This window comes from Piliocolobus tephrosceles, chromosome 1 (assembly GCF_002776525.5).
Source record: "Piliocolobus tephrosceles isolate RC106 chromosome 1, ASM277652v3, whole genome shotgun sequence".
NCBI lineage: Eukaryota > Metazoa > Chordata > Mammalia > Primates > Cercopithecidae > Piliocolobus > Piliocolobus tephrosceles.
Genome location: NC_045434.1, coordinates 104,651,424 through 104,795,150, shown reverse-complemented (window position 1 = coordinate 104,795,150; position 143,727 = coordinate 104,651,424). Strand labels below are relative to the sequence as shown.

At 44.4% G+C, this 143,727-nt stretch overlaps 2 protein-coding genes, 2 long non-coding RNA genes and 1 other non-coding gene across 6 annotated transcripts; 1 reads left to right on the top strand and 4 right to left on the bottom strand.

Moving 5' to 3' along the window:
• The first annotated feature begins 9,007 nt into the window (after positions 1–9,007).
• ATP1A1 (ATPase Na+/K+ transporting subunit alpha 1) lies at positions 9,008–40,624 on the top strand. 2 transcript variants are annotated; one of them, XM_023222764.2, is made up of 23 exons: positions 9,008–9,359; positions 19,856–19,966; positions 20,655–20,714; positions 23,143–23,346; positions 23,968–24,081; positions 24,486–24,620; positions 24,749–24,866; positions 25,279–25,547; positions 26,052–26,250; positions 26,608–26,717; positions 28,670–28,804; positions 29,369–29,561; positions 30,958–31,133; positions 32,439–32,575; positions 33,728–33,878; positions 34,461–34,629; positions 34,771–34,925; positions 35,247–35,370; positions 36,688–36,833; positions 36,957–37,087; positions 37,381–37,482; positions 39,735–39,826; positions 40,268–40,624. In XM_023222764.2, exons 1-23 carry the CDS (start codon positions 9,348–9,350, stop codon positions 40,294–40,296), a joined length of 3,072 nt encoding a protein of 1,023 aa, XP_023078532.1. In that variant the 5' UTR covers positions 9,008–9,347; the 3' UTR covers positions 40,297–40,624. The 2 variants fall into 2 exon arrangements, with proteins under 2 accessions (XP_023078532.1, XP_023078533.1); XM_023222765.2 differs by lacking the exon at positions 9,008–9,359 and adding an exon at positions 9,717–10,084.
• Positions 40,564–55,019, bottom strand: LOC111549609. Its single transcript, XR_002733779.3, has 3 exons — positions 54,914–55,019; positions 47,403–47,457; positions 40,564–42,006 (listed from the first exon to the last, which is right to left on the bottom strand). It is a non-coding gene; the product is annotated as an uncharacterized LOC111549609 (long non-coding RNA).
• Positions 49,911–50,014, bottom strand: LOC111549654. Its single transcript, XR_002733801.1, has one exon. It is a non-coding gene; the product is annotated as a U6 spliceosomal RNA (small nuclear RNA).
• Positions 55,020–59,889: 4,870 nt separating the features above from the next.
• LOC111549579 lies at positions 59,890–117,857 on the bottom strand. The gene is made up of 4 exons (XM_023222731.2): positions 117,765–117,857; positions 117,022–117,142; positions 64,533–64,645; positions 59,890–60,079 (listed from the first exon to the last, which is right to left on the bottom strand). Exons 1-4 carry the CDS (start codon positions 117,855–117,857, stop codon positions 60,056–60,058), a joined length of 351 nt encoding a protein of 116 aa, XP_023078499.2. The 3' UTR covers positions 59,890–60,055.
• A 14,219-nt stretch (positions 117,858–132,076) lies between these two features.
• LOC113225232 lies at positions 132,077–136,777 on the bottom strand. Its single transcript, XR_003309906.1, has 2 exons — positions 136,682–136,777; positions 132,077–136,364 (listed from the first exon to the last, which is right to left on the bottom strand). It is a non-coding gene; the product is annotated as an uncharacterized LOC113225232 (long non-coding RNA).
• Positions 136,778–143,727: the final 6,950 nt, after the last annotated feature.

Genomic DNA, 143,727 nt, shown 5'->3' with positions numbered 1-143,727 from the left:
TGAGCGACATCACCCAGCAGCCTGAGGAGCCCCTGTGCAGGTGTGATGCAGGGCCCAGAGGACTGTCATTGGAGGGACAAGTGGCTTCTCGGGAAAGAAGCTGAGGGAGCTAATCCTGAGCCTGGGAACCCTGTAAAAAAATTTTAATTTAACCTTACCTTGACAAGGCTGGGCTTAGTGGCTCACACCTGTAATCCTAGCACTTTGGGAAGCCGAGGCAGGCAGATCACTTGAGGCCATGAGTTTGAGACCAGCCTAGCCAACATGGCAAAACCCCATCTCTACTAAAAATACAAACATTAGCTGGGTGTGGTGGCACATGCCTGTAATCCCAGCTACTTGGGAGGCTGAGGCATGAGCCGAGATCACACCATTGCACTCCACCTGGGTGACAGGGCAAGACTCTGTCTCAAAAAAAAAAAAAATAATAATAATAATAACAACAATATTTTTACCTTGACACAATTTTGCTAAAAGGAAGATGCTTCCATGAATTCTCTCAACTTGAAAAGAGTTTGTATGTGTCTCTGTATGTGTGTGTGTGTTTGTGTGACACAGAATGGAAAATTCTGTTTTAAAGGAGCTGGCCTTTTAAATTACATGTTTTGGATAAGCCTCATTTTTTTGTTTAGAAGCAAAACATTTCTACTCTCAGAATTGATTCTTTTCTAGTGGCCCCTAACGCCAAGGAAACAGCACGGTGCAGTGGAAAGAGAAGGGGCTGGGGATCTCGCTTTGACATTAAGCAGCAGCTCTGTGACCCTGGAGAAAGCACCTGTATCCACTCAGCCTCAATCCCACCCTGTAAAAGAGGAGGGGAAATTTCTGGTGTAGAATTCTCATTCCATAAGCTCAGTGTTCTTCGTAAAACCCAACCTACTTGTGAATAAGAGTTCGATCCTATGCATAGCTATCCTCTCAATTCACGAATCCAACGTTGCCTGAGCAAAGCTCCCATTTGCACACAATTCTGTTGCAGACATTGCAGACACATGGGAAATGGACTCAAAGGACTTGCTCAAGGCCACCCAAGTTCACAGCAGTTCTGTTTTATGCTATATCTTGTCCTAGCCAACCCTTTCTCTTGGCATCAGCTCTGTGCACGTAGATGGACAGCATCGTAGGCCCAGACAGCTCCGGCTGGGGAGGTGCATATTTGTCTTAATAAGTGAGAGTCTGAGGTTGGGGAACACGATGGCAACTTCCACAAACCATTCATGCTGCATGATTGTGCTTCCCCTGAAGGAACAGGAGTAACTGGCAATGAAGAAAGCAGCAGAGAAGGGTAGGATTTGGCATCCAAACCTAAGGTAGATCCTTGACATCTCTCCCAGGCTGCCCACTCCTCTCTCCACTATTGGAGAAGCTGGAAACGCTAAGCCTCTTGAATCCTCTAGGAGAGCAAGGTGATTTAAGTCACACATATTTCTGTGACATGAATGTCCAAACAGGAAGCCAAAGGGAACTGGCTTTGCAGTTTTTGTTTTTTTAAGGCAGCATGTGACTAGGAATGGACATGACCAATCATTACTGCTATAATTTTATGTGTCTGCAGTCAAAGAAATCTACCATGCATTGAGGTAACCTGATCTAAAACCGCTTTCACTATTTTGAAATTAACGTTTTTCCACTGCTCATGGAATGTGAGCCTGTGTTTAGAAGTCAATGCAGGACCTTAGCTGACACTTCCATACCTGCCAAGAGCCACTGATGTGAACCAGGTGGCCTGCTTCAAGCAGAATTCAATTACCCAGATGGCAACTGTTTCTTAATTCAAAACTGTAACCGCATTTTTTTTCTTTCCATTATGAAAAATGAGAGGGGAAAAAGAATACATTGAGTTTGAGCACTTCTGGTTTATGAGATTAGAGGCAGGGGAGGGAACTGGGTCCCTGGCCTCTGCCAGCTCCCTGCAGCTCCAGCCTGCAGCACTGTGTCTGCCTGACTCGGCTGCATATTCCTGGAGCAGAAGCGACGGTCCTGAAACTCAGCCTCCTCTTGGGTTTGTTCTTAGGAAGCTAGAATAACTCTCCCTCACTAATTAGTAATTGCATTAGCAGATAGTATCATTTTATTTAAGTAAAAAGGAAAAAGAAGAAAAGGTTTTAAAGGTTTTAAATTGCATTTGGAGACAATGCTTTCTTTCTCCTGAGGAAGCCAGTGCAGTCTAGATCCTGGATACTCAGGCTTATTCTGAAGGTGAAAATCAATCAGCTGGGCAACGGCTCTGATATTTTAGTGTACTTATTTTCCTGGTCCTCGCCTGAAGTTTGGTAATAACCAAACCAGTTCAGACAGGTGGAGTGTTGACTGACCTCTACCTCCCAACTCGGTGCACTCAGCTGGCTGTGTTTCAGTAGACGGGTTCTTTGTTGGATAAAGGAGATTGATGTGGGAAGAGGTGAGCCAGCATAAAGTAAATTCTGTTCTCATTCTCTCCTCCTGTAGACAGATTTTTGTAACTGCCTTCATTCTTCCTTGGACTTTATATCTCCCAGACTGAGTAGGAATTTGGAATCAAGACAAGATCATTGCTTACACTCTTTGAACAGTTACTACATGGCAGGCAATGTTCTAGTGCTTTAAGTATATAGTGTCAATTGTTTCTCATAGCAGCCCACTGGTAAAGTTACTAAGTTAGTTTTTCTAGATAAAAAGCTTCATGCTTATATACATTGTTTGAAGAAGGTATGTAGTTAGAATCATGTCATGTGATCAACTATTTTGGGTCCACCACCTCCATCACCACCATCCCATTACCTCCTACCATCACCTTCATTACCACCACCACCATCTCCGTCTCCACCGCTATCTCTAACACTGTGTCCATGACCACACATCAAATGTTAAGTTGACAGGGACTTGTCAAAAAAACAAAAAGCCACACCCCTGCTTAGGCGGGGACATCTTTAACTTGAGCAATTTGAATAACTTCTTTTTTTTTTTTTTTTTTTTTTTTTTGAGGTAGGTCCCACTATATCATTCAGGCTGATCTCACATTATTGGCCTCAAGTGACCCCCTCGCCTCAGTATTTGGACAATTGAAGCTAAATTATTCATTAACTTGGCCTCTTCCTTCTTTTCTTTATCCTCTATAATTTCAGTCTTCATATGTGAGATTGCTTACCAGCTTAACATTTCTTTAGTCAGTGGAGTTGCATCAAGCACTGGACTCTGAGAGAACTGGAAACCAACAAAGTCCTTGGCCTATTTGGAATTTGGCTTAGCGAAAAACACTGAGAAATCAGATAAAATGCCTGAGCCTTCCCCGCAAATTGAACTATCTTCTGAGGGCTAGGGAGTTAGTTATATGTTGACCAACTGTTAAAATTATGTCCTAATTCCAGTTTTTCATCATATCCAGCAATTCAAAAGCTTCTGTTCAAGGGAAGTAGTAGGTAATAGGGATGGTAATGGGGGTTAAGGCATGCTACCTATGTGTGCACAAGAAAAGGAAGAAAATAAAATTAGCATACTATGACAAAAATATACAAGGAAATACAGATATCTTGAGATTCTGAATTCAATAATGTGATCAGAGAAGCTTTCATAAATGTGCTGGCTATGAAGGCATATCTACTGGAGAAATCTTTCCAAAGCACAAATCTGATCATGCCACGCCCCTGCTTAGAACCCCGCAGTGTCTCCCTATGGCCCATAGGATCAAGTCCAAGCCCTTTGATGGCATCCAAGTCCTCCACAACCTGGACTCTGCTCACCTCTCCAAGCTTACTTCCTGCTGCCATTCCTCTCACAACCTAGGCTCTAGCCATTTTAATCTACTGGCCAGTCCTCCAACACTCAGTTTGTTTCTGTCCTGAAGACCTTGCCGATGTGCTACTTTTGCCTGCATCCCCCTGGTCCTGCCTAACACACTGCCCATTCAATGAACTCGTATTCATCTTTCACAACCCTAGCCAGGGAAGCCTTTCCCACTCTGCAGGCAGAGCTGACCATTTCTTCCTTCATGCCCCCATGAAGGCCTGCATATATACAGCACCTCTCACTGTGTTACTAAAATCTTTTTGCATGTCTTTCTTTTATGCCAGATGGTGAGCTACTTGAGGGTAGAGAATGTGTCTTAGTTATCTTTATACAACAGCAACAAGCACTGTGCTAGGCTCACAGTAGATACTCAATAATGTTTATTCTGATTTTTTGCACGAACTAGTTCTTACTTCTGTTAAATACTGTACAGTAACTAGAGTTAAGGATTGGAGTATGCTCTTTATAAGAGGGGGAAAAAGGGGGGAACCCTTCTTAGGGGCTTATTTGTAAGAGTCCACATGTAGAGGTCACCATCGCCAAAATGGAAGCCTCCAGAGTAAAACATAAGCTGTTAAAAATGAATTGAGCTGGTTACTATTTTTGCATCTGACCTACTTTTTGGTTACTTCTGCTGTTGCAAAAACTTCCATTCTTATAAATGAACCAAACCACTTTTTGATGGTTTTGTATTCTCTCTCTTAAGGTAGCTCTTTACTGAAACGAAAATCTGCACAGTCTCTGAAACCCAGCTTTAATGCAAAGGCATCTATGGAAAAGTATTACTCCCAGTAGGACCAACTTCCACAGAACTCTCTCAATTGTTTTTCCATGGAAGAGTTTAAGGCCAAGAATAGCAAATCTATCCACCACGATGATGGCACTTATTTCCTTAGTGCTTTGTGGTTGTGCGCCCTGGAGAGCAGGAAGGGTTAGATGCCAGTTACCTCCTGCCACCTCTTCCCAGCTTTGGGCTTGCCCTTTCTGAGCCATAAGCCTGCCTGAAGCTGTCTCTGTTGGTTGGATGAAGATGGGACTCTGGCAGTGGAGTATTTTTCAGTCCAGATCCCTTCTTTGTTACCATTTGATTTTTTTTTTTCAATGCCTCAGTAGTTGTTGATTTGCTGAAAACAATTAGTGAGTTTTTAAATGTAGCATATCGTAACATCACATAGTGTTGTGAACTCGGGTGAGGGGAGTAGAACTGTATTGGGGGAGCGTGCTAAAGGAGAAGACAGAATCCTGGCTCAGGATCTGGTATAAAACACACAGGAAGCAACTAAATAATCCTTTATTACTGTTTCATTTACAAAGAACGCTATTAATAAAAGCAAATTATTTAAAGGACAGCTGGGTTAAAGGGATGCTGAGTAAAACACCAAGGACTTGATTCTGTTGTGGTTGGTGATAACCTATAATAGTTACCAAGTAAATGTGGACTCTTTCAAATTTCCCAATTTCCCAGAGGCACAACTTGAAGTTTTCAACCACCATTAACAGGAGAAAATATGTTTAAAAGAATACTAAGGAGCTTTCTAAAGAATTAAGAAATGGCCGGGCGTGGTGGCTCACGCCTGTAATCCCAGCACTTCAGGAGGCTGAGGCAGGCAGATCACTTGACATCAGGAGTTGAAGAACAGCCTGGCCAACATGGTGAAACCCTGCCTCTACTAAAAATACAAAAATTAGCTGGGCATGGTGGTGCGTGCCTATAATCTAAGCTACTCAGGAGGCTGAGGTACAAGAATTCCTTGAACCCAGGAGGTGGAGGTTGCAGTGAGCCAAGATTACACCACTGCACTTCATCCTGGGCAATAGAGTGAGACTCTGTCTCAAAAAAAAAAAAGTAAAAATGGAGAGTCTGGGAGGAAAAGTTACAGGAGTCAGAATTATTTAGCTGTCAGGTTTTGATAGTCAGTAATGCACGCAGAACTGTGCTTTTAAAGACAGGTGATATGTCTGCTGCTGAACAGAAGAAAAGGAAATAGATTTGCAATGGATGCAAATTTGCAATGGAGACACAGAGATTTGCAATGGAGGCACAGATAATGGCTAGGAGGAACTTTGAATGATGAAGAGAGTTGACTTTAAGGCAGCAAGAGTGGCTTTCTGAATAACATGGAAAATTCTGGATAATGTGGGAAATAGGTAAAGGATAAAGATGCATGCTTATGACTGTATCCATGCTAACCCAGGAGCACACAAAGCCAAAGAAAATTCTGTCCTTCCAGATCCCTAGCTCACAGATCCCCCAAATTTTTGTGTCCTATGGAAAATGCTAAGTTAGTGTGGACTCCAACTCATATTTTAAAGCCCTTAATTGCAATGGTGTGTTTATTCAATTCAGCAAATACTCAAAGTGCTAGCATTCTTGGCTTAAAAAACTGACTTGCATCATATTTTTCATACATCTGCTGACTCTATTCACAATGACTGGAGCAACCATCCACAGTTGTGATCAAATTCTCCTCGAAGCTATCCATACTTGGCAGCCTTAAGGTCTATAAATGCTGAGTCTCCAGGCCAATCAGTTTAACCATGCCCCAAGCTAGGAGCTTGAAAAGAGTTGATAGGATAAGAAGCAGACAGAATAGAGTCTTTGCTTTCTTCACCATCTCTTCTGGAATCCAAATTTGTCCACTGCACTGGAATTAGAAAAGCTACCTGAAAGTCTTGCCACTATTCTTGGAATATTCAATAACAATTACTCCCCGGGCCTCAGTTTCTTCATCATAAAATGAGGGAGCTTGATGTTTCATCCGTAAGCTTTCATTTCATTCAGAAGCCCCTCTTTCAAGGGAAGAAAAGAAGGCTTTTTCTATTTTTTTTTTTTAAAAAAAAGGACTTTTCCTCCTTTGGTTATCCATTTTCCAAGGTGTCTCTCTCACATCTGAGATTTCTTTCTGCACCTCAGTCTTGGTCATGCCTTACCTTTTTCTTTACCTCGAAGACTTGTGAGAATTCAAGGGCACCGTGCATCTGAAATTACTGTGTGGCATCAAAAGCAAAATACAGATTTAAGATAATGTTTCTTATAGTTTTTGCCCTTTCTTCACACCGGAACATAGATAGAACTCTGGGATCTTCCTGAAAGGACCTTCGGCAATTTTCAGTTGCCAAATAAATAGCTCTAGAGACAAAGGGAAGTGCCTTGATCTTTCAGGGTTACTTTGTTGAGTGAATTCATGAGAATTTGACTTATGAAGGGAGAAAAAGGAGACCAGCTGGCCAGAGAAATCTACATTGTTCTGACTTTTGCTTTATATATTTAGTTGTTGCCGCAGCACTTTTTCCACTCAGACCAGGGCCCAAGGAGTAATTAATCTTTTTTTTTTTTTGGATTGATTGATTGATTGATTGATTTTGAGACGGAGTCTCGCTCTGTCGCAAGGCTGGAGTGCAGTGACGCCATCTCTGCTCACTGCAACCTCCGATTCTCTGGTTCAAGCGAATCTCCCGCCTCAGCCTCCTGAGTAGCTGGGATTACAGGCATGCGCCACTATGCCCAGCTAGTTTTTTTGTACTTTTAGTGGAGATGGGGTTTCACCAGGTTGGCCAGGATGGTCTTGATCTCCTGACCTCATGATCTGCCCGCTTCAGCCTCCCAAAGTGCTAGGATTACAGGCATGAGCCACAGCGCCCAGCCCAGGAGTAATTAATCTTAAAGAAGCTATCTTTAGCAAGCAAAAGCATCTTACAAAGTAGAGTAACTGAGGCTATCAGTTAAATTTCCGAGCATGTAAAGAAAGCATTTTCTAGAAGCTTAGAGGTGGATCCCTGAACACTCTGTAACCCTCTGTTGAATTAACAGCCTAGGGAATTCTGTTCTGAATTTGGGGGCTCTTTTCTAGGCAGTCAGGGTTTTGAATTCTATTTACAATTCCTCTGCTCTCCATGGCCTGGAATGATTGAACCAAGTCTCTAGATCACTGTAGGAGACATCAACCCTTAAAAATACATTCTTGAGGAAGAACAGACTCCAGTAAGAAACTGTCTTCTAAGAAGGGATGAGAATTACCCTAATGATGTAACTGACAACACAGTTTCTAGTTTTTCCTTTCCTTCCTTCCTTCCCCATTTTTTCCAGCGTCATATCCTTGTTTGTTCATGCTCCACAAATACTTGAAGTTGATAGAGTTGGCTTTAACTTAGGAACCTTTGCTTGGAAAGTCAATATCCTGGCCTTTCTCAGAATACTTGACTTCCTGCAAATCTTGTTAATAATACTTTGTTTTTTAAAATGTTGGAGAACTTCAGCCATTGCAGCCTCTTGCTAAGAAGCAAAAGCTATAATGACAGAGAAGCCCCAAAGTGCAGTGGAACCAGGGATATCCGGGGAGAGGGGTAGTTTCCTGCCCCCCCCACCAGAGATCCCAAGGCTGTGCTGGAGATGCTGCCCTGACAGGTGGAGTCGTGGAGAGGCACCTGGCAAGTCCTCAAACGCCTCCCCCTTGATTTAGCTCCTCTAGCTAAAGATATGCATTCCTTTGGGTTTCAGGTTTTTCTTCCCTAAAAAGAGAATCCCCAAACTGGACAAGCAGGTTACATTGACACAATAGCGTGAATGAATTCGCTGGTCGCCCTTTGGATTCTCATTTTGGAATCTTGAAGAAAGAGAGGTGGTGGGAGGAGGGCGCTTGAAACTTCTGGCCATGCCAGTTCAGATCCATCCCAGCTATGACGGAGCGGGAAGTGGATAAAGAGGACCCCAAGTCAGAGGAGGCACTCTGAGAGCACCAAGCGCCTGGGGAGGCCATCCGCAGGTGGGCGCGGGGCCTGGATTCCACAGAGGGGCGGAGTCCCTCAGTCAGGCCTGGCTGCAATCACACCCGAGCGCCAGCCCCCTTCAGCATCCCTGAGTCCCAGAGGAGATCTCCGAAGCGCTGGAAAAGCCGTTCCGCTCAAGGCTTCTGGTGCCGGGTCGGCGGCGACTGGGGGAGCTCAGTTCGGAGACCGTACCGCACCCACTGCGGACCTCCTGGGCCCTACATAGCAGGCGGGTCATGCAGGGCGGCGGGAGGAGGGGCGTGGGAGGGCCAATGCCGCCGAGTCCCTGCTACTCAGCCAGCAGGAGCGCCCCACAGCCCTCCCGGGATACGGTGGACACGCTCGTCCCGGGCCCGGGCGCCTTCCTGCCGGGAGCCGGGACTGGCCGCAGCAGGCGCTGTCGGGGCCCGTGGGCGGGGTTTGGTGAGGGGCGGAGCCAGGCCCGCTGCCGGTGTCAGGTTGCTCCGGTAACGGTGACGTTTCGCGGCGTGGGCGGGGCCAGCACGCAGGTTGCATATTTTAGGAAGTGAGGAGGAGGCGCGGGCTGGAGCTGCGGCGGGGTCTGGGGCGCACAGCAGCGGCGGGAGGAGGCGGACACGTGGCAGCAGCAGCGGTAGCAGCCCCGGCGGCGGCAGCAACAGCGGCGGCGGCATCGGCCAGAGCCGCCGGCCGCCCTCCCTCTCTCCCGCCCCGCGGCAGCCTTAGCTCCCTCCACTCGGCTCCCCCGGCCCCGCTCGCTCGGCCGGGAGCTGCTCTCTGCTTTTCTCTGATCCTCCAGCGACAGGACCCGGCGCCGGGCACCGAGCACCGCCACCATGGGGAAGGGGGTGAGTGTCCGACGCGCCCGAAGAGGGGGCGCGGGGAGCCCTCGAGGGGAAGAGGAGGAAGTCGGGAGGGCGACCGCGGCCAGCGGGAGGCGGCGGAGGAGGAAGCGGCGCGGCGCGGAGCGGAGTGGGCTGGCAAAGCCGCGCGGCTTAAAAGACGACGCACTTTGGAAATGGAGGGAGCGCAGTAACGGGGGGCGGGGGAAGGGAGCGCCGAGGGGCTGGAGCGCAGCATTGCTTGGCGGCGGGTGAGCGGACCCCGGGCGGGGGCTGCGCGCCCCCGAAGCCGAGCGGGCCGGGGGCTTGGAGAGGCGGTGCTTGGGAAGCCGCGGGGCCGGGAGGAGGGGGGCGAGCTGCAGCGGGGCGGTCCCGGGACCGAGCCGGCATCCCTGAGCCCGGCTCCCCTCCCCGCGCCCGCCGTCACCTCCTCTCTCCTTCCTTTTCCCTCCGCCCTCCGTGCCCTGAGGAAAGGCGCGCTCCTCCCCTTCCCCTGGGGCGCTCCGCCGGGGCCCCTCCCGGGCCTCCGTTCCCGCCGCGGCCCCGGCGCCGGCGGGGGCAGCCTTCGGGTTCGGGGCTCCTTCTCCTGGAGGCGCTGGGGCTTAGCTGGCTCCGCGCAGAGGCGGCCGCCCTCCCCCAAGGAAAAAACTGGCTTCTCCTGAGTGCGGAGCCGGCTGAGCGGGCTGGTGCCAGAAAGGGTGTGTCTTCACTGCCCTAAGATGGCCTTTAAGGTATACTTTTGAGGGTTTTATTGGGCCACTTTCCGTAAACACAGGATGCACCGCTGGCAACTGGAGTTGTCATCCGACGGTGGGGAGAGGCGTGCAGATTTGTTTTGAAGGGACGAGCCCTGAAGGATAGGCAGACCCATCAGGGCCTCAGGGTACAATAAACGCGAAAAAGGACTGGAGGCTGCAGGCAAACGGTAGTAGGAATGCTCTGCCAGTTTCCAGCGTCGCGGAAGCACCAAAGGGCGGTTCCTGAAGCAAACGAGGGGTCTTGGGGCTGGAGAGCGGCGCGGAGCGTGGTGGGAATATCATCACAACGCCCCTTTCCTGCATTTCTGAAGCGAAGACTTGATTACCCGTAGGTACTGCAGGAGACTGGGTCCCGGACCCCAAAGGACCCAAAGTCCAGTTGAGAAAAATTTACATAAAATAACCTCGGAATTCATGGGGTGAAAGTGACCATGTCATGAGAATACAAATGGGAGAATACACTCCGTTGCCTCCAGGGTTTAGCACAGTGCAGACACTGAATAGGTCTTTGAAGGTCCTGAGGTTTCTGGGTGTAGACAGAGCGACAGGAGCAGAGGGAGGCTGCACTCCTTTGGGACTCTAAATGAGTTTTGAAGGAGATAATTGAAAGGCTTGGACCTGGTGGGGAGAACAGGCACAAGTGGAAATGCACAACTCGCCTCACTTTAAAAGCATACAGCGTGGAGGGCCGGTCCAGGTCAAGTGGCATCAGAGAGCAGAGCCGAGTGCAGGGCGTCTCCATTCCCCTGATGGAGACTGGGTTAGTGGCCTGTGCTTTTACCACACCATCAAACCCTTGGTCATTTCTGTAAACAAGCACTTTAAAGCTCATTGTTTGTCTCTCCTCCCTTAAAAAAAAGAAAAAGAAAAGAAAAAAGTTTACTTCCTGAGCTAATTTGGGGGGGGTTAGAGATCACAGATGTGTGCCCCAGGCCTAGGAAGGTGAAGTGACTTGCTCAAGGTCAAACGGTTAACTAGTGACAGACCAGGCGTCCCTGATTCTTGAACAGCCTGTGGCCTCAAGCCTGAACATACATTTACTCTTTAACATTGAGTTATTTATACAGAACTCAAAACTTATTCTTCAGATGAAACTGGGGTATTTGTAATGTTGAATTAATAGGCCATGGAGATGGTTTGGGCAACTAAGTTATGTCCATGTATCTGGATGTCTTTTTTTCTAACCACACACAAGCACACATGCACAGTAGTGATGCGGTAGTAACCCACCTGAACAGTTAGTAGAGCTTAAACTCAGATGTCTTACAACAAAATGTATAGTGGCTAGCAAACACAAGATTAAATTATAGCTGCGAACACTGGGATAATGAGCTGCTTGGCTGCTGGGTGGTAGTTAGCGTTTTGAGCATTCTGATACATTGAACATTAGTTTACTTGTGTGTTTGTCCGTGTGTTTGTCCTCAGTGACTTATTGTGATCGTCCAAATGTTCAGAAGAATATTTCATGTTGGGATTTTTCCACATGGGGATTAAAATGTGGGTGGAGTGGTGACTAAAGCCCTGCTGATAATTGGTTAACCAGGAAGCCTGTGCCGGCAGCTAATTTTTAAGGTCATTGTAAATTTCTTCCCCTCCTCTCCTCAGTACCCTTTGTGGCCTAGCTTTTGATGATATTTCAGGTGGTTTTATATATCCTTAAAAGTCTAGTTCCTAAGCATTTGGTAAGAAAATGAAAGAACAGCTCTTGCTGAATCATTCCTGGATGAAATAGGATTTTGTCCCTTTTTTTCTTACTGGGTTTTATTGCCAATGACTCGGCTTAAACCTTTAGCTAGGCCTACCACCCGCAACTGTTTCACTCACCAAAGGTACACACCATAACTGCTGAGAAATGTGGGAAAGTTTATTTTCTCAAGTGTGTAAAAGATGAGGAGAGGGGGTCTCACCAGGTCCTTCACTACATTCTGGATTTAGTTTGAATATTAGTTACCTAAAAGATAAATCATAGCTTATGAGTAGTGATTTAAGGAGGGGCAGGGAAAAAAGGTTCCAGTGAAGGTGGCAGTGGGGGATGCACATGTCAGCAGAAATCCTGGTTGTATGGTAATGTTATCAGCTGCCCTTTTGGAGCTCAGCTTGAAAGTGTGACTAAAGCTCCTCTGGCTGCTATAAAGCTAGTACTTTAGACTTAAAGCATTGTAAGGCAGAGGCCTCAGAGTGGAAAGTTGCCCGGGCCTGGCTGGGAACTAGTGGAGCAGTTACCGGAAGAACTAGTGCCTAGAGCTGGGGGGTGGAGAGAGAGCACTTGTGCCTCACCCTTTGCCTGTCAGTTGTTCAGTGTGTAACAGTTCCCTGCTTCTTGGGTTCTTTCTGTACCCTTTTATAAGGGTGTATCCCCTTTTGGTAATTTACTGTTTGTTAATTTGTAGTGTTCCCTGCCAGTAAGCTTGTAGCACTCTAGTGACTCACCTGCAGGTGGGAGGGTAGGAAAGGGGGAGGCCTGCCTCCTAAACCTGGGAAGATGGGGAGAGAGTGGTAAACCTGAGAGCCCAAAAAAAGAAACCAAAAAAAAAAAAAAAGATGCCTTTAAAAATCCAGTTAGATGTTTGTCCAGATGAGGGCTAACACTTAAAATATACAGATTTCTGGGAACGTTATTCCTAAATTGCATTTAAAAATAAAAGTGAATTCAACATTTTATAGCACAATAGACTTGGCACTCATCCATGCTCCATTCCAGTACCCTCAGTCATTGTTTTCTGATTATTTTAGCAACATACGAACAGATAAGTGACTTTCTATTCAAATCAGGCTATGTTCTTTTAAATATATCTAAACTTAAGAACAAGAAAGGCTTTAACTGAAATAGCTTTGAAGGATTTTGTATGGTAAAGTAAAATTAGTTTCTTCACTCAAAAACAAACAGGTTTAAAAAATAAAATAAAAGCCCTGAAGCTTCGGTTTCTCATCTGGCTCTTGGATGGAATGCTCATCCTGAGGATCAAGTGAAATAATCTATGTTATGTTTATGGAAGGAGTGCCCTGCCAGCCTGAGTTGTGGCTATTGTTATTGGGCTTACATAGGTACAGTAATTAGAGCCAAGAGAAGATCAAATCTTTACAGACTGGGTTTGCTCTTCGTCAGTAAGTCATTAGCCCTTTCAAAATTAGAGAGCAGTTTTGTCCTTCACCCTGAGAACATACTAACATTTGAAAATAATGGGAAATAATGTTAATTGCCCTTCATAGGAAAGTCAAGTAGAGGTGTCAGTTGACATTACTGCAACTGTTATCTTTGCTCAACAAGCAAATCTCTTGTTTAATAGCATCTTTCTGTCTACTTTCACTTTTCAGGTGAAGGACTTTGTTTGCAGTTGATGATCATTTTTACGTTTTCCAAGTCTTGCAAAATAAAATGGGCTTTTCGGCCTTCTGTGATGAGAGGGAGCCTGAGCATTTGTGCTGTGCTGACTTCTTCTAGCTGCCCAGGGCTCTCTGCCAGCCAACAGGCTAGAAGAAGAAACCCGAGTGTCAGATCAGATGGGCTCACAGTAATCAGAGTGGCTGGGTTTGGACGACAAAACACCAGGCAAAATGTTTCCCATCCCTGCCAGAGCTGTCCAATTCTAGATTACACTGAAAGTACATGTCTAGTACATGATAATGTGCAGTAGAGAGAACTGTAAAACCTACTCACTCATTTTTAAAACTCTCCTTCATTTATATATTTTGGAGGAAGGATATGGAACCTAGTCAGGTCTGAACTTTCTCACGTTGCTATGAATTGAGTGTATGAGAGGAAGTGTGTATTCTTTGGCTGGAGTCAGAGACTGTTCTTTGCATATGACTCACCTCATTAGTTGTGCTGAAATCTGTTGTCAGGAATCCACAAGAAGTTCTTCGTATTTATTTGGTGTTTCGGATGGCAGATTGTGTTAGGAAAGAAGTACCCTTCACCCTATACTTTCTCTTTGGTTTGGTTTTTATTTGGGTCCTGAGCAAAGGGATTTTTCACCAATAGACCTCATTCCTTAGTTCCTTTGTGACTTTACAGTGAATCTCTTTATCTGGTTTTAGACCTCACTCACTAGTTCCTTTGTGACTTATGTTGAAATATATCTGCACGTGATCTCTTTCTGGTTTTATTCAAACCCTATTTAGTAATGACTATTGGCTGTCTCGGTGATTTGATAAGTTGATTCATGGTAGCTTGTGCTTTGTCCTTGGGACTTGTATTGTTTGGGGGCCTGATAGTCAGTGTAAGATTTTGTGACTCAGTGGGCTTTGCTGTGTGGATCAGTGAGCTGTGATTTCTCTTTCTAGTCTGTTACCAGGTAGGGGCAGGTCCCTAATGCACTTTGGGGGTTATCCTCTTGTGTGTTTCTTTTATCTTCCATGTAATGCTTCCATGGCACCACATTTGTTTTATTATTTCAATTCATGTGACATTTCTTTAGGGCCTTGGACAGCCTTTATCCTTTTCAGCCTGGCAGTCATTTTCCTTCCTAGCCTAAGCTTCAGGGTACTAATTGAGGAGTGATCAGGACTTACTGGGAATTGTTCTGGTCCTCTCATAACGCATATGCTGATTATTAATCAGTTGTCTCAAACCAGAGCACTCTGGTAAAATGAAAAAAGGAGGTAAGGTGGTCAGCAAATAGGGAGAGTTAAGGAATAAGCAGAAAGTTTTAACCTTTCATAACCCATGTGCCTAATGTAGAGGTAGAATATTCCATTGAAGAAACTGAAGTTTTTTTCTGATTCTTAATAACTGTAAAAACAAAAGTACATCTAAACTGCACTGATTCTTTACACCTTTTAGAATTTTTATTTTTTGAATGATCATGGATGTATACTACTGCAGGTAGGGTAGGCTGTCAGGCTCATTAAGAATTGACATGCAGGCAGATTGGGGAGGAAAGTCAAGTCATTTTCTTTTGGGTTGAGGGAACTTGCTGGCTAGATCTGTCGCTGTTTTTTGACCCTTGCTGGCTGATGGGCTGCCCAAGTTTGGATATACTGAACTGGTTCACAAAGGGACCTACTGCTTTGGCCTTGGTAAATTATATTCTCCAGCATGCTTATTTGGGTGGGCAAGAGAAGGAATATGAAGGCATGGTGGCCCCTCAGGCTCACCTCCTCTTCCTCTGCAGAGAACTGCTGCTCCTGCAGTGATGTGCTGCTGCTGGGACTGGATAGCAGCCATGGTACTATGACAGTGTCCTCCCTCAACCCCGGCCATCCCTTAGCCCTCCACTCCCTGGCTACACAATTCCTTGCACATAAACTAAACTACTTAGTCATTTAGGAGCAAATGGAGATACAATAAACTGGGCCAGATCATTTTTTTGACTGTTATTTTCTTTAAGTTTTCACTGATAAGACCAAATGAAAAATAATGCCAAAGGAGTTTTTTCTTCAATGGTTTGAAAAGAATTTTTGTAGAAAGTGAAAAATGGCAGTAATGTATATGTTAATTAAGACCAAGTTATAATAATAGCTTTTGTGTAGTGCTTTGAGAATACTTTTACATACACAATGGTGTTGGATGATTTAAAAATGTATCTGTCCAGGAAAAGAAAGCACCCCTCCCCCATACCTTTTATATTAAGGGTAGCCCAGACTTGGCAGCCTCTAGGGAACCAGCAGGGTCAGAGTCCATCACACAACTTCCCTGCTAAAGTGGTATTTGCCACATCGTGTCCAGAGGTGCCGTTTCTACAGTCTTCTTGGCAACTCTGAAATGGGCTGCATTTGGGGCACTTCCTTTTGCTGTCCTGGCCCTTCTTGCCAGTCAAAAGCTTTTGTTTGTGAGCTTTGGAAATAGTCCAGTTTTTAGGTGTTTTATTTTTCAGAGTTGATGGTTTCTTGACTAATCAGACTATGAAAATGCCTTCTTTAGGTTCTTTAATAGTTATACCAAGTATTACTCCAATTTTAGGGATGAGGAAACTGAGTCCGACAGGCAAAGGTCATGTAGCAAGCATGTGGCAACACTAGAATAAATTGGCAGACTCAACACCATTAGCAGACTTGTCTGAAGGGATTGGGGGGGGTCTTGAACTTTCAAGTACCCTCTAGACTTTTTCAGCAGGAATTTCAGAAGTCTGAAGAATTCTGAGCTCCCTGCTGGCCACGGGACATTGTGCTGATATGGTGGGGAAAATGCAGGTTGAGAAAGCCTTCACATCCTGCCCTGTTGGAGGCTGGTGTTTGGGATGGGTATGAAGGCCTTTGGTGGTGGCTGTAGCTTATACAGACCTCAAGCGATACACCTCTGGGATGGAAGCTCCTGCTTATTTTGGGATAATTTCTACATCTGTCATATCTATCCCCAACCCTGTCCCTATTAAATGGCTAACTGCCAAAAAAGAGGAAGCAACATCTTTAGCTCTAGCAGGTCTTGGGGATGTCTCACTCATTGTGAGGACTGTGAGGATTCGGTATATGTTTTTAAGTGAGTGAACCTTGTTACATGTTTTAACCTTGGTTCCTCCTGTCAAGAATTTTATCTTCTTATCTCTTGGGCACCTTTTCCCTCTACCCAGATGAAATAGCAAAATGCTTAGTTAATCTTTGAGAGGATAGAATCCATGGGAAGCACAGGATGAAATGATGACGCTGTGCTAAGCTGTGTCACCGTGGGTAAACCCCTGCCCTTGCTGTGACTTTCCACTTCCTAAATTAGAATGGAAGGGGGGGGAAAAAACCATAACCCAACTTCATTTTTATGAGTGGCCCTTTAGAGAATGGTGTAATCCATTGAGTTTCCATTGTACCTTTCCTCAGAGATGCTCAAAGCGGTGGGGGTGCCCTTACATGGAACATGGTGAGAGTGAGGGTTAATCACTCCCAGTCCTCTGGGAGGGTGGAAGTGACCTGAACTTTCTAACTGAAAAAGTAGAAGTGTGTGCCCAATGCCCAGATGAGCAGGAAGGTCACTGTAGTTGATCGAGGAAACGCCGTATTTATCATTCACCCTTCCCATGACCTTTGTTTTTCCCAGATGCCTTAAAAAATAATAAGGAAACATTGCCCTGATTCTACCACTGTTCATCTCACTCAGTGTGTACTCCCTGACTCTGAATTTTTGCAGCTTTGAGACTGTGGTAATTGAGACTGATAGGGACTTAAGTAATATTTGGTTCCCACCAGGGTAAGCTAATATTAAGTTATTATTTTACTTGTGGAGAAGAACTAAATTGTATAAGCTGCCTGGTTCTTCTAGACACATATTGCCTAGTGAAAAAACTAAAATTTTGAAGAAAAAGCGGTTTCACTTGTTAATACTTACCATGTCTCACCCACAAATGGCCTCATTTAAAACTTTGCCCTACCTAGCATGAATGGATAAAGAAAAGGGAGAGTTATCAGGGAATCTAGATTCCCAACTAACTTTAGCATTGATAGTGGTGAAGCTATGGGCAAGACATTTATTTTGCAAGTGGGGGTAAAACCTTGGAACGTGTTCAAAGCCTAGCTGCTCTAGTAATCCTTTCTCTTCTGGAGTGGAAGATATTGGAAGTCTGAGAATAAGCAAAGCATCCAGATGATGAAGCTGAGGGGTTATAACTATTTGATTTATTGAAATATATTTCAATGATATTCAACTTGCTCAGAGAGAATCTGTGAGCTGTATTTTAAAAATCAATACAGGCTGGGCGCGGTGGATCACGCCTGTAATCCCAGCACTTTGGGAGACCAAGGCGGGTGGATCACGAGGTCAGGAGTTCAAGACCAGCCTGGCCAAGATGGTGAAAACCCGCCTCTACTAAAAATACAAAACTTACCCAGGCATGGTGGTGACAGCCTGTAATCCCAGCTACTCAGCAGGCTGAGGCAGGGAATTGCTTGAACCCATGGGCGGAGGTTGCAGTGAGCTAAGATCATGCCACTGCACTCTAGCCTGGGCGACAGAGTGAGACTCCATCCCAAAAAAAAAAAAAAAAAAAAAGGAAATCAATACAGAGTGGTCACATAAATCTTTCAGAGATCCTTAGTCAATGTCTTTAAAATGGTTTTTAAGTGTTGTGCTTTCTCATTAAAGGTATGAAGGAAATAGTACTTTAGCTGTGGTTCCTTTCTGGTAGATGACTTGCCTTTTCCTTTTTGTTTTATTTGTCCATTTGTATGTGTTACTATTTTGCATTTAAACTCTGGCACCAAGAGCTGTACTGAAAGAGGCACCAACAAATGTGGTTGCTCCATAGTGGAGAGAATGTCAAGAATGTTGACTATCTTTAGACCTGCTTCATTAATAGATAAGATAGAAACTAAAGAACCCACCCAGTTGGAAGAAGTTATTAGTCAAGTAGTGCTGCACACGTGACCACAGAAGTTAAAAAGGTAAATAATATGTCTCTACATGGGGGCCACACCAGTGAATTTGGAGAAGGATTTCTCCTTGGAGTCTTAAGAGCCTATTTTTAAATTTAAGTGAACACTGTCTTTTATTTGCAACTGTATTAGTTATGACTGAAACACACATATACTTTTTGATTTTCTTTTTTCATTTCAGCACAATAAAATTACAGTCTGGACACGAGTTACTAATTATTGCTTTAGTAGCTGGTAATGCACTTAGGAAAGTTAGAAATGAGTAAGGAAGAACCACAAAATAATAGTAATAGCACCATATGTCATGCATTTTAAGAAAACTGCTAATGTCTACTTTTTGGCCTTAAGTTGTAGTTGTGGGAGGCTGCTTCAGGGGGAGGTGTCTGGAACAAGGGGCTCTTCTGCTCCTCTGAGCTTTGGAGCACCAAGTTCAGGCTTTGTGTAGATAAGCTCAAGGATTTTCAACAGGGGTGGGGGAGTGGAACAATCTAAATTTAAACTATAGAATCAACATTTTCTTTAAAAATTGTTCCAGTTTTCGAGAGGCGTAGGTGGATCCTGTGAATTATGTGATAATGCACACACTTTTCCTACATCCTGCTTATGTCAAAACATTTCCAGAGACTTTCATTTGGAGGTTTTATTTTCAGGCTACAGAATGGGGTGGGGGCTCCCTTTTTTTTTAAATCTCTTATGCAAAGAATTTTAAGGAGTCTTAGGCTGACTTTTTAATAGGAGAAGCTGGTAAAGGTGAGTGTTCTTATGTGAGCACTAAAGATACTTAAATTTGATATGTAATAATGTATTTGCAAGGCAAAGATTATAAATAATATAAAAGTACTAGCATTTAGGTGTATTGTATCATTTAATCCTTAAAAACACAAAGTGAAGTTGGCAGTATTCTTTATCTCCACACTATGGAAGAGGAAATTGAAATGTAGGAGTTAGTAACTTGACTAAGGATACATTGCTGGTAAGTGATAAAGCCCAGGATTTTAACTCAAGCCTGTCTGATTGAGAATGTGGACTCATAAGCACAATATTGCACTCTAAATTAATAATGTAAAGTTAGTTTCATTCTTTCAGTAGGGAAGATGGAAGGCTGCAGAATAGGGATTTTGATAGCAAAAATCTCATTAACCCCAAATGGAAGTGGTGCTGGCAGGGCCATTCTGAAGCCTACCGGTGGCTTCAGAGGTGTTAAGAGTTTCCCACTGGTCTTAATGCTCTTGGATGGAGAGACTGTATCTTGAGCCAATGTATTAATAGTAGATTGCTTTGCTTATGTAGTATGCAATATACGGGCATACATTTTCTTGACTATTATCTTAATGACTATTCCAAATTATGACTACCTTAAAAACTACCAAAATCCCCTGCTCCAGAATTTTCAGTTTCAGATGAGGTCATAATTCATAGCCTTACTTTTCCCATATTCTCCTACAGGTTGGACGTGATAAGTATGAGCCTGCAGCTGTTTCAGAACAAGGTGATAAAAAGGGCAAAAAGGGCAAAAAAGACAGGGACATGGATGAACTGAAGAAAGAAGTTTCTATGGTAAGTACTAGGAGGAATATTGTATTCCATCCTTATTAAAAATCCATGATTTTTAATCCCCCAGACCTCACTGTATTCTTCAGTCAAAGAACTGCTTCATATTAAAAGAGATCATAGCAGCTGTACAGATCCTATCTTGTCGTAGAGGTTAATATTGAACATTTTCTTTTTAAAAGCTGTTAGAGGGTAGGAAAAGTTAATGCAGTCACTCTGGCATAACCACAGATTAACAGAAGGAACTTAGGTTGATATCATGAGTCTTTGCTTTTCTCTGTATTATATCAAACATTGGGAAATTCAGCCTCTCCAGGCTATGGAAGCTTCCATCTACTTAACCTGTCTAGAATTGACCTGGTCATCAGAGAAGGCAGATAAGGTTTTACTAGAATCCTGAGAGCTGCTGGGTTTCTCTGAAGTGTTGCGGCAAGTAGTAATGGGCCACCGTCACTCAGCTTCAGCCATTCTCCAGTGAAGAGCTGTCAATGATAGCTGTGTGGTTGTGAAGCCACGAAGCGATGGTGAAAGCGTACCAACTTCTGCACTGAAGAAAACATCTGCACTTCGTTTAATAAGCTTAATGATAAGACTTAATTGAAGTCTTAATGAATAGTAATGAGTAATGCTATTTTTTTGTCATTTTTTTATACTACACTGTTTATTTTCTTTGTTTCTGTTTTTTTTCCCTTAGGATGATCATAAACTTAGCCTTGATGAACTTCATCGTAAATATGGAACAGACTTGAGCCGGGTATGTTCTCGTTTGAAGGCTGTTGTACAAAATCCTAGTTTTCCGTATTGTACTTTCCCCTGTATTACATACAGGTCTAACCTCAGGGGCTCTAGTAAGAAAACGACAGACACCATCTGCGTATCTACCATGTGACATGCACAGAGCTTGGGCTTTTGTATGCTACTGTTTCTTTTCCCTGAAACTTTTTGAAAGTGGATGTTATTTTCTTCTCCCTATTTTATAGTAGTTGAGAGCCAGTAATGGGGAACACCAGGACTTGCAGTTGGCTTCAAAGCCATGCTTATGCCTTGACCTTTTGATGATAAATTTTCCCTTTATTTTTCTACATTTGTTGAATTCAGTTGAATATTTCACCTAGTTGAATCTTCAACAGTTCACATTTTTGTACTTTTCCCAGCTAGTCCATTGCAGTGTGTTACGGTTATACTATCATTTGTTTAGTTATTCCATCATTTATTTGTAAATTGTTTTGTACAAAATTTAAAGAAACCTTTTCATAAAATACGTGTTATGTATCCTTGTTATTTAGAGGTTTTTGACATTAAATGTGTAACAAATGTTATAAAAGTAAATAGTCTAGGCGTGTCTTATTTCCAGATAATCACTGAAAAGTCTGGGAATAACTTGAATAGCAAGCCAATATGTAGTATTTTTTCAGTAAGGCATCAAGAGCCATGGGTACTGTGGTGTTCTGATATATATTGTTTTTTGTCCACAGTTCCTGGTTCATAACTCCCTTAGCCCTTATTATAGTCTTCTGTTATAATGTTGGGTGTGTTAGACCTCAGTGTCAGGCTTCAAGAAACAGGATCTCTTTCCTGCCCTCCTTTCACCTGCCACAAGGCAGGACTCTAATCTTGTTCCACCTTTCTGATTTTCCAGGTAGATAGTGTTGGAATTTAACTGGAGGAAATCTTGGTGGTGGGGAGAAACTGCCACACCTTTGGTCACAGAAGTCATCTTCTGTGTTGATTGTTGTGGTGTAAGAGTAGAGAAGAGGCCGGGTGCGGTGGATCACCTGAGGTCAGGAGTTTGAGACCAGCCTGACCAACATAGAGAAACTCCGTCTCTACTAAAAATACAAAATTAGCCGGGTGTGGTGGTGTGTGCCTGTAATCCCAGCTACTCGGGAGGCTGAGGCAGGAGAACTGCTTACACCTGGGAGGTGGAGGTTGCAGTGAGCTGAGGTTGCGCCATTGCACTCCAGCCTGGACAACAAGAGTGGAACTCTGTCTCAAAAAAAAAAAAAAAAAAGAAAAGAAAAGAAAAGAAAAAAGAAAGAGTAGAGAAGAACGTGGTTTGAGAGCGTTTTTCTTGACACAGGCACTTTAAGCTCCCAAGAGGAGGCCTCGACTCGACTTAGAACAACATGCCAACAGTGACTCTGCTCACTGTGTGCCAGGCAGTCTCTGTAGCCACTTCACATCTCACTTAAGTTTTTATTAGAGTCTTAATGAAGTGTGCTGTCTCCGACCTATGCCCATTATTACTCAAATGCTGTGGGTCTATTTCCTTACTTGTAAAATGAGGTTAATAATGCCTTAAAAAGGATTGTCATGAGAATTAAACAAGTTAATTAAAACACTGAATTCAGTTCCTGGCATGTAGATAGCACTCAAATGTTTGGTAACATGAGCACAAAATACAGATAAATAGATTCTTTAGACAAAAATATTTTATTTTTTTTGACTTGATATTTTGAGAGTATAAAAGTGATCGTATTTTCTTTCCTCTCTTAATGAGAGCTTATATATAATTGCCTGCTGTCAGTGAATCTTGGGTTTAAGACCCATTAGAAAAATAGCAGGCTTTGGTAGAGTGGATTTTTCCAGTGAGTACTTTTCAGTCAACAGGTTTATTGGGAGTTGGCTAAAATGCACATGGAGGTGAGTCCTTGCCTGCCAGACAAGCAAAGAATCAAGCTGTATATTTAAAACTTGGCTGTTAACCCAACGGATTTCTACAGGAAGTTTTTTCTCTTTTGAAGTTTGTAGAGGGGTTTTTCCCCCTCCCCACAGAATCAATACATAGAAAACTCAAAGCTGTTAATTTGCAAAACTGAATGGATTTGTGAAAATAGATACCTTTTTGGCAGAAATGCAATTTGGCATTAATCCCTTGATCTAAAACTTAGAAGAAACCAGGCTGGATTCAAATTTATTGATGGATCAATTTAAAGAGTTTTAATCTGGGTGTTACGGGTTCCTTGGGAAACGTGGGCATATTGTTTGCCTGAACCCTTTGGAGCCTGGCTCATCAGCAGAATTATTCATGGAGGAATTTGCTAGGTTTTACCTTGGCTCTCTAGCTTGGGACATTTTGTTTCTTCCTTAAATCCTTATTGCAGCTGTCCAGCTATCAGATAGGTATGTTGGCTTGTAAGTGCTGGTACATTTTGCCTTATTTATATTCCACTGCTTCGCAGGGATTAACATCTGCTCGTGCAGCTGAGATCCTGGCGCGAGATGGTCCCAACGCCCTCACTCCCCCTCCCACTACTCCTGAATGGATCAAGTTTTGTCGGCAGCTCTTTGGGGGGTTCTCAATGTTACTGTGGATTGGAGCGATTCTTTGTTTCTTGGCTTATAGCATCCAAGCTGCTACAGAAGAGGAACCTCAAAATGATAATGTGAGTTCTGTAATTCAGCACATGGATTTGTAGTACACGTCGGATATCTTCTCCGTCTTTGTCTCCCACTTATTCTCAATTACCACTCTTTAACACTGAGGAATAGTGTCAGCAGCTGTTGCCTTCGAGGCCCATCCAGTCTTCCTTCATTTCCAGTTCCTCTCTCTACCACCCACGTTGTAGATGCTCTTACAAGTGGGATGCCCACCTGCATGTGCTGCTGTCAACAGGCAGCTCTGCTCAGGCCCGGCCGCCACCCACTGGATGGCAGAGCACAGCTTTTAATGTTGGCACATCCACCTGTCCAGAAATGCTTGGTGGCCATTTTTCAAAATCCACAAGTTGGTTGAAAAACAATCTTTGTTTTATAAAGCAGGAGAAACTGATGCATCTAGAACATTTCCAAAAGTCCAGTTAGTGGTCAAGTGTTGATGTGACTGACTCCATTTCTGACCCTTTCTATGTGGTCTTTAGAAGGATAAATAAGAAAACATGAGTTCTATATTTCCGAAATCTTGGTTTCTCTATTAAAAATCTGTTTTTTATTCAGTCAAAAAATTAATTGAATGCCCCTAATTCTTGTGTAGAGCCACGGGCCCTAACTTGTCTTTTCCCTTCCAGCTGTACCTGGGTGTGGTGCTATCAGCCGTTGTCATCATAACTGGTTGCTTCTCCTACTATCAAGAAGCTAAAAGTTCAAAGATCATGGAATCCTTCAAAAACATGGTCCCTCAGGTACCAGATGCTTTGTCCTTCCCCAGTGGATGACTTGACAGCCCCAAGCATGTCAGCCTGTGAATTAGTGTGAAGTTAAGGTCTTCCAAATATTACATGACTCCATCAGAGAGATGGATGTCTTCTACTCCGCCCCAAAACAACCTGTTTTCCTTCTACCCCAAAAAGTGGTAGCCTTTCTTTTGAATGTAAACTCTGAATACAGGCACACTGTTTGTTACAGCAGTATCTCTTAAACTGGTGAGGAAGCTTTTGTAACTTGTATAAATACAAAAGTGAATAGTATCTTTGTTATGTATTCAGGTAATTAGGATTATAGACCATTCTTAATTTTATTTTCTTGTTTTGGACACTACCTTCTCTTTGTTGGTATACTAACGGTATAAATGGTTTCCTTTCCAAAGCAAGCCCTTGTGATTCGAAATGGTGAGAAAATGAGCATAAATGCAGAGGATGTTGTGGTTGGGGATCTGGTGGAAGTAAAAGGAGGAGACCGAATTCCTGCTGACCTCAGAATCATATCTGCAAATGGCTGCAAGGTGGATCTTTTATTTTAACAAACCTCATGGCTAGCTCTGCTGTTTGGGCAGCTGGATTTGAGGGGTACAGTAGCCCATGATAAGGCGGTGTATTCACATGACATTTTTCTTCTTTTCCTCACATGCAGGTGGATAACTCCTCACTCACTGGTGAATCAGAACCCCAGACTAGGTCTCCAGATTTCACAAATGAAAACCCCCTGGAGACGAGGAACATTGCCTTCTTTTCAACCAATTGTGTTGAAGGTAGGCCGTTTTTTGGCACTTTGAGCACTGTGTGGTATTTCTCTTGGGCATTAACAAAATCAAAACCATAGGCACAATCTCTTGTTTTATTGGCTCCATTTCTGACAACTTGTGTCAAGCACAGAGCAGAGGTGTTTTCCTAGCTGGCAGGAAACCTTATGGCAGTTTCCCTTCCCTCCACCTGCCTCTTCTGTCAACAACACCAGTCTGGCCTGGGTGTTGGAGCTGCTGTCCTGCTAATGGAGAGAAGTCCCTTTGCCAAGCAGCATGTACAACCAAAAGTCTGGCCCTTAAAAGTGTGCTTTTGTCAACTCTTTTTCTTTTTTAGCCATGCTATGTAATTGTGTAAAATCTGTGGCTTCCTTCAGGTTAGATACAATTAGGTACAGTTCCTCCTCCCCTTCTTTTTAAGGCACCGCACGTGGTATTGTTGTCTACACTGGGGATCGCACTGTGATGGGAAGAATTGCCACACTTGCTTCTGGGCTCGAAGGAGGCCAGACCCCCATTGCTGCAGAAATTGAACATTTTATCCACATCATCACGGGTGTGGCTGTGTTCCTGGGTGTGTCTTTCTTCATCCTTTCTCTCATCCTTGAGTACACCTGGCTTGAGGCTGTCATCTTCCTCATCGGTATCATCGTAGCCAATGTGCCGGAAGGTTTGCTGGCCACTGTCACGGTAAGAGGCAGGTGATGGTCACCCTGACTCAGATCAGCTTGCATGAACGTTACATTCTTCTGCTATCCTACTGTAAGATATTGCCAGCTTATGTTTTATTCTGGATGTTTGATACAGTTTTTCTTGAGAGCCACATCATATGGTGAGTTTTGACGGTGAGAAAACCTCAGCATTTGTTTATACGTAAGATAACCCCAAAGCATACATTTTGCTTTTAAATTACCACGTGGTCCAGAACAGTGCATGGAGAAAGGAGAAGAACTTGGGATCAAGTAGGGGGATAGAATAGGGTAGAATCCTATTACTATTTTTCTTAATAGATTGCTTTTCTGGAAGGAAGGGGAAGCCTCATGTATGGGTTCCCCTTACTATTTCTTCAGACTTCAGAAGAAGGTTGGAGAGATTTAATTTTAGACAAATTTCTTCCACATTAGGGTATAGCAAGAATCTGTGTAGAATTCCAACCTGATTGAGTGAAGTAATAATCTTCCTTATATTTTTTAGGTCTGTCTGACACTTACCGCCAAACGCATGGCGAGGAAAAACTGCTTAGTGAAGAACTTAGAAGCTGTGGAGACCTTGGGGTCCACATCCACCATCTGCTCGGATAAAACTGGAACTCTGACTCAGAACCGGATGACAGTGGCCCACATGTGGTTTGACAATCAAATCCATGAAGCTGATACGACAGAGAATCAGAGTGGTAAGGCCAGGGCTACCACACACCTCAGCCACCTGCTCCACTTGGTTTTTTTTCTTTTAAGAAATGGCATGAAAAAAAAAAATTTTTTTTTGAATGCTCATGACAGCTTTTTCTTTCTTTCTTTTTATCATTTAGTGAAGAGTCAAGGGTATGGAATTTTGATTTTTTGCATGTTAGCAGAAACTTTAAATTGCCCTACAAATGTGATTGAAGAATGCCTAAAATGTGATTGGTTTCATTAATTAGGAAATGAGATGTATCACTGAAAATTTCTATAGGACTTTAATAGGAGAAATGAGAACATAGCCTTTGAAGTTAATGCATTGTTGTTCTGTTGTGTTTTCTTGCCTCCATCAGGTGTCTCTTTTGACAAGACTTCAGCTACCTGGCTTGCTCTGTCCAGAATTGCAGGTCTTTGTAACAGGGCAGTGTTTCAGGCTAACCAGGAAAACCTACCTATTCTTAAGGTATGCTCAAAAGTTAACTAATGGGTTGCCTTTTGGAGGGGTGTAGACAGCACATGAGAACTGCCATTTGAGTGTTAAAAGTAGCAGATTACCTTTGTGGTCTGTGTGACTGTTCATTGTAAAACACTTGGAGTGGTCTGTGCAGTACTTTGCTGTAACTTAACATTGTGTTGCCTGTAGATCCTGATGTATTATAGGACCCCCTGCTCCATATAAGTTGATTAAAAAGGGAAGCTGCAGTAAAAATCTGACCAAAGTGGGATGGGAAGAGATGGAAGACAGTCTTTATTGGTGAAAAACCTAATTCATCTGCTTTTACTACTCTGAGTTTATGTTATCACCTAACCTAGTGGACAGTGAGAGCTGAGGGCTGTAGTGACTCCATAATCGTATTTGCATATTAGGATACAGTAGATTCTAGTAAATCCTTTAAGCCATTTATTTTCCTGAAATAGCTCAGCTTATCTTATCTTACTGGTTCTTAGCTTGTTTACTAATGATGTAAAAATAAGCTCCAGGCCAAAATAAGCCCAGCCTTAGCCTGTGGAATTCTGATGCAGTTTGAAATGATTGAGATTTTACTGTGCTGCCCAAGTGAAGATGCAGTCTCAGAAGGATCGTGAATTGTACAAAGTCCTGTAGGAGAAGAAAGCTATGTGAGGCTCTCTGGGTCCCACATTCTCTGTGAAGCTGCCTGTAGTAGTTGTGGGTATAAACTAAGTTGCCAAAGGTAATATGGCTTGGATGTAACTCAGATGCCTTCTGTGGTGAGGACAGGGCTCATTTATTCTGCAAAGGAGATTTTCTTGGCATTGAATTGATGTTGATTTGAGGATAATGTTGTTTATCTTGGGGATAAAACTTGAGATAAGTGTTTCATGTTTTTCTTTACCTCAAAGTGGAAATGTTCTAGGCTTTGAGCATCAGGTCCCACAATTATCAAATCTTTCCTGATTAAAAAACCCCAGAAAGGTAGCAGAAGCTGTATTCCAAGTATTTCTGGAGTTGGGCCATCTTGATGGCATTATTACTAAAAAGTGTGGGGCGGGGGGGAAGCAGCCCTATTTTGCTTTTATTAAAATAGCTGGCTTTTATTTAAAATGTCCCCCACTTATTTTGTGTTTCTTTCCAACCCAGCCAACTTTCTTGCTCTGTGGAGCTGCTATACTTCTGAGCATTGATCTGTTCATCTGCATATGCAGCCTTACATGTTAAAGTTCTAAAAGGCTTACCTATATAAAAGTTGTTTACAACTGAAAATGCTTTCAGTATGTCAAAATATAAGTGTGTCATCATGTATCACAGATAATATGTGTCACCTGAAGCATGGGCTTTGACTAAAATGTTACATGGTTCGATTTTATTACTGTTGGAGCTGGTAATAGCTTTCAGTTCACATCCTTCAGGCCCAGTTAATTTTGCGCAATTATGATTAGAATGTAAAGTCTTCTACTTTGCCCTTGACACAGGCAGTTTGTCCCCAGTCCTGAGACCCTAAGCATTTTCTTAAGAATTCTACGGTAATGAAAGGTGCTATAAATGTTTAGTCTCTCACTTGGTATTTTCAGATAAGTAACCAGAAATAGGTAGTTGGGAATAGGATTGGCTTTGAGACTTTTCAGTAGGCCGGGGGAAGACAGAAATAGACTGCAGTAGGTTGGAAGGGTGTGTTATACCTCCTGTAGGGAGGGTGACACCTTCCCACACCCTTCTTTCACTAGAAGCTACTGTGGGCCGGGGAAGGACATTGGGTTTGAGTCTGAAGCACTGTGAACAGCAGTGGTCTGGGCTAGAGGGACTTCTGTCCCACTTAACACCGCTGCTTCCTTCTTGCCCGTGCTTTGCTACCTCTGACAAGATTGGAATGTGTCTTGAGTTATTTTTCCTGTTTTTCAGTGATGCCTCAGTGAAATTTTTTGGAGATAATTTACAGATGATGTCTCTGTTCACAGCGGGCAGTTGCAGGAGATGCCTCTGAGTCAGCACTCTTAAAGTGTATAGAGCTGTGCTGTGGTTCCGTGAAGGAGATGAGAGAAAGATACGCCAAAATCGTCGAAATACCCTTCAACTCCACCAACAAGTACCAGGTCTGAAGATCAATGGGTACACGGAGGGCGAGAGCAAGCTGGGGGACAAAGAGGGGAGGTACATGAGCAGGAAGAGGAAATATTCTCCCTTTGGAGTTTTATAAGCTTTAGCTTTAAATTTTACCCTTGATTACATATAGAATATCGTAATTTAGTTGAATATCAGCAGGATAAATGAAGCCTCTTGCAAAACACTGTTGAGCCCTTTTGAATACTTTTGGTTTGGGGTGGGTGTGGGCATGTGGGGTGGGTGTGGGCATGTGGGGAGGGTGCTGGAGGTGTGTGTGCACAAGTGTGCCCCAATCCCTGTGTTCTGAAATTCTGTATGTGTTATTTTTTAATGTGAACAAGTGTCAGGAATTTATGAATACATCATAGTGCTCTTTTTTTTTTTTTTCTGAAGCAGTCAGGGTATGTTACAGGTATAAGATACTTCAGAGTTCAGAAAGAAGGGATCTTGGGTCTTTTATAGCAAATACTAAATAGTAAATGAAGCTCCGTTTTCCACCATGGACTGCCACACATCCAACCATCCAATGTTTATATCTCAACAATCCTTCACAGTTGTCCATTCATAAGAACCCCAACACGTCAGAACCCCGACACCTGTTGGTGATGAAGGGTGCCCCAGAAAGGATCCTAGACCGTTGCAGCTCTATCCTCCTCCACGGCAAGGAGCAGCCCCTGGATGAGGAGCTGAAAGACGCCTTTCAGAATGCCTATTTGGAGCTGGGGGGCCTCGGAGAACGAGTCCTAGGTATGCAGACAACCTGGTAACAAAGTGCCTGGGCACGTTTCTATCAAGTAACCTAGTCTGGTAGACAGTTAACAAGTGATCCTATGAACCTCCATGTCTTGTTGACCTTCCTCTGTGTCTTTCAGGGGCAATCCTCCTACTTGTTTATTTGCCCCCTATCATTTTGAAAACAGTAAGTGCTAGAGAAATGTTCAGTGTATTGGGCTGTGAGAAACAACGTCCTGATGGTTTGCTTCTGACTTGTACTTAGACCTTTGGTCTCATGCTAGTCAGTTGTTTGTTTTTTTAAAAAACACAATGATAGAAGAGGATCTTTCTTATCTAACCTTTGTTGCTATGGACATGAATAATAAGCCTAATTAAATTAAAGGTAATTAATTCTTAGTGTGTCTAAGTTAGACATACTATTTCCTGACTGCCTTGGAATGGCTGTGAATTTACATGAGCACTTATATGCTCAGCTCAGAAACTAGACTAACGGTAAACTTTTAGTCTAAGATGCTATCTATTTTTTTCTACCCTGACAGCTACTGAGGCTGAGAAGTTCCCTTTACCCATTGTCTAATGTATTTGGGGAAGGGGTATTTATAATACTTTGTAGCTTGACAGATACTACATTCATTATTTATATAATGCTTCCTATTCTTCTTAACTTGGGTAAATCTAACTCATGGTATCTTTCGTATGTGTCTATCGAACCAAAGGATTGCTATCTTCTCTTAAGTATTCTTCACTTCACTACCTCCACCACCCCAAAGTGGAAGCAGTCTCTCTTCTTTGAGTCTACATGGCATGTTAAAGATCATTGTAACCTCATACAACATTAAAAGGAATGTCTTACATTATCTTGATTTTTGTATTAACTATACTAGATGATAAACCCCTTGGGCAGAATGCATCTGATCTGTACTTATCCTCAAAAGTAGCTAGTATGATGTCCCATATTGGTGCTCGGTATTATGTTTCAGTTAAATGAACAAGAGAGCAGGCCATTCAGTTAAATGGCCTTGATGTTTCCAGAGAAGGCAGCTGAGGCACTAATTCCATGATTTGCCAAATCCAAATAACTTAGTGTCATCATCAGTGGGGAAGTCTAGAACCCTAATATACTGGTGCTCAAAACTAGTGTTATCAATTCAGTCTTCTCCACATTAAAAAATTTCCAATTCCTCTGAGGCCTGGTGTGATGGATTCTCTCTTTCAAATGCTTTTTTTCTTTCAGTGACTCTGTCGTTCATAAATGTTAAACAAAACCCTCACTCTGTTATAAAAATACAGACTTTAAAAAATTTCCAAAGTAAACATTCCAGAGAAAGGTAGGCGGGCTGAATAAGCTGCTGTTGTCCTTCCTGCCTGGCGTCACTGAAGTTTTCAAAGGCTCCTGTCCTCCTCGCAGGTTTCTGCCACCTCTTTCTGCCAGATGAACAGTTTCCTGAAGGGTTCCAGTTTGATACTGACGATGTGAATTTCCCTGTCGATAATCTGTGCTTTGTTGGGCTCATCTCCATGATTGACCCTCCACGGGCAGCCGTTCCTGATGCCGTGGGCAAATGTCGAAGTGCTGGAATTAAGGTAGTGCCCAGGCGCCTCCTTGGCTTCATCTCTTAGTGCCTTGGGACACCCTACTCAGTGAATGTTGCCCTTTGAGGTCCGGGTGGCCAACTGTTTTATCTCACCTGGAGTATTAATTTCTCATCTCCAAAGCTTTACTTGCACCCAGAAAAGACCAAATAGTATTAAAATGATGATGTAAACACACGAGAAATTAAAAAGTTTTTGGAAAGCAGTTATTTAAAAAAGAAATGTAAGCAAAGTAAAAACAGCAAAAGACTTGAAGTTTTAAAACATTGCATTATTCTAAATTAATGTACCTTATGCAATGAATGGCATATCTTCTGTGTTTTCAGTTAACTGTTTGTTAATGAGTGTTTGGTGTCCTCTGTGTATCCGTCTTTTTTTAAGTAGCTGAATGTTACTCAAGTGCACTAATAATCCTGTTGCTGGGTATGTGATTTGTTTCCGTTTTTTACTCTCAGGATTTTATTTTATTTACTTTTCAAGACAGAGTCTCGCTCTGTTGCCCAGGCTGGAGTGTCATAGTGCGATCTCGGCTCACTGCGACCTCCGCCTCCCAGGTTCAAGCAATTCTCCTGCCTCAGCCTCCAAAGTAGCTGGAATTACAGGCACCCGACACCACGCCCGGCTAATTTTTGTATTTTTAAGTAAAGATATGGTTTCACCATGTTGGCCAGACTGGTCTCAAACTCCTGACCTCAGGTGACCTGCCCACCTCAGCCTCCCAAAGTGCTGGGATTACAAGCGTGAGCCACCACACCCGGCCTGCTTTCAGGATTAATACTGCCCTGAAAAGCTTTGTAGAAGATATTTCCTCACCACTCTGACTACCTCTTTTTAAAGTATATTCTAAGTACAATCACTGCATCAAAAAATAATAACAATTTTGAATTCTTGTCACATGTTGCTTTTCCTCCAAATTGTGCCAATAGCATGTAGCATGTGGTGCCTTCACAGTCCCACCAGCATCAGATTATCTTTTTTTTTTTTTTTTTTTTTTTTTGCTGGTTTAGTAATTTTCAAGTATTTTTATGTGACTGTGTAGAAGGAAAAATAGACATTGTGTATGCTAGTGATCATGTACCAAGATAAAACCTGAGTATTGTCTTTGTGTTTCCTTTCTGTGGATACATATGTTTATATTGTTGGCTGATCAATGTTTATTAGTTTTATATTTACATTCCTTTCCTTTTGATAGTCTAAGCCGAATCATCCTTAGTATTTACTCTTGCCTACTGGATATAAGACTTTAAGGTCATTTACTTGGCAGTTGCATTCAACACATTGTCTTGTTTATTACAGGTCATCATGGTCACAGGAGACCATCCAATCACAGCTAAAGCTATTGCCAAAGGTGTGGGCATCATCTCAGAAGGCAATGAGACCGTAGAAGACATTGCTGCCCGCCTCAACATCCCAGTCAGCCAGGTGAACCCCAGGTAAGGCAGGAAGCTCAAATCACAATCTGCTGAGCAAGTAGTGATGGTTTAAAATCTTCAGTGTGGTTCTATAATGGTTTGCATCCAGGCTTGCTCTGAGTAGGAAATGTACCTGCACTGCCAGAAAGCGACCTTGTCATTCCTAAGGAGGATTTTAAGTAAGAGCAAGTCATAATAATTAGCATTTGGATGGTATTTACTGTTCTGAGAGCTTGATATGGTGACCTGTTATTTGCAGAGCAGGGAAGCTAGGGATTCAAGAGGCTTTTGAAGTACCTCAGAACTGGTGACGTCATGTAGTAAATTCAGCAGTCTAGCTTCTGATTTCATGCTGTTAACCACTGAGCTCTACTGCCTAGCACCTAGCACCTTGACACTTGCCAGGTCCACACTAACAAAATAAAATAAGGAAGGGACAATTACTTAGGTCGTTCAGGCAAACACAGGAAACACTTGGCAATGAAGTAAAATATGTAATAGCAAATTGGTTTTGTTTTAAGGTTTAGGGCCCTTTCACCCTATCTTAGGGTTAGAGGAGGGTTTGGTCTTATATCAGCGCTGCCACTGTCTAAAACTTACATTTCTTTTTTTCTTTGATGGAGTCTCAGTCTGTCGCCCCAGCTGGAGTGCAGTGTCATTATCTTGGCTCACTGCAACCTCCACCTCCTGAGTTCAAGTGATTCTCCTGCCTCAGCCTCCCAAGTAGCTGGGATTACAGGCCTCCACCAACACGCCCGGCTAATTTTTAAATTTTTAGGAGAGATGGGGTTTCACCATGTTGGCCAAGCTGGTCTTGAACTACTGACCTCAAGTGATTCGCTTGCCTCAGCCTCCCAAAGTGCTGGGATTACAGGCATGAGCCACCACACCCAGCTAAAACTTGGTTATATTTCAGCGTGTCTTATAAAGGTAGGGAAAGAATACAGACAGGCCTGCCCCAAAGATTGTCATGAGCCTCAAATGAGATAAAATATATGAAAATGCTCTGTAACCTGTAAAGTACTGAACACTTAATAGCTTTTACATGCTGGGGAAAATTCCTTCTTTGTTTTGTTTACAAAGTGATTTGCATAAGAATATCCCCTCTTGAGGTGATGGACACATGCTGGTGATGTGATGAGTGACTTTTTTTTTCTTTTGTCCTAATTCTAGGGATGCCAAGGCCTGCGTAGTGCATGGCAGTGATCTAAAGGACATGACCTCCGAGCAGCTGGATGACATTTTGAAGTACCACACTGAGATAGTGTTTGCCAGGACCTCCCCTCAGCAGAAGCTCATCATTGTGGAAGGCTGCCAGAGACAGGTCAGCCAGCACAAGGATCGGGCTGCTTTGGGCACTGTTGGCTTTAGGGATTGGAGTTCCAATGGAAACACAGCAACGTTGATGGATGCAAACCTCGCTGTATTAGACTCTGTATAAAACAGGCCAGTAGGAAGCTCCCAGGCATAGAGAGGGTGACTTGTTAATGGTTTAGCAGTGACAGAAGGACTTTAAGTCCAGGTGTCCCACTGTGTCCCAGAGCTTGACCCCTCCGTGGAGTCATCTGATACGGGGTCCTAGTATTTGCAGTAGAGATGTGAGTGGTCAGGAGACTACTGGGCAGGCATACAGGAATGGGATTTTCTGGAGTGCCACCCACCAGAGTCATTACTTTGAGTAGCCCTTGTTAATGCTGGGGGCTATGTTTGTTGTCAGTTGTCAGTTCTGTTATTTGGTGTAGGGCCTGTGTGAATACTTCCCTATGACAGTTCTCAGGCTTCATAAATAGTCTCAGTAGGAAAGGAGCAGTGTATGTAATGAGTGCTCAGAGGGGGCATGCATTGCACTGTTTCTATCACTAGAAACAGTGATTGGTATTAACCCATTTTCCCTTTTCTGGGGTAGGGTGCTATCGTGGCTGTGACTGGTGATGGTGTGAATGACTCTCCAGCTTTGAAGAAAGCAGACATTGGGGTTGCTATGGGGATTGCTGGCTCAGATGTGTCCAAGCAAGCTGCTGACATGATTCTTTTGGATGACAACTTTGCCTCAATTGTGACTGGAGTAGAGGAAGGTGAGAGCTGTTTAAGGTGTACACTAAGATCTTATTCAGATACTGCCCATTAGCATCCATTTCTGTATATTTCTTGGATATGTTCAGTTTCCAATGTGCTTGTCTCATAAGCTAACAGTAAAAAATCTTGCTTCTTCATAGGTCGTCTGATCTTTGATAACCTGAAGAAATCCATTGCTTATACCTTAACCAGTAACATTCCCGAGATCACCCCCTTCCTGATATTTATTATTGCAAACATTCCACTACCACTGGGGACTGTCACCATCCTCTGCATTGACTTGGGCACTGACATGGTGAGTGTCGCAACAGCCACAGATCAATAGTAGTGAGGTGTGAACTGTGTCTTCATTCACTGGCATGGTGCTCCTGGCATCCATGAGGCTGGTATTGGGAAAAGAAATTCTCAGGACTAATATCCAGTGTGTGTCCCAATCCCAGCATCACAGAATCAGTATTACCGCTCTTCAAGGCAACAGTTAACATCAGATGGGAATCTTTGTGTACTTCACCTAAAAGATTTTTAAATGGGAGGGCAAGAATTTTATAACAAAAGGTTCACCATATTAGCTTCCTTATTTTTAGTAACTAAATTCCTTCTCCCCACCCCTTCCCAGGTTCCTGCCATCTCCCTGGCTTATGAGCAGGCTGAGAGTGACATCATGAAGAGACAGCCCAGAAATCCCAAAACAGACAAACTTGTGAATGAGAGGCTGATCAGCATGGCCTATGGGCAGATTGGTAAGCTGCAGCCTGGAGTGGGAAGCTGGCACATCTAAGGCATCTGAGGTGATGGTGTCCTCTTCAGGTTGTGATTGATTTCAGAGTCTTCAAATCCAGGGTGACTTTCAGATCTAGGATGAGCCCTAACAGGCTGAGCCTGTGGAGTTTCTGTAAACTGTCTTCCATGTGAGAATACATCTGTTGCTGTTTGCCCAGTTACCTTTTGTGGAAACTGGTTTTCTATACTGAGCACCTTGGAACTGGTCTCAACTCTGCCTGAGAAATGAGGATGTCCTCCCTCACTGAGCCTTGCGGAACATGAGGCATGGTTTTGAGGAATTGTGTATACTGACGCACAGGCTGCTTTCCCGGGAGATAACACACTTATCTGTCACTCACTTGGATGGAGAGTTAGGCATTGGAGAAAGTATGTGTTTGAGGGTTTGGCTAGTAGGTCACCACCAAAGGGTGATCCTCCATCTACCTTATGCTGGACTTCTGCCCCCGCAGTGGAGCATGACTAGCTAACAGGTTATCTAGGTGGTGGGCAATCAGCAGGCCATTTTTTTTTTAAATCCTCTGCCTAGGGTTCTTTCAAGAGAACCTGGTGAAGCCACCATGAATGTCTTATTCTCCTGGATTAATGGGTCACATAACTGTGAACACTTGGATAAAGTAGAACAGATGAGAACATTGTGGAAATTATGGCAAAGATTCATTAGACAGTTGTTGGCAACAAAGTGATTGGCTGGTGGCCCATCCTGACCTTCTCCAAGGAGACCTACTTTTGAGAGGAAGGAAGACTAGGTTTCTGGTGGTATAGGATGAAACCCTGCCCTGAGGAACTTGGAGCAGTGTGGTTAAATTGGATGCCAGGGGAGGAGGGTCCTAAAGGTGTAGAGGAGAGTCAGAAGGTGCCACAGTGGCTAGAAAAATGGCAGCATGTAGGAATTTTGAAAGATAGAAAAGAAGTTATCATTTGTCAGAGATTAAAAAGTAGGGAAGTGGATTTCCTCTAAGGGTCATGCCCTTAGAAGCAGCTGGTCAAGTAACAGAGGTGGGCATTTTGAGAGTAAGGCACATGTGTTTCTGTGTAAGCTCCAAAAAGTGACTCAAAAAGCAGAGGGCCCTGAGATTGGAGTGTACCTCTGGGGTCCTCCATCCCATCCCTTATAGCCTGTGAGTGACCAGGCAGTTCTTCCCTGTGCTTTTATAAACCAGTGGGAAACACTCCTCCATATGTGCTCTCCCAGGCCCGCTGCAGTAATCAGCTGAAGGCTATACAGGTACCCTTGCATGTGAGGTTCTAGTAATCGGGATGTTTTTCCAACTTAGGTATGATCCAGGCCCTGGGCGGCTTCTTTACTTACTTTGTGATTCTGGCTGAGAACGGCTTCCTCCCACTTCACCTGTTGGGCCTCCGAGTGGACTGGGATGACCGCTGGATCAACGATGTAGAAGACAGCTACGGGCAGCAGTGGGTGAGTGGGCGCCTCTGACCTGACCAATGTCAGAGCTCCTCAAGTCCCAAAAGACTGAGGCCACACTGCCACCGGCCATGCAGGTGAAGAGCCAGAGCTCATCTTCTGCCTTCTGCATTTCAGACCTATGAGCAGAGGAAAATCGTGGAGTTCACCTGCCACACAGCCTTCTTCGTCAGTATCGTGGTGGTGCAGTGGGCCGACTTGGTCATTTGTAAGACCAGGAGGAATTCGGTCTTCCAGCAGGGGATGAAGTGAGTAATGAAGGACATAGCAGGGCCTTGGCTTAAAGAAGGGGACTGGTGATTTGTAAACCCTTTGCCAAAAACTCAACATGTGACACATATAGCCAGGTTTCTGGAATCCCTAGTTTATAGGGCAAATTTAGGAAGCAAGAAATGTAATTTTCTAGTTTTTTCACCTGACCTCCAAGTTGTCAAGTACAACTAATACATAAAGATGTTGATCTGCCATTGTAATGCATAGCATTAAAAGATAAACCTTTATTTGCATCTTTTAAGCTTTTTCTCCCCCACTTTGATTTTAGGAACAAGATCTTGATATTTGGACTCTTTGAAGAGACAGCCCTGGCTGCTTTCCTTTCCTACTGCCCTGGAATGGGTGTTGCTCTTAGGATGTATCCCCTCAAGTAAGTTGATCCTCTTGTAGCTCCAAAAAGTATGAAATAGTATGTGTGGCTTGTCCCCCCATTATTTGTGGTAATAGCTGTTATTTTCAGAATTTTGAGTGGTATGTACAAAAATTCCCATGAATCGGAAAACTGGGAAAGCTTTACATGTCAGTAAATCAGACTAACAAATCCTGAGGCTTCCATGACAGCAGCTAGTGCTTAGGATTTGGCCCAAGGTAAGATAAAGCCACACAGGCTCTAGCTCCATGGAACAGCAAACCACATTGAGCACTCAGGTCTGCCACAGCTCTAGTCCAGTTGTCTTTAGAGGCCAACTGGGGGTACGCTGGAGCTTAGGCGCCCACGCTCAAATCTTGATTTGCTTACTTAGTCACTGTCCCATTACAAGTCCTCCACCTTTCTGGGACTCTCAATCCTCTGCTCTCAAAGAAGGTTGGAGCAGATCTAAGGTTCCTTTTACTTTATAATCAAGTCATGGGTAGAGTTGATGAATGGAAACATAATGCTAGTCTTTGGCCTTCAAACGCAGTGAATGACTCTGCATTTCAGATAAAGTTGAATTTTCAAATAGAGGGTTTATCACAAAGTCCATTAGCTTTTTGCAACATTGGTTATGTTTGGTGATACCTGGTAACTGATACCTGATTGAGGTTAAGCAGCTGCAACTTGATTAAAACATGCAAAGCCACAGATTGTGGGATCCATTTACAAGTTCCTTCGAAGCTTTTGATTTAAAGCATTAGTCTCCTTTGAATTCCCGCTGTCCCCATCCTTGCTCACACCCGTCTGGACCATCTCTCAATCCCCTGTTGCCAGCGCTTCCTTCAGCTCATCTTATCCCTAAAGTAACCAGAACTCATCAGCCTCATTCACTTTCTGTGGGGTATGTGCAGACATCGTCTGTGGTGCAAGATGAGACTGGCATCCAGAGTCAGTCTCATTGTTCCAACCTGTCTTTATAGCTTTATCTTGTACCCCTTACCCATCCAAGTTTATGTTAGGTGAATTCGACTTTCTTCCTCTTCCTTTGTATTTGGTAAGGATGCTTCCTCCCCACATCCCTCCTTCTGTTCCCTCCTACCCTGCCAATCCCGATAGTCCCTTCAGGGCCAGTTTCCTTAGAGCTTGTCCCTCCAGGGCCTGTGCACTTGCACCTCTTCTCTGGCATTACTTGTTGCTTATCATTTCACCTCCCTGCTAGGTTTTAATCTAGAAGGCATGGGCCACAGTGTTCTTCTCTGTGCATCCCCAGCTCCCTACACAAAGCTGATGTACAGCAGGGGCCAGCATCTCCAAATTCAATTCTGTCAGCTTGGGCCATTCTGTATCAAGATGGAGCTGGGAGAGGTCACAGAGCTTTCCAAAAGGGCTGATGGAAAATCACACTGTAAAGGGGGCATTTCCATCTTCTGGGTCCTTCCATGGTTTTTTTTTTTCCTTTTTTTTTTTTTTTGTCACCACCAAAGAGATTGTTCTGACAGGTTCTGCCCATTTTTGGAAGGTGGTTCAGTTATTCGGTGACTGAGTCAAATGAGGTCATCTCTCTTAGCTGCCATGTCAGACACAGGAAGAAGAGGAGACCACCAGAGTCCTGCCCAGGGACAGCCTTTCTCACGTCATAGCAGGGAGCTGGTGATCACGGAGGCTGCCTGGAGCCTGTTAGCAGGCTGGAGACTCTGTGGCTCAGCCTCTGGGCCCCTTGGAAGCCTTTGGGCTCAGCTTTTTTCAGTCCCCAGGACCAGGACTCAGAATACAGAGCTGCATATCCCAAATGCAGTTGTCAGACATCAAATTTGGGGAATAAATAAACCAGTTTTGACCCACACTGGCAGGTCTTTATCTTCAAATGCTGGGATATTAGGCAGATGGTCTTAAAAGCTTCTTAAACACTTTAGAAATGAAAGAAAGAAAAAAATGTTCAGTTGCTCTGGGATGTTTAACAGAAAATGTATTCTGCTCATCCTATAAACCAAGTCTTATGAAACCCAAACTGAAGATGAGTAGGGATTCCATTACAAAGTCTGCAGACTGATTTCCTCTGCGTCCCTAGGCCCTGGGCACATGGAGCAGCAATCTGTTTTAAGACATTTTTATTTGTTCTGTTAATGACTCAGTAGTTAACTGTGACTGTATTTGGCTTCTCCTTTCAGACTGATTATTTCATTGTCACTGTGGTGACGTGCAATTTCTCTTTCTTTATTTGAACTGTGTTCGCGTGCATATAAATTGGTACCTCATTCTATTTCCAGACCTACCTGGTGGTTCTGTGCCTTCCCCTACTCCCTTCTCATCTTCGTATATGACGAAGTCAGAAAACTCATCATCAGGCGACGCCCTGGCGGTAATTATGGGCATTCTGACTTTGGTTAGAGAAGCGGGAGGGGCTGTAGTTCTGTTGGCTTTTTGTTTCCCTTGAGGTGTCTGGGCTCCCTCAGTGGTCAGTCTGATTAGCTAAGGTGATTGGACCAGCAAACTGACCATAGTAACATCTTCAGAATGTAGATCTCAGTTACAGTTTGAGGACTCGTCATGTTTTAGACTTTAAAATACAAACCAAGTATGATTTAGTGAAAATTTGTCAGAAATCTAAACCATCTTTCCAGGTAACTTGGTATTCCTAAAAACATTTAAATAAGTACAGTTGAGGTCCCATGTTGAATTTGGATTTTAACACACCCGACCCCCATCACCCTCAGGTTGGTTTTCATCCGTTTCCCTCTGTAATGCTGGAGCGTGGAAGATTCACTGTTGTGTGTCTTATCTGTCTCTTTGCCACCCACAGGCTGGGTGGAGAAGGAAACCTACTACTAGTCCCCCATCCTGCACGCCGTGGAGCATCAGGCCACACACTCTGCATCCGTCACCCACCCCCTTTGTGTACTTCAGTCTTGGAGTTTGGAACTCTACCCTGGTAGGAAAGCACCGCAGCATGTGGGGAAGCGAGACGTCCTGGAATGAAGCATGTAGCTCTATGGGGGGAGGGGGGAGGGCTGCCTGAAAACCATCCATCTGTGGAAATGACAGCGGGGAAGGTTTTTATGTGCCTTTTTGATTTTGTAAAAAAGGAACACCCGGAAAGACTGAAAGAATACATTTTATATCTGGATTTTTACAAATAAAGATGGCTATTATAATGGAATTTGTCTGTGCCCTCGTCGCTGCTTTGGTACAGATGTCTATGTGATCTGGAGCTGTGGTTTTCAACATGTGAGTCCCTGACCAGCATTTTATCAGCATCACCTGGTTGCTTGCTAGGAAGGTGGGCCCAGACCCACTGAGTCAGAGATGCATCAGCAATGTGGCTTAATAAGCCCTCGGGTGATTCTGATTTACATTCAAGTTTGGAAACCACTGGCTAAGAGGAAGCATTCTACCCATGCTCTTTTATTTGGAGTAGGTGAGTTTACCTGACATATTTTTTCTGGCTGCTGCCTGGGGTGATAGGGCTGTAACTCCACCTGCTGTCTTAGCATCTGGCTTTTTGATGGAAAAGCACCTTGCCTAAAGGACTTCCAGAGCCTTAGCGCATAATAAACTGCAGATGAGGCCCTGCTCTTCCAGTCTGAAACAGACCTGAAGCCTTCCTGCTTTCCCTCCAGAGATCACCACCACATCTCAAGTATGTCTAGCCCAGGGCTTATCTGAGAAGCAGAAATCTATCCCACACAGTCTGCCTGGGCATGTGTGCTGAGAAGTGGTTCCCTTCCTTCCATATAATGTGTTCCTAATTTAGCATCAATGACACAATTTCAGCAAGTGGTTATGTGCCAGCAGGCACTCAAGAAAAAGGTGAAAGAGATGTGTTTACTTCAGGGTCAAGTCTGAGAACACCTCCTGCTTTCAGAGCTGCTGTAAAAGGCTCCCCTCAGTCTCAGCCATGAGTGGTGCAGAGTGCTGTTAACTGCTGGTGCTTCTCCCAGGCTGTCATTGCCAAGTGTCACCTCCAAGCAAACACAACAAGCAAACTCCTTACCTCTGGCACCAAACTGATCGTGATCTGCCAGATGATCATAGTGTCTTTTTTTCTCTGAAAAGCTTAACTCAGTCCTCATGCTTGGTTGCTGTGCATTTCCAAGCTGGGCCAATGGGGGAGAGGGCAGGAGTGACTTCTGTACACTGGGGCTGTGGTTGCTGCACCCACCCACTCCAGCCGCAGAACCCACCAGGGGGTCGTGCACTCTCCTTTCTTGGGGCACTTCCCCTGGGATGATCTCTGTTTGTCTGCAAGTCATCTTTAAAATGTGTCATTTGCTCAGACCAAGATAAGGAAACTAGGATGAAACTAACAGAACTAAAAGATTTTGGGATTAGAGGGTTGTGAGTCAGGTAGCAACTAGATCCTCCTGGAAGGCACTTTACTGGCCCAGCTGTGATGGCAGGGCCAGTCACACAAGATGTCTCTTGGGAGCTCAGGCTGGCACACTGGTGGTATCCATACCTCAACTCCTTGTATGCCTACTTTTGGCATCCCTGGAGAAGACCAGTACACTTAGCTGCTGTGATGGAGGTCATGGGCATTTCCTGATGCAAAAGATTTGAAACACTGAGACTTCAGCTTCTGATGAGGGGACCCCAGAGAAAGCTAAGCCAGTGTTTCTCTGACAGCTCTAAGAAGCCCTGGTCTTCTGGGGAAACCCTGGAGGGAGCGAGGCAAAAGGAAGGCTCTGAACTTCCCACTCGATTTTCCACCAGAACATTTCTGCCCTTTACTATGTGACAATCCTTTGAATAAAAAGTTTTACAGCCAAACATTTGATTTAGGAAGAGCAGGTAAGCGAGCTGTTCTTCAGGGGTAAAGCTGGCACCAAAGCCAGGCCCGCTGTGGGTTAGAGCTTTCCCAGCTTTCTAAAAGCAGGAATGCTTGGGCTGTCATTCCTACCTCTACGCTCAAACTCTCCTGCTGGCCCTGTCACTAGGAGCTAAAACCACTCCAGAGGATTCACAAGCAGCTTCTCACAATGGCCCTCAGCACTGTCAATTCCCTACAGATCTCTGTCTCTGACCCCCGTTTTAAATGCCTTCCTAACACTTGACCACATACCTTTTTCAATATATGGGCCCTCACTGACACATTCAAGTTCCTAAGGTCCTTCTCAGCATTTAAATTGGAGTCTTATCCCTCTCACATCCTGACCCCTACCCCTTTCTCTAGCTATCACCCTCCCTCATGGACAAACTTCTAGAAGAGTCACTGCCACTCCTAATTGTTCACCTCCCAATCATCCCTCTGCCTCTTCCAGCTCCCATGAACACCAGTTCACAGAAATTGTCTGGTTGAGGTCATTCATACTGACCTCCTGATGCGTCTTCAGTCCTTCCTTGACCTCTGCTGCATCTCTTCCGTCCATCACACACTTCCTGAAACCAGACCTCTCATCTTTCTGTCATTGTCTCTGTGCACTCCTTAGTTCTCAGCCCCATCTTCACCGGCTTGACCCCTCATTTCCTCAGGGAGGGCCTCCACACCTTCTCTCCCTGCTTCATACTCTGCCTGGCATGATCTCCAGCTCTGATCTGCTCCTCTCCTGAGCCCCGGATGTACAAATCCAGTATGTCCTGGACATCTGCATTTGTTCAGAAAGAGCACAGCATACTTGAGTCTTAGTACCAATGGCAAGCCTAAGTTTGAGGTTCCACAAATAAATATGCTTTAGGCAGTGATGACATTCAGCACCCTACTATTCAAGTCAGAAACTGGAGAGGTGAGTGAGCCCTCTCTTTTCCCGCTCTGCCCCCCACCCAATTACTGTGGATTCCAATGTTGTGGTAGAGAATGTGGACTTTGTGTCTTTTAACATAGACACAGATAGTGACCCATCACTGAATGACAAAGGACACATAATTAAGCCTCTTTGTGCTTCCTTTACTCTAGAATATTTCAGAGCTGTTAAAAGGATTAAGTGAAATTTTGCATAAAAGGGAGTCTCATAGTGGCTGCTGTTCAATAATTCATTCTCTCTACTGCTGGTGTCCTTTACATCTGGGTGCCTGAAGCAGCTTTTTGGTGGTATCCCTAATTTTTGCCTTTCTCTAATCCAGCAGTTCTCAAAGTGTTTCTGGACCAGCAACATCAGCATGTTAGAAATGCAAATTCTGATGCAGACTTACTGAATCAGAAACTGGAGGTGAAACCCAGCAATCTGTTAAAAGCAGCTTTCCAGGTGATTCTGATGCACAGCAAAATCTAAGAACTAATGCTCTAATCCACCCTCCAAGCCCACATGGCTGCCCCTCTCCACCATCCATCTTCACACTGGACCCCAACACATAAACCCATCTCTGCTCAGCCATTCAAACTCCTGTGCAGTCCCCTAATGTGCCATACACCCTTTCTTCTGCCATCCTATAAGTCCCTTTGGCATTCTCCCAACCCACCCACCTTACCCCTGACCTTCATTCACTTGGCAAATCCACTCACCCTGTGAATACCCATTAGGTCTGGATCCTCACTTTTGCACACCTTAGTGTAGCACTTCCACTTCTGTTGATTGCCTGTTCCCAGATAGACTATGAGTGGACCAGGCTATATCCTCCCCAGCATCTAATGCTATGGATGTTTACTGAATGAATGGATGCATGCATATTTTTCTGTTGCCCAAACAGCCATCATTTTAACATTTCACTATCACTTTGAGTCCGCTTCTTGGCTTAGGGCTGCCACTTTACCCAAGGGAAATCCATGCCCCGACTTGCTACCCGTCTGTGAGTTAGGGCCTCTCCTCTCTCAAGACTTTGAAGTTAGAGAGTGTAAGAATGAGTCATGCATGGAATTAGGGTGTTAGAAAGTTGAGTGGGGACCCATGGCAAGCAAAGGTACTAGGTAAAGAGATCCACAAAGACAGAGACACCAAGAGGAACATCAGCCCCGGACCTGCCTGGTTCCATAGCTTTTTAGTCTCTGTCCTGGGCCTCTAATGCTGTCACAAGAAACCCCTCCCTTCCCCCAACTAGACTGGAATCTCCCATCAGATAGTTAATAAGTACTCTATATTTCTTCAAAGAATTCACAATTCTAATTAATTATCTATATTACTCAGTTATGTAACTATTAATTTCATATCCCTTTTTTTTCCTGCTAAGCTTTATAAGGTCATAAAGCCAATCTGTTCTTTCCATGTTATCCCTGGTGCTCAGCTCAGTGCCTCACAAAGAAAACTAAGCACTTAGCACAGGGGGTCAACACTCCCTAGTGAAGGAGGAGGGCACAGAGGCAAAGGGATTTGTCCATGGTGTCCTGTGGTTAAGAAGAGGAGGCAAGGCTGGAACAAGACTGGAATGGGTGGGTCTCACATTTCCCACCAGCTATGCTGGTGCGTGCCGCCCTCCTAGATGCAAACCTGAGTGCACAGGATGTTCGGGCACGCACAGTGGGAGGCATCTCCTGGCTGGGCTCAGGCTTGCTGGTGGGGCTGCACAGGATTTGTGCCCACAGACTTTCAAGTGCTGGGCTTCCTTTTCAGCCCCACCCCCTCACCTGTGTGCCTGGAGACAGTGTAAGTCTCAGTAGTGGGTTGGGAAGCCTGGATCCTGGGCGTATTAGGTGGATAATGTGGGCAAGTCATGTGGTCTCTCCAAGCCTCTGTCTGTAAAATAGAAGTGACCCCCGTTCCTACTTCATGAGGCTACTGTGAAGACTAAGTGAAGGAAAATGTGGAAAGGGCTAAGTACAGTGACTGGCCCTTCATCATAGTTCAACAAGAGGTCCTCACCTCCTACACCCGCCCACACACACATCTCCACCCCAAACTGTGCTCCAGATGTTTCCTGAAGATAAACCCAGGGGAACGCACTGCTGTTCCCACCTAATGGAAGTAGCTACTTACTGTATAGTGGTTGTTATATGCCAGGCAATGTCCTAAACTATGACCATTTCACAACTGAAAAAACTGAGCCTCAGAGAAGTGAAGTAACTTGCCTGAAGTCACACAGCCACAAAGTGGCAGAGTTGGGCGAATCTGCCTGAACCCAGACAGGCTCAAATCCTGGGCTCCCAACATGCTAGGGCAGTGTTGGCTGTGGTGGTAGAAAGCACTAGCAGGGGCCAAGAATAGGAGAAGGGTGGCCGGGCGCGGTGGCTCAAGCCTGTAATCCCAGCACTTTGGGAGGCCGAGACGGGCGGATCACGAGGTCAGGAGATCCAGACCATCCTGGCTAACACAGTGAAACCCCGTCTCTACTAAAAAATACAAAAAACGAGCCGGGCGAGGTGGCGGGCGCCTGTAGTCCCAGCTACTCGGGAGGCTGAGGCAGGAGAATGGCGTAAACCCGGGAGGCGGGGCTTGCAGTGAGCTGAGATCTGGTCACTGCACTCCAGCCTGGGCGACAGAGCGAGACTCCGTCTCAAAAAAAAAAAGAATAGGAGAAGGGCAGTGTTTTTATGAAAAACAACAGGGAAGGTTAGAGTTGGTGTTAAAACATAAGATCATGGAAAGTTTCTTGGAAATTAAGCACACGCTGTTGAACAGTTACTCAAATGGATTTGCCCCCAGGAGCTGCCAGGTGATCAAGCTGCAACTTGTGTAACTGGGGAGCAAGAAGGTGGGAGGCTCTAATCCCAGGCAAGCTCGGCATTGCCTCTCCTGTTAGGTGAATGGGCAGATCTGCTCCCCAGGCTGCAATTGTCTGCATACAGGGATGTGTCCCTTGCCTCCTGTGGGCTATAGAGAGGCCTCTGTGTTCATGATTGTCCTTCAGCTGACAGAAGTTTTAACACTGTCCCTCCTGGCCCTGTCTTCTGTAAGAAGCAGGGATCTCATCCCTTCTCATCTCTTCCCTTCCCATTTAGGACTCTGATGCAGTACAGTTAATCTGTGCATAGGAAAGAAGAGCTGTTTAAAGAGGTTATTCGGTAAATGCAGAGAATGTCTTTGTAGTATAAATCATTGCTCTATTTAAAACTGCTTGTAGGTTTTTGTTGTTGGTGTTTTTGTTTGTTTTAGAGATGTGGTCTCACTCACTATGTTGCCAGGCTGCTCGCAAACTCCTGGGCTCAAGAGATCCTCCTAACTTGGCCTCCCGAAGTGCTGGGATTATACCTATGAGCCACAGTGCCCAGCCTGGTTATAAGTTTTTAAAGTTTTGCTAAAATGACAAGCATCTGAGGACATTATTGCCAACTATATATTGTCCCAGAAACAAACATTCATCCTTTACTATAAAAGTCTTCTGTGTATGGGTTCTCTCCCAAAGAAGAGACAGCAAAATGCTCACAGCCAGCTCTTCACCCGATGTGCATATGCCAGGAGAGAAGCCCAGAGTCCTTGCTGGTCACCCAATCCAGTTCCCTTATCTCTGGTGCCAACAAGGCAATGTTTTCTAAGGGAAGGGAAACCAACATTTATTGAACATGTACTACTGCCTACAGCACTATTTTGGGGGCTTTTTATTTCATTTCATCCTATGAAGTAGCTAGAGGTAAATACAATCCCCACTTTACAGAGAGGGAAATTGAGAGGTTAGTAGCCTGTAAGAAGTGGTTGAGAATATGTTTGAACACATATCTATAAGCCTTAATCTTTCCACTAGATCAAGCTGCTTCCCATTAGGGACATAAAAGAACCCTGTGTTGCCACTGGAGGTTTTTACCTCAACATACCCTAAAGCCAGAGACTCCCATATACTAATGTGGACTCATCAGATTCTTGTGGGTCCATACACTTGAGCAGCTAGCTAGGTATACTTATTCCAAATGAGTAGCTAATAGATAGGCATGGCAGAAACTTATTAGTTGTTCAACAAACCATACCCATTCTTCTTCCTAAGCACCCACCTTGAACACATTTCTCACCCCACCTTGTGGAGGTACAGCCATGTGAATGTTCTAGGCAACGGAATAGGAGCTCACCTGATGTACATATCACTTGCAGGCCTGGCCCATTAGCCCTTCCACAAAAAAGGCACTCTCTTTCTATACCCACCAGATGCATGGTGGAAGAAACAGGAAGGCCCTCAAGCAATGGTTCTCATCATTGGCTGTTGACTGAAATCACAGGAGAGTTTTAAATATCCCCATTGCCAGGCTGCATCCTAGACCAAATAAAACAGACACTCTGGAAGTGGAACCAGGAAATAACAAAGCTTTCCAGGTGATTCCAATGCGCTGCCAAGGTAAAAAAAAAAATCATTGCCTCAGGCCAGGCACGGTGGCTCATGCCTGTAATCCCAGCACTTTGGGAGGCCAAGGCAGGTGGACCGCCTGACATCAGGAGTTCGAGACCAGCCTGGCTAACATAGTGAAACCCCATCTCTACTAAAAATACAAAAAATTAGCTGGGTGTGGCGGTGGGCGCCTGCAATCCCAGCTACTTAGGAGGCTGAGGCAGGAGAATCACTTGAACCCGGAGGCAGAGGTTGCAGTGCAGTGAGCTGAGATCGCATCATTGCACTCCAGCCTGGGCAAAAAGAGCAAGACTCCATCTCAAAAAAAAAAAAAAAAAAAAAACAAATCACTGCCTCAGAGCAATGATTCTCAAAATGTGTCCCTCAACCAGCAAGATCAGCAAAGACTGGGAACTGTTTAGAAAATGCACATCTGCAAGTCCCATCCCAGACCTACTAAGTCAGAAACTCTGGGGAATTGCATTTTAACTTCTCCAGATGACTCTGATGCATATTGAAGTTTGAGAATCACTGCTCTAGAGGAAGTAAGTGCCAAGACAGAAGGAGCCTGGTCCTGAGTTGCTCCTTGGAGGAGGGCCATGTGGGAGAACCACTCTATCAGGAACAACATATCACACTATTGTGTGAAAAGTCCACTTTTATTGTGTTAAGCCATTGACTCAGTGGGAACGCATTTATGTGGCTTACGACAACATAGAAGATTGGAAGGTGGGCTCTAAGCAGTGGTGTGCAGGAGCTGGTTCACACCAGCTCATCTGTTAAATTTTCAGTAATTTTGCAAACAAGGTGACTTCTCATTGCTAACATTAAATTGGCCAAGGTTGGAATAGTTACACCATGGAAACTGTCAAATGCTACAAACCAGGACTTGTTTTCCCAGAGAACTGGTTGTTAAACATTAACCAACACACCCCCGGAATTAAGCATCAAACAGTAGAAAGGCAGGATGATGGTACAGTGGCCCTGGGCTGTAATGAACCATCAAAGGAAATGCCATCATGTGAGGCTCCCTAGGCCCAGCCCACACTCAGGCTTCTCTTGACAACATTGTGTCTTTGCCATGTCCTTGTATTCAGAGATTCTGGAAGTTGAGAGAGAAAGACTGTGGAACCAGAATGATGGTCAGAACTATCATTCAGGTTAAGAACTGGTGGGTTTCAAGCAGGGTTTCTCAACTGTGGCACTGTTAAGATTTTGATCAGATGAATCTGTTTGGGGGACACTATCCTGTACATTGTGCATTTTTAGCATGTTTAGCAGCCTCCCTGGGCTCTACCCACTAGATGTCATTAGCCACCCTTCTCCCTCCATTTGTGACAAGGAAAAGTGTATTCAGATACTGTCAAATGTCGGTCCCCTGGAGGGCAAAATCATCCCCAGTTGAGAACCACTAATTAAGAACTACCTAGAAAGCAGGAGACACCCCCATAAGCGTGAGCTGGGCCTCAGCCTACCCTCTCAACCCCATAACAATTTAGGGAAGGTGCCTTTGGATTCAACTATAATCACTTCCTATCACATTCTATTAATCTCTTCCAATGCTCCCTATCTCTCTGATCACTCCACTCCCTTCTCAACCACACAGCTCCTAGAGCCTGTACCACCACATTAGATCTTGGTTTGGGAGTGTCTGATGGTGACTGAAAAATATTTCAAGTGTGTTAGCTTCTCTCCTCGACACCACTGGCCTCCATCCCTCTAATGCAGAGATTGAGAACACTGGTTCTAATGGCAGCTGGTCTGCCTGGATCCTTGCTTTGCCACACTTTAGCTCTGACTTTAGGCAAGTCTCTTAACCTCTCCGAGCCTCCTCCATTTCCTTGTTAATCAAATGGGTGAAAATACTATTTCCTACTTCATAGAGTTGTAGAATAAAGTGAGATAATACTCAACAAACATTGGCTACTGTTTTTCACTAAATGGATTTTAGAGCACACCCAGAATGGTGGATCCTGTGCCACATGCTGGGGGCATGGAATTGAGCAAAACAAACACATAGGCCCACTCCCTGTTACAGTCTTGTGGGGAAGACAGTGCAATGAGCAGGTCTTAAGATGATGTGTGGTAAGTGCCAGAAGAGGAAAATCCCCTGGTACCACAGAAAAGCACAGGAGGAGCCTAACCAAGCCTCAGGGGTTGGGAGGAGGCTCCTGGGGAAAACAAAGATGGGCTCCAGGCAGGCCCTGCTGGTTGCCTGCCAAATGTACATGCCCTCCCCTTGGTCTTTATCCATCCCGTGCTCCACTTGGGTATCCCAACTTTTCTGGACCTTTTTTCTTTACACGTTTTTCCATTTATTTGCTTATAAAAATATGGAATGCTTCATGAATTTGCACGGCATCCTTGCACAGGGGTCATGGTCATCTCTGTGTGGTTCCAATTTTAGCATATGTGCTTCTTAAACCAGCACTCTTCACTTTTTTGCACCACACTCAGCTCTTCTTCCTTTCTTCTTCTAAAAGGTAACCAACCATTTTAATGTTTATCTTCTTATTTCAATGTGTTCTTGCAACATGGGTATTGTTTTGTGTGTGTGTCTATGTACTTTTAAACTTTTATCATAAAAATTTTCTAGCCGGGCGCGGTGGCTCAAGCCTGTAATCCCAGCACTTTGGGAGGCCGAGACGGGCGGATCACGAGGTCAGGAGATCGAGACCATCCTGGCTAACACGGTGAAACCCCATCTCTACTAAAAATACAAAAACTAGCTGGGCGAGGTGGCGGGCGCCTGTAGTCTCAGCTACTCGGGAGGCTGAGGCAGGAGAATGGCGTAAACCCGGGAGGTGGAGCTTGCAGTGAGCTGAGATCCGGCCACTGCACACCAGTCCAGGCGACAGAGCAAGACTCCGCCTCAAAAAAAAAAAAATTTTCTAAAGTACACAAAAGTAGAGAAGATAATAACACAAACCTCCATGTAGCCATCACCTAGTTTGAACAATTTTACCAACATTTTGCCAACTGTTTTTTATCTAGTCTCTCCACTCCATCCCTACTTCTTTCTTTCAGAAGTATTTTAAGACAATCCCAGACATCGTTTCACCCATTATACATCTCAGTATGCATGTTCAACAGAAAATGACCTTTCAAAAAACCTCATAACCACCAAGTAGATTTTTTTTTTTTTTTTTTTTTTTTGCTATGAGTACTCCTGATTCATTGCTTCTAACTGCTGCACAGTGATTTTTTGTGTACCTGCCCCGCATCTGACCTATTCTTTTCCACAATAATTGACACTCAAGTGGTGGGCAACTCCCACCACTAATAAGATTGCAGGAACATCCTCGCTTTGTGAGAATTTCCCCTGGGACAGAACTGTGGGTCACACGATATATTCATTTACATAATCTCACCAAGAAGACCAGACTGCCCTCCAGAACGGCTGCACCTATCCACAGTCTCACCAGCAGCGTGAGGTTCCCATGTCCTCACACCCTGCCAATCATTGGAATTATCCAGCTGGCCTTTTTCCCTTTTTTTTTTTTCTTTTTTTTCACTTTTCTCAGACCTCGCAGGTTTCTATTAATAATTGTTTTCAGTCTAATGTATGTAAAGTCTCATTTAAATTCATATTGTTGATGATTAACAATGATTTTGAGCATTTTATCATCTTTTGTAAGATTTTAGGGTTAATTCTTCTATAAATTGCATGTTCATATCTTTTACTCATTTACAAATCAGGTCTTTTTCCTGATTTGTAGGAATTTCTTGTGTATTCTAGATATTAGTCAGTTTTAGACATTGCAAGCATCTTCTCCCATTCTATCATCTGGTCCTACTTTTTGATCACTTTTGTATCCACTTTTCTCTCCCACCTTCAGCTCCAGGGGGATCTCCTGCTCAGTCTCATCTACTCATGAGACTCCTATACCCCCTTGCCAGTGATGGATTTAGGAATACAGTTGTGACCAATTCTCTACTGAGATAGTGAATTCAGCCAGAGGGCTTCCAAGAAAAATTTCTTCACTCCTCAGAGACATGAGAAGATCTAGTCTCTGTCTCTCCTCCCACTGAGTGTTCTCTGGATATGACATAGAGCTTCTGTAACCATCTTACTACCAGTTTGAGGATAAAACCCACTGTGAAGGCATGGTACTGTTGGTGGCAGGGTTGAGCCACTGTATTAACCACCCTGGGGCCTGCAACGCCTCTAGTCTTCCCTTCAAGTGAGATAATAAATGTCCTCCTCGTCTAAGTTAGATTGAGCCAGGGTTTCTGACACTTGCAGTGAGAAGGATATGGACAGATGCAGCCTCTAAGCCAGGAGTTTCTGAATCTTTTTTTTTTTTTTTTTTTTTTTTAATCACAATCACCAGTAAGAATTTGGCTTTTTCTATCATGATCCAGTATACACATAACTGAAACAACACCTAACTTCATGGTGTCCAGTGTGCTCAGAGAGCCTCTTTTCTATTTCCTTTGTTCTTTTTGTTTTTGTTCTTTTGGAGGGTATGGGGGACAGTAATGCTCAATGTAACCTACTAAATTAATTACACAAGCTACTAATGGGTCATGACCCACAGCTTGAAAAACATTGCTCTGGGTTTTAGGCCTCTGAACTGAGGCCTGTAAGAAGAATAATGGGCTTTACTCAAGTAAGATCTGGAGTGGGGAGCGAGGATGGTGGGGAGGATGTTTTCTAGGAAAGAATACTGTAAAGAAGCCCTCAGCAGGATGGGGCCAATCAGATACCTCCCTCCCCCAAGGGTGACCACAGGGTGAGCCCTGGATAAACCTTTGTTGATTGGTTGTATTCCCTCCCACATCTCTCCTCCCAGGGTGCCTTTCTGCAGCCTTATTCTATGAATAGATGAGAGCTTTTATCTCCCCTCTGCCTAACCCTCAGGACTCCGGAGAAGGGCGGCGGGCGGGGGGATCCCTGAAGTCGGCTAATTAGAGATGGCTGGGAGGATTACCAGGGCCTTGCTCTGGCAGCTGTGCCCACCTCTAAACTCAATATCCAGAACCTGCAGAGAAAGGGCTCACCTTGATAAGCCCTGAGACAAAGCAGGAGACAGATAGGGTTTGTTCTCAACAGAGCACTCACCCTCTGAATACAGTTTTTGTTTAAGCCCCAAGGCTTGGAACATTCCACAGCCTGGCAAACTCTCTGTCTCCTCAAGGTCAGTCCTTCCTCAGCATTCCTCTTTGGAAACGTCTCCTACGGCTGGCCCTGCTCCTGCCCCCTGGCTTTGGGGGCAGTTATATAACTCTTAGGAAGACCTAGAAATACAAGCATATGGTGTCCTCAATTCCCAGCACAGACTTGCTGCTTCACATTTTTAGCTGGTGCTGAGAGACTGGCTTTCACACACAGACACACACACGTACACATCCCTGACTCATAACTACATTTCTGCTGCAGTATTGCAGATTTTTAAAAAATTAAATCCTACATCTGGAGCCACATAAGGGTGAAAGCATAGGACATTTTGTCCCAGTAACTGTGGGGATGGAAAGGCCTCTGAGGCAGGACACAAAGGCCGTATCAGGACCACTGCAGGGTCAGGGGTCCTAGCACCCCTGGCTTTGGCTCTGAGGGTTTGGTTGCTTGTAGCTGAATTCCCTAACCAAAGCCTGTCACGTGTGGTGCCAAGCTCACAAATTCAGCATGCATCTATTACGTGTTTGCAATGACTAAAAGATTAGGGAAGGAAGCCTGGTTTGTGGGGATCAGGGATACTTAGAAAATATGTTCTGCAAAATGTTTTATTAGAGGTTCTGAAAATTAAGACACAGAAAGCATTTTACTTAATAAAGAAAATAGGGTAAATATGTTCAAAGGAGTATAGTTGTTAAAAGCAAACTGTTTAGAGTCAAGGTCAACCCAGATTCACTTTCTGGTTCTCTGCAGCTTACTAGCTGTGACCTTCAACAAGTCTCTCTTAACCTGAGTCTTAGTTTTCCAATATGTAAAATGGACAGAGCATTGTGAGGGTGGTTGTAAGGATTAAATGAGATCAGAGACTTTAGCACCATGACTGTAAAGACAAAGGGCTCTATAAATGTAGCTGGTACTACAATTCACTTTTTTTTTTTCTTTTTTTTTTAGACAGGAACTGACTCTGTCACCCAGGCTGGAGTGCACTGGCGTGATTACAGCTCATGGCAGCCTCGACCTGACAGGTTCCAGCCATCCTCCCACCTCAGCCTCCAGAGTAACTGGGACTACAGGCATGAGCTACCACATCCTGCTAATTTTTGGATTTTTTGTAGAGATGGGGTTTTTCCATGTTGCCAGGCTGGTTTCAAACTTCTGAGCTCAAGCAATCTGCCTGCCTTGGCCTCCTAAAGTGTTGGGATTACAGGCAAATGAGCCACCACGCCAGCCCACAATTCACTTTTAACACAAGTGAAACACATTTCATTAGACAATGGAATAGACTTATGCTAATTTTCTTTTCTCTCTTACTTTACACAGTCTGATTTCCTGAAGAGAGGAGGTGGGAGTAAGCTAATCAGGCCCTGAGTTAGCTGTCTCCAAGAAGCTTAGAGTGTCCCACTTACCTACGGGTTGCAGGGCCTGCACTGCCAGTAGGGCTGGCTTTTAGGGGTGCTGCTGTTGGTGTGTGCTGTACTTGTTTTCTAGGATTGGGACAAGCATCCTAGAGCTCCTGGCTTTAGAGGCCAGGTCTGGGAACTGATGGGCGCAGCAAATGCAAACAGACAGCAAACAGGCCAAAGAGGAGATTCATTCACTGACAAGGGCCCTGGTACAGTACGGTTGAGGTTTTGCTGCGGCCTGGACACGGCTGGCTCCTTCGACTTACACAATATGTCTTCTCTCTCTCTTTACCTGCACTTATAAGAATCGGTGCTAAGGATATGTGCCTACCACAGTGCAGCCTGTAGATTATCTAGTGAAGAAAGAATTGCTGCCATTTCCCAAATATTAAACGCCAGGTTCTGCCTATGCGTAATTTTCTCAATCTTCACAACACACCTGCTAACTCCAGTTTATAAATGAGGAGACGTACCGGCCGGTTGTTGCAGGCGTCTGGTTTTAAGGGCAGTGGCAGTAGAGAAAATGATTTATTTTAGCATCAGTCACTGTGCTAATCCCTTTAGATATCATCTCATTTAATCCTTTTAACAACCCTGAAGCACCATCCTTATTCTAAAGGGACTTCAGACCTCTCTGCCGTCCACACTGTCCCCTGCTCGGTGCAGGAGTGCAGACTGGGACTGTTCCGTCTGGTGGTCTCCCCGATAGGGGCTCACCTGGAAACTGGCCTTTGGGCTAGGACTGTGCCTCTGTACTTAGGCTGGCAGCCCATATTAGGACAGGACACCGTGATAAGCACTTTCTTACCGCATATGCATGATTTCACTCGGCCCTCACACAGCCCACGAGGTGGGCACTGTCACAGTACCATCTCACAGGCGAGGAGGCCAGGCCCAAGCCCTGAGGATGCGCCGCTCAGGTGGAAGCCTCCTGGTAGCTCGCGCGGCAGCCTGGGGGCGCGCGGATTCGTCTCTGCGCTACGGCGGCTGCCGAGGACCATCCCGCGGAGGCGGCGCTTGGCGGCGGGTCCTCGCCCTGAGGCTGTGTGACGCTTCCAAGCCCGGCCCGACCTACGTCTGCAAGAAGAGCAGAGGGTCCCTAGTCGGGAGCAGACCCCGCTGCGGCCCCAGCCGGCCCTGCCTGTAGCCGCCACCTGAGCGTGGGCGCGGCTGCTATCTCCCACCCGCGCGTCGGCCAGTAAAGGGCTCCGTGCTTAAACATCATTCGTTACAGAAGTATTGCAGCCATCACACGGCATTTTAAAAACACGAATGATGATAAATGATTTTAACACTGCTTCCAATTCCGCCCCAAGCACAGCATCATTACCATTTGCATGCGTTTCACTTCATTCGATTTCCATGTGTATGGATTTGTTTCTACACAGCTGTGGTAAAACGCACATAATAACCTGAATCCAGGGTTGTTTTCCACTTTGTAACATGAACATTTTCACTGTGTTATTTCAAACGCTTCCTACCTATAATTTTTAATGGCAGGACTTTTAAAAAATCGGGTTGATAACGCTGTCACTTCTCTGAGCATCTCGCAAATGTTTAACATGAAGTGGCTTCCAAAGCTTCACCATTATAAATTATTCTTTTTTTTTTTTTTTTTTTTTTTTTTTGAGATGGAGTCTCACTTTTGCCGCCCAGGCTGGAGTGCAGTGGCGCGATCTCAGCTCACTGTAAGCTCCGCCTCCCAGGTTCAAGAGATTCTCCTGCCTCAGCCTCCCGAGTAGCTGGGATTACAGGCACCTGCTACCACGCCCACCTAGTTTTTGTACTTTTAGTAGAGACGGGGTTTCACCATGTTGGCCAGGCTGGTCTCAAACTTCTGACCTCAGGTGCTTCCCCCTCAACACCGCCTCGGCCTCCCAAAGTGCTGGGATTACAGGCGTGAGCCACGGCGCCTGGCCCATTCTTGTGTATAAAGTCCTTTCAGTATTGAGATCAGTTTCCTTAGCTTACATTCACAGGAGTGAAAGTGCTAGGTCAGAGTGTGAACATTTAAAAGCTTTCGGTATTATTGCCAAATGGCTTTTCACAGGTGACTTAGGGAGGTTTTGGTACTTGGAGCATTGCTACTTATATCCCATTTTTTTCCCCCAGGAAAACATCTAAAATGTGCTTTCATTGAGAGATAGTGACCCTTTCTGAGAGTGTCTACATTTGATTGAGATCAGAGCTTGAAGTTGAAAATTTTGTGCCCTAATGGTGAGCCTTCAGACATCAGAAAACAGGGTAGGAAAGTTCTCACGGGTTAGGATTTTTCTGGTGACCCTGAGTCGGGGAGCCACTTATTCTGCTTTCACTTAAGGCTAACCTAGACTCCCAGCCCTGTGTAGAGTTCTGAGGGACGCCAGGGTCATAATGCTGGTGGTACAGAGTTCATAATGTTCATAAAGTTCATAATGCTGGTGGAAGAAGTGAAATAATTTATGAATTCACAGAATATTGATCATGATATCCTTCCTCCTCTAGATGACAAGGTAATAAAGAATAATGAGATGTGATCATGGGAAATAGCCACCATGAGCAGCAGCCACCAAGGCACATAAACACTGTGGAATTGACTCTGCTATCAGCATGTGGGTTTCTGGGGTGAGAAATTAAACCAAACTCAGTCCAGCTTCTTGTTTACTCTGTGTAAATCTACTCACTGTCAGGAATCCTCAGGCCAGTGTTGCCACCACTTGTTCTGTCTGTGACAGCAGGCAGACGGTCTCCCTATGGGTAGGGAGCCTCAGAGTTCTGCAGAGACTGGGGTATAGGTAGAAGATGAAAAAATATCCTTTCTGAATCAACTCTTTGCCTGTCTGAGAAAATCCCTACATTTCCTACCCACACTTTCTCTGCTCTAGGACCTAAGCCTTGGAGAGTTCCCCCCAATTCATTGACAAGCTCCCCTACACTAGAGTCCTTTTGTAGTGGGCATTGGGATGCACCACCCAGATTTCTCTTTAGGACTGGTGAACTTGTTCCCTCAAGCTGCTGGGGATTTGCTGGCAGACAGACTTCTCCAGGAAGTGCCTTAGCTGAAGAGAGATGCCTCACTCAAGGTCACACCCCGCTCCCCTTCCTGGAGCAGCCCACATCCAATGAGGTATACTCGTCTAGCACCCTCACCCTACTTTCAAAGTTCCCTGTGGGATCAGCAGATACCTTTGCTGAGACTGCTTTGCAGCCCAACTTCTCTGTCTGCACAAATTGTTTATCATTTTCCTTCTGTTCCAAAGGTGTTAATCCCAAGACCACTCCTAATAAATGTCCTTCATGGAAGTTTCCATCTCTGTGTTGGCTTCTGGGAAACTCAGCCTGTGACACCAATCCCACATGAAATATTTATGTGCTACTCCCTGGGTCCCTTGTTTGATAAACATTATCTAGCAATAACATGGGGATAAGGTCACAACTCAAAATAGGCTAGCTTACAGCTTTGCAGCTTGTTTTGTGTCACTTCTTTTTTTCTGATTCTCACGAGCCCTGTCACACTACAACTCCTATTTCTAGGTGTGGAAGACAGAATAATGGCCCCCAAAGAGGACTGCATCCTAATCCCCAGAACCTCTGTATATGTTAATTACATGGCATGGGGAAATTAGGATTGCAGATAGAATTAAGGTTGATAATCAAGTGATCTTAAAATAGGAAGATTATACTGAATTTAACAGGCTCAGTGTAATCACAAGGATCCTTAGACGTGGAAGAGGGAGGCAGAAGAGAATCAGAGTGAGATGTGACTATGGAAGAGAATCAGGGAGATGTGAAAAGTACTCACTCACCAGATGGAAGAAGGGGTCATAAACCAAGGAATAAATGTGGCCTCCAGAAAGTGTGAAAGGCAAGGAAATGGATTCTTCCCTAGAGCCTCCAGAAAGAAGTGCAGCCCTGCCAACACCTTTATTCTAGCCCATGTCAGAGTTCTAGCCTGAAAAACTGTAAAATAATACATTTATGTTGTTTTGAGCCATTTAATATGTAGTAACTCATTACAGCAGCAATAGGAGACTAAGACACTGGGCAAATCTACTTCCTTCCCAAAGGCTCACTTATAGGTGAGGCTGCAGCAGGAATAGTGAGGAGGAAGCAGTTGGAACAGAACAACCTCTCACATGAATAACCCTTGGCTCTCCTGTGTTGATGCTACCATGAAAGAAGAAAGCATCTAATATTTCTCTATAATCTACCTCTTTAAAGTGAAATAATAAATCTGAGAATTTTAGCAGTGGAAAAAAGGATAAAGTTCATCTTTATCAATGACTTTCAAGCTTTCATTTAGCAGAGGAACATTTTTTAAAAATAGGGAATCACAGACATACAGTATCTAAGACATAAAAGTGGAGCTATCCTGATTGAAGCCCAAGGCCCATGATCTTTCGCCTCCCCTGAGGAACTCTAACTTTCGCTTCCCATAAGCAACTGAGGATGAAGGGCAAAAACCATCCACCTAGGACACTTGGCTCCTGGGCTGGTTAACAGTAAAACAAAAATTAGAACTCAAGTCTCTACCTCAGCCCAGTGCCTAGGCAGAGATTGACTATAGACTGTTCTCAGAACACTCGTGTGACAGGCTTCTCTGGTCAATGAGATTTATGCAGCATCACAGGACATCTGTGAATTTCCTATGGACAGATCTACACCTCTTCTTACATGTTTCTTGTGGATGTTTCACTTTGTTATACACTGGATCTTCACACCTAGAGCCAGTCCCACTGGAGATGTGAAATAAGCAGCTTACTACATGATGTGACTGTGTGACAACACAGTCATCACCTGACTCCAAAGCCCTCCCCCAGCAGTCCGCCAAGATGCCTGACACTCTACCATTAGAGTCACTAAGGTATTGCCTCCAAAAGCTTCCCTTCAAAATTTAAATACATTTCATTGATTGCAAGGCTCACACTGTATCATTTCTAAATATCAGGGCCTAGCAAATCTCTGGATTCTTTTTTTTTTTTAATGGTACATAAATGAATGTAGCATCTTGCAATCAATGTCATTTTAGATTTGAAGAAATATGGTATGTGACTTGGGCGAATGATAAATAAATTAACCCATTAGCACCTTTGAAGGCTGAAGCAGATCAGAGTGCTCAAAGAATGGAGATAGGAGTGTGTGTGCATGTGTGAGTGTGTATGTGTGCAAGGTGCAGCCTCCGCACTAGGAGGGATCTGAGAAGACAAGAACAAGCACAACAGGGAAGGGAGGGAGACATGGGAAAGGTTTCTTGGGCTGTGTGGAGTTTATATTCTGACATAGAAATTGAATAAATTAAGATCCTCATTTGGAGACATGGGAAGAGGTTTTTTGGATTGTGTAAAGTTTATATTCTGACATAAGAAATTGAATAAATTAAGATCCTCATTTGTTCTTGGCAGCAAATGAGATTCCAAAATGGTTGCTAGAGTTATGTTACAATGACATTCCTTATTTCAGAGTCTATAATCAAGCAAATCAAGTTAATCAAGTAAATATAAAATATATAGTTTTAAATGTAACTCATTCATTCTACCAAATGGACATACTCATCATTTCTCTGTACTCGCTAAAAATCAGATGGTAGCTAACATGAGCCTTAAAGAGTAACAGTTGGTCAACTAGACTTTTGTTTGTCCTTCCAGTTCATTTGGCTAAATGAACTATTAATTCATTTTACCAGCATCTTCTGACTTAATCAAAGGTCAGCAGCCCAAAGGTATTTGCCAATCCTAGGATGACATTTAAGGTCTAAAAAATAAAAATATACTTTTGAAATACAGACATGCATTCATTAACTAATAATTATGATGAAGACAAGAGTTTATTATTTAAACAATTTTGTTTGAGAACAGAAGGAGAAACCAAAATTGCAATCCAGGTACTTGTTATTTCGTCTTCCCTGCTGCAAAAATTAGCTATCACTTGGTGTCCAGCCAAGGCCATGAAGTCCCACTTTGCTTGCCTTTCATTATAAATTTGGAGATGTGCTCCTCTGGAAAACAAATTGGCACTAACATATAATAAAATTCTCTGCAAAAGGACAACAGACCTTTACAAATCACACAGAGGAAAAACAACAGTTTTCTGCTAAAAAAAAAAAATTCATCATGTCACTGTCTGCAATTCACCAATATGGGTGCAAATGCTTGGAATATTTTTATGTTTGGCAGAAAAGATAAAGGTCTAAAGAAGAAATATCACTGATGGCTTAACTGAACAGAACATAATGAACTGAAAATCTCTCAATTTTAGCAGCTCCCTCTTCAGCCCTTAGAGCACTCCCAGTAGTGGTGCAAACTCTGTACTTAGGTTATCCTGCAGAAGCTACTGGCATTTAGCAAAGTGTTAGCTGATCTGAGGGAAGGCACAGGGAGATACAGAGATGCAGAAGTTGACCACTGAATGCAGCCCTAAGTGAGCAAATGGACGGAGAGAGCTCAAAATCTTGCAAACAGGTACCATTTGTGAAATCAGTTCCCCTTGTTTCAAACTCACTAATGGTGAGTTCCTGTATGCTGAGTTTCTGCAGAACATAGCCCATCTGGTTAGAAAAATGCCTACACCATAATTCAGCAGACATTTTCTGAAAACATACCATGTGCAAGGCATTGAATGGGGCACCATGGAGGATACATATTGACATTGTAGAGCATACCTGCCCCCAGGGAGCTCACCATCCATGGTAGAGACAGAAATACCACAATAGAAAGATGAGCAGGGCAACAGTGCTGTCACCCAACCACAAAGGATAATGGGTGTGATGGGAGTCACAGAAGAGGGAGAGTTGCATCCTGATGCTGGATGGTGGGAAGAATGGAGATGATGTTCAGTCCACATCTTAACAGAAGAGTAGAATTTTAACAGGGAATGATGAAGAAAGTTCATTTAGGGCAGAAGGCACAGTATGAACAAAAGAGATGATTGCAGGAAAATGCAGGGGTGTTTAGAGCAAGGGTGAGTTACTTGGGGTGATGGTGATGGAAAAAAAGAGGCTGGATTGTACTAGTTTGCCCAGATGTTGTCTGGCAGGACTGAGGAAACTGGGAGGCTGGGGGCAGGGGCATATCCTATCAGGTCACACCATGTGTCTTTGCCACCAATCCATCCTTCACAGGCTCAGAAGAGGGAGGAGTAAATGACTGTGATAACCTGATTTTCTAGCTATTACAGGAATCACTGCCCTGCACATGGTCTGACCTCATGTCTTAGCCTTCATCTACAGAAACTAAGGCTTTATTGTAGTCTAGCAGCCACCGCAACAAGCTCACTTAGAATCAAAACACCCCCTGGGATACCAGCCAAAGGGAGCAATGAGGGCAGAGCCAACTAAGTGATGCTCATCCACCCTTCAACTTGGAGTTGAATTCACAGAGGTAAGCCCCATATTACATTTAGAACATTTTCAACACCCCAAAAAGAAATTCTATGCCTCTTACCCCCTCAGTTCTATCTACCACCTCCTCAACCCTAGGAAACCACTAGATCTACTTTCTGTCTATAAAAATCTTTGGAGATTTGTCTATTCTGAGCATCCCATGTAAGTGGGATCATGCAATAACACCTTTTGCATCTGGTTTGTTTCACTTCACAGAATGCTTTCAAGGTTTATCCATGCTGCAGCATCTAGCAGTATTTTATTCCTTTTTCATGGCCAAATAATATTTCACTATGGATACATCTCATTTTATTAATCCATTCATCAGTTGATGGATATTTGGGTTGTTTTGCTTTTTGGTCATTATGAATAATTCTGCTATGAACACTTATGTACAAGTTTTGTGTGGACATATGTTTTCAATTATCTTGGGTGCATATATATGAAAGTGGAATTGCTGGGTCTTTTCTTCTCCATTCCCATTTCTTCCAGCACTTAACATGCATATCTATTAAACGAATAAATATCTGTTGAATAAATGAATAAAAGCATCTCATCTTCTTAGAAGACTTTTTGGCAGTTAACTACAAAACACACCAACATTAACAATTACAATTGGCAGTTAAGCCTTGTCACAGTTCGCTTTGTGGCTTATTTAGGTTGAGGTAAGCTGGGGACTCCTCTCACCTGCCTGATCCTTCTTTTGGAGCTGAGGAAGCTGGGGTGGGTGAGCAGAGTGAGCATCGACCTCCCCAAATCACCCAGGAAGACAGAGGCTTGTCTCAACTCTGGCAGGTTCTCAGAGCAGCAAAGGCCCCAGAATCTGGCTGACTCACTCCAGAAGACAGAGCTGCCAGGAGCCTAGTCAGCCACGATGAGGCTTCACAAGGATGGCACCTCCATGCTGGGCTGTGGGATGAGGACAAGAAGGGACAGGGGCTGCATTCCCACCTACCCACCAATCTAAAGATGCTCAGGGCCTGGTGTGTGTGTATGTGGGGAGGTAGGGGTGGTGGCCTAGGACACATGCAACTGTGTGCACTTAGTATTCCTATGAGTATGCTGCTGCCCGCAACCCAAGGGTTATTATCAGTCATAAAGGGACACATGAAGACTTGGAATTCTTATCCAGACAGCAGATGCCACAGTGAGGCCTCAGCCCATACCTCGTGCACCCACCACACTCCTGCCCAGCCAGCACCGGGCTGCTCAGCAGGACAGCACAAGCACCGGACAAACTGCTTTGGCAGCTGTAACCCAGATTTATTCAGGGCAATGGGCAGCTAGGCAGGTTCCCTCCCAGCTGGTGCTGGGTAGGGCCATGCCCTTCCATGGGCATCCCTATGGCATGCCAGGCTGGGTCAGGCTCCTCACAGATGGTCTGGCAACACATACTCTGACCCAGCACACAGCTTCTGGGGTTCATTGGTCCAAGCAGAGCTACAACAAGCGGCTTGGATTTCTAGGGAAGGAGCAGAAGGAAACTCCTCCTGCCACCCCTTGCCACCCCCTTTCCTCCTCCTATTGACTTTCCATCTGCCCTTCGAGACCCAGCTGCCCACACACAGCTCCTGCCTCCTGTCATTGTGGGGCCCACATGGACGCCCCCTCCTTCCTGTGCTCTCTCATAGTTTGATGGGCTATTTTCTCTCCAGCAAGACTAAAATCCTTAAGGCAAAGAATAGTTCTTCTTCCATAACAGCTTTTTTGAGACCTTCAGAACAGAGTCCCCAATGCAGAAATCAACAAAAACATTTTCTCAGCCTCATCAAGCCGTTTTCATGTCTGATAGCCATACCCACTGGCCTGGCTCTTACTCAACGCCTCGATGGTTCATTCAGCATGTAGCCACTATTTCATGCCTAAATAATATTTAAAAACAGTCATGTTTTTAAGATGCCAAAAGGAGCACATGTTCAAGAGAGAAAATACAAAAACATTAAAAAAAAAACTACCCGTCACCCCACATGCAGAAGTAACTCCTGTAAAATGTTGGTGTGTATGTTCCTCTTATTTTTCTACTTGTGTTTATTACTTTTTTCAAAATTGTGATTCAAATGTGCATGCTGTTTTACAACAAACATTATGAATATATCATAGTGGTATTTGATTGGATTTTTTTGCAATTTTAATGGTTATGTAATATTCTATCACATGGATGTCATGTGTTTTATTTAATCAGTGTTTAATTGTTCCTTATATTGGTAGCTTTCCATTTCAAAATTTATAAATAATGCCATGATGAATAATCTTATACAGAAATACTTTTGCACACCTCTGAGTATCCTTTTAGGGTACTATGGGATCAAAAATTATAAACTTCTTCAAATTTTTTTTAATTTCCTTTAAAATAGAGACAGGGTATCATTATGTTACCCAGGCTGGTCTCAATCTCCTGGCCTTAAGCGATCCTCCCACCTCAGACTCCCAAAGTGCTAGGACTATAGGCGTGAGCCACTATTCCTGGCCAAACATTTTTAAAGCTTCTTAAACTCATTGCCTAATTGCCCCTCAGATAAGTTATGGCAATTTACACTCCTACTGAATTTGCCTGCAACAGTTTGTAATAGGCATCTTCCGATTGGAATCCTCAAAATTAAGAGAGGACAAGGGCTGAGCAGGTCCAGTGATATCAAAAGGTGGAGTAAGAAAAAGTAATACCCAGGCACAATGCTACGCAGAATGGAGAGCTATGTGTTCACAAAAATACCTATATTCGTCAAGAAAATGTTACACCATCCCACACACTCTCTACCCCCAGTGTCCTCTGCTGTAAGGAGGCAGGCAAATATATAACACATTTTAGAAAGTATTCCTTCCAAAGCCAGCATAAAAGCAAGCGTCCTTTCAGTGGCAGAGCGAGGAGGAATCTTGGTGTCAGGAATCCTGAGTCTCAAGGCCCAACTTGTCTGCCATTCCCACAGAAACATACCCATCGGGTGCCTTCAGCCTGACCCTTGGTTTCCCCATCCAAAAGTTACAAAGATTATGAGAGCTACACAGTGGGATTATGTGAGCGTCAAACATGATCAAGTAGGCCAAAATACTTTGTAAACAGTCAAACGCTGACCTTATTGCTAAGACTGGATGCTTGAAGGTGTAAGCACTGTTCACTTGAGAGAAAGCAGTTCTTCCCTGGAGACACTGGAAGGACAGAGCACTGCTGCAGTATCCCCACAGCACCTAAGAATACAGGAGAGTCGCTATCAACGACTCTTTTCCACATTGCAGAGGCTGAATAAGAACTAGTTCCTGTAAGTCACAGGAGGAGAAAGAAAAGACCTTTGCCTATTTAAATTCCGGCCCACAAGGTTCTGCTTTAGACATGGCCAATTCAAGGCTTTTCTTGGTCCTTCATGTCATGGGGATTTAACTGCTCTACATTTGCAGGAAGCTTAATTGGCTCCGTTGCTAGAGGATCTGCTCCTACCATTTTCCTTTGCGTTCGTGGCAGGCCTCAGAGGAAAAGCTGGAAATAATAATGTTGCAAGGTGAAATGAGGTGATGTGCTGGAAATTGCTTGGAAGAGTATAAAATACTAGGCAAAGGTAAGGTCTGATTGTCACCCCTGGTGTGGAAGCACTGGCTATGCAGGAGAGTCTGGATAGCATAGTCAGGTGAATTCCAGTGCCAGATCCACGTGGTATTGAGTCCTGGCTCTGTCCCCTACAAAGTGCACGACAATGGGCACAGTATTTTACCCACAAACCCTTGTTTCCTCCTCTTTCCAGCACCTTCAGCTCCCTGAACTTGTCTTTGTTCATGTATTTGCTGACTGCCTTCTTCCACAGAAGCATGCTCCAGGAGGCAGGGAGATTTTCAGCCTTGTTGACTGGAAGATCCCAAGGCAAGGAAGAGCGCCTGCCTCCAAAATTACTTGTCAAACAAATGAGTGCCTCTGGCACTCCCTTAGGACACTGTTTCCAGGAATTCTGTTTTATCCCTCCAACCACTTCAAGGACTCAGCTTGATATCTAGAATAAGGGTGACAAGTTAGGGTTGTCGGTGAGTGATAAGAGGATGGGCAAGGAGGGGGCGCCACTGGAAAAATAATTAACCTACATGAGCTCACAGCAACTTCCTTCAGGAAACTTGACCCACTCCTTTTTTCAAAAAAAATAGCCACTAAAGGGATTGTGATTTTAGCATGGAGTCTTTGTGGGCAATAATCATTCCTAAAAGAGAGTGTTAATTTTAGATTGAAAAACACTCCTTGCTTTTGAAGAACATATACTCAATAAACATAATGTTTCCACTAAAAAAAAAAAAAGATGAAGAGACTAACTCCAAACCAGAAAAGCTTAATTCTTCAAGTGTATATGGCCCCATACAGGCCAAGGCAGTCTCTCTGCCAGGATAGCAGTTCCCACTTCATGCCTCCCTCCCTCTCTGCACCTCTGGAGAAAAGGCAGCTGGCTGTGGCCAGGCAGGGTGCAAGGAAGCCAGCCTCTCCTGGTAGAAATTTGTGGGGGCTACAAGTGCTGAGTCAGACCTGGGCTCTGCATCCAGGCCGGGACCTCACACTCACCAGCAGCTGTCAGGCATAGGGATCCGCTCGGGACCAGTTCTGCTCTGCATCTACATTCCTAGCAACATATGTTGAGTGAATGATGGAGGAGAAGCCAGCTTGAATTAATGAGTGAATGAACGAATGGATGTGTGTTGAGGATGTGTCTGATGTGCCAAGTACTGTAGCAGGCACTGTCACCTACTTCATCATCTGCACAGCAATTCTGTGAAGTGGATGATCATGCCTATTCAAGGTCAGATAACTCAGGCAGTTTGCCAAAGAACTAACCCAGGACTCAACCCATGGTTTGGACCTACCAGATAGCTGATAAAAGCTCAATTTTGGGCTTACTGCATGAGGAGTTCATAAGTACTTTAATCCTTTCTTTCTTTTCCTTCCTTCCTTCCTTTCTTCCTTCCTTCCTTTTCTTCTTTCCTTCCTTCCTTCCCTCCCTCCCTCCCTCCTTTCTTTCTTTCTTTCTTTTTCTTTCTTTCTTTCTTTCTTTTTCTTTCTTTCTTTCTTTTTCTTTCTTTCTTCCTTTCTTCCTTTCTCCTTCCTTCCTTCCTTCCTTCCTTCCTTCCTTCCTTCCTTCCTTCCTTCCTTCCCTCCTTCCTTTCTTTTGAGACAGAGTCTTGCTCTGTCACCCAGACTGGAGTGCACTAGTGTGATCATGGCTTACTGCAGCCTCGGCCTTCCAGACTCAGGCAGCCCTTCCACCTCAGCCTCCCAAGTAGCTAGAAATATAGGCAGGGCGTGCACTACCACTCCCAACTAATTTTTTTTTTTTTATAGAGATGAGGGGTCTCACCATGTTGCCCAAGCTGGTCTCAAACCCTGGGCTCAAGCAATCCTCCCATCTCAGCCTTCCAAAGTGCTGGGATTTTAGGCATGAGCCACTGCACAGAGCCTTTTTTTTTTTTTTTTTTTTCCCAAAATGGTTGTAGGAAAGGAAGAGTGTCAGCACTATTATCTGAACCTAGAGAGGGTCTCTTGGCACTGTGCATGTGCTATGGGATCTACAGTGAAAAAACGTGAGAGAGATAGTTACTGTATTAAACAAAAGAGTTGGGATCCATAAGATCTTGAAGGTTTGAAGGAGGAGCTGGAATTAAAGTAATGCCCCACCCCCAATTTTTTCAATTACAAAAATCAAACCAATTCACTTAAAGTCCTGTCAGAGTCATTAACCCAACTCTATAAGGAGGGAGGAGGAGAGCTTGCAAGAATCAGCAGTGATTCTTGTCATTAATTGGCTATGTCATAGCACTTACCCTGTGGTAGTCTAATTATCAGAGGGAGGGGCAGGGGCAGGAAAGGACTGAGTACAAGATCAAGGTTAATGTAGCTGTAGGGTAGTCCTCAAGGCCAGTAGGCCAAACTACAGCATTTGGCAGGTGCCTGAGGAAATTATAGGAGTTACATGGTCATTGCAGGTTCTATCTTGTTGTGTCATTGCAGGTTCTATCTTGTTGTTCCCATCTTATAAAGATGTAGTGAGGATTAGGTGAAATAATATATTAAGAACTTAATGATGCATGGTACATAATACTTAATAAATATTAGTCATTGCTATTTTTTCTAAGTCTTCCATGTTATAAATTTCTATGATGTGTATTTTTATTTACATGAAGTATTTTCCTCTTCAGGTTTATTTTCTTTAGCTAAATTTTCAAAAGTGAGATACCTGAATGAAAGGGTGCAGGCACCCTTAGATCTCGTGATAGTTCATACATATTACCAAATTGCTTTCCTAAATCATTAAATGATATATGCCATGACCAGCCACAAGGGAACCATCACTAGCACTGGGTTTTTTTTTTTTCTTCTTTCTTTTTTGAGATAGAGTCTTGTTCTGTCGCCCAGGCTGGAGTGCAACGAATGCAACCCTCCACCTCCCTGGTTCAAGCAATTCTCCTGCCTCAGTGCCCTGAGTAGCTGGGATTACAGGCGTATGCCACCACACCCAGCAAATTTTTATATTTTTAATAGAGACAGGGTTTCGCCATGTTAGCCAGGCTGGTCTCGAGTTCCTGACCTCAGGTCATTCACCCGACTCAGCCTCTCAAAGTGCAAGGGTTACAGGCATGAGCCACCATGCCCGGCCACACTGGGTATGAGTATTGATTTGTATTTATAATAATTGGATTGATTTTTAGGGTTGATCCTTCTACAAATACCCATCCAGAGAAACAGCGGACTGGGTTTAGCTGGATACAGGGCAGGGCCAACCAACCAACTAGAATGAAACCAAAGGCAGGAAAGGGCCTCTCAGGTCAGGGAAGACTGATAAGAAAACTAGCAAGGATATGACCATTCTCAGGCGCTCACAGCAGGAAGGAGTGGAGCCATAAAATGCACATTGACCCCCCCACCAAAAATGCTGCAGATAAACCCAGATAAGATGAGAGACCTCTGAGGCCTGAATAGCTTGTTCAAGGAAGAAAGAAAGGACCAGTGGCAGGCAAGAATAGCTCACAGAAGCCCAGCCCATGTTACCTGGCAACGTATGGAAGGAAGGGTCCCCAAATAATAACTTTCTGCAGAGAAATAAGAAGAAAAAACCTGTTGGGAAACTCAGAACACAATACCTTATAAGGACTTCTGGTCACCAGAACTTAGTACTTTTCTGTTGTTTAAGCCACTCAGTTTGTGGAACTTTGGTAGGTGGCCCCAGCAGACAATGCAAAGGTCCTCCTGGATCTAGCCTCCCTTCATTCCTCTCCTCAGCTCTCAGTATCCCCCCTCATTCACCCTCCTAGCACAGCCAACCTCCTCCTATCGCATGGAGACACTAGGCACACTTCCACTTTGGGCACTTTGCAGGGCTGTTCCCTCTGCCTTGAACTTCCTTCTCCCCAAATCTGCCTGACTCCCTCCTATGCCTCCTTCAGATCTTTACATCAATGTCACCTTCTTTTTTTTATTTTTATTTTTTTGAGAAGGAGTCTTGCTCTGTCGCCCAGGCTGGAGTGCAGTGGCCGGATCTCAGCTCACTGCAAGCTCCGCCTCCCGGGTCTACACCATTCTCCTGCCTCAGCCTCCTGAGTAGCCGGGACTACAGGCGCCCGCCACCTCGCCCGGCTAGTTTTTTTTTGTATTTTTTTAGTAGAGACGGGGTTTCACCGGGTTAGCCAGGATGGTCTCGATCTCCTGACCTCGTCATCCATCTGTCTCGGCCTCCCAAAGTGATGGGATTACAGGCTTGAGCCACCGCGCCCGGCCAATGTCACCTTCTTAATAAGGCTTTTCTTGACTACTTTGTTAAATATTGGACCTTCCCTACTACTCCCGCTTTCTGGTTCCTCTTACCCTGCTCTGTTCTTTTTCCTGATAGCCCCAGTCCCTCTGACGTACTATACTATTACACTCTCCTTGTTTATCACCTTAAATTGTTTCTTGTCTGTCTCCCTGCATTGGAAGTTGCATGCCATGATGCCAGCAATTTTGTCTGTTTTGATCACTGATTCCTCTCAAGTGTCTTGCACAGTGTTTGACACATAAAAGGCACTCAATAACTGATGAACAAATGAATGGTCTTGAGTGGCTGATGTGTCTGGTGTGTGTGTGTGTGTGATTTCAGTGCTTACTCTATGTCTACCCCACGCTAAGCACTGCTTGAATGCCTGTGGAAACCTCTTAACAACCCTATGGGGTAACAATGATTATCTTCATCTTACATAAACAAGGAAACCAAGACTTACAGAGACTAAGAACCTTGCCTATGCTTCTTCTGTAAGTCGGCACATCAGAGTCCATATTCACACTCCAGGCTTTTTGATCCCAATGCCACACTGGCTTCTTGCTGGGCATTGGCAGGGGCTCTGTTCAGGAGAATGCCCCATGTCCCGTTTCCTAGGGATCAGGGTAGTAGCCCAGGGCAGCTGCAGCCCAAGGCAAGTGTTTCTAGAGTGGCCCTGAGCCACAGCTGGCCACCACCCAGCTGGTAATGGCTCAGGCTTCCAGGCTTGGCTCACTGATGATCAGCAGGGTCCAGATCACCCTGGATCTGCCACTCACACGTGTGCCTGAGAGGGTGAGAGAAAGGGAAGATGAGAGAGGGCAGTAAATGAGGGCAGGGAGCAGCAGGCTATTGAAATTCTAGACTCACTAGGAGCCAAGTGGGCCGGGAGGCTGGTATTACTGGCTGTGCTCAGCGGGCACCCAGTGGGCAGAAATCCCATTGCCCAGTTCTCCTGGGGCGGGGGTTGAAGGGCAGACTATAACTCTGTAGTTGTATTGTGATGGCGAAGGAGGAAACAAGAGCAGCTGATCCGGCCTGGATCAGGAGTGCCCACGTGCAAACAGACAGGCCTTTGTGTCCTGGGCCCAGACAACAGGCTGCATTCTTCCCCCACCTCGGTGACGTCCTTCACGAACATGTCCTCAGAGTGCGTTTTCAAAGGATTAATCAGCTACGGATCAGATGACATGGCATTCCCTCTGTTACCCACTCTTGGCCGTAGCTGTGCCTTCACTTGTCTCTGAGCAGAGAGTTGGGGGCCAGCCCCAGCCCTGCTCTTGGGATGCTTACAGTGGTCCCCAGGTAGCTGCAGGCCTCAGAGATCTCAGCTGTCAGAATCTCAGAACACAGGGGCTGAAAGGGCCCAAGAGCAAGTCTGACCCCTGCTTTTTATTGGAGAGGTGGTGGAGTAAGCGATAGGGCCATCACTGGGACCCAGGGGTCCTGCCCCTGACAGCAGTGTCCTTTCTGGTAGGAGCGTTAAGCTGCCCCAGAGTCTGACAGTTACATCAGCCCCCACCAAAGGACCTAAATCACCTCCCGGAGAAGCCTGAGGGAGATGGCTTCTTGGTGAAGGTAGACTTAATTCTCACTAGGCTTAATTCTGGCTGGATTCCAAAGCAAATGGCTTTCCTTGCCCAAGCCAAATGCAGGAGACAGGAAGCACCCAAGGATGTTTATTGCTGTCTGGCTTAACCACACTGTGGGACCCCTGAATGATCAGTTACCTTGTGAAATGCTTCTTTCTCTAGATGGACAAAAACATCCCCTGGATACTAAAATGATCATCTTCCCTGGCTTTTGGGGATCATGCTCTCAGAAATTAGAAGACTTGGGTTCTACTTCAGGTATGGCAACTTCAGACTGCAAGATTATAGAAAAGGAGCTCTCCTAACCCCTGATAACCACTGATCTGTTCTCCATCTCCACAATTTTATTTTATTTTTTCAAGAATGTCCTACACATGGAATAATTGAGTATATAATCTTTTTTTACCTTAAACTTTTAATTTTGAGATAAATGTAGGTTATGCAGTGGTAAAGAATAATACAGAGATTCTATGTGCACTTTATCCAATTTCCCTTAATGATATTATCTTGCAAAACTATAAAGTCGAGATACAGAATATTTCCAACAGCACAAGGATTCCACATTGTCCTTTTATTCCCACACTCACTTCCTTTCCACCCCCACCGACTCCTTAATCCCTGGCAATCACTAATCTATTCTCCATTTCTAAAGTTTTGTCATTTCAAGAATGCTATATTTAAGGAATCATACTGTATGAAACCTTTTGTGATAGGATTTTTTCACTCAGCATAATTCTCTGGAAATGCATCTACATTATTGTGTGTATACCTGCTAAGTATTATTCTACAGTGTGGATGTCCCACAGTTTGTTTAACCACTCACTCACTGAAAGATATCCGGGCTGTTTTCAGGTTTTGGCTCTATGAATAAAGCTATTATAAACATCAGTCTACAGGATTTTGTGTGGGGAAAAGAAAGAGATCAGCTTGTTACCGTGTCTATATAGAAGGAAGTAGACATAAGAGACTCCATTTAGTTCTGTATTTGAGATGCTGTTAATCTGTGACCCTACCCCCAACACTTTGTCCTTGCAAGAGACATGTGCGAAGGTGATTTAAGGTTAAAAGGATATTGGGCTGTGCAGGATGTGTCTTTGTTAAACAAGTACCTGAAAGAAGCTTGATGGTTAAAAATCCTGCCCCTCCCTGGGATTGGAACATCTCCGGGTAATACCCATTGTGTGTCTTGTTTACTGAGTAAGGAGAAAACGCCTTTAGGAATAAGGTGGGACTTGCTGGAGCATTAGGAATAAGGTGGGACTTGCTGGAGCAATACTGCTAAAAGGTTTATGGAGATGTCGCATATACATCTCAAGGCACAGCATTTTCCTTTAAACTTATTCATGTTACAAGGATTTTTTCATATGTCTTACTGCCGATTTCCTCCCTACAATAATCCTATTGTCCAGCCGCTCCCTTATCCTTTTAATGATAAAGATAATTCTCAATAAATACTAAGGGAACTCAGAGGCCGGTGCCGGCGTCGGTCCTCTGGAAGCACAGCGCCGGTCCCCCTGGGTCCCGCTTTTCTTTCCCTATACTTTGTCTCTGTGTATTATTTCCTTTTCTCAAGTCTCTCGTCCCACCTAACGAGAAGCACCCACAGGTGTGGAGGGGCAGGCCACCCCTTCAATTTTGTATGAACATTTGTCTTCATTTCTCTGGGATAATTGCCCAGGAGTGTAATTGCTGGGTCATATGGTAGTTACATGTTTAATTTTTAAAGAAACTGACAAATCATTTTCAGATTGGCTGTAACAGTTTTAATTTCCTGCCAGAAATATGTGAGTAGTCCAGTTTCTCTCCATCATCATCAGCATTTAATGTTATCACGATCTGTTTTTAGCCATTCTGATAGGTGTGCGGTGATAACATTGTCATCTTAATTTTCTTTTCCCTAATGGCTGATGATGTTGAACAACTTTAGATGTGCTATTTGCCATTTGTATATCTTCTTCAGTGAAATGTCTATTTATGTCTTTTGCTCATGATCTAATTGGATTATTTGCTTTTTTACTGTTGAGTTTTTAGAGTTCTTTGTACATTCTAGATACTAGTCCTTTACTGCATATGTGATTTGCAAATATTTTCCTCCATTCTGTAGCTTATCTTTTCATCATTTTAACAGGAGTTCTTATAGAACAAAAATTTTGAATTTTCATTAAGTCCAATTTATCATGTTTTCTTTCATGATTATGTTTTTTGTATTAAGTCTGAAAACTCTTTGCCTAGCTGTAGACCTCAAAGATTTTCTCCTAGTTTTAGGGTAAAAGTTTTATATTTTTGTGTTTTACATTTAAGTCCATGATCCATTTTGAGTTAACTTTTGCTTGAGGGTGTGAGACTTAGGCCAATATTGGTTATTTAGTTGGTTGGTTGGTTGATTGATTGATTATTGCCCATAGGTGTCCATGGGTGCCAGCATCATTTGTTGAAAATGCTTTCCTTTCTCTATGCAGTTGCTCTTGACTCTTGTTAAAAGTCAGTTGGGCATAAAATGTCCAGAATAGGCACATTTATTGAGGCAGAAAATAGACGAGTGGTTGGTCTAGGGCTAGTAGGGGGAGTTGCGGAAAAGTATGGATCACTGATAAAGGGTACAAAGTTCTTTGGGGGTAATAAAAGTGGTTTAATATTGATTGTGGTGATGGTAGCACGACTCTGTGAATATATTAAAAACCATTGGGTTTTACATTTTAAGTAGATGAATTGTATGGTGTGTGAACTATATCTCAGTAAAGCTGTGACCAAAAGAAATCAGTCTGGCATATTTGAGTGGGTCTATTTCTGGGTTCTGTTTTCCATTCAGTTGGTCTGTGTGTCTATTACTTTGCCAGTACCACAAAGTCTTGATCACCGTAACCATACAGTAAGTCCTAAAATGTGACAGATGGTTTCCTTTCACTTTGTTCTTTTTTTCCAAAATATTTTAGCTAGTCTAGTTCCTTTGTCTTTTCACGTAGATCTTGGAATGATTCTATCCATATCTGCAAAAATCTTATCAGGATTTTGATAGGTACTGCCAGTCCTCTCTATCAATTGGTTTCACATCTGTAGATTCAACCAACCAAGGACCAAATATTAAAAAATAATAACAATAATAAAAATGCAACAAAAAACACAAATAAAAACCAAACAACATATCAACTATTTACATACATTTAATTGTATTAGGTATTATAAGTAATCTAAAGATGGTTTAAAGTATATGAGAGGCTGTGCTTAGGTTTTATGCAAATATCATGACTTTTTATTAAGGGACTTGAGCATCCAAGGATTTTGGTATGGAGGAGGGTGTCCTGGAGCCAATTCCCTGAAAATATCGAGAGATTACTTTTATTGCAATAAGTGTATATCAATTTGGGAGAAACTGACCTCTTTGTTAAATTTTCCAATTTATGTTTTGCAGGAGATGGGTTTTATGAACATATATATATATATACAGAAAATACATATATAAATTTTCCAATTCATGAACACGGCATGTCTCTGCATTTATTTAGATGTTGTTTGATTTCTTTCATCAATGTCATGTGATTTTCTGAATTTACGTTTTGTACGTTTTGTTAGATTTACCTAAGTATTTCTTTTTTTAAGGCTATTGTAAATGATACTGTATTTCTAGTTGTAGTGTTTAAGTCTTCACTGCTAGTATATAGATGTATGACTGATTTTTGTATGTTTGTCTCACACCTTGTTACATTGCTGAATTAACTGATTAGTTTTGGATGTTCTTTCTGTGGATGTCATGGAATTTCTACACAAATAAGCATTTCATCTTAAATAGAAACAGTTTTATTTATTCCTTTCTGATCTATATGCCTTTATTTCCTTTTCTTGCCTGATTAAACTGGCCAGAACTTCCAGCACTATGTTGAGTAAGAGTGGTGAGAGCACACATCCTTGTTTTGTTGCTGATATTAGAGACAAAGTATTCAGTCTTTACAATTAGGTATAATGATAGCTGCAAATGTTTCATAGATGCTTTTTATCAAGTTGAAGTTTCTTTCTATTATTGTTTTTCAAAAAAATTTCTTTTATCATGAATAGGCATTTAATTTTGTTGAATGCTTTTTCTTTTACATCAGTTGATATGATCATCTAATTTTTCTCCTTCTTTTTTAGTCTGTTAACATGGTGAATTACATTGATTGTGCCAGCCTTGTATCTCGGGAATAAACTCTTAATTGGTGACTTTTTGTATATTTGCTAAATTCTATTTAGCAATACAATAATTCTTTTATATATTGCTAAGTTCCATTTCCTATTTTCTTAGAAACTTTTGCATCTGTATTCATGAGAGATACTGTTCTGTAATATTCTTTTTTTGTACTGTCTTTGTCTGGTTTTGGTATGCAGGTAACACCAGCTTGATGAAATAAATTAGGACGGGTTCCTTCCTATTTTACTTTCCGGAAAAGATTTTGTAGAATTGAAGTAAATTCTGCTTTATTCTTTTTTATTCTCCAAAGACATCATTTGGGCCTGAAGATTTCTTTGTTAGGAATTTTTTCACTACCAATTAATTCAATTTATTTAGTAGCTTTGGGCTATGCAAATGATCTATTTCATATTGGGTGAGCTGTAGTAGTCTGTATTTTTTAATAGATCTGTCCATTTCATGTAACTTGTCAAATTTGTGTGTGTAGAGTTGTTCATACTTTTTTTATTAACCATCTGATGCCTCCATGGTCTGTAGTGATATGCCCTGTTTCATATCTGGTATTAATAATTTGTGTCTTCACTCCTTTTATCTTTGTCAGTCTTGCTAGAGAGGTTTGTTGATTTTATTGATCTTTCAAAGGATCAACTTTTTATTTCATTGATTTCCTCTACTGTTTTTCTGTTTTAAATTTCATTATTTCTGTGGTTAATTTTATGATTTTCTTCCTTCTGCTTGCTCTGGGCTTATTTTTTTCTTCTTCTTTATGTTCCTGAGACGGGAGCTTAGATTATTGGTTTGATACTTTCCTCCTTTTTCTAGAGTATGCTTTTAGCGCTGTAAATTTTACTCTCAGCACTGCTTTAGCTGTGTCCCACAAAAATTCTTGTTGCATTTTCATTTACACTTAGTTCAAGGTACTTTTTAATTTCCTCTGAGACTTTCTCTTTGATTTATGTATTATTTAGAAGTGTATTGTTTAGTTTCTAAGTGTTTGGTTATTTTTTCCATTTTCTTTCTGTTATTGATCACTAACTTGAGTTTATTGTAGTCAGGAGAACGCACTCTGTATGATTTCTTTTTTTTTTTTTTTTCTTTTCTTTTTTTTTTGAGACGGAGTCTCGCTCTGTCGCCCAGGCTGGAGTGCAGTGGCCGGATCTCAGCTCACTGCAAGCTCCGCCTCCCGGGTTCACGCCATTCTCCTGCCTCAGCCTCCCGAGTTGCTGGGACTACAGGCGCCGCCACGTCGCCCGGCTAGTTTTTTGTAGTTTTTAGTAGAGACGGGGTTTCACCGTGTTAGCCAGGATGGTCTCGATCTCCTGACCTCGTGATCCGCCCGTCTCGGCCTCCCAAAGTGCTGGGATTACAGGCTTGAGCCACCGCGCCCGGCCTGTATGATTTCTTTTAAATTTGTTGAAGTTTATTTTATGGCCCTGGACCTGATCTATTTTGGGATATGTTACACAGACAATTGAAAAAATTTATGTATATTCTGCTGTTGTTAGGCACAATATTCTATAAATGCTGATTAGATTTTTGTGTTTTTGTTTTGTCTGTTTGTTTTTTAGATGGAGTCTCGCTTTGTCACCCAGGCTGGTGTACAGTAGCACGATCTCGGCTCACTGCAACCTCCCCCTCTTGGGTTCAAGCGATTCTCCTGCCTTAGGCTCTTGAGTAGCTGGATTACAGGCGTCCACCACACCTGGCTATTTTTTGTATTTTTAGTAGAGGCAGAGTTTCATCATGTTGATCAGGCTGGTCTCAAACTCCTAACCTCAAGTAATCTACCCACCTCGGCCTCCCAAAGTGCTGGGATTACAGGCATGAGGCCCTGTGCCCAGCCGGTATCTCCTTATATAGCTTTTTCAATGGTTTATTTTGGTATTGTGTTATAGGTACATGTCATAGTCTACTGCTGCCATCACTTTTCTAAAAATTGTACTCTGTGACAGACCATCATTTTATCAGTACTTATGAAGTATAGAAACCTTAGCCTCTCTTTATGTCTTTTTATCCTCCCCTTATTATAATTTTCTTAAATGTTTCCTTTTCGCATTTAGAACCACCTCAGACAGTATTATAATTTTTGCTTCAATTACCAAACAAAATCTAAAATACTCAAGAGGAATCTTCACCCATATTTCTGCTTACCATTTTTTTGTTCTTCCTGCCATTCCAAGATTCCATCTTTTATCATTTCCTTTTGTTAGAAAACTTTCTCTAGCCATTCTGTTAGAGTAGGTCTGCTAGTGATAAATTTTCTTAGTTTGACTTTATGTTCACTGAGCATGTTTTCATTTCCCATTCATTTTGAGGATTTTTTCCTTGGATATAGGATTCTCAGTTAACTTCTTTCAACACTTGAAAACTGTTATGCCTCCTGTTATGCCTCAACACTTCCTTCTGCCTCCATGGTTTCTGATAAGAAATCCACTATTATTTGAATGATTTTCTCTTATGAGTAAAGTATTATTTTTCTCTTTGCTTTGAAGACTTTTTTCTTTGTTTTTAAAATTCTGAAGTTTGCTCAACATATGTCTTGACATAAGTTTCTTTGGTTTTATCCTATTTGGATAAAACTTTTAGAATCCGCTTTAAAAATCTATAGGGGTTTTGTGGTATTTTGCCAAATTTGGGAAATTTTCAACTATTGATTCTGTAAGTGCTTTTTCAGCTCTGCCCTTTATCTCCTCTTCACTTCAATGACAAAATGTTTTATTTTTTTGTTATGGTCCCACAAGTGCAGAGACTATTCATTTTTTTCTGTGTTTTTTCTCTCTGTTGTTCACATTGATGATAATTTGGGTAATTTCTCTATCTGCAGACTTGCTGATTTTTTCCTCTTTTTCCTTCATTTTCTTATTGAGCCCATTGAGCTTAATGCTTTCATTATAGTATTTTTTCATTCTAAAATTTTCATTTGGTTCTTCTTTACTACTTTCTGTTTTCATTTGTTTCTTTTTTTTTTTTTTTTTTTTGAGAGGGAGTCTCGCTCTGTCGCCTGGGCTGGAGTGCAGTGGCCGAATCTCAACTCACTGCAAGCTCCGCCTCCCAGGTTTATGCCATTCTCCTGCCTCAGCCTCCTGAGTAGCTGGGACTACAGGCGCCCGCCACCTCACCCGGCTAGTTTTTTGTATTTTTTAGTAGAGACGGGGTTTCACCGTGTTAGCTAGGATGGTCTCGATCTCCTGACCTCGTGATCCGCCCATCTCGGCCTCCCAAAGTGCTGGGATTACAGGCTTGAGCCACCGTACCCGGCCTATAATTGCTTTTTAATGATGGCTCCTTTAAAATCTTTGCTAGGTAATTCTAACATTTCTGTCATCTTGGTGTTGGCATCTGATGATCACTTTCTTTTTATTCAGTTTGAGATCTTCATGGTTCTTGGTATGATGAATAATTTTCTATTGAAACCTGGACATTTGGGGTATTAAGTTATGAGATTCAGGATCTTACTTAAGTTTTCTATTTTAGCGACTTTCTCTGACACTGCTGGGGCAGGAAAATGGGGGAGAGGCACTATTTTATTACAGCTAGGTGGAGATGGAAGACCAGGCTCTTCACCTGGCCTCCACTGACACCTGAGATTGGGGTTCTTTATCACTGCTGGGCCGGGGTGGGAGTTCTAACTCTCCACTGTGCCTCCACCGACAACCTCCTGGCTTGGTGGGGTAGGGTTGCTTCTTACTGATCTCCACATGGCCACCACAGGCACCAAGGGGGTGAATGGCCTCTTTACTCTGTAATGATGAAAAGCCCTGACTCTCTGTAAGTCCTGAGGCTACCCCAGTGGGGAGTAGGAGAGGCAACTTCTTACAGCCTGTTAAATGTTTAGGCTCCTGATTTGATCATTGCTGGTATGGAAGTTACAAGTTTTTTGTTTTTTTCACAACGGTTGTCAATAGTAAAGCAGTTAATTTCTAAAATGTTTCTGTTTGGTCAAGGTGCCCTTTCTTTGGTTGTCTGGCTAGAGAGAAAATACTTTTATTGGAGCTTTTTTAGTCTGCATTCATCAGCATTTCCAGATTGTCAGTTTCTTCAGCACCCATTTTTGGATATATAAGGCAAAAAGCAACAACACCATAAAACAAAAGAAACACCACAGGAAGTTCAACCCCTTGTTGTTCCTCAAATCCTAAGGTCACTAGCTGGTCTGCCTTCTTCTCTCAACCCTCAATTTTCCTTTTTTCCTTTTTCTTTTTTAACTTTTGTTTTAGGTTCGGGGTTGCATGTGAAGGTTTGTTACATAGGTGAACTCGTGTCACAGGGGTTTGTTGTAAAGATTACTTTTCATTGAGGTATTAAGCCCAATACCCAATAGTTACAATTTCTGCTCCTCCCACCTTCTACGCTCAAGTAGACCCCAGTGTTTGTTGCTCCCTTATTTGCATTCATAGGTTCTAATCACTTAGTTTTCACTTATAAATGAGAACATGTGACATTTGGTTTTTTGTCTTTGTGTTCCTGCATCAGTTTGCTAAGGATAATGGCCTCCAACTCATCCATGTTCCCACAAAAGAAACAATCTTGTCCTTTTTTATGGCATCATAGTATTCCATGGTGGATATGTATCACATTTTCTTTATCTAATCTGTCATTGATGGGCATTTAGGTTGATTCCATGTCTTTGCTATTGTGAATATTACTGCAATGAACATTTGCATGCATGAGTTTTTATGGTAGAATGCTTTATATTTCTCTGGGTATATACCCAGTAATGGGATTGCTGGGTTGAATGGTAGTTCTGCTTTTAGCTCTTCGAACCCCTCAGTTTTCTTATGCTTGTTTTATATATGATTTCTAGGCTACGTTTCTTGAAGAGTGGAGAAAAGCACATCTTTATCTTCCTGGAAACAGAGTCACAATGCAGCCTTTGAGACTGGCTTCTTGCACTCAGTATAATGCCTTTGAGATTCATCTATGTTGTTGCATGTATTAAGAGTTTATTCCTTTTTACTGCTGAGTAGTCCACTGTATATTCCAGTTTGTTTATGTGTGCATCTGTTGAAGGAAATTTTGATTGGTTCCAGTTTGGGAGACTATGAATAGAACTGCTATAAATATTTTTGTACAGGTTTTTTCAGGAACACAAATTTTCATTTCTCTAAAGTAAATATCCAGCAGCAGAATTACTGGGTTGTATAATAAATTTATGCTTAAACTTTATAAGAAACTGCTAAACTGTTTTCCAGAATGGCTACATCATTTTTCATTCCCACCAGCAGCATATGACATTTTCTGTTACTCCACATCCTTGCTCACATTTGGTATTTTTAGTGTTTTTATTTTATCCATATTAACAAATGCGCAATAGTATTTCATTGTGGTTTAACTTGCATTTCCCTAATAGCTAATTCTGTTTAACACTGTTTCATGTGCTTATTGCCATCTATACATCCTCTTTGGGGAAGTATCCATTTGAGTCTTTTGCCCTTTTTTTTCTTTTTTAGACAGAGTTCTCACTCTGTTGCCCAGGCTGGAGTGCAGTGGCGGGATCTCACTGTAACTTCTGCCTCTTAGCTTCAAGGGATTCTCCTGCCTCAGCCACCCCAGTAGCTGGGATTACAGGTGCGCATTACCACACCTGGTTAATTTTTGTATTTTTAGTAGAGACAGGGTTTCACCGTGTTGGCCAGGCTTGTCTCAAACTCCTGACCTCAGATGATCTGCCCACCTTGGTCTCCCGAAGTGCTGGGATTACCAGCGTGAGCTACCGCACCCAGTCAGTTTTCTGATTCTTGATCCTTTGTATGGACCTCTTTTTCTCTCCAAAAGATTATCGGTTTTGTTTTTTTTTTTCCACAGTGTTCTGAAATTCAACACAATAAAGTGTGTTGGTATGAGATTTTGTTCACTCATTGTAGGAAAGATCTATGTCTTCTTTCATTCTGAAGACATGTGCTTCAGTTTGGGGAAATATTCTTGCATTATATCTTATCATAGCCTCACCTCAGGTTTTACTCTTTTCTCTTGTAGAAACTCCGGTTAAGCTGATGTTGGTCCTCTTGAGCTGATTCTTTAAATTTCTTTTATTTCCCTCTGTTTTCATTTTCTTTGTCCTTTTGTTCACTTAAGTTCCTATGATATTTCCTTGATTTCATCCTCTAATCTTTCTAGTAAATTTTTAAAAAATTAATGTCATATTCTTAATTTGCAAGAGTTCTTCTCTCTATCCACTTGCTCTTGTTTCATGGCTGTAAAACCTCTGATTCGCCTGAAAAGCTGAATTAACTATTTCATATGTTCTATTTTGTTTTCTGTATTTTTTGTTTGTTTGTTTGTTTGTTTGTTTTTGTTTCTGTTTCTGTTTTGAGACAGGGTCTCACTCTGTCACCCAGGCTGGAGTGCAGTGGCAAGATCATGATGATGCTGGCTTACTGTACCCTCCGCTTCCTGGGCTCAAGCGATCCTCCGGCTTCAGCCTCCCTGATCCTCCAGCCTCAGCCTCAGCTGGGAATATAGGCATGTGCCACCACACCTGGCTAATTTTTGTATTTTTGGTAGAGATGGGGTTTTGCCGTATTGCTCAGGCTGGTTTTGAACTCCTGAGCTCAAGCGATCTGCCCTCCTTAGTCTCCCAAAGTCCTGGGATTATGGGCATGAGCCACCACACCTGGCCCTGTTTGCTGTATTGTATCCATTTCTTCCACTTCTCTGCACTTAGAACCAGTTCTGTCTCTCTCCCTCTACTGCAGTATGCTCAAGGACCATAGTCAGCTGACTCCTGGAGGTTTTCATTTATCAGATTGATTTACAACACTGACAGGTAACCAGGAGGAATGAAGTCCAACATGAATTTGGCCCCCATCAGATGTGTAGAGGAGCCAGGGATGAGGGTCAAGAGAGGGAACAACTGATGAATAAAAACGCACCCCAAGAAAATTCACATGCTTGGTAGTATTCACCAGCTTTTTCTGCTCCTGGCTCCTGGGGAGAAACATGTCTCCTGCTAGTTCTGAGGCAAACCCAGTGCCACTGGACTCCCAGGGACACAGGCATGTCACCCATGCTCATGGGCTTGATTGTGTTTCAATGGCATTCATATTTCCCTGTCTCCAACGGTACCTTCTGTTGTATTTGTGTTCCAGCTGGAGCTCTGCTTATGAGACTCCTGGAAGTGGATATCCTGTTGCCAGCCACATCTCAGAGGTTACTTACTACAGCAGCCACACCATTTTCTGCCCATTTTCTTCCAAGCAAAGAAGCCCTGAGACATTTAGCACTCGTAATTGTCCTTTACACCTCAATCCACCCATATTTTTATTATTATTGTTGTTGTTATTATTATTTTCTCTATTTAATTACAAGGAGAAATAGACAAAAACAAATATTCTTTTTCTCAATCACTTTACTTATTTTTGTTATCAGTACTGAACAATTCTCAGCCATTATATTGTTGATGTATCCCCTTGCCCATTCTCTTTCTTCTCTCTGAATTCTGGACAGTTTCTCGCATGCCACTAGAAGCCCACACACAAGGGCCCTCTGCTTTTCTTTGCGGAAGGCCACTCAGTGCACACAGGAGCAACCCGACAGTGCAGGTCACGTGTGTCCTCAGGGTCCTTTGCTTTTAAAAATGTGTAGAATGTCAATGAATTATTTTTATTCTTTATGAGATACATGTAGAGTTCAATGCTTATTTTGTCGTTTCTTTCTTTCTTGAGATGCACATCAGCATTGTGCATCTCAGAGTGAAACCTCCCACAAGAGCTTCATCCACTGGTCCTATTTGTCCAATAACAAGATGGATGGAGAGTATAAAAAGATGCCTTGTGCTTATAGTAACAATGTTGATGATGAACTAGGAAACACCTGAAGACCTTCCCCTGCCACTCACCTCCATGTGATGAAGTTGGGGACATAGTTTGACGTGAGTCCCCTAGAAGGACCAGGAGATGTGGAAGTCCAAGATGAGATTCAAACTGGGCTCCCCTACCACCTCCTCACACCCCAGTCCAGATAAAACAAGGGTGGCCTTGATCAGAAGAACCTAAGGCTTCTATCAGAAAGTGCTAGGAGGGAAGTGATGGAGCCAGAGGATGCAATTCACGTGGATGAGACCCATTTGGCCAACGAACAGCCTGAGAATGTGAGTGGAAGCTCATCCCTAGTGTGTAGGGGTGTGCAGTCAGCCAGTCTTAGGCCCGGCCCAGCCTCAGCCCCACTGATGTCACTTTGGTGCTGGATTTGTGAGGGCAAGGGGGACCAGATCCTGGCTGCCTTGCCTCTTTCTCCCTCCACTCTGCATTGCCTCCCTGAGTCATTGCTCAACAATAACCACTTCAAAGTGGAAGCTACAGCAGCCCCAACTCTGGGCTTGATGTCAGACTTGTCCAGTTCAGATGATGTAGACATTTGAACTGCCATCCTTTTGGCTTCAAGTCATTTGATTGGGCTTTTCTTCAGGAATTACACTCCCTTTACGCATCCTAACTGCTCAGAGTGTGCTGAGAGAAATCATTTTTTCAGGAGTCAGTTGAGATGAGGGTCGGAGAGCAAGAGGGGTCAGTGTGTCCTCTGTGGACCTGCTGTGATGTGACCAGGAGGAGGCCTCACCCAGAAGCAGGCAGAGGCAAGAAAGGGCACCCTGGGAAGGGGCATATGGGGACGTCATGCCCTCCTGTTCCTCTACAAGGTGGCCCCAGCCTTTGAGTTTGGACTAGGAGACCTGGCCCTTTTGGAAGCAGGATGCTGACACTATGGTTATTAAAAGTTGCCCAGTGTGCCTGCCATTATACCTTACCTCAATCCCCTTGCTTTGGTTAATCCAGTCACTTGTCTCATCTTTAGTATATGCTCCAAAAACCCTGTAATAAGTTCCTTTGGGAAACCTTGGGTTCCAGATGCCCAAGTAATTCTTTCAGGGTTCTGAGGGCCATAAAACTAGCAAACTGAGGGAGAGGCATGTTAACAATTCCTCTGAGTGTCAGGCAGATCTGGTTTTTTCTTTGACATCTCTTCTATCTCAAAGTATATCTTGCTTACCTTGCTGACCACACATTGCTAAAGGAATCTGTGCAAGTTTTTTCTCACTCCATTGCTAGATTTTTTTTTCCCAGACCAACTCAACATATGAGAAGATTAAGCCAGTATCCAAGGTCAAGGCTGCACCCCCAACATCCTGATGTGTATGTGGGCAAAAGTTCTAGAAAGGATAACCAGTCCTCCTCTGCCCTGCTGCAGCCTGTAGAAGACTCTTCAGCAAAGCAATACCCCTAGCTCCACCTGACCCTGGGCCTGACCTCCAGCCCAATCCCAACAAGTACATATGGAGCCACAGATCATAGTCAAAACGTGCTGGGCTTCCTTCAGTGACTGGCTGTGCATAGTCACAGAACAGAGCTGCAGAAAAAGGCCAGTTTCTATCCATCTGAATTTTGACATTTGTTTGCAATTCAACCTTGGGTCCAAACTACTCACAACCTCAGTTTCTTCATAAGAAGATGAGGGAACTTATCTCCCTAAATTTTGGTTTCCAGTGAGACACATGATCCAGTTTGAATCATATTATTATTAATTAGCCATGTGCCTGATTTCTACTTTTTATTTATCCTTAAGATTGCCCTCTCATTGTGGTTTTAATTTGTATTTCCCTGATAATTAGTGATGATGAGCATTTTTCGTATGTTTTCTGGCCATTTGTATATCTTCTTTTGAGAATTGTCTATTCACATCTTTTGCCCACTTTTTGATGGGATTATCTGTTTTTTGTTTTGTTTTGTTTTGTTTTTCTTGCTGATTTGTTTGAGTTCCTTGTAGATTCTGGATATTAGTCCTTTGTCAGATGCAGAGATTACAAATAATTTCTCCCACTCTGTGGGTTGTCTGTTTACTCTGCTGATTATTTCTTTTTTTCTGCAGAAGCTTTTTAGTTTAACTGGGTCCCATCTATTTATTTTTGTTTTTGCTGCACTTGCTTTTGGGTTCTTGGGCATAAACTTGGAGGAACTTTTGAAAGCTCCAATTGCGGACAGTAGGTCCTGGGACCTGTAGGCTTAACAGATGCCCAGGTGACTTCAATGGCCGGCCAGGTTTGGAAATCACAGGTTTCCAGGCTTACAGCCCAACTCCTCTGCTGGCATAGAAGGCTCTCGGTGATCTAGCTCCCCATGCCTTCCTCTCCTATTTCATTTCATGCCTCTTTCCTAACAGTTTTTGGAACTTTGTGGCCCAACAGTGCTGAAAGTCAACAGTATTCACACACATGATGTTATTTCACCTCTCTGCTTTAAGAGACTGTCATGCATCACATAATGATGTTTGGGGTGATGATGGAACAAATATACAATGGGGGTCCCATAAGATTATAATAGATAGAAAAATTCCTAACCCCTAGTGATGTCACAGCCATGTTAAGTTTGCAGCGCAATGCATTGCTCATATGTTTGTGGTGATGCTGGTGTAAACAAACATACCACATTGCCAGTTGTATAGAAGTATAGCACATATAACTACATATAGTACGCAACATTTGATAATGATAAAAATGATTATGTTACTGGTTTATGTATTTACAATACTATATGTTTTATTGTTAGAGTGTATTCTATTTATTTAAAAAAAAAAAAAAAAAAAAAGGTTAACTGTAAAACAGCCCCAGGCAGGTCCTTCAGGAGGGATGCAGAAGAAGGCATTGCCTCATAAGACATGACGGCCCCAGGCATGTTATTGCCCCTGAACACCTTCCAGTGGGACAAGATGTGGAGGTGGGAGAGAGTGATATTAATGATCCTGACCCTGTCTAGGCCTAGGCTAATGTGTGTGCTGTATCTATGCTTTTGATAAAAGGATTTAAAAAGTTTTAAAAAATTAATAGAAAAAGGCTTATGGAATAAGGATATACAGAAAGAAAATATTTTTGTATAGCTGTACAATGTATTCATGTTTTAAGGCTAAGAGTTATTACAAAAGAATCAAGGTTTTTAAAAAATGTAAAAGTTTATAAAGTAAAAAATAACAGTAAGCTAAGGTTAATTTATTATTGAAGAAAAAAATTTCTTAAATAAATGTGGTGGAGCCTAAGTGTACAGTGTTTATAAAGTCTACGGTACCGTAATGTCCTAGGCCTTCACATTCACATACCATGCACTCACTGACCTGCCCAGAGCAACTTCCAGTCCTGCAAGCTCCATTCATGGTAAGTGCTCTATATAAGCTCACCATTTTTTATCTTTTATACCATATTCTTACTGTACCTTTTCTATGTTTGGGTATGTTTAGCTACACACATCCCATTGCGTTACAATTGCCTACAGTATTCAGTATGGTAATGCTCACAGACTCAAGTTATACCTTTCGGAATACTGTCGTGTTATGATACCAAATATTGTAGGCAATTGTAGCAGAGTGGTTAAATATTTGTGGGTAGCCTAGGTGTGTAGAAGCCTATACCATCGAAGTTTGTGTACATATATTCTATGATGTTCACACAATGATAAAATCGCCTAATGACATATTTCTCAGAATGTGTCCCATCCCCATCATTAAGCAACAGGTAACTGTACTTCCCCTTCTTCCCACAATGGCCTCTTCTACCTTGTGCCCTGAAAAATTCCCATTTGTTCTTTCAGCTCCAACTCAGACACCAAACAGTTTTTGCAGAATTATTCCACTTATATAAGGTTCAAAACAGGCAAAACTAACCTATGCTTTAGTAGTCAGGAGAGTGGTTACCCCTTGATGATGGTGGCAGGTGCTAGTCATGTTTCTTGATCTGGGTGTTAGTTACATGGTTTTACTCCAGTTTGTGAAAATTAATTAACTGTGCACTCATGACATGTGCAGGGTTTGTACCAGTTCAGATGACTCTTCCTCCAGGAAGCCTTTGTGGATACCTCTCTTAGAGTTAATTCTGCCCCTTTCCTGTTGCTGCTCTGCCTAGTTCTATGTTCTTTTTGGGTATTTAACACTCTGAATTACAATTCCGTTATTGACCTATCTGCCTCTCCTTCTAAATTGGGAGCTACCTGAGGACAGGATCTGAGAATCCCCAGCACCTGCCAGCGCTCTCCCACATGCTCAACAGACGCGAAGGACTGAATAAAGGAGCAAAAGGAGGAAGAAAGCATGAGCTTGGGTGCAATGGCACTTGCTCCTTTTGTCTTTCTTTTTATCAAGAATACACAATATGGTGCTATTGAGCTGTTTTTAACCAACCAGGGCAAGAAATGTAAACAGTCTCCCTCACCACCCCTCTTGTGCCTAAGAAGGATTGCCTGTGCCCCCACAGCTGGGGATCTGGCCTCTGCAGCCCCTGGGGTGCTCTGCTGGGCTCTCAGTCCACCAAGCTGGTAGCCGCCTCTCTGATCTCATCTCTTGTGTAAACGCCACAGTCCAGAAGGTTTCCCATGGGATTACTGAGTTGGCATCTTCTCACTGTCCTCTATTATTGCTTAGCTGGAGAGAACATTTCACTGCTCCAGGCAAGTCATAACAATAACAAAAAAAAATTTTAAGGGCTTAAAGGACTAGGAGGAGTTCCTGTGGCCAATTCTGAGCTAAAAGCAGACTCACCACTTGGCAACCGGAATGCCACCCCCTTCCTGCATCGTTCTCTACCTTCAGTCCTCCCTGTGTCGCCTCAGGTCCCACTTCCTGCAGGTACCCCAGGCTTTTTCCCTCTCTTTCTACTAGCAAGACCAGCTGCTAGGACAATGGCCACCTATAACTCAGTGTACACAAATATGGCTAAGTCTGAAGTAGCTCTAGTGTGGTGAAAAGAGCTCTGGGCTCGGAACCATAAACTCCAGGTCTCAGTTCTATCACTGTCACCTACTGCCTGGGAGCAAGTCACTCCAGCTCTCTTGACCTTGCTCTCCTTTTATATAAACCAAGACATAAACAGGGTATCTTGCCTATGGATTGCTAGAAGCATTCACAGTGAGATGAGGAAGCGCAAATACTTCCATACTGCTGTAAACCTCCATGCAAATATGAACAGTATTACAGGTCACATGGATGGAAGGGTGCCTTTTCAAGGGGCAGTTGCACTTTAAACCTCACATCCTAAAGGAATTTCCAACATCATTGACTGAGGTGGGGAGAAATTGTGGGTCAGATGGCTTTCTGATAAGAGCACTCCAAGACAAAAGGAAATGGAAGTATGTGGAAGGTCACTCACCTCCTTCAGGGAGCTATATTTCCACATCCTGAGCATCCTGTCTCACTGGTTTTCAACAAACCTGTCCCTAAGGTCACAGGAGCCCTTCACTATGTAGAAAGGGCTATTCTCCAAGACATAGTTGAAGCTCCAGCCTCATTCAGTGGCCACTACTGATGGTCCACCCCTGCCTGCTGCTCCTCTAAAGGACTGCTAAAATTCCCTGCACACACCTGTCTCACAGGTGCTGAAGCCAAACCAGATGGGCAGGAAAACACACATTCGCCCGTCAACATCCCATGTCACTGGATTCGAATGGTAAAAGTGAGTTTGGGGAAGTCATTGACAGCTAACGGCCTTCAGCTTATCAAAGGGAAAAAACAAAAATTCCTAGTATCTAATCTAAGTCTTAACACAGGATATTTTTAGCTTCCCTTTGAGTTAACCTTTGTAGGGTATATATGCCCAAGGAATCCCAGGTGAAATTGTAGCACAATTGCATAGGAATATCTGATGGAGTGAGGGCTGAGACACATTCCTGTGATGTTAGCAAGTTTGTTCCCTGAGCATCTAGAGGGGAAACAGAAGATATTCATCCTCAGATGCTGACAGCCACTGACACAGCACCCAGTAACATGGTGGCAATGAGAATGACATTGCTGTTTGATAGGTTTGGGATGGAATCCCGGCTCTGTCATTTATTCAGGGTGGGACCTGGTGACCCTTGGAGAAGTTAGAGTCAGGTGCCACCAACTCAGTTTCCTCAATTATACAATAGTAATTAAAACGCCCACCTCATAGTGGAACTTCGTGAATTAAAGAAAGATGATGCATGCAGAGTGCTTACCAGTGACTGGCAGGTAAAAACTCACTAAATGGCAGTTGTTTCAATATTCTGCTTCAGAACTCATTTTCTAGCAAGTGGCCCTTTACATAAGGACACAAACAAACATAAGCATAAGTTAAATTCCATTTTCATCCTCCAAATATCTATTAGGAAAGGAAGCGGGGACACCTAGGCAAAAGGTGTATTAAAGAATATGGTTTCTTATCACTTCATTTAGGGCATGGTACAAGCTGAAAGTGAAAAGTATCTATGGGGGTGCATTCTGATAGCCTGTCATTCTCACCTAAGAAAATCAGATCCTCCCAAGTGGGGGAAAAACAGAACTTCCAAAGACAGTCCCAGTCTAAGCCACCTACACCAAGTGAAGAGATGTTCTAAAGTTGCAGCCAATCCTAAGAAATAGCCACATTGGCTATCTCTTATGGGGCCACCTGGTATCATCTTGATTCTTAATGAGAATGACCAGTCATTCAGGGACTGGGCTCCCCATGCATAAGTAACTTCCCAAACTTCTAAAAACATCTCGCTAAAAGAGAACTGAACTCTTATATTTCAACCACAGCATAGGCACCTAATCCCACCTACCAAATTATAATCATTTTGCATCAGCCATTTCTATACTTGTGGCCTATAAGTTTCAATTACTTTAGGGGATAGTCAAGTAACAAAGAAGGAGAGTTTCTTTATAAGAAGGCCTCCATTATGGAGCTTCTAGCTCAGAAAAGCAGTCATCCTCCCAAGATCCTACTAGAGTATATAGTTCATAAATGTTTATTGAGCAATTGACTGATTCATTGATTCATTAATTTAGTTACTCAACAAATGCATACTGGGCACTTACTTCTGCAAGGCTCAAAGGCCAGAGATGATTAAGAGACAGTTCCTGATCTAAAGAATCTTAAAATCTAGTGGAAGAGTATAAAAAAGCTGACAATAATAATAGGAAGAACAGGCTGGGCGCGGTGGCTCAAGCCTGTAATCCCAGCACTTTGGGAGGCCGAGACGGGCGGATCACGAGGTCAGGAGATCGAGACCATCCTGGCTAAGATGGTGAAACCCCCTCTCTACTAAAAAATACAAAAAACTAGCCGGGCGAGGTGGCGGGCGCCTGTAGTCCCAGCTACACGGGAGGCTGAGGCAGGAGAATGGCGTAAACCCAGGAGGTGGAGCTTGCAATGAGCTGAGATCCGGCCACTGCACTCCAGCCCGGGCAACAGAGCAAGACTCCGTCTCAAAAAAAAAAAAAAAAAATCTAGTGGAAGAGTATAAAAAAGCTAACAATAATATTAGGAAGAACAAAATACACGCTCTAGATGAGCTGCAAGTGAATTGCTGTGGAAGCGCAGTGGGAGTAGCAGTTTCCCGGCATAGAGAAAACACTCAATAAGATGCTGGTAAATGAAGGCTGATGGAGCTAGTGAGCACTTGGCTACTGGTGAAATACTGGCTCCCAGACATGCTCTGCAAAGCAGCCTCATCTTGGCCCACTTCACTTCTGCACCACCTCTGCCCACCACAGACCCCTATCTGAGGCCTTGTGATGGGCTCTGCCCTTAGCAGAGCTGGCCTGACTCCTTGCAGCATTCTGAGCTCTGCCTCTCTCTATTGAATGCAGGCTAAGCATTGCTCTTCCAGCATCATCAACATGCCACATCACTTTGCAAAGCCTGCATCTTACAGGCTAAGCTAATAACCCCCAAGGGATCTTAGGCAGGAGGCTCAGGTTGCAGAAAAATTGGTTCAATTCTGAGCCCTGTTGTGACTAATCTTTTCTACCTTCTATTAAACGAGGATCTTATCAATCTGGAGGCTTCTTTTGCTTTGCATAGGAAATCGAATAGAGAGAAGTACAAGACAAGCAAAAGGGAAAGCAGTGAAATACATAGCAGCATCGGAAATTTTGTCAAGAGACATAGAAGTGCCCAGCAGTTGACAGTTTCTCTGTTGTACAAATAGGAGCAACCTATTGACTTAGCACAATAAAATCCCAGGGGCATACTGTGATGTTTCATAATCATAATGTCTGGGACTTGTCAGTTTTGAGATTCCCAAAGTTTTAGTCTAATGGCAAAGTGGAACCAAAGTGGACCCTTTGAAAGAGGTGATCTCAGCAGCCCAGTGGAGCAGCGTGTGGCCCAGGGGACCGTGGGAAGGGTCCCCTCAAAGCATTGTCACAGGACAGAGGAAGGGCCAGGGTCTGCAGGGAAAGGTCTGGATTTGGGTTCTGGCTCTCTACAAACCAGACATAAAATCTTAGATAAATCACTTCACCTTTGTGAACTTCTGCCTTCTCATATTTAAAATGGAAGTATTAGCCGGTCCAAGTGCAGTGGTATTGATATTTACAACTAATTGATCACAAACAGTTACAGATTTCTTTGTTTCTTCTCCACTCCCACTCCTTCACTTGACTATCCTTAGAAACAAAGTAAGAGTAGACCGGATGCGGTGGCTCATGCCTGTAATCCTAGCACTTTGGGAGGCTGAGGCGGGTGGATTCCTTGAGGTCAAGAGCTCGAGACCAGCCTGGCCAACATGGTGAAACGTTGTCTCCACTAAAAATATTTAAAAATTAGCCAGGCATGGTCATGGGGGCCTATAATCCCAGATACTAGGGAGGCTGAGGCAAGAGAATCACTTGAACAGGTGAGGGGGAGGTTCAATGAGCCGAGATCGCACCACTGCACTCCAGCCTGGGCGACAGAGCGAGACTCCATCTGGAAAGAAAAAAAAAACAGGAGTAGTAAGGTCTTCTCTGACAGGATGATTCAGAGACATAAACACTGTGAAGTCATTTTCCAGAAGACAGAAATCAGTGCAATGAGGATTTAAACACAGTGAATTTATAGGCCCAAACCATAGCTCTAGATAGGGTTAGCAAACATGAAGAAACCAGTTTTTCTTTTCTTCATTTTTTGAGAATTGACTATTTGTCATCTCTTGAGACTTCAAGTTCCTAAAATGGCAATTAAGTATAATTATAATGACCATTTATTGAGCGCATGCTCTGTGCCCCACAGGCCCTGTGTTAACCTCTCCATACGTATTAACTCATGCAATCCTCACAACATTCCTATGAGATAGGAATTTCACAGATAAATAAAGAGTTAGGTTAGAGAGGTAAGTAATTTTCCCAACGTCACACAATTAGAGGCAGAGGCCACATTTGGACCCAGAGCTAAATCTTCTTCAGGGCTAGTTTTGACTTTAAAAACAGAGGCAAGAAGATGGCCCATTCCTTTCCTAGGTCATAAAGAATAGAATCCTGAAGTCTTTCCTTTCCTTACCCTCTTGCTGGGACTTTTACTAGAGTGCGAATGGAGAAAAACCAAAGCTTGAAGCTTATGGGTTCCAGTTCTTCACTGACGCCATTGCCTGCTGCTACCCTGGCAGCAGGCAATAATTGTAATTGTCATTCCAGGAGCCACATTTATTGAGCAGTTGCTAGCTTTGCTCAGCATTCAACCCTCATCTCATTTAACCTGTTTGTCCTGCTCTAGAACTTCCTCTACTTTACAAGAGAGTAAACAGATCAGATCAAGAGAGATTGAAATTCCATGCTCTGAGTCTTATAATGTAAAGTGACATGGCCCCTCTTGTTTCTGCTGTATTCACTTGAGACTCAGAGCCAATTAATTCTGTAAATGTTGGTTATGCAGCCCACCCGATGCCAACATGAACAGCCAGTGGAAGAAAGCGGTTTCTGGAAACTCACCACGGGCAGCCTGCATCTGTCTTTCCAAACTGCTTTGAGATGAGCTGAATTCAGACCCCTCCCCGTAGTGTGGTTATGGTAGTGGGAGATCAGAATGGAAGAGAAGGAAGGCTGAACACTTTCCTCCCACCTAGGAGTGGGGTGGACTGAACCACTGTGCAGATCGAGGAGCCCCACACAGTGCTTTCAGGCCAGAGCAGGCTCTCTTCCCTCAGGACATACTCACTCGGCAGCAGATTCCTGAGATTCCACATAGCTCTATGGCGAGGCCTTATCCTGCTGACCTCTCAGCCCAGGCTGCCCAGGGGCAACCACCCACCACTCCCAGAAGGAGCCCTGTCTCAGTCAAGGCCTCTGAGCTCACTCTGCTTGTCTGCTTGCTAGGGCTAAAGCCTCAGTGTGATCAAATAGTGTAGCAGATATGGAAGGTGAGGGAGGGAGAAAAGAAGGAGAGGAAGGAAGGGGAAGGGGAAGAAGAAAGGGAAGGAGGGAAGGAGAGGGCTTTGGAAGGGGTGCAGAGGGAAGGGAGGTCAGGCAGAAAAAACAGAAGCTGCGTATTGATGTCCAGTCTCCTTGCCCAGATGGGGCAAGAGAACAGACCCCCACCATGTATCTCTGAGGCCCAAGCTGGACATGAGAACACGTAGGCCTGGTCTTGGGGTGGAAACTCACGCAGTTCCAGAGGGGTGAGATGTTAATACAGTCAGAACTGAAACTAGAAGTCCTGGACCAAAGCACCAGGTGCAGACAAGGAAGGACACGAGGCTCAAGCCAAGATTCAAGGCAGTGGGTGAGGAGGTGACATGCAGGAGCCTGGTGAGGGGAGGGTGGAGAAGCAGAAGGGGGTTGAGACAGAAACTTGAGAGACTCCTCCAGTGGAACCTGGGGCCGGGGAGGGCTGTGTCCTGAGTAGGACGGAGCAGGTTGTCTCACTGTCCCTTCCTGTTCCTGCCCCCTTCCCTCCTCAGAGCAGCCCACCTAGGCCAGCTCGAAAGCAGAGTCGCAAGTGGGCACCTGATTCCTTCCTCCCTGTGCTGAATGAGAACGCAGATTCAGCCCTCCTTATCCATTCTGTAAGAATGCATGCAGAGGCGCCTTCTTGGGCACAGCCCCACTTACCACTTACCAGAGCTTGCTTGTAAGTCCTCCCTGAACTATTGCCTGCCCCGAAGGGTCATTCAGAGCCATGCTGATACAGTCCCAGCACCAGCGCCATTGCAGATGACCTCGTGTTTTATCTCATGCCCAGGCTCAATCAATCAGAGACACAGTAAGTTCCTGAAGTGATGAGAACGCGTACAGAACAGCACTCAGAGTTCCAGAAGCTAGTTATTTTCATCAAAACAAACAATCCTTATTTACTGCCCACAGGACAAGGCCTGGTTTTGAGCAGGCTTCCCTCCCTCCTGTCCACCCTCAGCATACAGACACACCCTCCCTCTCCACCTCTGTGCTGGCGTGGGTCCGAAACCCACATGCTGACCTGGCTGCCTGAGATCCACCCCACACTGCCTCCCACGCGCCAACCTTTTCAAGTCCCTAACCATTCCCACTAAAATTAACCCAAGCCTCCCTGAGCCCAACTGGGAGTTTCCAGAGGGGAAATAATATTAACTAGCTGAGGGCCCCACTAGACTCCAGCCATTGGAATAGCTTTACAAATGTTCTATCTTCAGTCCTTACAGCAGTTCTTTGGGGAATTGTGTCAGGAGGAACTTAAAGCTCAGAGAGGTTAAACACTGCATCCAAGATCACACAGCATAAAGCACCAGTGCCAATATCTCAAAGTATTTTTTTTTTCACTCAGCTTGTCCAATTTTTAACATTTTTCGGAAGTCTAAACTAAGTTAGATGGGGATGGACTTTATTCAATTTTGTATGCCCTAGAGCTGGCCTACTGCTCAGTAGGTAAGAGGTAGAACATCAATGTTGAATTAATGAATAGATGAATAAATGAACGAATAAGAGACAATGCATATGTTGAAATGAACCTTGATGATGATAAATGAAGATGTTAATCTTCTCAGGCAACATCCTTATGTATTTGTATGCTGAGGACAATTCTGAAGCAATGATCCTATTTCAATTTGTGTCTTCTGTACCAGTTCTTAAAAAATGGGCTTGGGCTGGGTACAGTGGCTCATGCCTGTAATCCCAGCACTTTGGGAGGCCAAGGTGGAGGATTGCTTGAGCCTAGGAGTTCGAGACTAGCCTGGAAAATATAGTGAGATTCCATCTCTACAAAAAAAGTTTTAATTAACCAGGCATGGTGGCATGTGCCTTTAGTCCCAGCTACTTGAGTGGCTGAGGTGGGAGGACTACTTGATCCCAGGAGGTTGAGATTACAGTGAGCAGTGATCATGCCACTGCACACCAGCCTGGGCAACAGAGCAAGATCCTGTCTCTTAAAAAATAAAAATAAACCAAAAAACAACAAACTGAAGCCTGTTCAGAGGAAAATATCAGGATTAAAAGGAGCCCCACAGTGATATATCGGGAAGAACCATTGTTGGTACTGTTAGAGAACAGAACATTCTGTGTCCAAATATTTGAAAGCTGGGTAAGGGTGTGTGGAAGAGGAAGAGGTTCTAATTCCTGTTCTCTCCATGAGAACTAGGATCAGGTCGGGCACGGTGGCTCACATCTGTAATCCCAACACTTTGGGAAGCTTAGGCTGGAGGATCCCTTGAGCCCAGCAGTTTAAGATCAGCCTGGGCAACATAGTGAGTAAGACCCTGACTCTATTTTTAAAAAATTGTTTAAAAAAATAAAAAAAGGAGTAGGATCAAAAAGTGAAAATGTGGTGGAGCTGACCTATCATCAACATTTGATTTCATGAATTCATTCAACAACTTTTTGGGGGGCACCTCCTGCAAGTGAGGCACAATTGAAGGTGTCTAAAGAAGAAATCTTATCTAAATTGCAATGCCTGTAAGAAAAATTACACAAAATTTACTAGGGGCTTCTCTTAGGGCCTTGAAAAAGATCTATATGTGTAAGGGGCCCTGAAACTTAGACTATCACTTTCACATTCAGTTCACCTCCACCCTGTTCACTCCCTTCCTCATCAGTAATCCTTAGATTTTATGATTCATGCTTTCATCAAAAACAAGCAAATATATGTATTTACATCCCCCTTTTCTTAAATAAAAATAAAATACTATACTTGTTTTCCAACTTGAGTTAATATAGCCTCTAGATAGCTGCATAGCAGTACATATAATTATTCCTCATTTCTTTTTACAGCTGCATAATATTCCATTATGTGGACATACCATTGTTTATTCAAACATTTCCCTTTTGATGAACACTTGATTACTTTCTGATCTTTTACTGCTAAATAACAATCTAATGAATGACCTGGAGTGTCATCTTTTTAATATTTGTGCCAACAAATCTTTCGGATGGATTACTAGCTGTGGGATTTCCAAAGGGTCAATACATATGTAACTATGTTAGATATTGCCAAATTCCCTTCCATGGGAGTTGTAGCTGAGGCCTCTCTTAATACCATACCAGCCTCTCCCACCACCTGCTGCTGCTTCATGCACTGCCCATAAAGTGTGGCCCACAACCACCTCCAGAGTGGCCAGCATCTAGGGAGCACTCTGAGAAGAGGGAGAATCACAGAATCATACAGTGGCAGGTTGGAAAGGGCCCTGAGGTGGAGACACCTATATTACAGGAGCATTGCTAAACTACTGCCATCCAAGGCTGCCTGGAGTCAACAAGCTTTGAGGATCTATCTCTGAGTTGGGAGATGATTAGTAACAACATAACATTAATAACGATCTGAAAGACAATTATTATAAGATTAATAATTTGAAAGATCAGATGTAACAGAGGAGGACTGGGAAGGCAGGTAGCTGTGCTCAATGTGCCTCATGCCCACCGGGGCCTCCAGACCCCAAGCCCAGAAGAAAAGGGCCTCAGCTCTTCAGGGAGAGATCCTGTCCACCCTCTCAGTGTGTGTTCACATTCAAAACTATAAAGTCAAACTAGCTGAGGGACAGCAGCTGCCCAGGACTTAGCTTGTTTATAGCACAAACTATAAATATGCCCCCCCTCCCCACCGCACCCCTCCCTTGTGAAAATGGTGTAAAGAGAACAATGCAGCAGGATTGGCTATGTTGCCATCTGTGACTCTGTTCCTACAACAAATGCTTCACAGCTGCATGTCACCTGCCAGCTCCGTCAGCGCACTGGCACGCTTGAGCTGACAGCATTCGGGGTGCAGCTGGGGCAGGGCCAGTGGAATCCCAACCCTCTATTTGGAAGGAAACCTCACCCCTTCTTAGGAATAGGTTGACAACAGGACACTCCAAATGCTCCTGAGACAATAAAGAATCATTCCATGACCAAAGAGGCTGTAGCACAAGGCAGTGCAGGCAACCCTGGGCATCTGCAGCAGGTCCCTCCAGAGTTTGCAGCAACATACGGCTCTTTTTAAAGCTTTTAGACCACAGGGTACAGCTGGGAGCAACAACTTCCCACTCCAGCACAGAGGCACGTGAAATAGACCCATCAGAAACTGAGAGCGAGTACATTTCAAATTTTGCCTCTCCACTTGGAAAACTTGGAGGACAAATTTTCTGTCCACATTTTGTCACTGATTCTATTATTTGCAGGTCACTACTATTGTTTTTAAATGATTAGGGTCACACTCATTTCTTTCTTTTTTTTTTTTTTTACTTTAAGTTCTAGAGTACATGTGCACAAAGTGCAGGTTTGTTACATATGTATACGTGTGCCATGTTGGTGTGCTGCACCCATTAACTCATCATTTACATTAGGTGTATCTCCTAATGCTATCCCTCCCCCTTCCCCCCACTCCACACACTCATTTCTTTTTAATTGTTCCAGGTGGTCAGGGGCTTTGTTCTTCTCTGCCCTTCTTAGCTTAGCAGCCAGCCGTCTCTCCCTGCACTTGCACATTTGTAATCTGTCTGCAGCTCGAAAGAAAAGCTAATGGGCCCTCACCTCTGGCTGCTCCTACTCCTCCTGACTCCATATTCATTGCAGGGTTGCTTGGGTAGATTTGCTCAAAGCTTAAGGAGAAACAATTAGGGAGGACTTCAGCTTGTCCTGGGCAGGAAAGGATTTGAAGAAACCATCCCCGCACCTGGAACATGGCCTAACAATGGTAGAGCCTCTACCAAATGTGACTGTGGCTACAGCCTAGGAAGAAGAGGGTGCTTTTAAATCTCCCACTCCTTATCTGTACACCCACGTTCATTGCAGCATTATTCACAATAGCCAAAAGGTGAAAGCAACCTGTGTCCATCAACAGAGGAATGGATAAACAAAATATGGTCTATACATACAATGGCATATTATTCAGCCCTAAAAAGGAAGGAAATCCTGATACATGTTACAACATAGATGAAACTGGAGTGAAATAAGCCAGACACAAAAAGATAAAAACTATATGATTCTACTCACATGAAGTACCTAAAAGTAGTAAAATTCAAAGAGATAGAAGTAGAATGGTGGTTGTTGGGGCTGGGAGAGGAGAAAATGAGGAGTTTTTTTTAATAGGTACAGAGTTTTGGATTGGGAAGATGAAAAAGTCATGGAAATAGATGATGGTGATGGTTGCCCAACAATATGAATGTACTTAATGCCACTTAAAATGGTTAAATTGGTAAATTTTACATTATGTATATTTATACCATTAAAAAATAATCTTTTTTTTTTTTTTTTTTGGAGATGGAGTCTCACTCTGTCACCCAGACTGCAGTGCAGTTGCATGATCTCGACTCACTGCAACCTCTGCCTCCTGAGTTCGAGTGATTCTCCTGCCTTAGGCTCCTGAGTAGCTGGGACTACAGGCATTCATCACCATGCCTGACTAATTTTTGTATTTTTTACTAGAGACGGGGTTTCACCATATTGGCCAGGCTGGTCTTGAACTCCTGACCTCAAATAACCCACCTTGCTTGGCCTCCCAAAGTGGTGGGATTATAGGCATGAACAACCACACCCAGTCACAAAAAATAAAAATTTTAAAAATAAATTTTTTAAAAAAGGTTTATGCCAAGGTTCATTTAAAAGGTACACTTGCTTTAAGGATTAATGTAACAATGAGTTTAAAATAAGTGTGTGATTTATCAAAAAAGAGGGTGAGTCTACAAAGGCATCATAAGACAAAAGTGAAGGAAACCAGGACAGATTGAGGGCCCCGGGACAGGGCCTAACAGTAAGGAAAAACTCAAGGAAAGTAGGGTTAACTGTAAGGTATGACCTCATTTGAAGTAGCCTGGAGAAGTCAGCGAAAAAAAAAATCCTCATTCCTTCAGGCACTATTGTGACTTTGGGGGATCCAGACCTGTCTTGAGGGTTCTGGTAGCTACAGTTGGGATCTAAAGTTCAGATACATCATTTCCTTTCAATGGCTTGGCAATGTGGATAGAAGAGTGAAGCATGGGAGCTGATGTGTTTATCTCAGGAGATCGATTGCTGGCTTTCCGTGTCCTTAAGCTCTTCATGGAGAGCTCAGCTGCCCTACCCGAGAGCCATCCCAGTCTAGAAGAGCAAACCCTCTTTTGACTCTCAACCCACTTGGTGTTTGCTTTTCTCTCCCGGTTCTCAGGTTGTTGCTTCTGTACCCAGGATGCTTTATCTGCATCTGGCTCCTTTGACTTGGAAAATCCCCAAATTCTAGCCTTTGGGGCTTCTTAACTGATCTTAGCTCCACCCACAAAACTCCTTGCTTTATTCTCTAGCAGGGAAGGACAGCATCTCCACTCCTACAGTGCAACTCCCCCTTATGCTCCTCCTAGAAGACACAGAAAGAGCCTGCCCTCCAGGTCTTTTTGAGAAGCCACCCATGCACTAAGAGGTTGAACGCTAGGTCCCCACCCTACGAGGTAGAGGGAGAGCACTGGCCCCTGCAGAAGCCAAGGCTGGAGAGATGGGCTTCCTCTACACAGAGCAGAGTCCTGGACCTTCAGACCCAGAGGCCCTAAGATCAGGGGCCAATCTGGAATCATCTCTGCAGTAAAACACCTGGGCGCCAGTGATGGCAGCGGCTCCTTGCCTCTGTCATTACACCTGCCAGACTGCTCTCAGGGCAAGGGGCTCCCTTTGGCCTCCTAGTTCCTCAGCATTCACCTTCCCGCCCTGCCTGTGTCTTTCTCTGTTCCACGTTAGAAATGGTTGCATTTCAGAGACTCAGAGACATCTAGCCTCAAACAGACCCAGGGAATCTGACCTATGAACCTCTGGGTGACTGCCCTGGCCCAAGTTCAGCTGATTGCCCTCAATGAATAAATAAACTTTAGCCAAGGCTAATACAGTTGCTAAAGATCACTTACTCCACTGAAGATCTAACTTGACTTGTGGGTCCCTGTGACTACCATCTGCTTGGGGAAAGAGCAGAAAGTAATGCAGAGTTGCTAAGAGCCCCTGCAAGAGAGATGTCCTGTTAAGTCTCTCCTGCCTTTTCCCTATAGGCAACCCACCCAAAGAGTCTCACCCTTGACAGCTGAACTGGCTGTGAACCAGAAACCAAACACATAAATTTTCACACACACATGTACACACACATACATGTATGTGACTATATACACAAATATATACATTCAAATATACATACATAGAAATATAAAGTATGTGTGTATATTTGAATGTATATATGTGTGTGTTTGTATATGTATTATATATATGTGTGTATATTTGAATGTCTATGTGTGTATGTATATGTATTACATATATGATATATATATATGAAATCCAGTCACTTAGTGCTTACTACATACCAGGCTCTGACTTAGGCACTTCACAAATACTAGCCCCTTTAATCCTTGTGATGACCCTGTGAGGTAGACACTATTCATGTCCTTATTCTATAGATGGGGACACTGAGTCACAGAGAGATGAACTAAATTTTCTGAGGTCATTCAGCTAGGGAGTGGCAGAGCCACGATTCAAACCCCAGATGCTCAGCCCTAACCACGTTGCAAAATCTAATGTAAAGCACTTGGTATGTAACAGGTACTGGGCAATGGTAGTAGGATTAGCGTTACTATTTTACCACAGCCTCAACTCGCCTACCTTTTCACTGTGGAACACTGGAAAAATGACTGGGAACAAGCTTCTTTGGTAAATGGCCGGTTCTAGTCAAGTCAGGGATACAGGACGATACAAAGTAATTCCGCATACATGATCTTTGGCACTCCTGCATTTAATATTAGTTCGTTTGTCTAAAGACCTATAACTGATTATGATTTCTAATTTTCCAGAGGCATAAATCTGAGTCATGCGTCGGATTCAGAATGTGGTTTCTGAGCACTGATCTTGTTGTCAGTGAATGGGCTGAGCCAGCTGCGACGTGCCTGCATCACATCACAGCTTCATTACTCTCTGTTTGCTGCTCTTCATATAGAAACTTGTGAGTGACAAACACTCGTGTTTCTTTATGGAAAATGGATGCCACAAGAATGATAACTGCTGGTGCTGATGATGGAAGCAAAGACATATAAAAAACTGATCATTCATTCTTCAAAATAGGAGTCTTAAACAAATTGAAGAAGAGTGGAACATGGGATTGGCAGTGACCCAGATCTGTGCCACAATCACGTCTACCGTAAGTTCTGTGCAAAACCTCAGAATAAGCGGTTTGTGAATTTCTACAGATATTTGTCTGGAAAACTGTGTGAAATCTGAAAGGGCGGGAGCTTGAGGTATGAGAACGTGTAAAGAGAAGAGGAGACCTGACCGAAATGATACGCTATAGATGTCTTTACCATTTTAAGAATTTCCCCAGGTCTGGGGATGAAAAGCTTCGTGAATGCAATGGATTTGCTCTACCTAAGAACACAGCTTGGTAGGGCCTTGGATATAGAAATCCCTTTCTCTTTTTATTCAGGGAAGACAGTAAATGGGAGCACCTGGGCTCATGAGGGTCTCATGTTGGAGTGAGCTGGGCTAAGACTCCCCATGAACCCTGTCCACAGCCAAAGGGCCGGCTCAAGACTCCTCCCCAGCCTCTGTATTCCCAAGGCAGCACAGATTGGCAGGTTCAAGTATGATCACTCTACACTTGGCCTCCTTTCCTCAATGCCCTGCCCTCCTTTATTCCTCCATTTTCCTGACTTCAATGTTTCTACCAGCATTTTCAATATAGAAGGGGACTCATCAGATCAGCTTCTACCAGGGCTGATATTTAACTTGCTGGGGAGCCAACAGTTGTGACATTAACAAAGAACAGTAAGAGCAAAGGCATGGCTGAAAACAAAGATAACTAGTGGGCTATTTTATGCACAAATGGTCCTTTGCCATTCCCATCAAGCTGAAAACAAATATCCTGAAACTATTGATCAGCAGCCAGTTAAATTAAATATCTAATTAAAAGAGAATTAGAGCTGTTTTAAAATCAGACGCTGCAAACACTTGCCAGTCAGAACATGATGAAACTGGGGGTTTTAACTGAGTAGCAGCAGCAAATAAAATATTTACAGATCTAAGCAGAAATAAATGCATAGATTCTCATTTTTAATGAAAATGCACATATGGCAATTTCAAACACACCCTGGTGAATACTTGATGCCCCTGATTTAGAGAATGTGCAGGGAGCACAGAATGCAGGCGAAGCACCATTTGTCAGGAAATGGGATAGAACCATCCAATGTTTCCAAGTGTGATCATTTGTAATGGAACAGGGAGAATGCTGCAAATGGAATTCAAGTAGGATTGCCAGATGAAATATGGGACAGTGAATTGTCTTTTGAATGTATGTCCCAAATATTGCTTGGGATATACTTATGCTAAAATTTTATCTGTTTATCCGAAATTCAAATTTAACCAGGCATACTGTATTTTTATTTGCTAAATCTGCCAACCCTAAATCCAAGATTGTTAAGTAACCCCAGTGACCTGGAGAAGAGCTGGGTGACCAGCAGAAGAGAATCCTGAAGTGGCTTAAGTGCTGCAAGGGTGTCATGTGAGAATTCGAGCCTCCATCTCTTCATTTGTACAGGGGAGAATGATACTGTGCAGAGCTGCTGCTGTAAGGATTATCAGTGAAGTCATAAATCACATAAATGTCTGTCACATTTCCTGTATGCAGGAAATAGTAGTCACTATTGGTATGCAGAGGGCCTATAGCCAGTGAGTGGCAAACAATAAGCCCTTAATATAAGTGGTTCTTATTTCTAAAAGAAAAAGAGTTGTTAAGTAAGAGTGGCCATCATTTATGAGCACCTATCATATATATCAAGCACTTTGCCACATTGTCTTTTTTTTTTTTTTTTTTGGTAGAGTCTCACTTTGCTGCCCAGGCTGGAGTGTAGTGTCATCATGATCATGGCTCACTGCAACCTCAACCTCCCCAACTCAAGAGATCCTCCCACCTCAGCCTCCTGAGTAGCTGGGACTACAGGTGCATGCCACCATGCCTGACTAATTTTTTGTATTTTTTGTGGAGATGGGGTTTCGCCACGTTGCCCAGGCTGGTCTTGAACTCTTGGGCTCAAGGAATCTGCCTGCCTCGACCTTCCAAAGTGCTGGAATTACAGGTGTGAGCCACTGTGCCCAGCCACATTGTCTCATTTAAGCCTCATTGAGGATCCTACAAAAATAGGTATGACTATTATCTTTTCATGGGAATAGAAACTGAAGCTCAGAGTTTAGCTGACCTAACATTATACCTGTTAGAGGCAGAGCTAGGATCCAAACCCACTTAACTCCAAATCCTGTGACCCTTTAACCACATCACCCTATTCCTCACCATTTGACTCCAGGCAGGTAAGAATCTTGCTAGAATAACAGATTACGATATTTGCCACAGAACTGACCTCAACTTAATCTCTTCTTGTGATAAATTTTTATCTCCAATAATTGGGGGATTTTTTTTTTTTTTTTTCCTGTAAGAACACATCTGCAGTCTCATGATGAAGTCAGTGGAGAAATGGATTTTGCATTTTAGAAACTCACTTTATTGTCTACCTCACTGATGTGCCTATTTTGCATAAAATAACAGATAATCGTAAAATTTTAAAATAAAAACACATAATCTCTTTAGAAAACTGGCAGGAAGTTAGATGATAACTACAGATTATCTACAAGCTTTTTTCTTGCCCCAGTCGTCCTCACTGCGCCACCTCATTTGTTTAAACTGAACCCCAAAAACCTGCTGCTCTTTCCCCTGTGGGCTCCACTGGTTAGAATAGGAAATAAAATGGTGGGCAGGGAGGCTGCCATGCTGGAAAAAGAGAGCTTTCGGAGGAAGGACAACCCTGAAAAGTCAATGCCTCTTTTTATAGCAATACAAAGGCTCTTAGTTGGGGCATGATCCAGGAAGGAAAAATTCCTCCTTTGAAGGAGACCGCGTTGTGAGGAGAACATGACTCAGCGTCATTTCTTGCAGGATTTAAGGCATGGGGAACTCTTGGGGAAGACACAGGGGCCAGTGTCCATGCCAACCATGCCTGGAAGGGTAGGTCAAGACATAAAGCCAAAACAATCCATAGAGAAGAGAGATTTTGCCAATCCATACTGAAAACGCTTTCCTCCCCGATGCCTTGGATATGTCTAAAATGTCAAAATGGGGAGACATGGCCAAGTGCTTTCAGTATGCATGCTCTCAGCAAGACTTTACCTTCCATTTCTTTTATTGATAAGAATATCCCAGTACTTTGGGATTGTCACCTAATCCTACTTAGTTTTTTTTTTTTCCTACTTTTTATTGTGATAAAATACACATAACGTGAAATTTACCGTCTTCACCATTTCTAAATGTACAGTTCAGCAGTGTTAACATCGATGACATTGTGCAACGCTACTTCATTTTGCATTGTGATTTTGAACAGGGCAGGCAACAAAGAAATTTTACCCCTTGCCCCTTATAACAAGTTTCTTGAAAAATACTTAACTTACATGGCTCCCTTCTGAACCTTGCCTGTTCGTTCCTTCCCTCTCCCTCCCTCTCCAATCATCCCTTTCCCTTTTGCTCTCCTTTAACTTTGTCAGCAACACTTGTGCTTCCTGGAGCAATCACTGCCCTTGTATTGATTATCCATTTCTTTCCAGGTCCTGTGGGAGCTGGTTTCACACCCGTTGGCTCATTTGCCTCCCCTCTTTCATATGGCTTGCCCTTCGGCTCACTGACGAATTATTTTGTGACCCTTCTCTGGGGGCCCCCATTCCTCCAGCCCCAGACCCTCTCTGGACTGGTGGATCTGAAATTAGTGTTTTAAATTCCGAGTTTGTATCTGAAGGTCAGCTGGAGAGCTGTTTACACGTCTGTAAGCCCCAGAGGGCTTATTTGCACAGTGTACTTACCTAAGCAGGGCTGGTTACAAGCCCCAGAGGCCCCAAGAGGGCTTCTCAGGCCTCACCAGCAAGAGCACAATTAGGGAGCCATGGAGGACTCTTGTTGCCGAAGTAAATTTTCAGCTTCCAAAACCAAGTCTTCTGATTTGCTACCAAGCCTTTCCCCTTGTTTATGCCAGCAGGTTCCTGAGTCTCGGCTTTCCCCGTGGGGCTAAAGTCTTCACTGCAGAACTATATTCGTAATGTGTTTGTGTTTCAGCCACCTTCTGAGCCACCCTCTTAGACTGTCTCTGAGCTCTGCACAGACCAGAAAGGGAGAGACACAAATCGGCACCAGGATGTCTGGGGTTTATCAGATGCTTCTTTCTTTCAACCTAATGACTCTGTTGCTTCAGGGGCTGCCCCAGGGGTGTATGAAGAAAGCTGAGCTTCCTTTATATCTGTTTATTATCTGCTTTCTTTTTAAAGGAGTTTTGAAGTCTTAATAATTTGGTACATGGTTGTTTTTTGCTAAGACTGTGGTGAGGGATTACGGCTCAGTTTCATTTTTATGTTGGTATAATTGGTCTAGTTCGTGCTCCACAAAGTGTGGCTGATGTTATAAAAACTATCTAGCACACAGTATTATTGGGGTTCTTTGGGATGGGAGTGGTGGTGAGTAGTATTCATGAACAATATCAAATACAGAAAACTCAATTTTTCTCCATAAATCAATGATGGTGATGGTGGTACTAGTGGCAGCAGTCATGATGGTAAGATAGTGGCAGTGATGATTGTGATGCTGATGATGGTAATGATAGTGCTGATGATAATGGTGATGACGGTGACAATGGACAGTGGTTGTGATGATAGAGGTGGTGTTGAGATGATGGGGATAAGATTGTTAGTGGAGGAAGAAGAGGAAGATGATGGTGAAGAGAAAAGGAGGGAGGAGTGGCAATGGGGAGGGACATATTTCCATTATTATGCTCCTGGGTCTGTGACCTCCTTTCAGCCCGGAAGACTGCCCAAAGTGGATTCCCTTCTATAGGCCACCCCATTAACTCTGTCCTTGCTAGCATTCAAAATTATCAAGTTTTTGTGGACAACAGCAGGCTACTGGGAAAAACACAGTAATTTCTCACAGAGCTTCCCACTCTGGAAAGAGTTTGATCATGTGTATGAGTCATTACTTGTTAGCTCACTTTGGCAATCTTTAGATACAGAAAGAAGATACCAGTGGTGACTACAGTGCTTTGTACCCAGTACTTGCTTGAGGAGAAAAAGCAGGGATTTTGGTGTTATACGGATGAGGGTTCAAATTTCAGGTTTTTCATTTCCTACTAACTTGTACTCTTTAAGCCTGACTTTCCTCATCCGTGAAATGGAAATGACATCTACTTGACAAGGCTAGGCAAATTAAATGAGACAGAGCGTGGCACATAGTTCTCAGTGAATGTCACACTCTTCCCAGAAGGGGAAGTAATGGCGCTCCAGGCAGTTTTATGCTTACTTTCTGCTTTTCCTAAACCTAGGTCTTAGCTAGGACTAGCAGGCACTTCCTATCCAAAACATTTTTCATGAGTTATGTATTTACTTATGAAGTAAAAATTAGATTTATATGACTTAGGATCAGAAAGCCTCAGACATCAAAACAATAGTTTAAAAGAGAGAGAGAGAGAGAATTTAACCACTCAATTGGTTGTTTTTTCAACTGCTGCCCAACTGGTTTTTTCCACTAAATGGACTAATATTTTGGTTAACTTGACCATTTGAAATGATTCTATAACTTTTTTTTTTACACTGTGAGGATGTTTTCCTTGATATCTGGCCCCAGTTCTCTTTGCTTATGTCATTTCATCATTATTCCTACTTATGCCGTCTGGTACCTGAATAAAACATTTAGATTCTATCATTTGAATTTGAACCTTTCAAATATTTATAAACCACAATCATGACTTCATACAGTCAATCCTATACATATTTAATTTTTTTATGATGAAGTCCTTTTTCCCTAAATTATTTATTTCCTCTCTGAAATCTTTCCAAAGTTGTTTTAGCCTTAAGATGAAGAGATGCCCCCAGGTGGATCGTCATCAGACAGACTCTAAAAAGTAGTTGTTGTGAAACCTGGGGTATGTATTGAAAGTTCAGACTTCTAGCCCTCATCACCAGTGATTCTGATTCATGGTTCTGGGGTGTGGGTCCCAGGAATGTGCATCTTAACAACACCCTCCTTCCCTTCTCCCCAATATACAACGTCCTCTCCCCAGTATACAGGTAATTTTGGTGTGAGTTCCCTGTAGAACACACTTGAGGCACATTGCCACCTCACAGTTGACTTGGGAAAGTAAAACAGAAGACATTGGTTTCTGCTTTCTAACGGGCAATCACATTCAGGCCTGTTTGCTTAAGATTATAGCAAAATTACCTTGACAGAGTTTTGAGTGTTTCCAAGTCTTCAATCAAATAGCTATACTGTCTTGGTTTACTTGGTTTACTAAACAAAGTTTCTAGAAGACTATCAATTTTCCCAACTCTTTAGTCTTTAGGTCTGGGTTGGTGGAAGAAGAAGGGTTGCGGAAAGGCACTTTATCTACCACGCCATGTCCCTAGAAATCTAGCAATTTTGAATCTTGTATGATTACTATTCACATTTCTTTTTTGTAAGAATATGATCCAGCAAATAACTAATAATAATTCTTCATACTAGTATAGAACTTCGTGGTTCGTAAAATATGTTGACTTTCATTGTGTCATCTGATGGCCACAATAGCGCTGGTTAAGGTAAGTAGGCCAGGTATTACTGTTTCCATTTTACAAATGAAGAAATGCTCAGAGAGAATAAGTAACTTGCCAAGGATTTATGAAAAGTAAATGGAAGTCCTAGGATTTAACAATTATGGATTCTTTCATCATCTCTGCCTTAAGGTTGCACTTCTCTAGACTGTGGTATTGTCAACCCTGAATGTTACAAACTAATAAATAATACATTTGCCTCATTAAAATATCTATTACTTAGCTGCTTAGAATGGTTAGAAAATATTGAAGAAGAGAATTTTTAACCTACCCTTTAATTATTGCATTGATGTTATCTATGATTGTATAATTTTGTTCTTAATTCCTTGAAGTTTTATTTTGAAAGCTAAACATAAAAGACAATGGCAGTTTGTCATGTTGAGAAGAATATAATTATTAACCTCGTAGGTTCATCCCACAAGTAATGATTGTCATATGGACCCTGTTGGCAGGAGAGGGAAGATGAGAGGTCTCCCAGATCTTAGATAAGGCCTAGCCCATGCGTCTAGTGTTCCCAGTCAATGGATCATAATTCATTAAAATTGTGTATTGGACACTGGCTACATCCAGAGTCTACACATTAGATAATATTAAAAGAACATAAAAGGAATGTAAATGAATCTAGGTGCTAAGTGACTTGGGAGTCCTTGAACTTGGTGCTTTTACCTCCATTTATTCATTTCATTCATTCATTGAACACATGTTTTATTGAGCACTTACTGGAACTACACACTGTGCTGCGCACTGGTATTACAATAGTGGGCAAGACAGAACCATCCCTACATCATGAGCTACCAGCCCAATGGGAGACACTAACAAGGATGCTGGCAGCCACAGGCAGTGTGATAAATGCTGTGGGCGCGAAAGGCAGGGTGCTGCACATACACTCACAAACGGCACCCAGTCAGCCAGCATATTAGGCCTAGTATTTTTAAATGGATGTAGATTTATTGGGAGTGGCCTGTAGGGGTGTGCTGATGGCATGGCCCCTGGCCGCTTTATTCCTTGGCACCCTGACCGTACTAGGAAGTCATTGCCCGACACATTTAGTTGCATTTGCCTGAAATATTTCCTTCCTCTCCTCCCTTAGCTAAGTTCTAGTGTCCACACATCCCTACAGGCTAGGGAGCCCTCTCTGTATTGTTATATATTCAACCCCTGTGCACTGAGACATCCTGTGAAAATCCTTGAACATCATCCTCATCACCCTCTCTGTCCTTCAAGTATCTCCCCCATCAGTCTCTGAGCACTTCTAGATCAGGGCCTGTGTCATTTACCTCTGTATTCCCTGCACCAAGCAAATGTTTGGCACATAGTAGAGGCTTAATAAATGTTTGCTGAATGCACAAATGAATGAACGCCCCTAACCTTTAATATCTGGTTGATGAGGAGGCAGGAAACTGAACATATACAAATAAAACCATTTGCAAACAATTAAGTGCAAGTCAATATTTCAATGTATCAAATCATGTAGCATCCTCTTTCCAATATTTAAAGTGCACTTTTTTACCCAGCATGCATATTCCTGGGAGCCGTGGACTGTCCCCAACAGGGATAAAATGGGTGTAAATGTTACGTATACTTAATTTCTTTAACAAGAAAATATCAGAGGATTACTTGGAGTCACTAATGGTATTACCCCAGTAAAGAGTAAATCATTTTGAAGTTACTACATGCTATGGTTTGAATGTGTCCTCCAAAATTCATGTGTTGGAAATTTAATCTCCAATACAACAGTGTTGAGATGTAGAACCTTTGAGAGGTGATTAGGTCATTAGGGTTCTGGACTAATGCTGAATCACCAGGGGGAGTGGATGAGTTATTGCAGGAGTAGGTTCCTCATTAAAGGATGAATTCTGCCCCCTTCCTCTCCCTCTCTCACACCGTCTTGCTCTTCCACTGTCTGCCATGGGATGACACAGCAAGAAGGCCCTCACAAGATGCCAGCACCTTGATAGTGGACTTTCCAGCCTCCAAAATTGTGAGAAATAAATTTCTTTTTTTTTTTTTAAATAAATTACCCACTCTGTGCTATTCTGTTCTAGCAACACAAAATGGACTAAGACACCATGGGTAGGGTCTCTGAGAAATATGACTTGAATAGGAAAGTTTTCATCACAAAGTTGCTCAGTTGCTGAGGTAAAAGCCAACAGGACTCGGACTAGGGTGAGATGAGTGAGACCAGGTCATGCAAGTTGCAGGATCACATTCTGTCTTTATTTAACTTTTTTCATGCATCATGATTTATTGCATTAATTTTTATTTATTAAAATATAAATTATTTTGATTGATCAGTTTTTTCAGCCTGCCCCCACAGCTCCCAGCCCTGGGGGCCCCCACCCTGTGAGCTCTGCCTTCCTGGTACACAGATTACAGGGGAAACTCGGACTCTCTCTGCAGGAGCTGGATATCAGCTATCACCAGGGCTCAGCTGCATATCCTTAGGGCTCACTCTGCTTGCCTGATTCACCTCCCTTCCCCGTTTTGCCTTCCCCTCTTCCTGTAGCAGTCTGACCATTCTATACCTCCCCAACCCTATGCTTCAATGCCATCTCACCCAACATCAACCCTAGGGCTGCATGTTCTCCAGAGCCTGCTCTGTCTCCCTCCTCCCTTCCCTTCTACCCACAACTGACTTGCTTTATAATGGAAGAAGCTTTTTAATGCCTGCCATGAAATCCTGTCATCTGGGCAGGAAGGACAAGCTCCCTGGCTGAATCATCAAGAGGAGAGCACCTGCCTGGAATAAGGCTCTGAATCTTCTACAGCTCTCTTTTCTGTTTCCCTTCTTCAGAAGCATCCCCTGGGCCCTGCAGAGGCTATAGAACCAATACTGCCTGCACTGGCCAACTGCAGGGGTTGTGGCATCCCACCCTCTGTGTGCTGCACACGCACTGAAATCTATGGCCTGAAATAATTTCTGCACATCCCTGTGTTGCTCCCATAGGACAGACAGAGGAACAGAGGCCCTGGCTGATAAGTCACATCAACTGATCACAGAACCACTGATGGACAAAACAGAGATTAAACCTACATTTTTAAGCCCCCACCACCCCCCATCCTGTGTCCATTTCATTATTCCATAAACATTCCCCTCTACCACACCCTACTTCCCCCTCACCTGCCCACCCCTGCAAAGTCACCTGATCTCTTGATGAATTAGCATGGGCCAATATTGATGTTTTAAAATAGCAAACTTTCAGGCTCAAAAAAGTCAAGATCATCTTTAAGTCCCCAAGGACGTATGCAACCAGTGATAGAAAAATCCTCTCCCACTTCTCCCCCTCCAGTCTGAATTGATTTAGCAACTTTTCTTCAGCTCCTCAGCAGAGCCTTTCACAAATTCCCACTTGCAGCACTGCTGAAGGATAGACTCCTGATGTGCTCTCAGCTGGACTACTGCTGTGGGCTTCAAAAACACAGATGCAGCAACAGTGAGTGTGTGCCTGTATTATATTTCTCAACTGAACATCTTCAGAAGCCGGGGACATGCGTTTTCTAGCCCAGCATGTGGGATCTGTGGCCCCCGAGCCTGTGGGAGGGCAAAGTCCTGTAGAGAAGCTATTGTTTTCCTTGCCTTTGCTGATAGCATGAGATCAGCTAAACGATGGTGGCAGGTCTCCAAAACCAAGAAAAAGAGCAACTAGGGGTACAGTAATGGGAAGCAGTAAATCGTGGGAGATATTTGTAATCTAACCAACAGAAATCAAGCATTTTCTGGGAAATGCATGAAGCACTGAATGCTTGAGTGCCTAATGGGTTTTGGAGCCCCAGTTAGTTTATGTGGATGGGTGCCAAGAGCAAACAAATCACTGCAACCGCAAGCCACCTCACTCCATATCCGAGATGCACACTGAGAATGACTGGAAAGGCTACTAGGTATGGGAACCCTAAAGCAGTTCGGATGGGGAGGCTCCCGGGGAAATACTATCTTTAGTGCTCTCCAGGAAGCATCATTTACAACTTCACCATTGGCCAAACACTAATATATGTGCTTTACATATATCATCTCATCAAAGCCTCATTATAACACTAATGGGTTAGGTGTTATTATACCCCTATTTTAAAGATGAAGGAAGTCAGACTCAGTTAAGATCATACATCTATTAAGAGGTAGGGCAAAATCCAAACTCAGTCTTTTCTGATTCCAAAGCAAATGCTCTTAACTGCCCCACTTTATTGCCCTCAGAGTTCTTTGGCACCAATTACACCAGGCATTCCTAGCTACAAGGCATTGTTCATTCATTCATCCATACATTCAACATCCAGCAATATTTCTTGAGCATCTGCATTGTGCCGGGCCCTTTGCTAGGCCTTGGGGCCTCACTGATGAAGGAGACATGGACCCTGTCCTCATGGAACTTGGAATCTAATGAGTGAGTGCCAGGGTCTGGAATGGGAGTTAAGGTCTCACTTAAGATTGGGCAGGTTGTACCTTGCACAAAGGCTCTGCACTAAGGGGGCAAGTGGGTACTGAAACCCAGCTTATATTCCACTAAGCTATATGCCCACAGAGCAACATCTTCCAGAGGAAGCAATGAAAAAAAATTTTTTCCCAAAGAGTAATATGGGCTATTCTGGAAGTACCTGCCTGCCTTAACTTTTCTTTCTTTCTTCTTCTTTTCTTCTCTTTTTTTTTTTTTTTTGAGACAAGTCTTGCTCTGTCATCCAGGCTGGAGTGCAGTGGCATGATCTCAGCTCACTGCAACCTCTACTTCCCGAGTTTAAGCGATTTTCATGCCTCAGCCTCCCAAGTAGCTTGAATTACAAGTGCAGGCTCCCACACCCATAGAAATGGGATTTTACCATGTTGGCCAGCCTGGTCTAGAACTCCTGGCCTCAAGGGATCTGCCTGCCTCAGCCTCCCAAAGTGCTGGGATTACAGGCATGAGCCACTGCACCTGGCTGCCTCCCTTAACTTTCAAGCCAGTGTCACCCTGAAAGACATCCTCATGTACAACCTGCAGTGTGCAGGGAACATGAATGCACCAGGTAGACTCTGGACAGTAAGGAGGTCAGCAGCAAAGTCCAAGAAAGTGTACTCAGGTCTGTTTGACCCCAGTCAATGAGGTCCACATTCACCTTCAGGAAATCCTGGTCAGTCAACAATGATTTAAACCAATTCCTTCACCACTCCCAGGCAAAGTCCCTGTGTAAGTAAAACTTCCAGTGATTCCCAAAGGCAGTACCCCCACCTCAGCAGACGGTGAAGGCCCCTGCTCTGCCCTGGACCTGCAGGCCTTCTGCCCACAACTGTCAGAACTCACAGGAATGGAAAGGAAGGCTTCTGGAGACACGTACTGCAGGGAACAAGGTGACAAAAAAGGCAAGCTGACATCAAGCCCAAACCCCAGTAATTTGGAGGACAGTATCCCTGGTAACAGAAACAGAGACAGAAGGAGGTCTCCAGGAAGAAGGATGAGTTCTTTATGTATGCCAACTTTCACATGTTAAACATGTCATGCTGGCCAGGCGCAGTGGCTCAAGCCTGTAATCCCAGCACTTTGGGAGGCCGAGATGGGCGGATCACGAGGTCAGGAGATCGAGATCATCCTGGTTAACACAGTGAAACCCCGTCTCTGCTAAAAAATACAAAAAACTAGCCGGGCGAGGTGGCCGGCACCTGTAGTCCCAGCTACTCAGGAGGCTGAGGCAGGAGAATGGTGTAAACCCGGGAGGCGGAGCTTGCAGTGAGCTGAGATCCGGCCACTGCACTCCAGCCTGGGCGACAAAGCGAGACTCCGTCTCAAAAAACAAACAAACAAACAAACAAACAAACAAACAAAAACATGTCATGCCTTCTATCCATGAAGCCTTCATATACAAGGCACTATGTGTGATATTTACGAAAGCCCTAACCCGATTTCCTTTCTATAGATGAAGAAATTGATATGCAGAGAAACAAAATAATTTGGCTTAGGTCACATAGCTAGGAAGTGGCAGAACTAGCAAGTGGCAGAGGTGGGCTCTCTTGATTCAAAAGACAATCAGTGTGTAGTCTAGCTTAGAAGTCCTCAGCCTGAAGATAAAGATGAAGGAAGTAAGATAAAGGGAATGAGGCCAAGTAACAGTGAGGCAGACGGAAAGAAGGAAAAGAAAGGTACAAAGGCAGTAGAGGGTACACCCTAATAACTCCTCACAGATAAAACAATACAGCTACTGTGACCAGCTATCAATGCAGTTCATAAACGCAGAGACTGTCAGAGCAGGAACGGACCTCTGTGTTCCCAGCCTCCCCGTGTTACAGCTGAGGAGTAGAGGGCCAAGGCATCTAGTGGCTTCCCCAAGGTTCTCCAGGCTGCTGTGGAGGCAGAACCATGGCCAGGGCCCTGGCCTCCGGGCACTCAGGCCTAACAGCTTCCATCACGCTGTGCCACTGAGATTATTATCATCAGTGATGATGGTGCCATTAACAGCCATGGCCACCACTATCCAGTTTTTTAGCACCAGCCACCCTGGCAGCCATCTTCATTTTGTGACTTGAAGAAAACACTGCCCTGGTCATGTGAGCACAAGGGGAATGGAAAATTCCAGGTCAGGGAACAACACCCCCTCCAGGCATCCTTCTTCACCAGCCCTGCCTTCAGAGGCGCCAGGCCCTTTTGTCCCACCAGCAGTTAATATTTCACTTGGGTGAGACTTTAGGGAACAAAGAACACAAAGCTGGCCTTGAGGGGCCAAAGGTAGGCAGCCCATGGTTCTCGATGCGGCTCATAAATAAGAACAGGGCAAATGTACTTTGGATAAGGACGCACTCAGCCTCCCGCAGAACAGCTGGGGAAGCTATTCATAGGAAAGCGTGCTATTTGCGTCTGCCTGGCATTTGAATGAGGCTCACCTAACTGCGCCTGCCCTCCCCACAGATGTGAGTCACGCTCCCCATTCACGAGTGAGGAGTGGCCAGGGGCAAAGGAGAGTTGCTTCTTGGCTCAGCTGAGAGAACTGTGGTGGCCGGGAGCAGCATCGCCCTCCCCCTGGCAGGGAGGGCCTCCAACTGAGAACGCTTATTCTTATAGAGCCTGATTCTGCTCCATGTGAGAGAGGTACCTCCTTGGACCCTGCTACTTTGTCCCTTGGCCCTTGGTCAAGCACAGGGGACAATTTTCAGCCCCCAACCCCTTGCTGGTGACTTTGGCTGTCTTCTCACATCTCGAGTACTCGGGGAAAGCCAGTCAGAGCAGCGTGGGAGGCCAGTTCCAGTGTCCCGCTGCCATCCTCCGAGTTCTACTGGTCCCTCGTCTCCAGTTGCAGAGCTTATGAGACGAGCTGTGGAGGTGAAGTGGGGGCGATTCCTCCCCATTAAGCAGCACTGCCTACTTCTGAAGGTCATTCACCAATGCTCCTGCCTCCTGTAGCATCCAGTGCAGTTCTGGCCTCGTTCTGAGCCGAGGGTGTGCTGGAAGCAGGACCCATTACAGTCCAAAATAACCTTGGGAGGTCAAGCCCAGGCCTGGGCATCCCTCATCCAAGCAGCCCTGATGGGGGGTCTCCCAGGGCCTAGCTGAAGAGTCAGTTCCACTCCATAGCAGCACTGATGGTTCAGATCAGTCTCAGGTCCGTAAGAAAAACTCCAGTTCTGAACCAAAACACAGTGGCCTTTGGAGTCCATCAGACTCTAAGCAATAGGAAGGGCCAAGCCCTTCTCCCGTTGGTGGTTCTCACACATCTGTGGGTCCAGAGAGGGGCTACCCACCATGATCCAGGGAGCTGTGGTCTAAGGGGTCTCTGTATACCTGGTACATACTCAGCTGCGATTTGGGGTTTTTCATTAGTGAATGGCTCAGCTCCTCAGCTGGACCATAAACTTCTCAAGGGAACATGCTGTGCCCTTATCTTTGTGTGCCTGCATGGCAGCACACAGCCAGCATGCAAACCATGACCTCATATGCACTTAACACTTGACTATATCTCTTTGGCTACCAGACTCTGCTCCTTGTGGACAGGGACTTCTTAATTCTGTATTTCTGAATGGCCTAGTGCTGGCTATGACACAGGGTAGGTGTATAATTGATGGTGTTGGTTTGAATTGTCCAGTTTGAATAAAGAATTTTCTAAATAAGTCAACATTATGACACAATGGACATAGATGAGACTATTAATGCATTTGAAATTTACACTAGTGGACACATGATGGTAGATGTGATAGATACATGAACCCATGCAAATTCCAACTTCGAGAAACTAGTAACCTATTTAGAAATTAAACTTTTTTCGTTCTTCATGGGCAAAGATGATCCAAGCATGGAGGACATGACATTTAAGCCCTCTTCCCAGTGGAAGGGATGTGTCTCCAGCTAAATTTTTCTCTCAGTCAACATTTATGGACAGCTACTGTGTGTTAGGCACCCTACTATGGGCTGAGTATTCGAAGAAAAACAAGGCACAGGTGAATCGTGAGTGGAGAGCTACAGATCTGGTGGGGCTAAAGGCACTTTCTCAAGGAACTCACGGCACTGAAAGAGCTGCTGCTTGAGAAGTATGGCCTAAGCTCCATGGGAGTGAGAAGTGGTGAACTCTTCCTGGGGCCAGAAAGGGAGGATGAAATTAGAAAAGGTCTCCCAGAGGAGCAGATGTTTGAAGGACGGACAGATCCAGATGGACAATAGAGTATGCATTCTAGGCTGGAGGGTATTAACCAAAGCATCGAACCCCCTCAGTTATTTGGGAGTGGAACAATCTCTTCTGCTCTCATTGTGGCTGGTGGCCTAATTACTGACCAAGGTCAGGGTGACACCTTTGGCCAAAGGATGGGGCATTTGCTTCTAAGTCAGCCAAGGGCTCTTTCTGTCTGAAAATAGCTGCCTGGATTCATTTCCCCAGTTAGTCCCAGAGGCCAGAGATAGGAGCAGGCTTTCTCCACGTGCAGGGCAGAAACTGCAACTAGAAAGCCGGTGCTGCAGCATGAGGAACCCCTGGGGAGCTGGCAGGAGGCCATGCCTGGCCACACCTTGAGGTCTGATTGGCTACGTTTGGACGGACCCTCTCTAGCTCTTTCCCTGTCTTGTGACTGAAAACCTTATCATAATGAAAGCCATAAAAATGCCAAACTTTAACCTTATTAAAGTCACACTGTTCTGGTCTTGGCAATCCTAATAGGATTTTACAACTCAACCTCTCTGACTAGAGTTCTTGAACAGCCCAGGGTCTGTGAGGGTCCATGATGGGTGACTTAATGCCTTCAAGGACTAGTGCCCATCCACATTCCCACCCTCCCTGTGTCCATCCACCACCCGTGCTCACTGTGGCCTTCCATATGGCCTGCTGTTTTGTTACTCATAGAAATGGATAAATTTCCACTATCCTGGACCCCGGGAAAAACATATGAGCATGCCCTACAGCACTTACCAGCTGACATAGTATTTTCCTCCAGATTAATGAAGCACAGTGGAATTTTAGCGCTTGCTGTAATGATTAATATGTCAAATCCATATTGCAGGAGAGCCAAACACGAAAGTGATGTGAGAACCTAGGAGGAGGGAGGAAAAACAGTGGGAAGGGAAGAGAGGCGGCAAAGCCAAAGACGGACAGGGAAGGAAGAGAAGAACAAGGGAAGGACAGGGTGAAGAGAGGAACACGGACTCCCACAGGAGCTGGATCAGACAGGCTCGAGCACATTTAGGGACTTCCTTCTGTCCACAGCGACATTGGGAGGAAGGTGGGTCAAGTCAGTTCCTGAGGAGAGGTCTCCCAGGAGCAGTTATTAGCATAAGGTTCTACATATTGAGAGGCCATGGACCTCGAAGATTTGAGAAAAGGTATGGCGTTTATCCCCAGAAAAAAAAAATACACATAAAGAGGTTTACTTAGGGGTTTACTAAGCCCCTAAACCTCCATAAAAAAACACAGAAATGAAAAACCCCTGTGTTCAGCTGATGGTGTTTCTGGAGCTGGGACTGTGTCATCCCTGTCAGCATCCCCTCTCCATGCGATGCCTTTCAGAAACAAGTTTGGAAAGGTGACAGTGGCATTAGCCACAATACACATTCTTTTTGCTGAGCCTCTGTCTTGCCCTGTGAGCACCCACCCTCTCCTCCCCACCTGCAGGCCCACTGCCATGCAGTTCCCAGGAGGAGGTTATGCTTACTCACAGGGTCCCTTCCTCCAACTTTAGGTAGTCCAGTGCCCCTACATGAAGTGGTGTCCCTGCTGTGCGTGAATATGCTCTGCAGTCTTGAGACCATTACACAGCTGGACAGAGAAATGCCTGGTCAAGCCACCAATGGGAAATACTTTGCAATGCAAATGAGTCCTCCAAAGCCAAGCATTCCCTTCTCCTGCTAATTACTTTTACCTGGTTGCATTAGAAATCCTGGCCAACATGGTGAAACCCCATCTCTACTAAAAATACAAAAATTAGCCGGGCATAGTGGCGCGTGCCTGTAGTCCCAGCTACTCGGGAGGCTGAGGCAGGAGAATCACTTGAACCTGGGAGGCAGAGGTTGCAGTGAGCCAAGATCGTGCCATTGCACTCCAGCCTGGCGACAGAGCGAGACTCCGTCTCAAAAAAAAAAAAGAATGGCTTCATATTTTGTACAGTCAGGAGCTGGCTCAATGTTAAAGTCATTGTCTCTCCTGAAATCACCTGTCAGTGCAAGAGGGCTCTGAATATCCTCAAATAAAATCGAGATCTTATTTCTCGATCTAAGCGTGTACATAGTGTCATGGGTCAGGTTAATTAAAGCTCACTGAACATCACATACTATCCTCTGAACAATCATACATGTTGCTTCTTTAAAAGCAGAAAAGAAAAAATCAGGTTCTGTATGCCCCACCAAGCTTAAATCGTCTCTGTGATGGGAACTGTACAAAAGTCAACAGGTCAACAACAAACACGAATTTACATACTCAGTAGGTGAAAGAGTGAGCCAATTCATAGATTTCATTGCTGATTGTACTTTTTAACATTTTATTTTGAAAGAATTGTAAATCTGCAGAAGGTACCTAAAAGGTGGAAACAACTCAAATGTCCATTGATGGATAAATGGATAAATGTGGTACAGTGGTCCGCCCTTATCCTGGGGGGATACATTCCAAGATCCCCCAGTGGATACCTGAAACTATGGATAGTACCGAACCCAACTGTTGTCAGTGGCAACACATTTCTGTTCACATATTCCGCCTACATAAATTGCATGAAGGTATGTATGCTTTTTCCAGCTTAACTAAACACTTACCAGTATTGTGGTCGTAACTTGTGGTTTGAGGTGTGACAGCAAAACTAGCACGAATTTCTTTTTTCCCCTTCACAATTTCACAGATAGAAGATTCATTCCTAACTATAGATCTTAGCAGCCTCAGCATACCATTTTCTTTCTTTCCTGAAGTCAAGAATTTTCACCTTTTCACTTAAAGGAAGCACTTTGTGGTTTCTCTTTGGCATATGTGAGTTGCCAGCATCCCTACACTTGTGCTTTGCGGCCATTACTAAGTAAATTAAGGGTTACTTGAACACAAGCACTGCGATACTGGGGCAGACAACCTGACAACCAAGACGGCTATTAAGTCACTACTGGGTGGAGAGTGTAGACAGATGGACACGTTGGACGAAGGGAGGGTTCGTGCCCTGAGCAGGATGAAGCAAGATTTTTTTATACCACTCAGAACGACTCACAGTTCAAAAGGTATGAATTGTTTATTTCTGGAATTTTTCATTTAATATTTTTGTATTGCTGTTGACTGTGGGTAATTGAAACTAAGGAAAGTAAAATTATGGAAAAGGAGGGGTGGGCTACTATACATACATATAATGGAATAGTATTCAGTCTTAAAAAGGAAAGAAACTCTGATATGTTTCTATGACATGGATAAACCCTGAAGACACTATGCTAAGAGAAATAAGCCAGTCACACAAAGACAAAAACTCTGTGATTCCACTTAGTTGAGGCACTTATACGAGTAGTCAAATTCAAAGAGATGGCAATTCGAATGGTGTCTGCCAGGGGCTGGGAGGTGAGGGGAATGAGGAGTTGTTTAATTGGTATGAACTTTCAGTTTGGGAAGATATATAAAGTTCTGGAGATGGATGGTCATGTTTGTTGCATAATAATGTGAATGTATTTAAAGTCACCAAACTGTGCCTGTAAAAATAGTTACAATAGTAAATTTTATGTTATGTATATTACCACAATCAAAAATTGGCAAGCAAGTCCCACAGACACTTCACTCGGCCAATCCAGTGCAGCAGCTTGCATGACTATAATGCATTATCAAAACCAGGGAACCAACATTGGTACAACTCAGACTCATTCAGACTTCACAAGTACTCATGTGTGTGTGTGTGTGTGTGTGTGTGTGTCTGTGTGTGTCTGTGTGTGTCTGTGTAGCTCTATGCAATTTTATCACCTATGTTGGGCTGTTTCATCACAAGCCATGCTTTGCGCTGTCCTCTGTGGCCACACTTGCTCCTTCCTGACAACTAACCTGTGTTTCATCTCTAGAATTTTTTCACTTAGAAAAGTTACAAAATGAAGTCATACAGTATGTAACCTTTTGAGATAGGCTTTGTTCACCTCATAACTGCTTTGAGATCCACCGAAGTTGTTGCATATATCAATAGTTTGTTCCTTTTCATTGTTGGATAGGACTCAATGACATGGATGGAAATGTTTGATTATATTTTTAATGAAATAGATGGAAATGTTTGATTATATTTTTACATCTACAATTAATGAATTCAATGTTCTGTCCACATTAAGACCATCAGTGAATGGACTTGATTCCAATGTGGCCACTACAGGAATGGAGCCAAGGGGCTCACCAGAGCATCCTAGCTTCCACCCACCCATGCAGGGGCTTTTGTCTGGGCCACAGGCTGTTTCATTGAAGAAATGGGTCCTATGGGGTCAACTGTTCTGCCTACTGACTTTCAGCTGTGGGGACTGCAGTGAATAGGCAGTAAGACAGACAGGAACACCTTCAGTAAATAGAGAAGGTACAGGCTCAGTCCCCCACCTGCCCAACCTCAGGGCTGAGACTCCAGCGGTGGCATCGTGGGAACAGGACGCTGGGGTTCCTTCAAGAAGAAAGGTAAACTCCAGGGACAGTCGTTTAAAAATATGATGCTTTCCAATTCTCAGAGGGGAGCTTTTATATTTCCACCACTCGCTGTGGCCCAAACTTCACAGTGCTGGAATTTAGCTGTTCCCTTGACTGTTGACCCCAACACAGCATCAACTCCCAGCCCCAAGCCTCACATAGTGCCTGGCCCCCATGAGCACACAATAAATGTTGCTGCAGGAGTTGGTGTTATTGAAGGAGAGAGGAGAGTCAAAGGGGTCTATAGAGGATGACCAACTCTAACAAGCAAGAGCTCTTTTCATTTCATTTTTAAAACCTGCTATCTCAGATCTGGCAGGAGCCAGAGTACGAGAGAGGAGCAATAAAACTGTCCCTTTCTTCCGCTCACTTCCAGCCCTGACTGCCCTCCCCTCATCCCTTCACACCCCAGATCTTCCTGCCAGACTCTGGGGAGAACTTCGTGTTCTGAGGAGGGTGGGGCTTCTTACTGAAGGGCAGGTGTCAGTGTAGGTGAATAAGCAGGTTGGGTGGGGGTTGGGTGAAGGTGAGGTCATTCAAGGCGACTCTTCGGCCAGGTAGAAATGAAGGAGCAAGATTGAAGTCACCCCCTCCCCCAAAACAGAACAGAGGTTCTTTGAGCCTTTTCCTCCAACTCTCCTTCACCACATTCATGCCTTAGCTTCCCCAACGTTGGCCTTTTTGCTACTGGCAACCTGAATAGTTTGCATTTCTAGACAAATAGGTGAAAGAAAAGAGCAGCCATAACCCAACATCCCTGTAACTGCCCCGAGGCCCCAGATCTTGGGACTTTCCCCCATAGCTGGATACTTCCTCCTCTGTGAAAAATAACAGGGATTGGCTGGAGCTAACCCAAAAAGCAAGCAGACGTAGACACAGGCTCTTGGAAAATACCAAATGCTATTCACACCTAGGGATTTGGTTCCCCCACCCCCAAGGACCCCAGAAGAAGCTGCTCACAGCTGGGTGAGGTGTAGCACTTTCCATAGGAATCGTCGCCTGGCTCTTTCGAGGGTGGGGGGGGAGCAGATGCCACTCTTCTCTGGGCATGTGCACCTCCTGGGTGTCCTTCATGGAGCTGACACAGAGTGCCTTACACAGAGACCATGGCCTCTCTGGAAGAGTTAAGATCTTTCTGTAGCTCTTGAGTTGGAGTATTTGACACCAATAAAGGCTTTCACCACCTCCTCAAAGCTTTGAACTTTTTTGTTTTCTAGAGATGGGGTCTTGCTGTGTTGCTCAGACTGGTCTTGAACTCCTGGGTTCAAGCAATCCTCCTGCCTCAGCCTCCTGAGTTGCTGGGACTATAGTTGCCAGCCTGGGTTTTTATCTAGATCTTAATAACCAGAGTTGCTGTGCACTCTGTGTAGGATTTGGCTTACTTGGCAAACTCCATGTCATAAACTCAGTATTTCTTCAATAAACTCAATATTGATTTACTACGGTCTGGCAGCCGAGGTAGCCCAAACTTCTGGCCTGTATTCTGTAAGGTGGAAGATTGGGCCTTTTAGTAGAAACCTCCAAGACCTAGGAATCTCTATTGAGACCCTGGGGTTAATGCAGTCTCCACCAAATTCAAGTGCTGGCTGAGAGACAGGAGTCAGCAAGATTTCACTGGGATGGTCAATTTTTATCCAGAATAGGGCTATGCCTGCATTAATTTGTCACCAGTGGAATGAAAATACAAATCCGCTGAGTATGATAGTTTGATATGAGGAGTGGTCAGTTATATAGAAAATTTAAAACAGAAAGCCCATGAGAAGTTTGCCTTTGTCAGTGCCCATTAACTCCTTCCTAACAGGGTGACAGAGAGCTGGTGCCGCCACAGGGAGTGTGCTGGTCAGAGCAGACCTCCTCCCCAGGTGGACGCCATGACCCTTGACATCCTCCAGATCAAAGCTTCACTTTCCCTTGCTCACAGTGGCTTCTTAGATGACCATGTCTAAACCAGACCCTGCCTGCTATTCTTGGCCAGACAGAGAGAACAGCCTGAGTGAAGACTCTGAGGCGAGAGAGAGCATGGCATTAGTAGGGCCTGGCAGAAGGCCAGGATGATGGCCACAGTGAGTCCCGGGAAACGCAGCACAAGATAAGCCTGGAGAATTGACAAGAGCCGGTCTGTGCAGAACCTGAGGGCCACAGCGAGAAGTCTGCCTTTTCTCCCCATGCCCAGAGCAGGGAAGAAGGATTTGCAAGTTTCTCACACATGCCTTGGCTTAAGCAAAGCTTTCTGGCCTCCTTCAAGCCATAGCGCAGGGTGGTGTTTGCCGTGCCTGACTCCCCAAGCTAGGCACTGGGAGTCCGAGTGAACCATCTGGAGGGGTCAACAGTGACGTGAACAGATAAGCCACAGCACAATGGGGCTTGAGTTAGAGGAGGAGAGAGGAATGTGCACGTCCCTGCTCGGATGTGGGGGCAGGAGTGGGAGGGCTCCAGGAAACCTCGCACAGATCTTTGGGCTGCCTAAATCCCGCTGCTCCATGTCTAGGTGGCTGAAGTACCTCCTGGCCTGCCTCATTCCCTCCTCTGGCCTGTCCTCTTTACCACCCCTGCCACCTGCCCATTCGAAGAGGCTCCACCCTTCCTTGGAACACAGAGTTCTCTGCCACTGGACTCTGGGGAGGGTGAGATTATTGAGTCAGGCAGGCGAGCGTAAGAGAGAAGGAAGAGGGAGGGAGGTCAAAGATACGAGGTGAGCTGGAGAAGAAAGGGACTGTTTTGAGGATTCCCCCTCACACATTCTGGCTCTTACCTCTGACCAAAAGCAAAGGGAACACCTTTTACCAATGGAATGAGGCCAGGGTGTGTTGGCTTACGCCCATAATCCCAGCACTTTGGGGAGGCCAGGGTAGGAGGATCACTTGAGCTCAGGAGTTCAAGACCAGCCAGGGCAAGATAGTGAGACCCCATCTCTACAAACATTTTTTTTTAATTAACCAGGCATGGTGGCATGTGCTTGTGGTACTGGCTACTTGGAGGCTGAGGTGGGAGGATCTCTTGAGCCAGGAGGTCAAGGTTACAGCAAGCCATGATCATGACACTTCACTCCAGCCTGGGTGACAGAGTAAGACACTGCCTCTAAATAAATTAATCAATCAATATCAATTAACTAACTAACCTGTCTATCTGGGTCAGTCAGCTCTTATAGTCCCACCTGACTTCTGCTTTGCCTTCTCCTGCAGCAGCAACGCCATCGAAAGTGCTTACTGTGTGCCAGGCAGGCATTGCACACGGACGGGGACTAGGAGTTCCGATGGCCAGCTGGCCTGCTGCCTGGGGACAGGGAGTTTCCCAGGACCTGGGACTTTCAGTACTAAAACCAGGACAGTCCTGGGCAAGCTGGAACAGCTGGTCACCTGGTGGAACTGAGCACCCACGGAGTCAGCAGAGAAGGCAGGCGGCACCACAGCATGGCTGGTGGTGGGAGCAAGCAGGAGTCGTTTCCTTCTTAGCACTGGAAGCACCACGCTTGGCACTTAGCTCCCTTCCTGAATGGAGCTCCACCTGTTTTTATGAGGCAGCCCCAGGCCAGGCCCTCAAGATGGGCAGGGGTGGGTTGAGACTGTGCTGTCTCTGCTGTTTGCTAAGGTTGTTCTCATGGTATCACGCTGCCAGAGACTGTCCACTTCGCTCACGTTGATGGAGGTCAGCTAAGGACAGGCTGATTAGCTGGCCCCTCAGGGCCTTTCTCTTGGTGACACAGCCTCTGGCTCAGAACAAAGGCCCCTCATTTTGCCGAGGCACAGACTGTTGAACGTGAGAGTGCTGCCACCTGCTGGTCACAGCGCTGCTTCCAGAAGAGGCGCTGGAGCCTCAGGAGGGAGACTGGGCCGTGAGCCCAGGTCTGCAGCCTCTCTGTGGGCCACAGCACCACCTCCCAGCATGTCCTGGGCCAGACTGCTGAGGAAAAGAAGCTGGGGATCCCCCTAACACATATGCCTTGAAGGGGACTGCAAGGCTTTCTCATGTCAGAACTCTCTCAGGCTGGCCATGGATTTCCTAGAATTCCCAGCCAGCGTGGGCACTCTTAACTATAATAGAACCCTCGGCCCAGTGGTGTGCTGGAGCTGCTGGGCATGACGCAATCATCAAATATTCAGGAAATTTACCAGCTGCACTGGTCATGGTGGAAGTATTTACACCATGGAAATTGGTAAAGGCTGCAGATTAGAGTTTTCTCCACCCCTAACCCTTCCTCCAGTGGATTCATCAGTACATTCTTGTAAAACCCCTATCAAACTTAAAATATTGTCACCTGGGAAAGGGCAAGTATCAGCCTATTTATAAAGGTTTTCTCAGATAAAGCATCAAGTATGGAATTGGTGTCATAGAGAAGAAACACATTCTGATAAGAGGGAGATTATGAGGAAGGAAATATTACTAAGCTCCCTAAGAGCAACTAATGTAGTAGTTAAGGGCTCTGCAATGAGAAACACATGGATTCAAGTAGCAGCTCTTCTATGTGCTAACTGAATGACATTGGTCAAATTGCTTCATCTCTAGCTTCCAGTTTCCCTGTCTGCAAGTGGGGGTATTACGAGTAGCTGCCTCGTGTAGTTGTGAGGTGATGTGTTTGAGGAATCTAAATGCTTAGAACATTGCCAGGCAGAAAACAAGCACTCAATACGTCTTAGATATTATCAGTTATTGATTAGCACCTCCACTTCAGCAGGCTGGAACTGATCTTGACATCTTCCTGGTTAAACCAGTTTCACCTCTAGATGTCCTTTACGGGGTTGGGGAATGGAAATTGGTTCTTCGATCCTCCCTCAGCAGCTAACCTTTAACATCAGCCTCAGTTTTGGCTATTCACTTGTACTTGTCCCCTGCAGTTAGTACATAACACAATGTATCCCCTAGAATTCCTATGCTCTTAATATGATAAAGTACATCCTGAATGTAAAGTATCTAAGCACTAAACACTTGCCAAACTAACCCAAAAGATTTTGTGTAAATGAGTCACTGGCCAGTTAAGATGTCAAATATAGAAAGGGCAGGACTCAGATCTGATTCCAATTCCAACACCTGAGTCATCCTCAGTGGTACTGCACTTGATTTAAAGGAAGATTATGTTAACAAGACACAAATTGTATAAAATTGGGAAAAATGGGAATCTGAGAGCAGTGCTCTTTCAGTGGAAAGGGGCTTAGAGGACATGAGCTCCCCTCTCATGAGAGTGGAGGGCTTGGTTGTGCAGTAAAGAGAGTTGGCGAAGTTTCTATAGAGCTGATGGTCTAAGGCTCAAGACTTGGCCTGATGGACTTGCCCCATCCGAGACTCTGCTCACCCCTCAATCTTTGAATGAATGATTTGGCTTCTTGGGTGCTAAAATCCTTGGAAGAAGTGTCTTTAGAGGAGATACACATATTTATATTTTTAGAAAGCTACAAATGAGTTCGCATTATACTCCTTTGACTTTTGTTATATGGACTAAGATTAGGTTAGATTTGGTTGCATAAAACAGACAAAACAGTAGCATAAATAAAATGTACATTTATTTCTCTCCGATGTCACTGAAATCCAGATGTTGGCAGCCTGGGCCAAGTATGGCAACTCTACAGTATCACCGGTCACTATCTTATGGCTCCATTATCTTCAACATGAGTTTTTGTCTAGTGGTTTAAGATGGTCACTCGAGCTCCCATCCAGACTATTTTTTTGCCAACAAAAAAATTATATTTTCCCAAAATCTGACACTTCTGATTATAAATCACTGGCCAGGTGTACTCATGCAAACCCACTCTGATGCAAAAAAATTGAAAAATGTATTTATTCCAAGTAGGGGTAGGAGGCATGTGCCTAGCTAAAAATTAAGGGTTCTATTTTTAATAAAGTAAGGCAGATAGATATTGGTGGATAACACACAATCTCTACCAAAGTAGATCAATTTCCCTAAGCCTGCTCATTTTTGACATCAGAGAACTTCTGTACAACAACCCCGAGGATACACCACCCTGTGAACACAGGAAGAGAAGATGGCTGGATTCCCTCTCAACACTCTCCTGCCTCAGTGTGAATTTAATCCCCATGCCCCATCAGCCCCAGAGCCTCCATTCTGTTGCTGCTACAGCACCTGTCCAAAGTTTCCCTCCTTTCCAAATTTGGTCTCATCACTGAACCTCAGACCTCCATGTCCACTGGTCTGGATTTTTGTAACAATGCCGTCATTGTTCTTTCTGCCTCTACTTTCACTCTCCAAGCCTTTCTGCTGACAGATTTCTCTTCCTGAGGCACAAGTCCCACCATGATACATCCCTGCTCAAGAATGTCCATGGTTTCCCATTTTCTGCCCTAAAGTCTAAATTCCTTAGAATCCTGAAGGCTTTCTATGACAAGGCCTTTGCCTGAATTTCTAAGTTCATCACTCTTGGACACTTGGAGATCCAGCAAGTGCCACTCCTTAAATATGACTGGAACCCTTCTGCCGCCATGCCTTCCCTCCTGCTCTTCCATCTGCTTGGCATGCTCTTCCTTCGTCTCAGCCTGTCTAAATCCTAGCCATTTCACAACGCTCAGGACAAAGGCCTCCTCCCCTACGAAGCTTTGCCCAAGTTAAAATGACCCTCACCCTCCTAAGTGCTGTCACAGGGCATTCTGCTTCCATTATGCTCAGACTACAAGTATTTCTGTGTTCCCTACTACAGTGCGAGCTTCCGCAGGGCTGAGCTATGCTTGCTTGCTCACGGCATCTCATATTAGTGCCTGCCATATCAGCAACATGCAATGAGCGTTGGTAGAACCAAATTGCAGAGTACAGCTGGGGCTCCATGGAAATTGGATGTGAATGAGAACAGCTCACAGAATGATCTGCTGTGCCTGCCAGAATTTGAAAAGTTGGGGTGACCATTGACACCACTCTGGGAACAAGTATTTGGGTTCCACTTAAATATACAAACGTAGGCCCAGGACTTCCACCAAAGTGAAGCCCCTTCTGGGCTTGTGTTTGAGGAGCTGTATAGGGTGATAGAGTGGCACTGGTAAGGATTGCTGTCCTCTCTACCTTATTATTATTATTTTTTTTAAGGTTCAAGATCTGAGTTGCCATAAAAATAAAAACTTTGGCTGGGTGGTGGTGGAGAGATTTGAAAGAAAACTGTAAATTATCAAGAAAAATGATTCATTTTTCAGATGAAGACTCCTCAGTACCAGAAAAGCAAGAGTGGTATGCCCAAGTTCACACAGCCAGGGTGAAGGGTGGGACTTAGCCTGTCCCAATCCCAGTCTATTGTTTTCTGTTCCACCACCGTAGCTGCCCAGGGTGAAGACGCCATCAGTCAACCTAATTTGGGGAAATAAAAGATCTTGAAGGTTACACATAGATTTGTGCACTGCTGATCTTAATTTTATGCTTGCCATCATAAAATTAATTTGTGCTTATACAACTAAAGGGGGAAGGCATGCATCCAATTCTCGAAGTTTCAGTTCTATGTCTTTGCATCAGTTATTTAGATTTTTTCCTTCTTTGTTCATTATCACTTTCCCTGAGGAGGTAACAAAATGTCTTTTTCAATTTTCTTCTGAACTAATTCTTACTAGGATCACCCATTTTTTTCTCCAGTTTGCAACTGGCTAGATTTGATTGGAATAGATAAAGCCTCCGACCATGGGCTGTTGAAAGGCCTTTTGTTTGTGGATTACAAGCGGTCATTCAGTTTATCCCATTCTTTATGCTTCCCTACTTTTTTGAGTTGCAAGGTTAAGGCCTGGGGCAAAACGTTGATGGAAAGGAACATTAGGCACCAAGTTGCACCGTGTTCGTGTTCATTCCAATCCACATTCACCTCCGTTAATTGGTGAAGGTTATGACTACAGCCCACTTCTCCAGTGACTCACTTCAGGAAAAGGACATGTGACAAGAACCTGGCTCACATGGGACTGCTTGCCAGGGGTGCCAGGACAGAGATAGCATTGTTCAAGGAAGATTCAGGAAGTCAAACATCCGGAGAAAAGCATGCATGGTTAACTCACCCCACGGTCTGGATGAGAACATATTTTTTTTTCTCACTGATCAATCTGTTTATCTACTTCTACAAGGGCACTCAGAGGACTTCTGGAATAATTATTCCCTTTGGTCTCAAATGCAGCTTTCCTAATGGGCCAAGAAAGGGAGAAGGAATAAGTATTCCTGGAAGTGTTTTACCTGTGGTCACATTAATTCTATCCTCCCAGTAGCCTTTTGAGATAAACATTATCCACACTCTCAATTTATAAATGGGGCAATTTAGATAGGGCAAGTTAAGGAGTTTGCTCAGGCCTATCTGCTAGTAAGTGGCAGACCCAGGATTCAAACTTGGGTCGAGGTTGACATCGAAGTGTATTTCCAATGTCAGAAAATGTCCTCTTTCCATGCTAGTGCCCAGGTTTCCTCTCAGAAAAGTAGCAGCTACTAAAATGCTGCTGCAAAGCATTGTCTCTCCCAAACACATCTTTGTTCTGACCTCTTTCTCTCCATCTAGCTGTCCTCAAAACCCACACAAATTCCAACTTCTCCATGAAGACTTCCTGATCAGCCAGTCCCAACAGACTATGTACGGTCGCACACGCGCTCTCTCTTCTACCTCTGTAATCCTCTCTGCTTGCACTCCTGGTTTAGCCCTTAATAGGTATAACTTAGCGCATATAAACGTTCACTTGCATATACAAACTCCCAGCTGCACTATAAACTCCTCAAGGACACGAACAATGCCTCTGTTGAGCCCTGAGAATTTGTAGCATAACAAATAATACCAAGCAGCTGCTGCAAAATGTGTGTTGAATGATTAACTGGTTAATTTTTAGGAGAGGCTATGGGAGTCCTCGTGATTCTGTTAAGTAGACAAGCATGGAAAACTCAGAGGCAAGTAGTCTCTTTGGCTAAGACTCCCCTTAGCACCACAGTCTGTAATTCACTCCCCATATCTTTCTGGGTGTTTTAGAGAAGACGGACATTGCTCTGCACTGAAACCACGCGTTAAGCTCTCTGCCGGTTTTAGGGCAGACTGAGGCACCCGGCCCAAAGCTCAGAAGGTTCAGGTGAGTTCAGAAAGCTCCAGCCTTTCTGGCAGCCTAGTACGTTCCCTTAGTCTTTTCCAAGTCTGGGCACTCACTCCCAACTCTTCCTCGGGTGTCCCCCTCTTAGTCTCACCCCAGGGCTTAGTGATGACAGCACCAGGCAGCAACTGGGATCTCCTCTGGAGGCAAATATGCCTGCACAAAGGCCAGACCTTATGCTCTTCCCTCCTGGGATTCTGCTTATTTTCTTTCCCCTTAACTTATTGCCCCTTCTTCTGTGTGGTCTGTTAATCTCCAGATCTTTGACAAGGATGACCATGATGTCAGGGCACAGGCCCTCACATGGCCTGTCTGCATCTCTCTCCTCCCCTCCTCCCCACAAGCTTCCTGGGTCATGTGGGGCTTCCTCAGCACCCCCTCTCCATGCAGCTCCTCCTCTCTGAGTCTGCCTCCTGCTTTTCCTTCCAGCCCCATCCAGGGTGTGGCGAGAGCTCTTGACCACAGGTGGAAGTGCCCTTCCCCACACCTGATGAGCTCTGTCTGCACTCGGAGACCAGCTTGTGCCCTGTGGGCCTGAGCCTGGGCCTGCCTATCCCCCAACCTGGTCATGAGGGCCCTGAAGCCACCATCACATCTTACCTTTATTTCTGATGCCTAGATCTGTGACTGTCACAGAGTAAGTGGTCAATGAATATCAACAGAAGGTGGAAATAAATGGTAAATGAGTAAACGGTCTTGGTTCTGCTCTATGAAAACACCCAACACATCAACTCACTCTAACATTTAGACACTTAAAGCAGGCCTCTGAACTAGACAGATTTGGAAGCATCACATAGATCACCAACTACCTCATCTACAAGATAAGGACCAAGACAGGTAAGTGGCTTGCACAAGGTCATACAGAGCGTGAGTGGCAGACTCAGACTGGATCAGACTCTCTGATTCCCTGCTGAAGGCACCATCTCAGCCATGCCTTCAGAATAAGAAAGCTTTGCTTCTAAAATACCTAGTAATTCAGACTTTTCTCCCAATTATTTCTAATTAGTAACCTACCTAGCACTGATGAGTTCTTGAATGTATGCATGCATGCATGTATACGTGAATGAATGAATGAATGAAGGCGAGGTCATGCTGGATTCACAGCAGCAGCAGTTCAGCTTTTCCAGTAAAAGCACTAGGCACGTGTGCAGGATTGAGATGATGCATTTAAGGCATCTCCTTTCTGCCTCACAACCCTGACACTGTGCATCCCCGGGTTCTGCCATCGCCCCTACTCTGCAGACTGACAAAAGAGGCTGTTCCGGGCTGTCCTTGCCAGCACCATTCTTGTTGAACCTATTAGGTTGCTATTGTTTTTAGCAAACAGCTGATGCCTCATGGAAAATTTAGCATTTGCTCATTCCTGTTCCATTTATCTTCTAGTTTGTGCATTTTCTCTTCTTTATTAGCAGGGCACTTACTGGAAAACTAGATCTCTGTCACTTAGTGGTTTCATGTTTCTTCTGTTCATAACCTACCTGGAGTCAGAATTATGTCTGTGTCACAGAGCAATTGGTTGCTATGGAAATGATCGTGGCACCCCAGGCAGCAGGCCTGCGTGGGAGAGAAGAGGGAGTGCTGTGCCCATGGGGGTGGGGGTGGGTATGGCGGAGGTACTGCAGGAATCCTGAGTGTGACTTTTTAAGCTAGGACTGACTTGTCTAGGCCAACCTGGTCCTCTTGACCCTCTTCCTACTCAAAGCTGTGTGTGTGTGTATGTGTGTGTGTGTGTGTGTGTGAGACACTTCACTTATCCACACCCCCCACACACCACACCCAAATATAAAACAAATGCTTCCCCTAACTTCTCCCTTCTACCTCCAAATCCAACTTAGAGTTCACCTCCTCAATCTTCTGTGGTTAACCACCTCTGAATAACCCCTTCTCCAATCAAACCCCCCACCCATTCCTAGTGAGTTTGCACTTAAATCAATTGCATTGGAATCACTTGCATTCCTTCTGCCGGATTTTGCTTTTTTTTTCTTATCAGGCTCATATGTTTTATCTTCCCAACAGTATCCAGGCCCCACAGGACCCCATCTGGGTCAGTTGGTTTTATCTTCCCACAGAGCCCAAGCCGAGCTTGGCTGACCACAGGCCCCTGATAAATGCTGCCCTCGACTCTCAGAGAGATGGACAGTCTCAGCCCTCGAGCCCGCCCACTTTAACCCATCCAGTCTTACCTCCTGAGGATCAGTAAACCTAGAGCAATAGGCAAATGAGACAGCTCTGGATATCATTTTAAATATTGTCAACCCAATGAAAGGAGAAAAACTCTAAAGCTTCATTTGCCTAAAACGTCCTCAGATGATAAGGGAAGAATGAGAAAACAGTGTTTAGTTATTTAAAACTGTCTTATTTTTGTGGGCTTGAACTCATTTATGTTTCAAGTTTGCCCTTAGTCTTGGTTGCCTGTCACCTAGAGCAACTTTGACCTCCAGGGCCAATGACCCCCTTCTGGGTTTCCACTGAAGTTCAGACCCTGCTGGACTGTCCAGGTCAACAGCAGCTGTACATGGTAGGAGAACCTGGGCCTTTTCCAAAGGTTAAGCTCACAAACATAAGTTGTGGAGTGGAGGCCTTCCCTTTGTCTAACGGGCAATATCCTTACATCCGGGGCTGGAGGTGCAGAGCCCGTGAGCTTCCCCTGCTGTCTGTGATTGAAGACAAATAGCTGCGCTGGCTCCGTTGGCAGAGTTGGTGTTGGTGTTGGTGCCCCAACCTCCTTTTTCTGGAATCTGCCCCATATTCAGTCCCCAGATGGAAGTAAGCTGATACTCAGGTAAGAAGGTGGGGGAAGTCAGGGTGCCTAGAGCGTGGGGTGGACACTGGGGCTGGACGCCATGTTCCACATCCCAGAGCCCATCTGAAAGACCTTCCTTGGCGTGCAGCTCAGAGCTGCTCAGAGAGCGTGGAGCTCGGCCCCCAGCTCAGCCCAGGGGCTCTCTGTGCACTCATGGAAAGTGGCATCGTACCGGGAAACGCGAGAAGCCATTCTGGCGCAGGGATGGGGCCTGGGCGTCTGTGTGTGCTAGTGCCCAGATGAGAGACTGGGACGGGGTGCGGAGGGCTTGCTTCCTTCCCACCCTCAGGGGTCTTTCAGTGAGGTGGTCCTTCTGAGGCCTGAGATGGTGCCGGGGGTGGCCTCAGCAGGAAAAGGCACAAGGCAAACATTGAACAGACAGGTTGGAGCCCCCAGGAGGAGCCGGCTTTGGTCTGCGGTGACTGGGAGAAGGGCCCCTGCTGGGGGCAGCTGATAAAGGAGCTGCCACTCCCTCCTCCAGCGCCCCCCCCCCCCCCCCCCAGGGCCCCCCTGGAAGACAGGCTTGATTTTCCTCATCCCGCACAGCACGGGCTTGGTGAAGCTAGCAGGAACCCTCTCATGCCGTCTCCCCGCTTCTGCTTCGGACTAAACCCTCCAGCCCAGGCTTCAGGACAGGCCTCTGTCCCCACACAATGGGGACTTGGATAGTGAGTTTTAGGATTCTTTCTAGCTTTCTACCCTGACTGGAAAACAGAAGAGGAAATGCCCCGTTGGCTCTCCCGTGGACCAGAAGACCTTCCCCTAGCTGCTCATATTTAGTTAGCAATTACCCAAGGTGTCCAAGGCCCCTCCAACACTGTCACTCACTGCTAGGAGAGGCCAGAACTCCAACTCAGGCTGTGCAGCTGGCTGCAAGAGGGTGATGTCTGAGTTAGCTGTCTGGAGACAGAACCACAGGTCAGCTTTAGAGTTGATGATGCGCCTTCACCGGCACAATGGGAAACCAAGACAGGCAGGTACCAAGTGATCCTTCAGCATCTGGGCGAGATGCTTTGTCTTTCCCAGAGAAACTATTTCAATGAGTTCTTCCCGGGAGAGAGGGAAAACAAAGCTCAAATACCAGAGCCGCAGAAAGCGCCTGAGGCTGATTTGCTCTGACAGGCGGGAGGCTGCCCTCTCCCACGGACAGCCTTGGTCCAAAAGAATAAAGGAGACCTTGCAGACCAGAACTCAAAAGTGCAAGGTGCAGATTTGCAAAGTGTGTCCCTCAGGCTCTGTGCATCCCCAATCCAGGAGCTGAACACCCATCCACATGATGCCTTCACAGCACATGAAGAAAAAGAGGGGCAGATTGCAGAGGAGCAGGACAGGGGGACGTGTTGCCAAGAGCAGGCAAAGGTCTGAGCTGACCGCAGCTCTGAATTGGATCTGGCTGGAGTTGGAGGTAACTGCATTATGGGAAAGATTGAAAGTTTAATATGAAACCAGCTGATACTGAAAGAGAACAATTAGGAAGGTTAAGGGGCTTAATATTAGATTAATGGCTGCCAGAGGATAAAGTTCACAACTTCCAGGAAAGGAGTCTGATTCAGAGAATTCTTTTTAGTGGACCAGACTAAGGTCTGATTTTGTTATTTTTTTTTTTTTTCTTCCCAGTAACTGAGAGAAAATTACCATTCATTCACATAAGATTCGTTCTCTTCCTCTTCCTGCTTCCTCCTCCTGCTTCCCATCTCTCTCCTCTTTGGAAGTGCCTGATTTCGTTCCAGTTCTGGAATGAATCTTAGGGTCCCACCTTCCAGTCTGCATACCCCATACTCCTCTCCACCTGTAGGGGTCCTTCCTCAGTGGGATTTGTGGGACCCTACAAGAATATTTTTGTCAGTGTTGCTTGTATTCTGGAAATATCTCAGGCCACTAAGTGATCTCACAGATCAGTAGCTCAACCCAGGGGAGACATTCCGGGCCAACAAGGAGTTAACCCAAACGTGGGGAGACGGGCTGGTGGATTTGAGGTGGCTGAGGAGATTGGGGGAGATGGGGAATTCCCATGGTCTCCAAACCTAGCAATTCCTTCCTGGGAGTTTTTTAACATTCCTTCCTGGGGGAAGGGCCTCTGTTGGGGACAGCTGATAAAGGAGCTGCCACCCCCTCCTCCAGCACTCCCCCACCTCAGGATCCCACTGGAAGACAGGCTTGGTTTCCACATCCTGCCCAGCACGGGCTTGATGAGGCTGGCAGAAGCTTTCGTGCAGTCTCTGCGCTTCTGTCAGGACTGAACCCTCCAGCCCAGGCTTCAGGCCAGGCCTTTGTCTGAACAGATTCCCAGGCCCCACCCATCCTGGACTAACTGAATTTGAATCTTTGAGGGCACAGTCTGGGCATCTGCATATTCTGAAGTTCCTCGATGACTCTATGACCTGCCCAGTTTGGGAACCACTGGCTCAGGGGCCACATGGAAGAACGGCCAGGCAGGGAGGGGCCGGGGGCCTCTCAGACTTTGGGATGGGCCATTCGTGTGATTCCCTAGTTCCCATCCCAGCCAGTGAGTTTCTTGGAGCAGACATTTCCTCTTACTCATCATTACAATCCCCACACAGGGCTGGCCACATTCAGTACGTGGGAGCTGAATTAAGTTTCCAAATCTCATGGTTCATGTCTGTAATCCCAATATTTTGGGAGGCCGAGGCGGGAGGATCACCTGAGCCCAGGAGTTTGAGACCAGCCTGGGCAACATGGGAAGACTCTGTCTCTACAAAAATTTAAACATTTAAAATATTTTTTAATTAAAATTTTGAAATCTCTCCCCTTCCTAGACCCTGAACCTGTTCAGTTCTCAAGTTGACATGTTCGGAGGCCTGGCTGGTAGAGCCGGGGCCTGGTTCCACAGAATCAGCATGGTCCTGAAACACAAGAGCACAGGAGCCAAAGCTGGAAGGGCCCTTGGACAACCTCTAGTCCAATAGCTTTCAAAATGTAATCCTAGGTACCCCGGGGTCCCATGGTGGAACCTCAGAGAGCACGAAAGGAAAGGGCAGAGGCCCAGTGGGAGGAACTGCCAGCCCTCCCCCTACCTTCACCCTTCCTTCAACCAGGCCAGCCCTGCTTTCATAGCTTTGTGTAACTTTCGCAACAACCAAATGGCTTCCCAGTTTCTGCCCTTGCCAACCCCACCCCCAGCCCCTGTCTGTTTTCCAACTAGTGTCCAGAATGATCATTTCAAAACATAAGGCTGATCATGGCCCTCTTCTGTTCAAGACCCTGCATTTGGCTTTCCATTTCACTCAACACCAATCTAAGGTCCTCTTCATGGCTGGCAAGTCCCACCTGTTCTCCCCCCGGTTGCCCCTGCCTCATCTTAGCCATGCTGGCCTCCTTTGTATCCCTGAATGCACAGGGATAAGCAGGTTCTTATCCAACACCTGGGCAGATCTTCTTCCTTCTGCCAGCAACGCTCTTCCCCATATAGCTGCATCCCTTGCTTCCTCTTGTCCTGACCACCCTATTCAAAAAGGCATTCTGTTCCATCAGCCCAGCCCCTTCCTCTACTGTACTGACTGTCCCTACTGAAATATAGGCTCCACGAGGGTGAGGACTTTGTTTTTTTTCACTGCTATGTCCCCAGCACCAAGAACAGTGGCTGACACATAGTAGGTGCTCAGTAAATAATCATTTCCTGAATTAATCAGATTGATTTTGATTCTAAAATTATCCTGTACATTTTCTTCTTTACACATTTCTCTATTTTTCAAATTTTCTGCAGTAAATATGCGTGTTTTTACAATCACAAAAAGAAGTAAGTGACATAGTCTTTTCTCTAGGATCAATCTTTAGGAGACTCAGAGCTGCTAGAGAATAACTTAAGAAGGGCCGGGCGCGGTGGCTCAAGCCTGTAATCCCAGCACTTTGGGAGGCCGAGATGGGCGGATCACGAGGTCAGGAGATCGAGACCATCCTGGCTAACATGGTGAAACCCCGTCTCTACTAAAAAATACAAAAAACTAGCCGGGCGAGGTGGCGGGCGCCTGTAGTCCCAGCTACTCAGGAGGCTGAGGCAGGAGAATGGCATAAACCCGGGAGGCGGAGCTTGCAGTGAGCTGAGATCCGGCCACTGCACTCCAGCCTGGGTGACAAAGCGAGACTCCATCTCAAAAAAAAAAAAAAAAAGAGAATAACTTAAGAAGATGAAGGGAGGCCCTGCTTTGAGCCCCCAGCTCTGAGCAGCACCAGGTCAGTCCTGGTAGACGATAATAATACCACTGATTCCTAATGGTGGACGGGGGAACTTAGTGGGGCTAAGCAGACCCTACTTACCTAACAGCATTTTGTCTTGGGGTCACTGGGGAAGGGGAGAGAAGGAGTGAAAACAGGACCAGCAGCAACCCCCTCCCCGCTGAAATGCACCAGGCTCTCCCTAACCCGATACAACAGACATGAGGACATGGGCTCCCAAGCACCCTCCAGTAAGGCATTGTGGCCATAGGTTATTCTTTAACCGGCACAACTGGCTTTTCTCAGACAGACTTTCTCTTTATTTTCTTCGGGGACTATTACCCTGAGGCCTAGTACCTGCTGCCTCTGCTTATGTGACTGAATCTAGAACAAAGAAGAAGCATCTTAGCTGAGGGTAGGGCTCTGGCCTAACAGAAACCCCGTGGTCTTGTCTCCATGTCAGAGCCTCGTGACTCCAAGTGGGTGGGGGTCCCTGGCTTGCCTATGACTCATTGTTCGAGTTCGTAGAGAACTCAGAAGTTCCACATGGAAACACGGCCTCGCAGGCTAGAGACAATTCAGGAAACGAAAACCCCATTCACTTGATTATTGGTTCATTTTCTGATGGAGGCTTTTCTGATCCTCTTTCATAAGACCCATCTGAAATAGACAACTGAAAAGAGAACTAGGGGGCCGTTTCCCTTCCCCCCTCTAGCCCCAGAGCTCGGTCATCAGAGTCACGTGGACCCTAGCCCCTGGAGCTGGACAGGGCCCAGGGTTCATCTGGCCCATCTGTTTCATTGTGACTTACCTGGCAGGCCCCCTGATACTCAGGGACATAGCTGCCTGCCTCCTGGCCTGACTTTCCTGCGATGCTCTAGAGCAGAGTCAGCTAGCTTCTCCAAGGAGCTGGTGGTAAATACTCGCTCTGGGCCCTGTCACCTATTCTTTGTTTTTTCCTTACAACCCTTTAGAAACATAAAACCATCCTGAGCTCACAGGCCTCACAGAAACAGGCTGTGAGGATGGGCAAAGTACAGCCCACGAGCAAGACCCAGCGCACTGCCTGTTTTTGTAAAATAGAGTTTTAGTGGACACAGCCCTGCTGCTCTCTTGATGAATTGCCTATGGCTGCTTCCACGCTATTACAATTGCGGAATTCAGTAGTTGAGACAGAGCCTATAAGGCCAATAAAGCCAAAAATAGTTTCTATCTGCCCCTTCATAGAAAACGTTAACCAAGCCCTTCTCTAAAGTAAAGTTTCATATGCATTCATTCCTATTTAACACTCAAAACAATTTTTGAGATTAGTATTAGAGATGAGTATTCCTAATTTTACAGATGAAGAAACTGAGAACCAGAAAGGATAAGGTTTGCTCAAGGTCACACGGCTAATGAGGGGCAGAACCAGAACCCAAACGCAGATCTCATCTCTAAACCAGGGCTTCTTCACCTGGAGAAGCTGCTCCCGGAAGGTGGCAACTGTGAAGTGTGGAATATATCTCCTGTTCAGCCCCATCAAGTAGGGTAGCAGCAGGTCCCTTGATGCCACAGTCTTTGAGAGGCATTGGGCATAGAAAGCAACCAAACTGACCTTGAACAGAAACCTTTAAGATTCTCACCAAATCCCACTGTGCGGAGAATGTCTCCAAGCCCAGTGTGCTCTCTGTGCACAGGAAAGATGCCTTTGGCAAGCTGACTGGCTGGCAGGAAAGCTGTCCCCTAAAAGCCAAGTTTGGCTTCTGTTAAACATTTAAAAACAGGTCATCACATCACTGTGAAGAGCCATTGAGCTGCTGCCATCTTCCCACTGAGACGTGGACTGGCCTTCGATCCCTCCAGGTCCCAGGGCTGCCATTTCCTCTACAGCTGGGAACAGCTATGCCATTATTTGTATGAGAGAGACCCCCACTGGATATTGCTGGTATCACCGCCCCTAAGAGCAGCTCGGCAAACACCTCCAAGGCTCCCAGAGCTGTGGGTGTGAACATTTGAGTAATTGCCCCAGTACGTAAAACCTAATAAGCCTTGTCGTATTCAAAATCCTTCCCGAGGGAGGTTGGTGCATGCATGTTCTAAAAATGCTGGCATTTCACCGAACGTATTTGGAATGCTTCCTTTGCACCTGATTTTTTTTTTTTTTTTTTTTTTTTTTTTTTTTTTTTTGTGAGACGGAGTTTTGCTCTTGTTGCCCAGGCTGGAGTGCAGTGGCGCGATCTTGGTTCACCACAACCTCCGCCTCCCGGGTTCAAGCGATTCTCCTGCCTCAGCCTCCTAAGTAGCTGGGATTACAGGCATGTACCACCATGCCCAGGTAATTTTGTATTTTTACTAGAGACAGGGTTTCTCCATGTTGTTTAGGCTGGTCTCGAACTCCCAACCTCAGGTGATCTGCCCGCCTCGGCCTCCCAAAGTGCTGGGATTACAGGCGTGAGCCACCGCACCTGGCCTGCTCCTGATTTTATTATGACCTTTCACATGCTTTTAGAGTCTTTTCTGTGGGGCAGATCTGACTTCCCAGAACAGCTTGGCCTTTGTGAAACTTCGTTTTAGCTGCTTTCAGCCTAGCTTTGCTCCAGAACCTGTTTTGTGTGTTCCATGGTGTTGTTAATTCTGGTGGTTGTTATTGTTTGCAGTTTTTTATTTGAATTGGATAACAAAATTATGCATTAGGATTTCCAGCATTTCTGGAAAAGTCAGAAAGCACTTGTTTTGAGTTCTTGCTCAGTAGCTAATAGCTGAAACTAAAGAGGAGCTCTTTGGACAGGCAAGGATTCTCTAGTTTGCCACAGTCCCCACCACTCCCTATTGCCCCTTATTGGCTGTGCTGGTGTTCGACTGCATTGTCTTGTTGGTCCCTAGAGAAGTTTTAAAGTTATATTATACATACAGAATAATTGCCATGAAAATAGCTGCTGCCACAGGTCCCAGACACTATGCTAAGCACAGTATGTCCATGTTCTCATTTAACCCGGTGAGATAGGTATCATTATTCCCAATTTACAGACATAGAAAGTCAGGGTCTGTAAATGTCAGTGTCAGAAAATGTCATTATAAAGGGTTGAACTGAATTTCAGTTTGGACATCTGCGCTTTACCATGTCAGGTAATAAACTCCTCTAACTGGTTTAGGGGATGTGACTGGCTCAGTAAAGGCCTCAAATAATCACTAGGTTTTCCTCTTTTTCCACCTGCAGCATATTCAAGAATGGCTAACCCTGATCTCAGTCATGAAGTAAGCAAAGCGTCTTTGATGTTAAAGACACTGGAATATCCTCCCCTTTCTTCCTCAGGATATCTGTCTTGAACCCCACACCCATGTCAGGTGCCAGGTACTCTGAGATCTTCTCACTGGGCCCAGGGACCCCACTGTGACACAGTGTCTTGGCCTCAACTCTAAGACAGCACCTCACCTTCCAGATTTTTCCCATCCTTTTTTTCTACCAAAACATTCTTTGCTGTGTCCCATACATTCAAGCTCTTGATAAGTGACTACTTAATTTGATAAATGATTTGGGAGATAAGGCATTAACGGACTCATTTATTCTTCGAAAAATTACTTATTGAATGTCTATCCCCTCCTCTTAAAACTATATGAGGGCTACCCATTGCTCCTAAGAGACTAATGACTGAAATCCTTCATAAGGCCTAAAAGGCTTTGAGACACTGTGTCTGCTGGCCCCTCCAGCCATCCTCTCTGCCCAGCACTCCCCAAGCCTTGTAGTTCCTCAAACATCCCTTGACTCCATCTACTAAGACTTTACACTAACCCCATCCTTGGCCTGGAAAGCTCTTTCACCCCTCTTAGCTGGTAACTGCTTTTTTGTCCTTCAGGTTGTTACGAAGTCACAACTTCATCAAAATGTATTCCCTGACCTCACCGACAGGTTCATATTGCACCGTGACACATGCACTGGCACCACGAACCTATCAGATAAAGTGACCTGAGGGCTGCAGTCCTGTATTTCTTTATTTGATGAACATACCTCTACCTCATCAGACAGTGAGTTCTATGATGCCATCGTGGAGGGATTTTATCTGTTTCTACTCACTTTTGCATCCCCAGTGCCTAGATGCCTAATTCGTATTTGTTGAAGGGAAGTGGGGTAGGGTAGAGGAGGAGGGAGGAGTAAATTTCTGTTGCTTCCTACAGTTAAAATGGAGAGAATCTAAAGAACTCTCCCAAGGACCCAGAGCTAGTAAGTGACACAGCAAGACACTCAACTCAAGTTTCCAAGGCACGTTTCTTTTCTACCCTATCATAACTTTCTTCTAGGGCCTTGGCAGGCCTCTGTGCGCTGTGATAATCACACCCTGAAGATTATTATGACGTTGGAGGCATGCCTGGTCTGGCTCCAGACGAGGTGGTGCAGTATAATGGAGCTGCAGCAGTGTCATTTAGCCACATGTAGGGCAGAATGATGCTAGGCATATCCGACAGATCTCTGGGTGACATAGAGATGACTTCAACTTGGCGCCATCCAGGTGGATTCCTGGGGGTGCCACACCTAGACTTAGCAGGAGTGTAAGATTTGGGATAATCAGCCTGCTAGAAGAAGAAAAGCGACCATCTATTGTGCCCTTATCATATGCAAAACTTTAATGACACTATTTGGTTGATTCCGACATAAGACCTTCTAAAGAGATACTATTTTCCCCATTTTACAGATGATGAAGCTGAGATCTGGAGACCGAGCTGCCCAGAAACACACAACTAGTCAGTAGCCATGGAGGAATTGGCTTTGAAATGAAGATGTGTCCGATTTTGAGCAATTTTTTATTCCAAGATGGAGTGCAGCCTCAAAATAGAACAGAATGCTCAACTACCTCATATAGAACGTGAGAAATAACCCAAGAAGAAGAAAGAATGAGAGGGAGCTGTAATGAACGATCATGGCTGGAGGTTCAGTAGAAGGTTGCTGGCCGTGGGAGCAAGGCCCAGGACCTAAGGAAGAAGAGCTGGCTGGGGCCATAGGAAGCAGGGGATGCAGCCAGATCAGCACCACAGCTGACTGAGGGGGGTGCAGAGGAAGCTCAGACCCAAGCAGGAAAGGACCTGGCTCACTTGTTTAGAACACTACACAAAATGCAAGGCACTGTCAATTCTTGGGTCATCCCTCCCTCCGCATTCTTTTTAGCAAAAGGAGTTATTATTTCCACTTTCTATGAAAACATTCATTTCTTCAAAATCACATGTCCTAGATCTGGAAGAAAAAAGTGGATAAAGAGAACCAGCTGTACAGTTCAAAGGAAAATGTAGTGATGCTCTACGTCCTTTGTATTGTGTCTCTGCCACCTGCTTCTGAGAAAGGGGCAAGAGGAGAGGAAGCATGGGTTCCCCAGGGCAAGAGAGGGGCGGGGGGCAGGGGACAACCCTCAGGAGCAGGCTTCTACTGGGCGGCTTTGGCACTCATTCTGGGCTTCAGTTTCCTTGCTCTTAGAGCAGGAGCTGGATCAGACGATCTCTAAGGTATCTTGCAGTTTTGTGCTTCTCCAGCATAAGTCTGGGTGTGGAGCCAGAGTGAGATAAGAAGGACAGTGATGACCAGGGGTCATCTAAGAGATGGTTTAATGGGGGATAACAGAGTAATTGAATAATAGGAGATTGTGTTTGAAACTTATCTCATCTGCATGAATTTCCACCTTGAGATTTTCTTGCATTGTCAGTCAGAAAAAATAACTGTAGTTTTGAATAGATTGTGGGTGTTATAATCGATTGTGGGTGTCTATAAATGGTATAGATTTTTGATGTCAGGCCTAGGTTCACTAAGGTAGATAGCTTCCCCTCTCTGAGCACCAGGCGCCCATGTGTAGAGTAAGGATAAGAGTACATGGCTCACCGGGCAGCTGTGGAAGGGTCAGATGAGTCTCTATACAGAGAACACAAAGCACAATGCCTGGCCAAATTCCTGCAAATGTCATCTGTCCTCTTCCCCTCAAACCTCTTCTCCTCCTACTGAGGAGGGAAGCACCCAAAGTGGAGAATAGAATTAAACAAGTTCAAATTCTTCAAGGATATAGTAAGTGCTCAAATGTGATTTGTCCAGTTCTTTCATATATAATATTCACGACAATCACATGGACCAGTTATTGCTATTCTGTTGTACCAGTGAAGAAACTGAAGGTCAGGGTTGTCTTCAGCTCATAAATAGAACTGAGATTTGAAACTCAGTCTACTGAATCCAACCCTAAATACTCTTGTCACAGACTCAAAGCTACACATCAGGGGCAGATGTGGTGGCAGAGAATCCACTGGGAGAGGCTCCTGCTTGGGGGTTGCTCCAGAAAGCCCCAATGGTTTATACAATCAGACCTGATCCACCCCCACGTTCTTAGGCAGCCCTGGTGCCAGGACCTTCTCACCCTTCATCCTAGCTGAAATGCAACCAGCATCACTGTCTCCCTGTGCAAGGGGATCTCTCAACTTCCTCCTATGGTTTGTCAAGTCTTTTACATCATGACCACTCCAATTCATCAAAGCGTTCATGCTTATTTTGTGCCTCAGTGTTTCACAATGATTTCACTCATTGTGAGTGGAGACAGCATTATTTTCCTCATGTCGCGGTTGGGAGCAGGCTCAGAGTAGGCTCAGGGAGCTTGCATCACTTGATGGAGGCCCCACAGTAGGGCCCGTGTGGGCAGCCCAGGACCCTGCACTCGTGGCGCCTGCCACTGCAGAAGATGCCCTTCACCAGTCACTGGGTCTCAACAGTGTGGCTCCAGCAGGCCTCTCAGTGGGTTTGTGTCACCCAAAGGCTGATGAAGAACAGGGGAGTGGGGTGGCACTGAGAAAGCACTTAGGAAATCAGTGATAACAAGGCCACCCATTCTCTCTCTCTCAGCAAGTAATAGTGACAGTTCCTTGTGCATAGTCTTCCTTAAACTTGCAGTGACATTTATTCCACCATGATTAGCCGAGGCTGTGGGATGACAGCAGGGTGATGAGTCACTTTATCTAGCTGAGTCTTACATCCGGGGCGATGTTCTGTTGCATTCGCCACCCTCCCCTGC

What these genes read in the sequence shown, in the direction of transcription:
- LOC111549579 (XM_023222731.2), bottom strand. Translation starts at nt 117,857, where the DNA reads ATGGTCTCAAGACTGCAGAGCATATTCACGCACAGCAGGGACACCACT. An exon ending in AAGTTGGAGGAAGGGACCCT is followed by an intron (nt 117,143 to 117,764) that starts GTGAGTAAGCAT and finishes CCCTCCTCCTAG; the next exon opens with GTTCTCACATCACTTTCGTG. An exon ending in CATCCAGTCTTAGCAATAAG is followed by an intron (nt 60,080 to 64,532) that starts GTCAGCGTTTGA and finishes TTTGTTTTCCAG; the next exon opens with AGGAGCACATCTCCAAATTT.
- ATP1A1 (XM_023222764.2), top strand. An exon ending in GTCGAAGTGCTGGAATTAAG is followed by an intron (nt 31,134 to 32,438) that starts GTAGTGCCCAGG and finishes TGTTTATTACAG; the next exon opens with GTCATCATGGTCACAGGAGA. An exon ending in CATGGCCTATGGGCAGATTG is followed by an intron (nt 35,371 to 36,687) that starts GTAAGCTGCAGC and finishes TTTCCAACTTAG; the next exon opens with GTATGATCCAGGCCCTGGGC.